Source organism: Lolium perenne, chromosome 7, assembly GCF_019359855.2.
Source record: "Lolium perenne isolate Kyuss_39 chromosome 7, Kyuss_2.0, whole genome shotgun sequence".
Lineage (NCBI taxonomy): Eukaryota > Viridiplantae > Streptophyta > Magnoliopsida > Poales > Poaceae > Lolium > Lolium perenne.
In genome coordinates, this window is record NC_067250.2 from 30,177,747 (window position 1) to 30,295,007 (window position 117,261).

Consider the following 117,261-nt stretch of genomic DNA (forward strand, 5'->3'; position numbering starts at 1 on the left):
CCACGTTGGCTGCACCGAATCAGTCGTCTCCCATCTCGTTTCTTTTTCCCCCTCTTCTATACTTTTTCTGTCGCATGCACCCAGCGCCTCCTGGCTTTTCCCTCGCGTCTAGGTGCAGCTTCCCTAGGGAGGGATAAGCGACGCCACCCCTATTCCCGCGCGCGCCGACCCTATCCCCTCCGAATCCACCCGCGCGCCGCGATTTCGGCAAGTCGTTCCGCCGGCCGCCGTCGCGTTTTCCTGCGCGGTCGCTCGACCTCCTGGCCTATAAATAGGACCGCCGAGACCTCCACAACACCACGTCCCACTTCCATCTCCCCTCGGGCTCCCAGTAGCCCGAATTTGGTCGAGGAACCGCCGCCGTTTTCTCCGACGCCGGCGACGATTTCAGTCGCTGTAAAGGTTGTCTCGTCGTTCTAACGCCGCGCCCCACCCCGTCAGTCCTGTGTTGTACTTGCTTGACTCTCCCCCGCTTGCTGCTTGCTGATCGCTGTGTTCAAAAATGACACGAAGCTGGCTCATCTCTTCCTCTTATAGGGGATGATTTCTTGTCAAGGTTAGGTTCACATCCTCCATCATTAGTGCCTTGAGGGCTCTTTTGTGTAGAAAAAGAAAGAGCAGGGCAATCTTTCAAACTTGCTTGCATTCGAAATGCTTTTCACGAGTGAACGAGCTCCATACCCTCCCCCGTTGCTCGAGGTTTCCTATCCTTTCTTTCCTGGTCCTGAGTCAAAGTATGTACTCAGCTATCTTATTCTGACGAACCTATTTTTGACTTGTTTCCTAGGTAAGCAAAGCAAGCCTGGTGCAAGAAAAAAGACAAAGAAAATGGTTCTAACGCCTCCCTGGTCTTTTCCGTGTCCTTCCGCGTCTTCCTAATGCCCTCTTTCTTCCATAGGAGCTCGGGAGCATCCGCGGCAACGGGAGCCAAACACGCCGGCGCTGCGGACGTTGCTCTCTTCGCTGTCCAACCTCGTCGGGAGCTGACCACCGGTGGAGCTCTGTCACGTCTACCAGCACCGCCTCCAAGCCTCGTCCAAACCGTTCGACGTTTGTAGCTCCGTTTTCGCCGAAGCTGCAAAATCCATCGCCGGCCACACATCGTGAGCACCCAGCGTCATTCCCTTTCTTCTTAGTTTCTTTTGTTTTGTTTTTGGTTTCAGCCTAGATCAGATCAAAAACGGATGGCCTAGTCTAGATTCCTGTAACTCTTCACGAGTAGACACTGATAGCCCGAACAAAAATTTGTACAGTTTTTGGCAAACTTCAAACGCATATATCTTAGTCAGTTTTATTCAAAATTTCTTTTTGCAATAGCTTCATAAATTAAAATACTTCCTTTTAAAATTTACTAACTTCACCTTACAAACTAATTAAAGTTGTTTTAGCTTGAACTTATGTTGGAAAGCTATTTTGTCTGTATCTACGTACCCGCGAACCATTTTCCGGCCATTCCTTTTCCTAAGCCCAAACTCATGTACTACTCGAATTAGTATCATAGAATCATGGTATTAATTATATTCTATAAACATATTTACCGTTTTGTAATATTTGAAATCTCTTTGGTTCTTATGTTTTGGATTTGGAGTTTATTCGATTGTTTTCGCGTATAGATATTACGGAGATTTATCGTGAGAGTATTTCGGAGACAAGAAAGAGTTAATAGTTCATCAAGAAAAGGCAAGTTACATCTACATGTCTATCCCATTTATTTTTGCTACGCTATTTTGATTATAAAAGTAGGAATGCATGCGATAGTTTTATTTTGTTAGCCAAGTATTTTTAGAAATGGCGATGTTTTATATAGTTATGTCCTATGGTAGAAATAAGCCGTAGGGATTATCACCCACTTTGTAACCTTAGGTAAATATATGCTAGATTAAGTTCTAGTAAAGTTTTGAACTATATAGTTATGCTTAGTCATGCTAAAATAAAATTCGTTGGGGGGTTCAAATGAAATAATGTTTACGAAATAGAAATGGTTTGAGAAATGTGTTTACCAAATTAAAATGTAAAATTATTTCATCCTGGACGGAGTGGTATGATGGGTCATCGCGTGTGGAGCTGTGTGCTCAAATTGGTTGGGTCCGCCGCCCAGGGACTCCTAAAAGAACAAATTCATGTTTAGAATTGCTCAGTTGTTTCGTGCAACCACATGTCATATGGGCTCTGGCTTGGTTGATTATCTTGTGGAAACCTACTTAAGGACCGTCATCGGTACGAGACTTTGTGTCTATTTTGGAAAGGGCGTGCCTGGAAATAAGTAGTTAGCCATTTGGGAAAGACCTCGGTATAACCTTCAGATTGTGCCATGTGGTGAAAGTGTGCAACCCCTGCAGGGTGTAGAACTAATCGATTAGCCCTGCCCACGGTTACGGGCGAAGCTGAGTAACCTTTACCTGAAGATGTCTCTGCTCAACTTTGTCTTTCTAAACATAATTTGAATTTCAAACCCTATGTCCGTGTGTCGTTCATAGGTGGGATTTTGGGGAAAGTCCTGTGTTCGTGTGTCGCTGGCTAGTTGGACTGTGTGACCTCTAGTCATATATTACTTGATAAAATTGTTTATTAAAGATATGACGAGTTAGAACTTTGAAAATATTAACATATGGTTTATTAATGTAAAATATTGTTTTGCGCAAATGTTAAACCCTATAGCCATTTTCTTTGATATCCCTAAGCATGCATAAATAGGTATATTATTGCATTGGTGTAACTTGCCACACATTCAAAGTGTTGACCACTCTCGTGGCTGCAACGTTTCATGTTGTAGGTTGTTTCGATGACGAGCAGATACGATTTTAGGGTCACGATGCTCCAGTCGATTGCCTGTGGCACATTTACTGGATTCGCCACTTTATTTGTCTTCCGCTGTTCAATTTGGCCTACGGGCATTTATGTAATAAATGACTATGTATTCCGATATGATGCGTTGTAATAATGATATGACTGTGATATTTATCTCGTGAATGTGCGTACTAGCAAATCCTTGGGACTAGTACAGTGGATGCACATAGACTCCGGATCTCTCTAGGTTCGGGTCGTCACAGTTTCCAAATGGTGGAGAAAAGAGAGGATGGGATAAATGGAACAAGCCAAGATCCCACAAAGGTGGGATGCGAAATGAACTATTATATGGCCAAAAACTGAACAATGCTTCGGTTGTGGAATCACGGGGCATTTAAAATGTATCTCGTGTGTGAGCCTTTTTAAAATTATTGTCTTGTCCTTTCCACCAGCTCAGATTAATGAGCAGATTGATTAGGTGCATATAACTTAATATGGTATCAGAACCAAGTGGTCTCAAGTTTAAGATCTAGTTAATGCACTATTAAATCTAAAATGTTTGTGGCCTTTTTTATCTCATGTCTAAACTTTTACTATTGGTCCAGATTTAACATGGGTGGGGTACTAAAATATTTCGCTTAGCCCTTTTCATCAGTTCAAATTGATGGGTGAATTGGTTAGAACTTAGACGGATACAACTTAACTAACTATGAGGAATCACCTAAAGATCAATTTAAATATATCTTATAATTTTCTTGGTCAATACATTTATCCTAGATTGATGAACATTCTTGATTAATTGTTATTGTAAAGTTTATGAGAAGCATGAAACCCTCGTATTAGGTCCTCAAGACTTAAAATTCGGTGATATTAAACAATGTTATAAAATATTTTTATTGTGTACCCACTACAACAGATGTGACATTATATGACGCTCATTCCGTTACGATCTAGTAAAAAAAAAGCCACATATTGTTTATTTTTGAGTATTCTCTGACGTTTTTTCACTATAACATCACGGAATGAGCGTCAAATAATGTCACATATGTTGCAGTGACTTAAGTTGTCATAATTGTGATTTTACTATGCAATTATATGACTTTACAACCTAGATTAAGTGCATCAGTTTCACGAGTCTACTAAGTAGAATCTAAGATTTTACGATTCTAAAAAATATAATTCTACAGTTTGCGATCTGGCATAGAGATTCTGATCCAATTTACAATCACGATTCTCTACATTGCATGTAAATAATTGGATATGTTGTTCCTAGAATGGACATGTGGTGTCCAACATAAATACTTAAAGATATCATAAAAAGATCATTGCACATAGTGAAGCACACGAATCACGGAGTAATCAAACGGTCTAAGAGCATTTTGCCAGTTGCAATTTATGTGCAAATGAAAAAATCTTAGCTACAGCCCAAGTTGTAACTTAGAGCAAGCACAATAGGCGGATACAAGAAATTTTAACAATAGAACGTTGGATGATGTCAGATGGCTCTAACAGATTAAATATTATATTTTTGCTGGGTTGGAGTAAAGCGAAGCTAAATAACCTTTTATGGGAGATTTGTCTCTAGCGGGTGCTTCTAGATACTTCATGAGTGATACATTTGTATATCTAATTATGTTGGCTATATATGACATGGCACTTACTTATAGCACCAACAGTTGACTATATTATTTAATTTGCTCTTATATTTAGCACAAATCACGACACAACTATATCTAGTTGACTTTGATTAAGCTAATTCAGTCAAGCCAGAATTAACAACACTGAAAGCTAAAACAGTTCAAAGGATCAGGATTGATCATGGAGACCTGCATGCGCATGAGGAGGTCGGAGCTATTCTTGATCTGATGCCGGCGGCTGGTGAACTCGCGGCGGGCGGCGTCTGCAGCAGCGATCTCCTCGGGGTCGTCCGCGGCAGGATCGAACTCCCACACCTGCCGCCCAACATGGCCGTTGGTGGTGCGCAATAGCGGGTTGCCGCTGCCCTCCGCGATCTTCAGCCTCCACATAATCGATGGTTAAACTGCTAGCCGCCTCACTCCACCTTCTCACAGTTGTTTGTTATGGAGTACTTCATACGAACAAATATATACGTGCTCGATCAGCCACCACTCGCCACAGCTAGTTGACGGAAAATGTCAGGGACTCTCCATGTTCTTTTCAAGCAATGCGTCACGAGTGTCGTATCAATTTGATACTATCAAACAAAGAGAAGAAAACCAGAAGCTAGCGCCGCGACGGCACTGACTGGAGAAAAAATAATAGTTTCTCAAGAACATAATATTCGGAGACATCATGTACTACGTCAGCGCAAAGGAAAACTTAATTTTACGGAACCGTACGTGATCGTTGTAATCGAAACGAGCGCATCAGCCTACGTGAATAACAAAGCAGAGAATGTTGTCTATAACGCAGGAGATCGAGATTAATCAACACGTACGTAGCTGCTAGCTAGGAGCTGGCTTGATATGTGCACTGAAACCAACGTTAGCCCGAGCAAAAACATCATTCATGATCTCACTAATAGAAACAAGTCGTTGGACTACGGCGAAAGAGCCATGGAACACAGCGTTAATTTGCAGAAGGTGCCACTACGAGCGGTCGAAGCTGTGCCACAGGTGGGAGGGGAGCTGTCTACCTGGGACTGAGAGGTGTTGGGAGTGCTGAAACAACCTCCTACTGGAATTCAGGACAAGCCTAGCACACAGCAAAGTGCACTGTCCACCTAGGACTGAGAGGTGTTGGGAGTGCTGAAACAACGTCCTACTAGGATTCAGGACAAGCCTTTCTCTATCTAATGCATTTCTAGCAGACGGCTAAGTACAGTGTCCACCTAGGACTGAGAGGTGTTGGGAGTGCTGAAACAACCTCCTACTAAATTCAGGACAAGCCTTTCTATCTGATGCATTTCTAGCACACAACAAAGTGCACTGTCCACCTAGGACTGAGAGGTGTTGGGAGTGCTGAAACAACCTTACTAGGATTCAGGACAAGCCTTTCTCTATCAGATGCATTTCTAGCACACAGCAAAGTGCTGCCTGCACTTTCAGAGATGTAAGCTCAGATTTCACAAATTCCTTCTATGTGCTTGCCTCTGTAAAATGTTGTTAACCTAAATGGAAAGCATTGCTATTTAAAAAAAAAAAAACTATAACAAAGGCCCGGAAGGAGTTGGAAGCATGCAAGCATGGATGGCTGAACCAAAGAAGTGTATCCAGAGGAGTGGTGGTGCTAGGATCCAAACCTTGTGTTGTCAAGCTTTACTAATGTGACCAAAAAAATTGAGATCGCATCACTATAGATAAATTAAATAGAAGCACAAAAGATCACGCATATTTTTAGGGAAAGCCATTTGGCGCACTTTATTGGTTCTCAAACACAGTTACATCGTTTATGAGCTTAGCACGTAAAAAAAGATAGGGGGGTCATCGTCCCAAATACAATCAATACGGTCATGAAAACTATGTCTAGCTAGTTCATGAGCAACCTTATTGGCCTCCCTATTACAATGTTCGAAGGTGATCTCCTAAAAACTAGGAAAGGCTCATCACACTTTATTGCCCGAATAACACTACACCTACGGGAATTTTTACGGGATCCTGGTTACGGGCTGAGATGGAATCACACAGTTTGTTTACAACACGAAAATCACGAAAAGGAAAAACAAACGAACCAACCTACTGCTCCCACGTCCTCCCATAGAATATTTTCATAAGATCCATCTCGTAGGTTTAGCTTTTCCGTTATTCCCCCACATCTTCCCTCATTATGTGGTGGACACTCCACTCACATCCACTCACATATCTATAAAACCTTCACTCAAAAATGAAGGGCTTTTCTCCCATAAATGAATAAAACATTTTAATTATTTACTTAATATTTTAAATTCTTTTAATTAACAATTAACATTCAGCCCCTTTAACTATTCCGACATCCCGAAACATTTCCGACGATTCTCGAAACAGTCCCTATCATGTCCAAACTTTCTGCGATGTTCTGTATCCACTTAAAAACATCGACAAGCCTTAAGTGTGTCACTCTACGGTTCTTGAATAATGTGGACATGATCGAAACACCTCCCTGATCAATAATCATCAGCGGGATATGGAGATCCGTAATGACTCTCACTCATTCAAAGATGAAACTTGTGATCGCATGAACCATAAATGATGTAACCAATTCCTTTTATCTCGCGATACTTTACGTGTCCGACATCAGATCATCGGTATCAACTATACCTAGTTTAATTCCGTTACCAACAAGTACTCTTTACTCATTCTGTGATATGATATTCTTGTGACCTAATCACATGCTTGCAAGCAATGTCAATGTGATATCACTGAGAGGGCCATGGTCTAAGGAGTAAAGCTACTTTGTATGTGTTTGATATAGCAATGCAAACTTGAAAGTGCATGGAGCCCCCATGTGTGGTTTTGGTAATTAATGACAATCCCTATGGACTAATGTTTGCATTGAGTTATATTTGTAGGAGTTGTCCATAGGCAATTCTTGAACCATATGTTGGCTTCAAGGTTGCAATAAGAAGAAATTGATGAAGGATATCAAGTGTCAAGTATGTGTTGAAGATGAAGATGAAGTGAGCCCTCAAGTTACTTCAAGACATCAACATGATGAAGAATGAAGAAATGAAGTGCAAGTTCAAGATGAGCCATCTCGAAGAGATCCTTTGCTTGAGTCTTGCCATCCATATGGTGATCATGGATATGTGAAGATGCGCCGAAGAAGAAGCTCTCCCATGGTGGATTATGGGGGAGCAATCCACATGGTGGTCATGGTTATGTGAAGATGCGCCGAAGAAGAAGCTCTCCCATGGTGGATTATGGGGGAGCAATCCACAAGACTTCGTCAAGCAAGCACAAGCAAGAAAGGCGTTCCATCTTGTTGAGGTCAAGATCGTCGTCATCGAGCTCAAGTGGAATGCGCAAGTATAAGGTTTTCTCTTGATAGGGTTTGTTTCTCACCGGTCTCATAGTGTAGTTGGAGACCGGTTTATAGTTTAGTTGCCGTACTATCAAGAGGGCTCTCGAGTGAGTAACTCGATCGTATCGTTCGGAGAGAGCTCAAACCTTTGCATCCTTGCATCATCTTTCTTGGTTTTATTTGGATCTTATCCATGTGATGTTTTAGAGCTTGTGCTTATTCTCATGACAAGCTCTAGTTCATTGAGAATGGTTTTTGCATGGGCAACTTGTTGCATTTTCGAGAATGGAGGTTTTACCGGTATGTCTTTTTTAGATAGGTCAAACCTTTCATCATTTGTTTCTATCCTACCTTGTTGGACTATGATGGTTTCCTACATGATCTTGTAGAGCTTGTTCCTAGCTTCAAAACAAGCCCAAGATCATCAAAATCGGAGTCCGGATGCTAAAGTTATGCCCGTTTTAGTTTTGGTGTTTCTGCAGTTTTGCCAGGCCGGATTTTTCAGAAATATCCGGGCCGGATTATCCGGGCCGGATATTTCGGAAATATCCGGCCCCCCCGAAATCGGCTAAGGACCGGAAGAAAAGCAGCTCTGGATAGGGGCCGGATTTTTGGCCGGATTTTGTCCAGGTTTTGTCCCTGAGGCCGGATTATCCGCCCCCCGGATAATCCGGCCCCAACTTGGGCCGGAATATCCGGCCCTGGTTTTGCCCAAACGGCTCGATTTTCTTGGGGGTATAAATACCCCCCTTCTTCCTCCTTGGGCTGCAGCTTCTCTCACTCTCTCTCTCCTCCATTGTTGAACTAGAGAAGCTTGCACTATCTCTCAATCCCTCCATGATTCTTGCCCCCATTTGAGGGAAAAGAGAGAGGAGATCTAGATCTACATTTCTACCAATCAAATCCATCTCTTTGTGAGTGGAACTCTCTAGATCTTGATCTTGGTGTTCTTTGTGAATTCCTTTGTTCTTCCTCTCTTACTCCCCCAATAGCTTTTGTAGCTTTGTTGGAATTTGAGAGAGAAGGACTTGAGCATCTTTGTGGTGTTCTTGCCATTGCATTTGGTGCATCGGTTTGAGTTCTCCACGGTGATTCGTGGTGGTGAAAGCAAGAGGGTTGTTACTCTTGGGTTCTTGGAACCCTAGACGGATTCTAGGCCTTTGTGGCGGTTTGTTGGGAGCCTCCAATTAAGTTGTGGATGTGTGCCCCAATCTTTGTGTAAGGCCCGGTTTCCGCCTCGAAGGAAATCCCTTAGTGGAACCGTGACCTAGGCCTTTGTGGCGAGGGTCACCAGAGATTTAGGTGAGGCGCCTTCGTGGCGTTCGGTGTGTGGTGTGAGTACCGCATCTTGGGGTGAGGCCTTTGTGGCGTTGGTGTGCATCGAGCAACCACACCTCAAGGTGAGCCTCTTGTGGCGTTCGGGAGCACTAAGCCACCGCACCTCTCCAACGGAGATTAGCACTCGCAAGAGTGTGAACTTCGGGATAAATCATCGTCTCCCGCGTGCCTCGGTTATCTCTATACCCGAGCTCTTTACTTATGCACTTTACCTTGTGATAGCCATCGTGCTTGAAGTTATATATATCTTGCTATCACATACTTGCTTGCTTTGCTTAGAATAAGTTGTTGGTGCACATAGGTGAACCATAGTATATAGGCTTTGGGCTTGATAAAGTAAACGCTAGTTTTATTCCGCATTTGTTAAGCCCATCTCGTAAAAGTTTTAAACCGCCTATTCACCCCCCCTCTAGGCGACATCCGTATCCTTTCAATTGGTATCAGAGCAAGGTCTCTCATTCTTAGGCTTCACCGCCTTGAGAGTAAAGATGTCGGCTAGAGGATTAGTGCACGATAACACTCTTATATTAGATGGCACAAATTATGATGTTTGGAAAATTTGCATGCTTAGTCATTTTCGGGACATTGACCCCCATATGGAGAAAATTGTAGATATAGGTTTTTCTCCTCCTATGGATTCACAAAATCTATCGTTAGAGGATGAGAAAAATTTATATCTCAATTCTCAAGCTTCTTATGTTCTTATGAATGCTTTGAGAGATGTAGGTCTTTTTCCATACTTGCCTTTTTGGAGCGCTCATGAATTATGGACAAAGATTCAAGATAAATATGATGTGTCCAATATTATTAAGGATGGTTGTATTGCTTCCACTTCCGGCCGTGATGAGGTCTCATCTTCTTCCACTTCACCAATGTGTGGCAAGACACAAGGTAATGATATGGTGAGTGGTGATGAAAAGTGCGATGTTGATATTGAGCTTAATATTGATGATTCTTCATCTCTATCTCATTGCAATGCTTCATCTATGGACATAAACACATATAGCACTATAAATCATCTACATGCTTGTGTTAATAGTCCTTGCATATCATGTGTAAGTTTGTTGAATAAATCTCAAGATGATATGCTTTATTTGTCTTGTGGCCATGATAAAAATGATTCTATTTCCTCTAGTTGTTGTGTGTCTAACAATGTAGAGGAAACCAAAGATTCTATTGGTCAAGACAAGATGTTGAAAGGAGCCTCAAGTAACTCCTCATCTTTATCTCACGGTCCTCATATATGCCTTATGGCCAAGGGTTCCACGGTACCTCCTACCATGGAACCTAATATGTCTCGTGGTGATAAGGATGAGGATGAATATGAAGAAGAGGATTGGGTTGTCTCTCTACGCGATAAGGGTAAGAGCGTATTCAAGGTTATTTGCAAAGATAAAATTGCTAGCACTCACTTCTTTGAAATCTTGACTACCGCTATTGAGAGCCAAAAACTTATTTGGATGCATGAGAACACCATTGATAAAAAGGGTGCTCTTGAACGAGAGTATGCCAATGATGTAGCATCCCTAAAGAATTATCTTTAAGAAGAACAAGAGACCATAGCCTCTCTTGAAGAGCAACTTGAAACCCTTGAAGTGTCTCAAAATGAAATAGTTTCTAAACTCACTAAGGAAAGAGACCATGCTAAAGCTCAAGTAAAAATTCTTAAAAAGGAAAATCCCAAAGTTGGTGTTGGTCATAATAAACTTGTTAAGGATCTAGATGATCTAGACAAGGCCCACAAGGTCTTGGAGAGCGAACACTCTATCCTCACCAAGTCCCATGAGCAACTTCAAGCTTCCTATTTAAAAGAGCATGCTATGTTACCTTCTCTTCTTAATATGTCTTGTGATGATGCTTGTGCTACTAACTCTACTTCTTGTGAAGCATCTATCTTGAAGGAGAATGTTGAGCTAAGGGATCAACTTGAATTGCTAACTAGCAATTATGGGAAATTGGAAGAAAATCATGGAAAGCTTTCTAGCTCCCATGAGGATCTTCTAGCCTCCCATGATAGGCTAAAGTTAGCTCATGAGGCTATCATATCGAAGGCAACACCTTGTGAGCCTCATGTGGATACTAGCACTACTACCCAAAATGCTATATTGCCATGTGCTAGTCCTAGTAATTCATCCACTCATAGTATTGCTAAATCTTGTGATGAATTATCTTCCTTGCCTTGTTGCTCTAACAATGATGGTTCTACTTCCTCTAGTACTTGTGTTGTTACTAACCATGTAGAGGAAATCAAAGAGCTCAAGGCCCAAGTCACTTCTTTGAAGACCGACTTGGTAAAGAGTCATGAAGGGAAATGCAAACTTGACACGATGTTAAGTGTGCAACAATCCCCCAATGACAAGAGTGGACTTGGATTCAAATCCAACAACAAGAACAAGTCCAAGAACAACAACAACAAGAAGGGCCAAGTACAAGTCAAAGACCCGGCCAAGATTGTTTGCTTCAAGTGCAAAATTGAAGGGCACCATGTTAGATCTTGCCCTTTGAAGAAGAAGCAAAAAGGGAAGCGGCCTCAAGCTCAAACTCATATTCAACCTCAAGTTGAAGAAATTCCACTTCCCAAGAAGAATCAAGCCAATGCTCCCATTGTGGAGAAATCTAGTGAGAAGAAGGAGAAGAAAAGAACTTGCTACATATGCCGTGAGAAGGGCCACATCTCCTCTTTTTGCACTATTGGTACCTCATCCAACTCTATCTCCATTGATGATGTTTATTCTCTTTGTAAGGATGAGGGTGGCAATGTGTTTGCCAAATATGTTGGTGCTCAAAGTGGTGTCAAGAAAAGAACCATTTGGGTTGCCAAGCCTATTGTGACTAACCTCTTAGGACCCAACTTAGTTGGGGACCAACAATCCAAAACTTGATCAATAGGTGCTTTTTGGAGGGCATTGGAGACTTGGCTACATCATGAAGAATTAAGGGATCTTCATCATTTATATTATATCAAGCCAAGTCTTTTGATTATCTTGCTACAATCATATATCCAATGTTCCTCCTTGCGGTAACATGTTCTCAACTCATTTATATTGAAAGTTACTCGCCCCTTTGCATGTGTTAGTTTTGTTCCTAACATGTGTTTGTATATGTTGTGCTTCCTAATAGTTTTGCTTGAGAAATCAAGTCTATGAATGTTGGGTTGCACACCATGTATTTGTGTTTGTGTTGGAGCCTCTTTGCATCTTGTTGTATCTTATATGGCTCTTATGAGCGATTAATGGACAATCCCATTTTGGGGGAGTGATATTCCTTTGGGAATTTCATGATCCTAAACAATGTGTGTACATGAGGAATATCACTTAGAATTGATATTGCGAGATTATCTAGTCGCTATGTGGTATGTCATCTTCATGAGAAATTCAAATTCTAATGTCCATTAATATCTCTACTTGGATCTTATTTGCCTCTTGTGAAAATAAATTCCTTATCACATTATGGGGGAGTAATAAGCTTTGTGCATATTACAAGCCTAGAAAATGTGAACATTTGAGGTTGTGTCACATAGAATTGATACCGTAAATTATCTCTCTCCTATGTGGCATGTTTGCTCAAACAAGCTCCAATTTGCTTAAATGGCTTCATTGCTAATATCTTTGTGGATCTTATTTGTGAAAGTTTTTCTTGGCATGGTTTTTCACAACGTGTCCCTCAATACATTTTTGGAAAACCATGTGCTTCAAGTCATACTATTAATTGCTTTGCATGTTGGTATGAATACTATTAATTGCTTCGCATGTTGGTATGAATACTATTAATTGCCTTGCATGTTGGTATGACTAAATGAAGCTATCAAGAAACTATCTTTGCATGATGGTTAACTCTTATCTTTTACCATATGCTTTGTTCGTTGTAAATATGATCTTACTTATACTTACAAACTACCACCGGAAAATATTACCTAATACCTCTTGTCCTAGGACAATTGGTAATCAATTATGAGGTAGATATTATTGATCATATCTACATTGGCACTTGTATTTATATTGCCTTATTTATTGCCATGAATTTGGTGTGCTTTGACTCCCATGTGTCTTCCTTGCATCTTATGGATTTAATTTGTCTTTTCAAACTTTCTTAGCATTTTTAGTAGATATAGGTAGCGTGATGATCCTAGTTTTGTGCATTTTGTATTCATATGCAAAATCCTAGATAATGCACTAATCTTGGGGGAGCTCTCCTATATTTGTTAGAAGGCTTAACATCTCTTGATCATTGTCAACAATTTGGTTTTGGGAGACATAAATTTTCTTTTTGGTACTTTGTGCCATCATAAAAAGTTTCGAGGGTTTGGTTTATTTGTTGGAACCTTGCTCTCTTGGGAGTTGGTTATCTCATTCCTTTGTGTTTAGGTTTAATTAGCTTCTTATAATGAGATAAGTCTTTGGAGTCAATCTTGTGTTGATTTGATTCTTTGATATAATTTGGACAACCATTGTCTCTTGGTCTATTTGGTGTTTTGTCCAAATTGTATCTTCCTTTGGTTCTTGAAAGTATTGTGCATGCATATTTAATATATGTATACCTTATGGCATGTGTCACTTTCTTTGATCCAATATATAGGGTAAACTCCATCAAATCCTAATTTGGCTAAGATGTGCATGAAATTCAATTTCATATCTCTATGCACATAGAATTGTGGAGTTTGTCCTATATGTTGTAGTGTGTCTAACTACTTCGGACCCAATTAGTTTGGGGACCATTTTGTACTTACCTTTGTGTTAGGTACAATGGATATGCATTGGATGCTTGTCTCACTCTTGGAAAGAAGTGGTGACTCAATGGTAACTTGAGGCAAGCTAGGATGGTCAACGAACACAGATCTACTACATCCACACCAATGCTATCTTGGTAACAAGTATCTTCTCATGCATACTTTTCTTGTATCCAACCTTATTGTTGCATCTTGGCATGAATCTCTTGATTTGCAAATGTTGTGCTTCTTGCAAAAGTCTTAATGAAATCTCTTTATCGTGAATGTGAGTAATTTGAGATGAGTGCATTTGTTGGGAAGTATTTTAAATCATGCTCATGATTCATCCATCCCAACTATGCCTATCTAGCAATTTTGTTGCATATCAATTCCTCAAGGCTCTCACATGTGCAATATAGATGAAAGTGCAAATTTAGTTACTTCTTTTGGTATCCCCGTTTGTGATACTTGTTGCCTTTCTCAAATGCATCCCAACTATCTTCTTTCCCTTGTTGATATTTGTGATGTATTTTAGATGTTTGTGGTTGAAGTTCATGAATGTACAATAAGATAAAATTGAGCCTTTGGCCATGCTATTAAGCAAAAATTCTTATTGGTATATTGCATGACTTCGTCTTGGGTATCATGCTATTTTTCTTGCGTATCTATTTTGTGTGTGCATGTTTCTTTGTGGATAAATATCTTTGTGATATTGCCCACTTAGAGAAACTTATACACATAAGAGATGATACATCTCCTTTTGATATCTTATTTATTTATTGCATGTTGATTGGTCATGCCAAGCAATATAATTCATTGAAGACTATGATGATGCTTTTTGCTCATCCTTGTAATAGTCTTATAATATGCTTTATCATGCCTTTCACATATCCTCTTGGTTGAGCCTTTTTATTATGGTGCCTCTTACTTGTTGCTCAACTATTTGTTTGTTGTAAGTGTTAAGCTTATTGTTATATCTATGATCTATTGCAAATGTTTGTGTTTTAAATGGTAATAAGGGAGTGAGGATTCCATGTTATGCATATTGTATTCAAATACAACATTTTAATTTATGCATGTACCTTGGGGAGCTTCCTCATTTGATTTAGAGAACTATCTTGTGGCGATCATTAGAGTTTGATTCACTTGGTATCTTTTGTTTTTGAATGATATTATGGGAGTGATGATTCCATGTTTGTGCACTTTATACTCTAATGCAAATTGTCTAGTTTTGTGCACAAACCTTGGGGAGCTTCCTCATATTATTTAGAGCAATATTCTTGATCTTATCATAATATCTATCTTTCTTTTGGTATCTTCCTTGTGGTTCATTTGGTTGCTTGCTTCATTTGTTGAAGCTTCTTGACTTTGTTATCTTTTTGCAATCTTTGATCCTATCTATAGTGTGATTCCTTCCGAATATTCGTCATTGGATATGTGCATTTGATTCCACTCAAATTATGAGAAATGCACACGCTATGGAGGAACTCTCACTATATTGGCCTTCTAAATTTTTCACCCATTTCGGCAATTGGTGCCAATGGGGGAGAAGTTTGGAGGGTTTAAGGGAATTTGGTTATGTCTTTGCTTTGTGCTTAAGCATGTGCTTTTATTGCATTGCATCTTGTTGCTTTGCATAGCTGAATATTTAGAGGAAACTCCACTAGGCTTTGAATGCCAATATATGCAATGAAAGTCAAGATCATTCACACATGCATATATTATGGGGGAGTTTGCTCTATATATTCAACTTATTTGTTACTTCAATTCCTTATATAAACCCTCTCAAAGAGATTGTCATCAATTACCAAAATGGGGGAGATTGAAAGTGCATGGAGCCCCCATGTGTGGTTTTGGTAATTAATGACAATCCCTATGGACTAATGTTTGCATTGAGTTATATTTGTAGGAGTTGTCCATAGGCAATTCTTGAATCATATGTTGGCTTCAAGGTTGCAATAAGAAGAAATTGATGAAGGATATCAAGTGTCAAGTATGTCTTGAAGATGAAGATGAAGTGAGCCCTCAAGTTACTTCAAGACATCAACATGATGAAGAATGAAGAAATGAAGTGCAAGTTCAAGATGAGCCATCTCGAAGAGATCCTTTGCTTGAGTCTTGCCATCCATATGGTGATCATGGATATGTGAAGATGCGCCGAAGAAGAAGCTCTCCCATGGTGGATTATGGGGGAGCAATCCACATGGTGGTCATGGTTATGTGAAGATGCGCCGAAGAAGAAGCTCTCCCATGGTGGATTATGGGGGAGCAATCCACAAGACTTCGTCAAGCAAGCACAAGCAAGAAAGGCGTTCCATCTTGTTGAGGTCAAGATCGTCGTCATCGAGCTCAAGTGGAATGCGCAAGTATAAGGTTTTCTCTTGATAGGGTTTGTTTCTCACCGGTCTCATAGTGTAGTTGGAGACCGGTTTATAGTTTAGTTGCTGTACTATCAAGAGGGCTCTCGAGTGAGTAACTCGATCGTATCATTCGGAGGGAGCTCAAACCTTTGCATCCTTGCATCATCTTTCTTGGTTTTATTTGGATCTTATCCATGTGATGTTTTAGAGCTTGTGCTTATTCTCATGACAAGCTCTAGTTCATTGAGAATGGTTTTTGCATGGGCAACTTGTTGCATTTTCGAGATTGGAGGTTTTACCGGTATGTCTTTTTTAGATAGGTCAAACCTTTCATCATTTGTTTCTATCCTACCTTGTTGGACTATGATGGTTTCCTACATGATCTTGTAGAGCTTGTTCCTAGCTTCAAAACAAGCCCAAGATCATCAAAATCGGAGTCCGGATGCTAAAGTTATGCCCGTTTTAGTTTTGTTGTTTCTGCAGTTTTGCCAGGCCGGATTTTTCAGAAATATCCGGGCCGGATATTTCGGAAATATCCGGCCCCCCCGAAATCGGCTAAGGACCGGAAGAAAAGCAGCTCTGGATAGGGGCCGGATTTTTGGCCGGATTTTGTCCAGGTTTTGTCCCTGAGGCCGGATTATCCGCCCCCCGGATAATCCGGCCCCAACTTGGGCCGGAATATCCGGCCCTGGTTTTGCCCAAACGGCTCGATTTTCTTGGGGGTATAAATAGCCCCCTTCTTCCTCCTTGGGCTGCAGCTTCTCTCACTCTCTCTCTCCTCCATTGTTGAACTAGAGAAGCTTGCACTATCTCTCAATCCCTCCATGATTCTTGCCCCCATTTGAGGGAAAAGAGAGAGGAGATCTAGATCTACATTTCTACCAATCAAATCCATCTCTTTGTGAGTGGAACTCTCTAGATCTTGATCTTGGTGTTCTTTGTGAATTCCTTTGTTCTTCCTCTCTTATTCCCCCAATAGTTTTTGTAGCTTTGTTGGAATTTGAGAGAGAAGGACTTGAGCATCTTTGTGGTGTTCTTGCCATTGCATTTGTTGCATCGGTTTGAGTTCTCCACGGTGATTCGTGGTGGTGAAAGCAAGAGGGTTGTTACTCTTGGGTTCTTGGAACCCTAGACGGATTCTAGGCCTTTGTGGCGGTTTGTTGGGAGCCTCCAATTAAGTTGTGGATGTGTGCCCCAATCTTTGTGTAAGGCCCGGTTTCCGTCTCGAAGGAAATCCCTTAGTGGAACCGTGACCTAGGCCTTTGTGGCGAGGGTCACCGGAGATTTAGGTGAGGCGCCTTCGTGGCGTTCGGTGTGTGGTGTGAGTACCGCATCTTGGGGTGAGGCCTTTGTGGCGTTGGTGTGCATCGAGCAACCACACCTCAAGGTGAGCCTCTTGTGGCGTTCGGGAGCACTAAGTCACCGCACCTCTCCAACGGAGATTAGCACTCGCAAGAGTGTGAACTTCGGGATAAATCATCGTCTCCCGCGTGCCTCGGTTATCTCTATACCCGAGCTCTTTACTTATGCACTTTACCTTGTGATAGCCATCGTGCTTGAAGTTATATATATCTTGCTATCACATACTTGCTTGCTTTGCTTAGAATAAGTTGTTGGTGCACATAGGTGAACCATAGTATATAGGCTTTGGGCTTGACAAAGTAAACGCTAGTTTTATTCCGCATTTGTTAAGCCCATCTCGTAAAAGTTTTAAACCGCCTATTCACCCCCCCCCCCCCTCTAGGCGACATCCGTATCCTTTCAAAACTTAATGACTTGATCTTGTGCTTATCTACTTGGGTGTGTGCTATACCTACTTGGGTGTGTGTTCATCACATCATTCTTCTGATGACGTGACCCTGTTATTAATGACATCAAATGTTCATGATCAGTAAACCTGGATTACCGGTTAATCAATGAGCTAGTTAAAAGAGAGGCTTCGCTAGGAACTCTTGTTTGTTTATTAGACACGCAAGTATTAACTTTTTCGGTTAATACAATTCTAGCATGAGAAATAAAACATCTATTATAAACATGGAATAAGATAATAATCACTCTATTATTGCCTCTCTGGCATATTCCCTTCATCTAGAAATGACACTACATTCGCAATGTCTTCATCCTTCCTTTGCAAAGCGAGGTTCGGCTCATTAGTAATACATAGTATAAGATCCATCAAGTGGATCATAGAAACAAAGTCAAATGTGTGAATACCATCAAAAACTCATTTTGCTTTAATCCTATATATCAAGATATTTACAGGAACTTTGTGCATTATCATCAATAACTTAAATTACCAATGGAATATAACAAATAATATTCTTAAGACAACTAAAATGTGAACCATGTCACGCCCCGAGACCGTGCCTGGACGAGACAGCCGCCGCGCGCCTATAAACCGAGAGATTTATACTCGCGCAAGGCTAAAAATGCAGGCAATAACCAGCACAGTGGATCACGAGAAGCTCATCTATTTATATTTTCTTTACAATTACAAGAATTACAACTAAATTCTCTAATTCGCTTCCCACCCGCTGGTCCAGCCTAATCTCCGACCGACGAACTCTTCTGCTGCGCAACTCTGATAAAAACATTGGGGAGTTAGGGTGAGTACGATAAATCATACTCAGCAAAACAATTATACACAATCATATAAATTGTAAAATAGAAATGCTCTTCTAAAAACAAAAGGTGATTAAAGTATTAGGCATATTAAAAACGCATGGTGCCACACATGAAAGTAAGTTTCCCTACCCGGGAATCACAGGGGTGAAATTCACACTTTTACACTCTGCAGAGGGGTACTCCGACATCGACAGCCTCAACTAGCACCACACAGGCGCTAGAGGAGCAGAGCCCTTTGACCCACTAGAACCCGGACACCTGAACCTACTAATGTCGATCGCTCCTACGGATCCATCATCGACACGTTCCACAACAGGGCCGTCCCCAGAGGAGAACTCAGTCAGTCCCATACCTGAACTGTGACCGGTACAATATGTTTACCTTCGTAGCACCAAGTTTTATCTTATAAAACATCCCTTTTCTCGGTTGTTCACTTTCTATCGATATTCGCGCTAATGCCCGATTCGTACCGGTGGCTCCAGCGGATCCATCACCGTGTAACGACACCGGCGAATTAGCCCAAGAATATCTCTGATACCATCTACCAACTATTGTATCATATATCTAACAGCAATGTGTATTCTAACAAAATACATGAAAGGGTATAAACAGCTTGCCTCAGTAATAATATCCAGATGAATAACTCCAGTATAGAGTAGCGGCAATCATATGAACCGATAGCAGTATGACCACTTCTCCCATTCTACAAAACTATAGGTCGGACCTCCTCTACGATCAGCAGCACCTCTCTTTCTACCCTTCCATCTGACCGCCTCCATCATGCTAATTAATCGTGGCTCTCACTCTCTAACACAACAAGCTAGCTCTAACTCCCACTGATTCTCTCCACTCTCGCTCTCATTCTTTCACTCGCTGGTACACGTTGAGCTAGCAAGCAGTGTACCTATTTATAGCAGGCAGAACCGTCTAACAAAGGGAAATATCTGGCCGCTCTACCGCTGCCGACTGACCGCTCGACGCTGACTAACAAAAATCTCCGGCCGACGTGCCTATGAGCAAAGATCAACTTGACCCTTCATGACCACGCATGCTAGCTAAGAGTCCACGTAGCAGTGTGTGATGACTAAGCTGCTATCACAAAGCCAACACATCTGAGCTCCTATTGCATGATGCCACGTTTGGCCTTTTCAATTAATTAACTCACACATATGCTCATACCAGCAAGTTCAATGTATATGCACATACCCCATCGATGCATGCATTTCTACAAACAAGTCAGGTTCCAAAATTAATTCTTCCGTACACATATTAACATCTAATTATAAACACTAGATATTAGCTAAACAAACTAATTAGCACCCCATTATTATTTAACTCAAATTAATTAACAACCTTAAAAATTCGGGTTACTACATCCTCCTCACCTTATAAGAATTTCGTCCCCGAAATTCAACACTAAAACTTTCCATTTGCAGATCATGAAAACATGAATTGAACCATGCTTAAGAATTACCACGTATAGCAGGAAATATACTGTGGTGACCCAGCGTACCACTGCATGGTGTAGTACACAAGTCGTTGACATAACACAAGTGAAACACCGTTCCACTCATATTACATCTCTCAGAGTGGTACAACAGAAACATATGCGAGTCCAAGGTATGTCTATAGAAGTACACGAACTGTTTACATAAGATCCACACAGCCTCCTACTTTACAGTGAGGTAAAACTTCAAATAAAGCTCCAGAAGAACGACTCGTAGTCTAACTTGTTGCTAACTCAAGCTTAAGAGCTAATTGTCTTGCTATAGAAATCTAGCTATTTAGGTGCTAGGATTAGGGAAAGGTTCCCTTCTATTACTAGTCTAGGTTTCCATAATAGCTGATGCAGAAGTTGACTCCATTGACTTCTTTGATTGTATTCTTCATCTTGTTGCAGTTGACTCCTTTGTCTTCGAGTTCCACGGTAGTTTCTCCTTCGGTGCCTTGATCTAAGAAGGGGGTTCAAACGAGATAGAATGAGTACGAGCGTACTCAGCAAGTCCATATTAGGAAATATGTGTATCATGCACTAGCTACAGCCATAGACCAGAAAGTCATAGGCGAATGCAAGTTTTTGTAATCATTTCTTCAAAAGGTTTATTTTATTCTGAAAACTATGCCCGTCAGTCTTCACAGGTTGACTAGAACTTCGTGGAGTTCCTTTCCTGCCGCGTTCGCAGTTCCCTTCCCGGAACAGGGAGTGGCAGCCACAATTTGATACACTCTGCAGAGGTGCGTTACTTTTCCCACAAGAGATCTCACCCTTTTTGCCATCCGCAGGGACTTGCCCCCGTTCACACTTCCTTTGGTGTGAGGCCAGGTATAAAGATCCAAGCCCACACCGCCTTCTCCGCGACTGCAAACCCACCCTTTTGTCCAACCGTACACCCCCAGTAGACTTCTCCCGATAATACGGCTTTACTCACGGTGTACTCCGGACAATCCTTCATAGATCGTAGAGCCATCATCACTAATGGATGGGGATTTAAAAGGCTATCCCAACCTACGGCAGTGCCTCCAACACCCCGCCGGCTCTACCAATCCGTTGGCGTGCAGAAGGGAAAAGATACGGCTGGCTTCCCCAGAGCCATTATAGATCTCATGGTCAACGCGGTTTGTACGGCGCTAGAATCACTGGACGGCATTGGTAATTAATCCTAGGGTGATATAACCCATGCAATGGAACCTCCACCATATCAACACATACCATGGTTCCATTGCCCACCACATAGTCATATTCATAATTGTAAAATAATACTTTGTTTTTCAATGCATGAGTGATAAGTATAGTACTTTGCATATAGTTTGATACAAATAATCAAATGACATGAGCAAGCGATGAACTTGCCTTTCTTGACTGCAAGATTATGCAGGCAAAAGCTTCGATACGTGAGAACTCCAAATGCTGAAATACCATCATCGTCCGGTAAGGACAATGCTTAAAGAACGAGCAAAGATGCTATAATGCATAATATGAGATGCAATCGTCCCGAGCGTAACCTAACCTCGATGATTTAGGATGGATGAGTTGTAAAGATTTCTTTAGGGTTGGTTGCACTTTTAGAATGGTTCTCAAACAAGGTTCTTATTAGGGTTTGGTTATATTAGCATCATAATCAAGTGATATAAGACATCATAACAAGCACACACATAAAGAATAGTGGTGGAACAATATGTAAAGAACAGTGGTCAATTTTAAGTTCTACAGGACATGGTTGATGATTATTTATATTATACTTTAAAAGAATAACTTTTGAAGAACATGTTGATTTAGAAATAGTAAGTACTTTAAATAGGAACTAGGGCTTCTATGGTTTCATTAACATTTGTACTTCAAAAGAATAACTTTTGAAGAACAGGTTAAATAAGAATATGAACTACTATACATAGGAGTTATGTAACTTTAGGGTTTACTATTGGGTTCATTTAGTTTCATTAATAGGAACTAGTTGGTTCTTAACTTGGAATGGTTTCTATATAGCAAGTGTTGGTAGGTTTATTGCTATGGTTTTTTCTAAGCATCATATCAAAGGATGGTTATCAAGATGGTTCTATAAATTAGCTATTAGGGTTTACTATGGTTTCACCATTGCTTCACTAAGTAATCTCTAATTGCTTTTAAGCTAAGTGGCTTATTACTTTCTAGGTAGGGTTTAGTTGAATAGGAGCATGTGATGTGATTTGCTACACAAGGTTGGTACTAGGGTTTATTATTATGGTTCTACTAGGGTTTGATGGTTGAGGTTGATCCTAATGGTATGGTATATAGGAGTGGTGATCAATGGTACTAGTCCAATTAACAAATTATGGTTTATACCTAGGTGACACTAATTGGTTGTACAAAGTTTATTCAGAAATAAAGACATGGAATGATGACTCATGTGAATTGGTTCTATGTTGGTGGATAATGAACATGCATTCAATTGTTACTTATTAGGGTTCTATATGTCAAGTAAATTTCACATGATCACATGTGACACATAACTAGGGTTTTAGAGTTGCTTCTAAGGTGGAATGATCACATGAAATAATGGAATCAAGGTCTTATTCAAATTGAAACTAGGGTTTTTAAATTATGGTACATCTCCTAAAATGATGCTTGGAAATATAGGTGTGGTAATTAATTACTTTGAAGCATAATTAGTAATGGTTTGACATTTATTAACTTCCACAAGAATTAATAATTAGGGTAACTCCTAATTAGGTTTAATTCAGAGATAAGGGTTTAACAATTATTACTAGGTTTTAAAAATAATAACTTGCAAATTAAAATTATTTAAGTTCACAATATTTAAGTTACTAAATTAATATTGGCTTTTAGTATTTTCTTGATTTATTATTATTTAAGAAAATAGTAACTTAGAATTTTCAAATTAGGGTTTATGAATTACCACTAATAATTAAGTTAATGCAACTATGATAAAGAAAATTAATTCTAACATTTTATTTAGTTACTGAATAGTTAAAATTTAATTTTGGAACTTAAGTATTTATTGAATTCAATTTGCATTATAAATAAATGAAAAGGCATAATAGATAAGGTTAAAATAAGTGAATTTTTATTTTGACACACATTTTTGTTTTATATTTTATTTGAATAGAGTTTATTTTTGTGAGCATTTTGATATATTATTTATAATTTTCTGAGTTGATATGAATTTTGTATGATTTTGCAAAGTTTCAACTATTTACTGGTTTTTAATTCAAATGATAATTACTACACATACCGATTCGAACTGTACCCACAGTCACTGACTGGTGGGCCTGTGGACTGAGTCAATTGCCACACGGGCAACAACCAGTCAACAGAGATGAGGTGGCGGTGACACGTCGATCTTGCCGGAGGGGACGCCGGCGATGCTCCGGTGAGCAATAGATCGACCGCTAGAGACCCCCAGAGACTACCTAACATGTTTCGTTCGAACCAGGGTTTGATGCTGAGCAAGCGAGCAACAACACCACCACGCAAAGGTCACCGGAGCATCGCCGGTGAACTCGTCTGCGGTGGCGCTGCTCGGCCAAAATGCCAATCGGGGCTAGGATGCATGCTAGGAAGCGAGATCTGGCTCTACAGACGCGCAAACTCACCCTGGATATGATGGCGTGGTCGACGGTGACGATGGACGACGGAGACGGCGAGGACTTTGCCATTCCCGACGATCTGCTGCAAGGGGAAAACCCAAAATTGGCGTCGCTCCGAGCTCCCCTTGATGCGTAGCTTTGCCAGAAGAACGGCAACGTCGAGGCGCATCTCCTCGACCAAACGGTGAGCTCCGGGGCGGCCTCAATCGACGGCTAGCCGGAGAAGGACTGTCGGTGAGTTTGGTTGATTGAGAGAGATAGAGATGGGCTGAGAGGAAATGGAAGGGCGGCGAAGAACAAGGAGATCACGGCGGTTCTTCAGCTCCTATTTATAGCTCTAGGCGAGGTCTGTTTGGTAAGTTCACCGGCGGTAGTGGTCGGGATAGGACGACGATGTCGTCGCTGTTCTGGGCGTGAATCTTGACGATTTTGGATAGGCTCGGACGCGAGGGTTATAGGGTGGAGTTCTAGAATCTTCTGCGGTGCCCGGGTCGAGCTTATCCTCGTCGAGGACGTGGCGGAGCTTCCTCTCTGCGCTGTCGATGCCGGGGAGGAAGACGACGACCCCCCTTTGTTTTCTGCCAGTGGCGAAACGGTAAGTGGTCAGGTGGTTTGGTACTGGGCTGCGGTGCTGGGCCAAGGCTGGGCTGTCCATGGGCTGCGGTGCTGGGCTGGACGGCCAGGTAAGCCTCCTTTTCTTTTTCTCTCTTTACTATTTTCTGTTTTGAATTTGCTATTTGAATTCAAATTTGAATTCTGTTTTGTTTTGCAGGTTCTAAATTATTTGAATATCATAACAATTTGATAATGATACTCACTGTCTTGTTTTGTTTTTAAACAATCATTTATAATTGATTAATTTTGGTTCTTATGAGGTATAAGTTAAGATTCAAATAGATATTATGTTAGGGTTCATCTCAATTGCTTTTAAATTTTAGAAATCAAATCTGTTTAAATGCTTTTCAAATTTAGAACATGTGCATGGTGAACATATTATATTTTTCTATTGCTTAACCATAGTGATTACTCACATATAGTTGAATTATGTCTAGAGTTCAACAAATGGAAAAGGGTATGGAATTGGTTCATTATTTTATGTGTATGATATTTCTTAGGGTTTAAGAATTTGATAATGCTTCATTAATTGAAGTATAAAATAGGCATGAGGCATGGCAGGGTGTTACTTATAATCAAAGTGATACTTGAATTGGAATTCAGATGTGATTTAAGGTTTTAGTTGTGAGCACCTATGTGATACACAACTGGGATTATGATATGAGCATAGGCTAGAGTTATATTTAGTTGGCTAGGGTTTTACCTATCATTTTATGTGATGGATGGTATCTACTTATCATATAGATTTATGTAATCAGTTAAGGCTATAAGGTAAGATCATGCATTAGACAAGATACACTCATTCCTCACTAATCCCTCTTTAATATTCCTCTCATCACACTCATCCTAGATTCTTAGGGTTTATAATTAATACTAAGTTGTGATGATTATGGAATTGGTTTCCTAAGGTATTGCTATTAGAATAGGGTTCTCACCTCCCAGATCAAATGTTGTCTTGAACAACTAGAATTAGTACTACTCTAGTATTCTTGTATGGGCATGGTTATGATTAGTATTATAACTTCTCTCACTTCTCAATGTCTTGGAATATCCTAAGGTCCTACTTAAGAGATGATGATATGATCCTCTAAATATATGGTTTCCCTAGGAATTCTACCTTGGTATCTTCTGTAGCTTGTTCTTCAGGAAATCTGATAAACCTGCATCTTGTGGTATGCCTCCACCTCCTAGCTTCTTCATCTTGATCCTAGCTAATTCACATGGAGTGGCTCTATGTGTTTGTTCCCATGTATCATGGTACTTGATGAGCAAATGGATGAAGGGTGTGGCTCTATTTATAGGCTTGAGCAAGCTCTAGTATCATGACACATAGGTGGTGACTCTTGTGTTGGTTTGATGAGTAAGGTGCTTGGTTGTCATGCCCTCATCCATAGCAATCCTTTGAGCATGAGGTGGCATAGCTTGGAAAGCAAGTCATGTAGATATTTTCATCCTATGTGGCAAGATCATTATCCTCTCATATGATTTATTTTTGGATAGCCAAGTGGCATTTGTTACTAAATATCTTGTGTATGGTTTATTAATGTTGATGAGTCACTATATCATATTTGATTGGATTTATATTATAATATTGGTCAAAAGGTCAAGGTTGAAGGTTATTCCTCAATTTTGGATAGTTGGGTTTGATTTCACCAAGGCATGATCAAATGAGTTTCAAAATACTCATAGTTAGTTTTATTCAAATAGTTTGAACTATAATTCGTAATGTAAATGGATTTAGTTTTATGATATTCCATATATTTAATAAGTTATGATTTAAATAAGAATGTGTAGCTTTTATGCACTTTAGACCCTGTGGTTTAACTTATTTATAAGTGAATTAAATTACACACAAAGGTAGTTGCTACTTTCAAGTGTTAATAAGTTAGAGTTTGATTCTTAAAGAATGTGTTGATATAAATCTAATTCTATTTGATCTAAATCATCTCTACCCAAAACAAGGTTTTAGCAAAGATCACAGTGAAGTTTATAGCGCTTGACTTGATGATCTATTTCAGTTCCAGCAAGTCAAGTGAAACTTCAGTTAGTGTGGTAAGTTTTATTTGAAAGCGCGAAAATCCCCCGGATTTTCTATACATGAATGCAATGCACACTTTGGTGTTCTCTCATTTTGTTGCCTCTAAACCTGGGATATTACATATACGCAATCATTTTCAGTAGACATGCAACGAAACAAAAACACAGCCTAAGTACACAAACAGCAGTCGAGTAATGCAAAGTATTTTCCCCACTGAAAGCATTGAGTCACGATAAACTGCTAGGAGTCAAGAAGATATATCAAATTAGCTAATTCTGTAAGAATTAATAAGCATGCATGGAAAAATCTAAGTAATTATTTTAAGCAGTAATGGAACGAAGAAAAGGAAGCCAAGGTTCACACCAACAATCGTATTAGAGCAGAAGTTTACTATGTGTGTAATAAACTAGTTTGGTCATGGGAATTTATTCACAAAACAGGAAAGTACTTTTATCGTTGACTAGTCGCAAAATTTATGATCTACCCGTTTTGCCCGTGTTTCTAACCTAGAGCTCTGATACCACTTTAACTGTCACGCCCCGAGACCGGGCCTGGACGAGACAGCCGCCGCGCGCCTATAAACCGAGAGGTTTATACTCGCGCAAGGCTAAAAATGCAGGCAATAACCAGCACAGTGGATCACGAGAAGCTCATCTATTTATATTTTCTTTACAATTACAAGAATTACAACTAAATTCTCTAATTCGCTTCCCACCCGCTGGTCCAGCCTAATCTCCGACCGACGAACTCTTCTGCTGCGCAACTCTGATAAAAACATTGGGGAGTTAGGGTGAGTACGATAAATCATACTCAGCAAAACAATTATACACAATCATATAAATTGTAAAATAGAAATGCTCTTCTAAAAACAAAAGGTGATTAAAGTATTAGGCATATTAAAAACGCATGGTGCCACACATGAAAGTAAGTTTCCCTACCCGGGAATCACAGGGGTGAAATTCACACTTTTACACTCTGCAGAGGGGTACTCCGACATCGACAGCCTCAACTAGCACCACACAGGCGCTAGAGGAGCAGAGCCCTTTGACCCACTAGAACCCGGACACCTGAACCTACTAATGTCGATCGCTCCTACGGATCCATCATCGACACGTTCCACAACAGGGCCGTCCCCAGAGGAGAACTCAGTCAGTCCCATACCTGAACTGTGACCGGTACAATATGTTTACCTTCGTAGCACCAAGTTTTATCTTATAAAACATCCCTTTTCTCGGTTGTTCACTTTCTATCGATATTCGCGCTAATGCCCGATTCGTACCGGTGGCTCCAGCGGATCCATCACCGTGTAACGACACCGGCAAATTAGCCCAAGAATATCTCTGATACCATCTACCAACTATTGTATCATATATCTAACAGCAATGTGTATTCTAACAAAATACATGAAAGGGTATAAACAGCTTGCCTCAGTAATAATATCCAGATGAATAACTCCAGTATAGAGTAGCGGCAATCATATGAACCGATAGCAGTATGACCACTTCTCCCATTCTACAAAACTATAGGTCGGACCTCCTCTACGATCAGCAGCACCTCTCTTTCTACCCTTCCATCTGACCGCCTCCATCATGCTAATTAATCGTGGCTCTCACTCTCTAACACAACAAGCTAGCTCTAACTCCCACTGATTCTCTCCACTCGCTCTCATTCTTTCACTCGCTGGTACACGTTGAGCTAGCAAGCAGTGTACCTATTTATAGCAGGCAGAACCGTCTAACAAAGGGAAATATCTGGCCGCTCTACCGCTGCCGACTGACCGCTCGACGCTGACTAACAAAAATCTCCGGCCGACGTGCCTATAAGTGAGCAAAGATCAACTTGACCCTTCATGACCACGCATGCTAGCTAAGAGTCCACGTAGCAGTGTGTGATGACTAAGCTGCTATCACAAAGCCAACACATCTGAGCTCCTATTGCATGATGCCACGTTTGGCCTTTTCAATTAATTAACTCACACATATGCTCATACCAGCAAATTCAATGTATATGCACATACCCCATCGATGCATGCATTTCTACAAACAAGTCAGGTTCCAAAATTAATTCTTCCGTACACATATTAACATCTAATTATAAACACTAGATATTAGCTAAACAAACTAATTAGCACCCCATTATTATTTAACTCAAATTAATTAACAACCTTAAAAATTCGGGTTACTACAAACCCCATCGAGTATACCCAGGCCTTTTAACTCCAAGTTCTTGATTCAAACATCTCCCATTAGTTCACCCATCTGAAATGCCTTCTCAACTTGTTTGGCTAATTTTTCGCTAGGAGTATCCTTACTCTTAAAAGATTTTTCTACCATGGAATAGAACAATGCTCATCCACTCAAAAAGCCATACCACATCTTCATGGATTGTGGTCTTTTCAACCAAAACCCTAATAGACAACTCCCCCCCCCCCCCCCACACACACACACACGACACAGACACACACACCAAAATGTGCCCCCATGCATGGTCAAGATCGACCATCTCTTTCAATGGGTTTGTGTGCCGATTTCAATTAATGTGAGTCGTCAATGCTCATCGGGGTGACAAAGGCTCCCCACGATGGATTGGTAAGTTGGTCCCACCATATGCCCATCACGTCCAGGCCGACGGGCATATGGGTCTACCTTTACATTTTAGCAAAATACACTCATTTTAAATTTCAAGATTTTTAATACTCAAACCACTGGCATCCTTAGGAGACAAACTGTATCCCATGAGATCAAATATTATGGTCCAGAGCAAGTACCTTCGGCAGCCGAAAAGAAAGAGCACCTTTCCTTATTGTATTTTTAATTAGTTTGCATACAGAGAAGGAAGCAAGATAGGAATCCCACCTTTATTAACAAGCTTAACACACCAGTCAAACATAGCATTCACTTCAACAGAAGACGGGCAGGAAGGCGCCGAGGAGGGAAGTCTGTGAGGAAAGAGAGAGGGGTCCATCTTATGTTTTGACCCTGCAACACCATCACCCACCTGTTTTATCCTCGCCGGATCGGATATCCGGATCATATCATTCTCGATGTAGGCGCTAAACAAACCATGCGGCAGTGCATCTTTGACTCTCTTCTGCTAGCGGTGATCCACCAACATCCCATCCGGATGAGCCACTTCTCTAGATATAAGGCGAGGATCACCTCGACGTCCTCAGCATGATCAGCCCTATATCTGGAAGGAGAGCCCAAAATCCACAGCGCTGAATACACACATCCGTGGAATTTCAGATGAAACATATTAAAGAAAAATTGGTTATCAAATTCGATGTATCACGAATATGAATAAACATAACCATCAATGTCATTTTCTCTTTTAGGCCAGACTCTAGTGTGTTATACAATGAAGCGATATCTAACATGTGTTTTTCTTTATTAGCCATATGTTATATGGATATATTCAAAGAAATACATATTTAGAGGCATATATATGTTGATCACTCAAGGTTCACACATTCTGAAGTGCAGCCACCAGTTTCACTTTTAGCCGTCTATGATACAACTATAGCTTATCCAATTGTTATTCAAAATGATTACAATCATAAAAAGATACAACCATGCATCTTAATAATATATAAGTGACACACCCATGCAAAGTTACTACATTATCAGTTCGGTAGTAGGGACTAGTAAGAGCAGGTGCTAATTAGCCCTGTAGTCGACGTCTCTTGTAGCTGACCATCATACTTCCTTGAGGCTCCGGGATTAACTTATTCCAGTCAGTTTTGGGATAAGGAGACAACAGTTTAAGATCGAAATTGTTTAGCAAATGGCTCCATATTATTTTAATTTGCGTATAGGCATAAGCTTCCCCAACGCAAAGATGCCTTCCACCACCAAATGATGTGAAAGAGAATTTGCCACCAAGTACGTCCTCCTGTCTTGCCGGACCAAACCTATCTGGGTCATACAAGTGAGGATCCTTATAAACGTTAGGCATGTTATTGTTTTGCACTATAGGACTTGCGATTGTATGCCCTTTCGGAATGCCATACTCTTGGCCTTCTTTTGTCCGCACTGTGAAATTTTTATGTGCCTTGCGAAGCAACATTGGCGCTGGTGGGTTCATCCGAAGTGCCTCTTTGATACAACTATGCAGAGTATCCATCTCTAACAGGGCATCATATTCTATTTTGCCCTTGTATTTCAGCATGATTTCCTTTTGCTCCTCAGATGCAGATGTTAAGAATTTTGTGTGGCTGAGTAGGCAAGCTCCTGTCCAGGTAGTAGCATGAGAGCTTGTGTGCTTTCCCCCAAAGATCAATCCAATTATCAATCCTGCTACCTCTGTTTCGGTTGTGGAATGGCCGTCTTTATACTTGGAATCCATCAATTTCTGTAGCACGTCCTCCTCGACCCTGCTAGAGCTCTTCCGTGATCTCACAATTTCAGAGAGTAACTCTACTAGCTTGGCATGTGCCTTGTCACGCCTACGATTTGCTGGGGTTGGGATGTATGGGAAGAAGACACTCATCAAGTTCACTCCGCTTTCAATATCACGAAACAGTGTATAGAACTCATCGAGCATTTTCTCCCGAACCTCTTTACCCAATAAACAGCGGCTTGATATCAACATGAGTAACGCTTCAAATTCATGTTTTAAGTCAACAATGCCTTCCTTGTCCCATTTGCTAAAGTAGCCCTACGAACAAAAACACACCGTTTTATAAGTTAAGTGCGCTGGTAGTACTGAAAAACGAAATTACCACACAATGATTCAAAATTATTAAATTTTAATGGAAATCACATAGGGGGTGCCAAGAATATGCTATGTACCTCGACCTCTTGAAGCATGGGATCAAAATGTCTCCTCAACTTTGACTGCCTGAATGCGTCAACATAAAAACGAGCCTGCTCATTCCGAGTGGCGATATCAACGCCGTAAGCAACCTCTCGTCCAAACATGGGCACAGTGAACTCAAGAAGCTTACCATGGCTAATATCTGAATCCAATCCTTGAAAGAAGTGAGCTGAGACCTGTGGTCCGATCAAGAGGGTTATGTGATTTCCAAATAGACTAATTGTGAACACACTGCCATACTTGTTGTATAGAAAGTTTATCTTCGATGGAAGATCCTTTGAATAAAGGCTAGGCCAAAGTCCTAGTAAAGCAAAGCAGTTGACCACTGGTGGAAGGGATTTCCCACTGACTGGAGCAACGGCAATCTTCCCTCTTATAATCCTGAGTACGAGAGTGATGAGAACAATAGCCAAAGTGAACCACACGGCGTTACTTGTCATGTCCATGCTGTTATAAACTCCCAGTTATATCACCTGCAGCCAGAACGGCAATAGGATTAGTACTGCAAGAAACGTGATTATCTTAGTTGGAAAATTGATATCTAACGTTGTGTATATAGTTTGAAGTAATAATGTAATAAGGTGAATGACGGAGAATAGTGTGTGTTTTTTGTGTATTTCATAGCTGCTTTTTGGGGCCAAAGCTCTTGCCCCCGTTTTTTTTTTTTTAAAAAAAACTGTTTCATTTGTCAGCCAGATGTTAATTTCGTGCTAGAAATCACGCGCAAACTACAACTCCCTTTGTTCACTAATATAAAACATTTTAGCAAGTAAATTTAGTTTTCTAAAACATCTTAGTGAAGATATGAATTGTTAGAAGTTAAAGCTGCTCGTTGTACCTGCAGACACACAAGGCAACAAGGAGACTCTACTGGCAGGTGGTAACTTTTTAATGGCGAGGGTCTACCGAGTCTATGCCATGGAGAAAACAAACCAAATACAATCATACCTGGATACAGCTGCAGAATGAGAACGCATCAGAGGGCTGTTCTGGTGCAAGATTTCTTCCTAAACTCCATATGACCACACAAAGTTGTTAGTGTGTCACACACATATATAACAGGGATGGAGTAGGAGTGCCCGAGGAAACGTAAATGGTTGAGGGGATGGCAACATGCAGAGCTCTTGGAAAAGTCAGAGATAGACGGCTAAGGAAACTAAGCGAACGTTTGGATCTCAGGCAATATAGCTGAGCTAAGCCTTGCTGTGGCAGGCAGACCGCATAGCTGGGGGCTAGAAAAAACTCGCCCACGGAGGATCACACGCACTATACCAGGTTGATTGTTTGTTTGTTATAATGAGAATATGTTCTGTTAATTCATTTACAAGCAGGCTCACTTTACTACATCCGTTCCAAAATATTTTGGAACAGAGGTAACAGTAGAGAATATGTTCTGGTAATTCATGTACGGAGTACAAGAGAGGATGCACGGCCCAGAACATATAGACGAAAAATGGCAAAACACAGTGGATTGTAGATGCTCAAAAGCTCGTGGATCATGAAACCATGAAAAAATACACACGCTTTGCCGTTTGTGAACCAGAAGCAGTAGATATCTCATATCTATCTCGTCTTGATTTGCCACTCTTATACTGTTATACACGCAACCAAACAAATCACAAGAACGGGGGAACTAACGGACTTACACCGCTAGTTGTGTAATAAAAAGCTTAAGATTACATCGAAAACAACCCTGCCAAGTCAAAAATAACTAAGGTTCATCAGTATCCCAGCAAACTGAAGAGTCCCTAGTCAGCACAATTAGTTATCTCAGTTTCAAGATCACCAAGATTTCAGAGAATGTTGAAATATGACACTAATAGGATCAGACGGATTATTATAAATCTAAAGAATTAAGCTGAACTGCAGCATCGTGGGTCTTAGTCAAAAAATTTGTGCCAAACAAACATGTAGTCAATCTGTATATAGCATGTTTTTAGATATCTTATATTTCAACTCGACAATCAACTAAGCTTTACCTGCTAAAAACCCCCGCACATGTCCAAAACGTGAAGTACTAATACCACAAGAAATGTAGAATTTCCTGGAGCTACACATGCAAATCACCAGAAACATGTGCAACCATACTGCTCAGTGAAATAATGAGACTAAGGGCCTGTTTGTTTGGGCTGTGGCTGGTTGGTCTTGAAAAAGTCTTGTCAGGAAAGCATTTGTCTGAGGAAAGCTGCTATTCCGAGTTTCACTGTTTGGCAACTTAGCTGGCTGTCTGGCTGTGAATAGATGAATGTCCCAAATACCCTTCATGGCCATAAGAACATACAATATTTCAAATTTATTTGTAATAGTTTATTCGATTCAAAGAAAATATATGGATCACCAAACGGTTTTCTTTCCAATGATTTTGGAACATTTGTATTATATCCATATGTGGCATGCATGCCAAAGTTTACTTATAAATTTCTGCGGCGATTCTCTTGTCTCTCTGATGCACTGTGCGTTAATCAAAGAGCTAGTAGCAGCTGCATGCAGTGCGCCAGCGTAATAATTATCTATAGTGATTATTTGTTTGCTAATTGTCTCGGAGAAGCAACGCTGCATGTCCTGTTGGCTGGAGTGGCGCGCGTGACGTTTCGGTCAGGATGCTCAGTGGCAGTTCTTTGTAAATACCATGGATAAAAGGGTCAAAAGGGTATACCGGTTCAGTCTTAAGTCAGGAAGCTGCGGGAAGCCAGGAAAAGCACCTCCCGAGGCGAAAATGCTTATCTGAACGCGGGCATAGATGCTCCTGTATTTGCTATCTGTATTTACAATTTTCTATTTGGCTGGCATGGTCCACATGTGGGTCCTGTGTAATAATGGTTGCCCCTGAAAGTCGTTGCATCTAGACATGGACGAGTACGTGTCGCACGCTTGCTTCACCATGACCTTGCGTCAGGGTTTGGCTGAGCTAGACGCATGTTAAAACCTGACAATACTAGATGCATGGCACGGCTCCCATTTAATGTCTTTTTGTCTGATACGGGGTACATTACATACGGCAGACTGCAGCGGTGTAGAAAACGTGCCCCACACATATCTCCATGCTCACATGGACGATGAGGATAGCGTGTGCAGCTGTGCCCGGGAGCAGAAATGCTCTTCCCCGACCGAGGTGCTTTCTCTTCCGTGTGTATTTCGCTCGGCGGCTTCGGAAAAGCCTACAGCCAAAGCACCCTGTTTGGTTCATTTCATCTGCTTATTTTAGTGGAAAGCTAGGAAAAGCCCAAACAAACAGGCCCTAAGAACCACGGTAGAGGCATGCAATAATTCTTGCATAACCACCACCAGTAAGAAAAATACAACAAACTGTAGAATATTACAAGAAACGTTAGTACAATAGTGTGGCAATAAAAATACTCATGGATGGATGGCAGTTTATTGCATAACTGATATAGTTAACCCATATGAAAAGATGAACGTTGTACTAGGTATGCACCCAGAAATTAGTGAATTACAATCTACGCAAAATAAAGCAGGACAATCCACTTTTCGAGTACAGGTAAACAACCATATATCTAAAAAGGAATTTATGAAACGGAAACTACATAGAAACCTATTCATACAACATATAGCACAGGATTTCTGTTGATAGGGAAATGAAGCTCATACAAATTATAGAACCTACGTAGGACAAAGTGACTTTTTGTTTTAATTAGTAAAATGAAATCATGGCAGATGATACTCCACAAATTTAAGAAGGCACCCAAGATACTCATCCTGAGTAAGTATTTCCGCTGAAAAACAGATGTAATCTGCTACAACTATATTCCTCTAAGCCACTCCATAGCTTGGGAATAAGCTATATTATAACAGGCTGGATATGTCAAAGAAAAATGCTCTTAAGTGAAACAAACATTTAACAATACATTTCTTCATATTTAATATAGTCTGCCAAATCAAATAGATGTTTTCTACTAAAAAAAAAGCAAGTTCAGGTACAAAATATGAGGTTACCATTACCCACATAACTTTACAGATTACAGTAACACAAAACGGAGAATGCGACACAAACAGCATAACACTAACAAAGTTCATACATATAATCACAAACATACCATCACAAATATTAGCAAATATAGTGGTTGCTCATGGACAATTGTGAGCATAACACTGGTGCATGCCCTTGCACAAATACTTGCATATGTGTTGCTCATTAGAGAAAGAACGACATGCTATATCTGACATCAGTTCAAGCAATTGTACCACCTAGGACAGAAACATGAAATGAAACTCCTATACGCGCCAAAAGAAAACCGACCAAGTAAACATGAAAGGTTGTAATTGTATGGAATAGTGGGTACAGGCCAGGGAATTACAGGTTATCGAGAGATAAAGGTCTGCCCAAACTGCAGCAGATCAATCACTTATCAAGCAACCAGTAATCGATCCTACATCAAAATGAGTAGAGGATAAAAACAGGACACAAGAAATAGATCCATACAACACATAAACCAATCAAGCTAATAATGGATTTCAACTGATCAAGCCACTGCAACTCGGACAAAAATCAAGAACCTAAGCAGGATAAAAATGGTTCAATAATCAGCATAATATGACAATATGTCAGGTGTGCTACAAGCACTACTAATATAATCTCATTTGGCAAAGAGACGCATAATGTTCTGGTTAACCCACATGAAAAAGATGAAACTGCTAACATATAGTTGTGTATGACACTTAGAAATCAGTGAATTACATTCAACACAAAATAAAACAGGAAACAGACACTACAGACAAACCTATTCATATAACAGATAATATGGTACAGGATTTCAGTTGATATGGCAATGTAGCTCACACAAATTATAGACCCTAAGCAGGATAAAGTGGTTCTTTAATTAGTAAAATGAAGTCATAGCAGATTATGTACTCCGTAAATTTAAGAACGCACCCAAGACTATATTACATAAGCTATATTGCAGCAGGCTGGATATGTCAAATAAAGAGCTCGCAAGTGAAACAAACATTTACCAACACGGTTCTCTAGATCTAATATAGTCTGAAAAATCAGATGGATGGTTTCTAATACAAAAGCAAGTTCACATACAAAATATGAAGCTACCAATACCCAAATAAATTTACAAATTCCAGTAACACAACAAAATGAAGAATGTCTCACCAGTAAACTAAGCACCCATAATCTAATGAAAATTAAAAAAAAAAATCATACATACATACATATATAATCACAAACATACCATAAAAAATATAGTGGTTGCTCATGGACAATTGTGGGCATAAAGAACAGTGGTGCATGCCCTTGCACAAATCCTTGCTTAGGCGTTGTTAATTAGAGAAAGAATGGTGTGCTGTATCTGACATTAGTTCAAGAAATTGTACTACCTAGGACAGAAACATGAAATGAAGCTCCTATACACATCAAAAGAAAACCAAACGAGTAAACATGAAAGGTTGTAATTGTATGGAATAGTGGGCACAAGCCAGGGAATTACACATAACTACAACAGTCTATCGAGAGATAAAGGGACTGCCCAAACTGCAACAGATCATCACTTATCAAGCAATCAGTAATCGGTCCTACATCACAAATGAGTAGAGGATAAAAACAGGACACAAGAAATAGATTCATACATCACAAAAACAAATGAAGCTAATAACGGATTTCGACTGATCAAGCCACTGCAACTCAGATAACGTCAAGAATCTAAGCAGGATAAAAGTGGCTTCTGAATCAGCACAACATGGTGATATCCCAGGTACGCTACAAGAAGTACTAATATAATCTCTTCAACACAAGTAAATTCTTAAAATTGGGAAACCGGATCCACTTGCTAGCTTACAGAAACATCGAAATATGAGGCAACTCATAAACCCTAGATCCATCTCCAAGCGGCAGCATCCGGTTCCCTCTCTCTTCCCCTGCTTAGAACCCGAGCTTGGTGCGGCGCCAGTGCCTGCGCTTCGCGTTGTACCTGAGACAGCAACAGAGAAACAGGAGTAGATAAGAGGAGCTGTCTCTCATCCAGAAATACAACATCAAGCGAGCAGAGCGGAGATCACGGCGGCGAATCGTACCTGATGGTGTTGTCGGTCCGCATGCGGATCCAGTAGGGGATGGGGCGGTTCTGGCGCTGCTTCTTGGCCAGCTTCTGCTTGATCCGGAAGGTCTTGTGCGACGGCTACACGAGATGAGAAGCAACGGAACAAGTCAGCGGGAATCCAAGGAGAGAGAGAGAGAGAGAGAGAGAGAGAGAGAGAGAGAGAGAGAGAGCAAACGAAGGTGCGTACCATCTTGGCGGCGGGGACGAAGGCGGCGGCGGCGCGAGGAAACCCTGATCGGAGGAAGAGGAGAATGGAGGCCGCGATGAGTTGTTCTTAGAAGTACGGGATAGCTACTGCAACTGGGCCCGAGTCCAGTAACATAACTGGGCTGCCTTGGGCTGCCCTGGGCTGATAGTGATATAATCTCCACTCCGCACAGCTCTTTTACATGGGGGATGCTGTACACCGACCTGGTCGGGCTGTACGGGGCACCGCACACCCCCACCGACCAGGTCGGTTGGTTGGGCCGCGGCCCATTAAGAGTAGGTAAGCTTTTTATTTTTTGCTGTTTCTTTTCTGTTAATATTTTTTGTTTTTCAATATTCAAATTTAAAAAATAATATTTCGGAGAACAAAATTTCGAAATCTAATCAGATTCGAAACTTTCGTAATTTTAAAAATATTCAGATTTTGATTTAATTTTTTTTGAAATTTGAACATTTTCGGATATGGACATAATTTCAATTTGAACATTTTTTACAATTTGTAAAATTTATTTTTTCCCAAAATTAACATTCTTAGTTATGAACAATTTTCAAATTTGAACATTTTTTCAAATTTGAACGCTTTATATAGTTGAACGGGTTTCAAATTTGAACGTTTTTATAATTTGAACATTTTTTGTATTTGAATATTTTCAAATTTGAACGGATTTCAAATTTGAACGCTTTTTAATTTGAACATTTTTTGTATTTGAACGGTTTTCAAATTTGAACGGTTTTAAATTTAAACATTTTTTAAATTTTGAACTATTTTCAAATTTGAAAATTTTCTGAATTTAAACTATTTTCAAATTTGAGCAAAAAATAAAAATAAACAGAAAATAAACAAAAAAAAGAAACAAAAACGAAAACGAAAATAAAAAAGGAAAAGGAAAGAAAAGGAAAAAAGAAAAAAAGAAAAAAGAAACAAAAAAGAGAAATCAGAAAAAAGAGGCGAACTGGGCCGACCAGGCTGGCCCAAACCGCGCGTGGGGGGTGTGCGGCGCGCGGTAGCGGCCGACCTGGTCGGTGTATAGGATTTGCCCTTTTACATCTCCTTCATAACTTGTTCTAAAATATATATCTCATTTGATAACAAAACAAATTCACAATAGGAGAAAAAATACTTTCCCCTGACTAAGGTAGTAAGGACGTACTTTGACAAACATGTCTTTTTGTTCCAATGCAGGTTCTTTTTTGAAACGTTCGCGGCGGCGGGGGGGGGGGGGGTGGAGACTCCCCACATGAATATATTGCTTATTACAACACCAAGCACTTGTCCACCCAAGCGGGTGAACATCGGTCAGGAAGGATAAGTGTTGCAGCAGAAAAAGGGAGAGGAGGGCAAGAAAAACAACCTCAAGTGTCGCCTATCTAGCTTTGTCAGCATACCAAGAACGGGACATAAGAGAAACCATATGGCATCAAGGACAACCGCCTCGCTGCCTGATACCCAAAACGAACAGCAGGGCAAAGGGAGATGAAGATGTTGGTTAGGGTTGATCGATGTTGAAGTCACGTGGCAGCCCACTGCAACACCGTGCCACCGAGTGAAAGATCGAGATGTCGCCTAGAGGGGGGGGGGTGAATAGGCAATTACAAACTCTTGCGGATTTGTCTTGTAAGAATGCGGAATTAAACTATCGTTTAGTTTACAAGCACAAACCCTAAATATGCTAAGCTCAACTAAGTGTAACAATAGCAACTAGAGCTAAGCAAGATAGGCACAAGATATATGTAGCACAAGTGATAGCAAGATATATGTACTTCAAGCACGATGGCTATCACAAGGAAAGAGAGCTCGGGTATAGAAATAACCGAGGCACACGGAGACGAGGATGTATTCCCGTGTTCCCTTGCTTTGCAACAAGGTACGTCACGTTTGGAGGAGTGGAGGTCCCACGAAGGATTCCCCGCGCCACGAAGGCTCACCCTATTCTCCGAACCACACCCACGAAGGATAATGGCCCTTTCCTTATGGTTAGCTTTTCCTCCGCTCCGGAGATGGCAAGCTCCACAACCACTTCACAAGCTCCACGAAGGAGAAGCCCGGGCCTCTTCACAATCTTCTTGAAGAGATCACCGGAGCACCAATCACCAAGCCAACTAGGAGGTCACCCTCCAAGAGTAACAAGCTCACGGTCTCTCACTCGAACAAATCGTGGTGGAGAGCTCAACACTATGCAATGATGCAAAGCAAGAACACCGGAGGTGTTCAAGTCCTTCACACTCAAATCCCACCAAAGCAACGAATGCTAGGATGAGATTGGAGAGGAAGAACAAGGGGAAAAGTCAACCAAAGACTTCAAGATCTAGATCCCAAGAGATTCCCTCACTTAGAGAAGAAATGGATTGGTGAAAGTGTAGATCTAGATCCCCTCTCTCAAATCCTCAAACATGAGCAAGAAAGGTTGGAGGATTCAAGGGGGAGATCAAGTTCTTCAAATAGTAGCAATGGAGGAGAGAGAATGGGAAGAACTCTACAGCCCAAGGTGGAAGAAGGGCTATTTATAGCCCAAGAGCAAATATAACCGTTGGGGAAAAGATGGGCTGAGTCAGCCGTCGAGGAGGCCGGTCAACCGGGCCTGGGACCGGGCCGTCCGGTTCAGGACCCGGTACCGTACCTGACCGCCATCCGGTCCTACAGATCGACCGGGCTAGTGACCGGAACAAGCTGAAAAGCTTATCGGATAGTGCCCGGATGGCACCGGTCCAGGGGGCCGGTTTGAACCGGGCCATCCGGTCGACGGCCGGTCACGCCGGGCTAGAAACCGGCCACAGAAATCATGTTATACAAAAACTGTGATAACTTTTGTGTCCGGACCCCGATTGACATGAAACCAATTTTGTTGGAAAGATAACGACGAATAGAACCCCAACAAAAACTGGAAATATGGAGACTCCTCACAGAACATTTTGGATGATTTTAGAGAGGGAGTCTCCCACCGTCAAGAAACGGTAAAGACGTCCAAACTCGAAAACGCAATAGAAGATGCATGCGGATTCCGTTTTCGATGAACTTGGGCTTGTTGTAAAGCTAGCAACAAGCTCAAGAACCTCACACAGATAAACACCAAGAAGCAATAGGGATATGCAAAGTATGCAAAGGATTGAGCTCTCTAAGACGATGCGATCAAGTTACCCAACCGAAAGCCCCTCTTGATAGTGCGGCTATTTATCCTATAATCCGGTCTCCCAACAACCACCTTGAGACCGGTAAAAGGAAAACCTAGCAAGGCCATACCTTTGCCTTGCGCATCCCGCTTGATCTTGATGATAGCTCTTCAAGCTCCACTCAAGCCGGAATGCCTCACTTGATCATCGTCGCTTCGTGAAGACTCACAAATGCTCCCCCATACACCATGATGGGAAAGCTCTATTGATGCACATCTTCACATGTCCATTATCACCAAATGGACGGCAAGCTTCAAGCATGTGATCCACTTGAGATGCTCATCTTGAACTTGCCCGACTTAACCTTGCACCTTCTCATACTCTCATAAGATAGAGCATGGCTAATATTGAGTTCCACATAAGAACTCCATCTTCATTTCTTCTTCTTGATCATATCACATATGTATCTTCAAACCGATGATCTTGATGCCAATACACAAGGTATACCTTTATCTTCATGGCATCCATACTTGAATCCAACACATGGAGAACAAGTAGTACCTATGGAATATTCCTTCATATAAACTCAATGAAAACATTAGTCCATAGGGGTTGTCATTAATTACCAAAACCACACATAGGGGCAATGTACCCTTACACCGAGCCTGGCGACAACAGGGGTCCCTTCGACGCCTTCAAGAAGGGTGCAACGCCCATGGGCGCCGTCGTCGCAGAGCTTTCGCTTGGGCATCACCTGTACAGGCACACATGCCTATTCCGGAGTTTGGGATCCTTGAAACCATGCCTCCAACGAGGTTAGTGACGCTAGGGGCAGACACCGTGGTCTGCTTGGGCAGGCGGCAGGAGCATGTCCTCACCGCATCATCCCCAGTAGCAGCAACTTTGAGAAACACACCTGAGTGGCACCGAGCACCGATGCAAGGGCTCCAGCCAGTTGGTGCTACCACGTTGACGCCCCACAGGGAGAGGGACTGAGTGCGCAACAACCACGGCGAGCGGCATCGTGTCCGAGTGGCGCGTGCAGAGGTCCATGAAGTAGCCCAAGGCAGCCCAGCTCCCGACGGGCATCGACAATGTGGCGGCGGGGGAGACGTGCATCCGGAGGTGCCAAGTAGCGGAACGGAGCCAGGTTGATTTTTTGGGATGAGTAAAAACCTGTCCATCCGCCGCTGGGTGCCCCCATCGACATGGCCACCAGCCAAAGAGTAGAGCCGCGCATGCCCGTCGTCGTGGCACAGACCGTCTTTGCAAAGGCAAGGATGCCTAGCCAGCCATGCGTAGGTGCCGAGCAGCAGCCAGAGACGATGTCGGAAGAGATGAGGCGAGCCTGTACGGCCACCGCTTGGCAGCCTCCGAGGCAGAGCACAGCCCGCGCCTGGTCGGGTGGTGGCTGGGTCTGCAGGGGTGCGGCAGTAGTCGATAGTGAGAAGTCTAGCGTGCCAGGGGCAGGCGCATGGCAGAGGAGGGGTGTAGGGTTAGGCGGAGTCCCCGATGCCGCACCACCGCGCAGCGGTCGAGAGCAGCAGTGGGCGCACCGGTTTGGTCGCCGAGCCACGCGGACTTGAGGCCTCGCGCCCCAAGGATGGAGGGGGATGTCGGTGAGCAGCAGTTGGCATGGAGCCGACGGGCGCCCAAGAGCGCGACGGGCAGAGGCAACACGGCGGCGTCGTGGGCTTCTTGGCGTGCGGAGAGTCAGGCCGCGCACGCCCACCTGCACGAGGATGGCGGCGGACGTGTGCCGCCGAGAAAGGAGCACGCCGGAGCGCCGAGGATGCCGACGGGTCGCAGCGTGGATGGATCGAGATCTGGGTCAATTGGGGGCGGATTTTGGGTTGTTTTTTTGGATTTGAGGGAGGAGGGATACCTCCCTCCGCCGCCGTCCGCCGTGGGACGGCCTCCTCCGGCGGCAGTGGGGGTAGATGGGCGCGGTGAGGGCTGGTTTTGGTGGCGGTGGTGCGGTCGCCCCGGGGTCGCCTCGAGAGCGACCTGGAGGCGGCTAGGGTTTTGTTCCAAAGCAGGTTATGTGGTATAAAATTTATAATGATGAATTCGTATTCGAACAATGATTTTTATTGTATAATTTTTGTGGCATAGTTCTCATATTTCAATTATCAAATTGATTGTCGAAGTTAGAGGATGCAAAACAAGGATGTCATTTTCTTAGAGGAGGTCTTTTGGCGATAGATATCGAAATGTGTCATGTGTAATGGTCTCAGGCTCCATGTCTGCTATGGTGTGACCCCCGATATTAGTGAGCTAGTGGTATCTTTGTTTTCCCTGCTTCGTCCTAACGTCTACTTGGTCTTCTCCTTTGATAGTATGTTGATGAGGCAATGGTTGAATGGCAATCCTTGTGAGGGGTTTGTGTTCAGTTTTATGTGCTCATAATGTTCTAGATCACACAACTATTCAAGACCTATGAGGTTATTAAGCTTGTGCATGTATGACCTTCTGTGATTTTTTTTTTGGTTCATGGAAGAGCATCGAGTTGGGATAACAGAGCTAGAGATGGTGACCTCAAGTTGCTTTAAGGTAAGTTTAGAGTCTTTCAATGTTCTCTGTTGGTTGCTTGCTTTGATTTCATCTATCTAATGTTACATCATCAATAAATATTACATCAGTTCGAAATATAAGCCAAAAGAAAGCTAATATAGCTTTTTTTTAAAGATGACATTTCGAAACGAAGGTGGTAGTTTGTTGGTCCAAAAAAGGTGGTACTTCAATTAGCAAAAAAGAAAAATGTCACATCGTTGTGCATTTTAGTTTCTCTCCGCCAGTCAGAGATCGCCAAACACATATGGGGTCCTTAATGCTGACCCTTTTCTCAGTACTGAAGTCAGCCTTATTACTGTTGTAGTATGTTGTCACATTTAACAATAACACTTTTTTTTTAGATGTTAACAATAACACTTAGTATTGAGTATTTAAGTCGGTCTAAGGTAAGTGACAGGCCCTATTGTATGAAGTGATCATTCCAGATGGTCGTGGATGCCCCAAGAATGAATAAACCTTCTTGTTGGCATGTTGCCAAACGTGACTCAGCAGCATCACGTCTCCCTGCAGGGTAGCAGACAATATGTGGAGTAACATAATCAGAGATCGGAAAATGAGAGATCAATTCTGCCCCTTATCTTACAAATTTCGCTGCCTAAGATACATGCATGCATGGCCATGGAGCTCTTCTGGAATCTTATTGGTCACTGTCATCGTCTTACGAGTATGGGCGTTAATCATGCTCACATGGGTTCTCGAGATGCTGTCTTGCTAATGATAGCCACTTGCTTAAGAAACTAGTCATGTTCTAGCGTAGTTCATGTGCCGGCTCGAGGTTGATGGACGCGTGGAGGTGCCCTTGTTTGTATTGCACGACCGAACCCGACAGCCCACACCTGCAAAATCGATCGGTTCTTGTTTTGACTATTCATTGGTTGGTTTTAATTATGATCATTCACATATATATAGTCACAGTTAGTACCTTGTTCGCATCTTGTGATCTTCCAAAATCAAGTATTTTATGATCATATATAGTCCTAGAAAAGAAAGATTCTCAATTGAAATCTTTTCTTTTTTTCGAGAAACAGGGCCCTCAATTAAAATCATGTTCCTAACAACCATGAAACAAAACATATATAGGACTATCACCTAACATTGTGCCCACTTGGAGAGGAACATTGCACTGCTTCCATCAAGATTTGCATCGCACAAAGATGATGCTGTATGCCGACAACTCGCGTGCCTCGAGCGAGCTAGTTTAATCTCCCATGCATCTGGTCTGAGCTAGTTGCTGATCATCGTACTATCAAAAGGACATCAAATCGCCATGGCCTGATCGCTATCCATGCATGAAATGCGGATCACCATTATAAGCGATGGTTTTCGTTCTACTCCAGTATAAGCGATGGGCAACTATGCATTTGGGTAATTAACTTTGATCGCGCGGTTTCACATGAGCGAAGTAGAGAGGCCAGCAGGACTCTGGATCTGTCAAAAGTATGGTCACTAGGATCGAGTTCAAATTAAACCGGGTTAACTATTTCTGCGGGTTAGTTGAAGGTGAGTCTAATTCTCTTAGGATTTCTTTTTTAGGGGAAACGCAGCCTTTCTGCATTCGGAAAAGGGATTTGCTACTTCTCATCTAGCTGAGAACTAAGTTCAAGCTCAGTCAGATTTTACACCGTCTGATTTTTTGCATCGTGATTCGTGCATATCAGTTGCAAGTTGAGTTACAACTAGTTTTTTAGTTACAACTTACAAGTGAAGTTGCAACTGAGATTTTTTTAGTTGGGAATGCAACTGAAAATAATTATTCGGACTGTTAGACTTGCTTCGTGATTCGCTAGCCATCAGTTGCAACATGAGTTGCAATTGAGTTTTGATGATCTAAATGAGAACAAAATTAGTTCTCAGTCGACTGAAAAATCGTGACACCCTTGAAAAATGCACACAGCTTTTTTTTTTTAAATGCACACTAGCTCATTTATTACATAGCTTCAGGTATCAAATAATAAAGTTTACAATTTCATGGATCAATCAAAGCGGCTACATGGATCAATAATCAAAAAAACGAAAACGGGGAGCCTCTATGCATCTTGTTTTCTATAAGATTGTCGTGAGCCACCCTGTTCTAATATAGCCCTGACGATCACCATCTACTGAGTGCATCCAACATCCATATGTCACCACTGCTCCACGGGAAGAAGTAAGGACATGTAGATCTAATAAGTTGCTTTGTAGATGATTGCACAAAAGTTGAAATATTTGTTTTGTTAAGACAACATCATTTCGAAAATTTCAAGTTGCTCAAACTAAAGCACAAACTCTCACTCAGATCTGAGCTTTTACGTCATGTTTGGATTTCCATTCCTAGGCGCAGTGCAACAATGGCCATCGGATCTCGCGACACATGGTGGGATGCCAACATCAACTTTTCGACTTGCCATATTTCCAGTTGGCATTGGGTCATGATGTGGGCTGTTGTGCTATATCAGGGTCCATTCTTTTCTCCGCAAAAGAAATGTTGCCCTTGACGTGGTTTAGGTCTACGTCAAATACCATATCGATAAGCATACCGCCGCAAATATGTTGCAAGTGCGTCTTTGTAGGGAACTTTAAACAATGACACTTCCGTGATATGGCCAACAATATCGGTCTCAGGGGGTTAAACTATCTTCAACATCATTGAACCGTGACACTTTCACGATATCACGTAAAATATAATGAGTTGGTGAAAGCTCCATCTGCAATTGTCTATTTGGACTGAAGAACAAGTATTTTCCTAGAGAAGAACACCAAAGAAGAGCTGAGTGGGGTCCAGGATGCCACTAATTTTCTTTAAAGCCTTCAAAATGCTTTAAAAGGATTAAACTCTTTGAATTTGCAATATAGTTTTCCCCACAACGATTTCACCGTTGATTTCAAAATAGTAAAGTTAATGTTTTCATTTAATACAGTTCATGCTAAGTTATAATGTGTGCTGCATCGGGCAATATTGATTCGTAAATTTCATGCTAGAAAGTTGAAGACAAAGATAGTAAGTACGCACAATTTGATTATTTTTAGAGCAACATAAAACAGAATTTGTCCATTTTTTGCAAATTTGTGTATCTCTTTGTACTACCAGTGGTGCATTTAGTAAAAAGATTGACATTTCTATGCCCCAAAAACAATAGCTTTTGTGGAACCCAGGACCCATCTTTGCGATGGCATTTCGCCAGCGCCCTTTTTATCATAGCCATATTGACAATCTAACATGCTTGTCAGTTACAATATTACGTAGTGGAACCTAGGTTCATGAGTACCGGATAACTTGTCGGGCCCCAAATATGTAGTTCCCTGTCTCTAAAAATTTTAAACAAAATTTCTACATGTAGAGGATACACATATGTATATGTGTGCTTTTTTTCATACTCAAATTTGAAAGTATAAAGTTTAGCTAAAAATGATAAGATCTGAATGAACAATGTGAAGAAAACTCCCCCTCGCGACATGTTTGTAACTTAGGGATTGGTAAATCACCTAACTTAATCCAGGACTAAGTAATATCGTGTTCAGGAGTATCTATGTCCAGAAAATTTCCTTTATTGCTAGTTGCCAGTTGTTTGGTGTGGCAAAAGAAACAATTTTTGAAGACATAGCAAATTGTGGCCTCTAACAATTTCCACCAAAAAACAATGTGTGTCTTGTCAGCAGCCAATAGATGCAACGCATGTGTTAGGTAGCGGCGCCCTTCGCCCTATCTTATTTCCCTGGAAATTTCTTTAGACCAGCGTTCACACATGATAACAATTATGATAAGCAAGTAATCAAAAAAATAGAGAAAACTAATGATCCCAATGCTAGGCTACGGCTAGAGCAAGAGATGAAAAGAAAGAACAAAGCAAGACTTCCAGATAATTTAACATGTGTGGTGCATCAGGAGGCATCACATGGCCGGCCGGGTACATGCACATCATCACCTCAAACTCAAAGGAGCAAGCCATGCAACGCAAATGCAGTGCATGATCCCCATAAACCAGTCCTCCCGCCGTCACAATCCACAGCCAAAGGTGACCACTCCCATGTCCCCCGTCCTCCATCACCTCTCATCTCATCGCTATTCAGTCACAGAGATCCATGGTGTTTCTGTGTACCCACAGACCCACAGTGCCACTGCCACAGCCCACAGGGATTGGGTCGCCATCAGGCCAAGATTTCGTGGTACCATAGCAGGGATCTTCCCCAGCCCTGGCCGCGCATCTCCCCCGGATCCGGCCGCAGCGCCTAGTAGGGGCCTGAGCGCCGCCGTGCGACCACGTACGCAATGAAAACTCACCCGAGATCTCCATGGGGATCTCCATGGCGGATCCGGTCCGGCGGCGGCGTCGATCGGCGTACGTTCGTTTGTGATGCGATCGCTGAGAAGTTCTTCACTGTTACATTACACTGTGCGTCAGTGGCCGGCTTCTTTGTCCGCTCGGGGGTGACGAAGTCGCAGTGCAACAGTGAGGAATAAACGAAACTATTGCGTGCGCAGAATCGACCGACTTGGACTTGGAGTAAATTTATACTGTGTACGACGATGCGGATATGGATAGATCATACTAGATGTGTACCGTGCGGCAGTTCGTCAGGCTATAGGTGCATTGCTTAATTACAGTACCTCCTTGTGTAGCATGTGCTGCCATGTTTCGTAGCTACCACATGTGGGCGTTTTAATAGGCTTCAGGCTAATTAGGTTGCCTACACGCGGGTACTCGATCAGCTGGATACAGAATCGTCATCTCTGACCAAAAAAACGAACCCATTGCACATATCAGGGTAATTAGATTGCCTACAGGGTACTTGATCAAGTGGATGCAATATCATCTCTCGCGAAAATAAGAAAAAAGTGTGTCAAAGGCACAGTCCACTTAGAACTAGGTTAATTCTCGGTCAATAACGTCCTCCCATGATTTTATACTGCATGAACTTTCTTTTTTCTCATTTGCAATTCACTTGCAACTCACCTATACCACGAATCATGATGCAAATCAACTGAGGAGCTGGCCGAGCTATAACTTAATTTTTAGCCCGCTAAGAATATCTATTTTAGCCCGCTAAGAATAGCTATACCGAGAGTAGTTCCAATTTTATTTTGATAATTAATTTTACTTTTGGACCGCCAACTAGTTAGGGTTACTAATATGCGTTAGGCAAGTGCAAACCCAATGGAACAAACATACTTGCATTTAATCTCTCAAGAATTGGATATATGCTCAATTTCCATTCTTATTAAATTTGTATATTCTTCTTCTCTATAGTGCTTAAAAGTCTAAGTGTATTTTCTCAACTCTGGGGTACCATAATATCTTGGTTTTAACAACTAATAAAAGTGGAAGGAAACTAAAAGCAGACTATTTTAGGGGAAAAGTATTAAAATTACGTAAAGAAAAAGTAGAGTATGAATTTTTGGCAAACTAGGGATTTATTAAAATATAGAATAATAGGAAGAGAGTAAGCAAAGAAAAACTTAGAAATAAATTAGAAAAGTCAATAAAATATGGGATTAAAATATATAAGTTATTTAGTAACTATACAAGTTCTATGGTTGACCATGTATTTTTTTGGGGTTCTCTAGTTTTTTAATAAGTATTTCATATTTATGAATTATAAGGTTCCGGCATTATTTAGTAATTTTAGTAGAATATTTATGGTTTTCTCTAATTCTGTTAATTAAATGCTTATTCACTTTCCCCGCATTTCGTATTTTATTACAACGTTATGTGACTTTGCTTGTCATTTGTGAAACTTATGCCACACGGGAAATATTGAAGATTTTATTGTAACCCTGAATTGGCACACAACTTATAATATTCGGTGTTGCTCATCAATTTGTCCCCAAAAATATGGTTTATGTGTTACAAATATTATACTACTAAATTAAAATTTGGAGGAAAAAATTGAATGGTACAATGTTTATGACACATGTATTATTCATTTACTGATTATCAATGTGAAAACAATAAAAAAATGAGGATACGTACGTGGTATGTATAGATGGAGGGAGTAATACTTTAAATATCCGCTCTTCTCTAAAAATATGTGTTAATGACATTCATTATTTTTAGCAACTTGTATGTAATATGCCTTTAAAATGATCTTGTTTACCAATGTATTACTGCATTTTACGTAGACTAATATTTTTGAAGTAAACATCTTAGCAAAATATGTTATTTATTTTCACGGATGTTTGAGTATTTTCTCCATTATTAATTGTTTTATTTATTTTCAGAAGAGGCGTGGGAGCACTACCAACTCTATTACTAGAAGAAAGGCGTAAAGAATTCCCTTTGGGTCATTTTCCCTTTTGTTTTGCATAGGTTGCCAATTTGTGCAAACCACAACTAAGTCCCAACATTGACGGCGACCAGACGACAACCATTCTATTTGAAAGTAATACATCAATCTGAACTTGGATAGTAGACGAAGGATGAAATAAATAACTTTGCTAATTCTCGGTCTCAGCCAGATCCTCAGATGTTGGATTTGTATCGAGATTCGTGCTAGTGAGTTGTAAGTGAGTGGCAACTAAGATTTTTAAAATTTAAGTGGGTTGCAATAAAAAATCACTTATTATAAAAGATAGGTTGCAACTAAAAAAATTCCCAAGCAATCGGGTTCCAAATGAGATTTAGTGGGTCAAACCATGAAAAAAATCCATGGTGCACAAATAATATTCAACTAATATAGAGAACCAACCTGAGGTTGGGTGGTTAGGAGGGTGGTTGTACCCCCAGTCTACCAGAGTTCAAACCCCAGGTTTGACATATGTATGTCTCATAAAAGGCGGAATATTCATTCAGTGAGAGGAGACGTTCCCGTCGATAGCGAGGCGTCAGTGGTGACTTCGTTAATTTCAAGATTCAATCCGATGGCTCAGTCTTCCGGAGGTGCTCATATGGGTAAGGTGTGTGTGTGCCCGCGTTCATAGGGGTGAGTGTATACGCGTGTATGTGAGCATCTACGTTTGTAGTGTGTTTCTCAAAAAAAGAAATCAAGTAATACAAAATCTTAGTGTCACGTCACTTGATTGAGAATTAAGCTAATTCTTAGCCGACTGAGAATTAGTCAGCTCTAAAATAAGTAAAAAAAAGTTTTATTTCTGTTAACTACCATAGAGTGAACAAAAACTCACAAGGTTCCATCCTATCAGCTTATCAAATGACTGGCGCTCACCATGCATGCATTGTGACTAAGAAAAGCCCTGTTGGAAGCTCGGAACCCACATGGATCAGCTGCTGCCCCTGACCCATGAGCCTCCAAAAATAAAGCACACAGCAATACATACAGCATCCCCTGCCTACTCGCCGCCCCATCCAGAACATGACACCACCACTCTCCCGATGAAACACCTGACAATTCCATCATCGGATCACCAGCATAGACACCCAGCCAACTGCAAGAGGGGACGACGATCTCCCTTGTCGAAAGCACCATCATCAGCTCGGCCGCCCAACGGATCAACGGCTGATCGCACTGCCAACCACTTGTATCACGCAGACATGCAGAACGCGGCCCAGCTGCCTGGCGCCGCTGCCAAACGCGCATCGGCATGCGTCCAAGCGGCGACGTGACGAGCGGAGATCGTGCCCCGGATACGGTGCGTTGCACAAGGAAACACACATCGATGACACACCACGAATTCAGATTTGGCAGGTGCGCACAAGCGAACATGATCATATGCATGAATCCCGCATATGATGTGCCACAGCAGAAGCAGCACTCTGCATAACAGGATTGCCATTTACTAAAAAAAATGGATTTCAATTTGCACGGCTTTGTCATTTTTGGGGCAAAAACGCTAGCCTTCCAATCTGCTGATGCTCTTCCCAAGGCGCAGGCTCAGCTGCTCGTCCCAAGGTGAGCGATACTGTGGCCTCCGTGGATATGACACCAATAAAAACAGATGCGAATGTAGCAGCCCAATGAGGCTGCAGATATCCAGCTTCTAGCTAGGCAATTGCAGTTTGCAACTTGTTGTTTGTGATCCTACCAGGACGCTGTCCTAGCTGTGATGTCAAGGAAATTCATGGAGGTCAATAGACAGGAACATGGCCGGAGGGAAATTAGCGTACGTACAGTTGCAGATCAGTGTGTGCCATGAGGGCATCTAGGGTCTAGTTGTTTGTGTTCTAGTGGGGAATCCAAAGCTTTGAACTGATCGTATATTAATATTTAAATTTTTCTCTGCTTACCTACCATATGGGTGATCTAACATGGATATTGGACTTTTATGTAACGCTAGTTAGGCTAAGCTACCCTAAAACCTCGTTATTTACTTGTTTTGTCAATGGATTAGGTAGATGTACTTCTATTGGGGGAAATCTCATGTCTGGGATCTGGTCAATAGGGGCTCTCACATAGTCTACGTGAATATCAGTGACACTAGTTCCTGACTTCTTGGTATGCTTGTAGCTTACTGCTTACATGGAATTTATGTATATGTTTCTCATTTGTGCAGAATAAGTGTTCCGATAGAATGCACAACCAAATCCTCTCTTTATGCTAACAACTAACAAAATATTTACATCAACCACTTGTTTCTTCAGAATTTTTTTTTTTTGCAAAGCAAGTCTTATTACATAAAAAGAGACTCAAATTCACGTTCCATGAGTACTTTTACTTTTCTTTTGAAAAGGTGGTTGAATCCTCGGTCTCTGCATCAAAATGATGCACACAACCTTTTTATTACATTATTCATCAAAACGTAGCCATGATCAGGGCCATGTGCCCGACCTCACACTTGCACACATCATCCCTTAGCGTGTACCGCATACACACGCTCCAGAATTCGCCGCCATTGTCTTCCGTGGAAACCATCTTTTGGACATGAATCAACGCATTGAATTTGTCAGGACTGACATCGATGCCACCATGATATAAAGGGATTCTACTTCCACTATGCCAACCATGTGAGTTAGGTTCCACATCAATCACTTGTACCATTATATATGGCTAAAAAATATTTTCATGCTAATAGTTCTATAATTAGGAAAGGGAGGATAATGCATAGTTTGAAATGTCACTTTTTTTGTAGAACAAAGTGGCAACAAAGATAAATGGAAAAAGTAGTTAACAAGTAAGACCCTACGATCATTCATTTTTTCATTATGAGCCAATTCATAGTTAGTGTGCTTATTTTTTTATATTATTGTAAGAAATTAACTACCATGTTTTACAATTAATTACAATGTTGTTAAACTTTTTTATTCAGCAGATCACCAAACAACCAATTGTCTCAAAGCAACACAACCCGTTAGTAACATCATGATTAATCACAATACCAAATAAGGCTTAGAAAACCTGAATTTACATTCATGGCCAAAGCAAAAAAAAATCTTGAAGATCTATTTCTTATTCATTGCTCGCCCAATATAGGCATACCCAATATTGTCACAATTTGTGTTGTACTTGGAAGCATGCAACCAATGAACTTCTCCATCTTTGAAAATTATCTATTAAAAACTATATATTTAGATGCAGAGTATATAACTACATATTTCATGAAAATTTCCTAATATTACTTTCATTGTCCTTTATCTACACATCTCTACGGATAATAATGGCCGATTTTGTGTATTAGTGAGTGCGAAGATTTAAAAACTGATCTCTCTTCTTTAAAGGGACTTTTGTATTCTTTCTTTCATGACGCGGTTTGTGGCTGGTGAACATTAATGCAATTAGATTATTCTAAATCTACTAGACATATAGATAGGAGAAAATCGGTTAAAGATACGGTAAATAGATAAATTCATATCAGAAAAATATGATTATCATAATCCACCAAAATGTCAGTTACAACCTTGTACATACTTACCACCTGGTACCCAAAAGAAAGACTAGAAATAATTTTGGAGGATTTTATTCCTTACAAACTTTTTCTTATGATATGCTTGTTTGGTTTGCAAGGTTCAAAACAATATCAAAATTGCATTTGTCACAGTAATATTTTGTGTGAATACTTTACATGCAAATCCAAAGGGGAATAATCCATTGAATCCAGGCTTATGGGATTTTTTCATCTCACTGTCAACTAGGTGATACACCTGATTATTAAACAAATTTCTGCATCTTTTTCTGTGGTGCAACCAAATGGCATATATGATGGATTGTGTTTTTAATTCACGTAGGATTCAACATTCTATGATATTATATGTCGATATTTTTCCTGCTATTACATTTCCAAATCTTGAGAATCAAAAAGGCCTTGGGCAGCTAGCCAAGAATATAGGATTTTGTGTTTCTAAGAGCAAGTACAATAAGGTACAATCAGCAGGCTATAAGATTTAAAGTAATATAATTTTGCTGAGTTGGATGAGACAGAAGAGGAGAGAGAAGAGTAGCAGGCTACAAGATAGTAGCCAGCTGCAGCGCACGTTCCTAGACACTTTGTGATTGCAAAATGGGCCATATGCATACGAAGTAGTTCATACTTATATCTAACTATACAAATAGCCTATAGATAACATGGCAAAAATATATGACTCTTCTATTATTCTTGCTCTAAGTTCTAACTTGAATCCTGGTGGCCCCCGAGAGACATACGCCCAAGCACTGCAATGGCCCCACAGAGAAGCCGTTCAAACAAGCCGCGAACTGAATCTCTTCCCCTCTATTTATAGCGCTCCAAAAGCTCGCACATACCACACTAATCACACCGGCACCAACGGCATCGTCTTCTCCAAACCCCGAGACATCACGGAGGAAGCTGGTCTCACTCTCGCCGAGCTAGCAACAGCGTGCGAGGTCCGCAATGGCACGGCCACAGCAACGGTATCGCGGCGTGCGACAACGCCACTGGGGCTCCTGGGTGTCCGAGATCCGCCACCCGCTCCTGTACGTATAATCTATCTGTCAATAGCATGCTTGCCATTGCTTGGATCGACTTTCTTTCCTGGCGTGGTCTGACCATGGCAGCGGTTTTCTTGCAGCAAGACGAGGATCTGGCTGGGTACCTTCGAGACGGCGGAGGACGCGGCGCGCGCCTACGACGAGGCCGCTCGCATCATGTGCGGCACGCGCGTGCGCACCAACTTCCCCGACGACGCCGGCGGCACCCCGTCATCGTCGTTCCTCTCCCCGGCGCTCGTGGCCAAGCTTCACCGCTTCAACATGGCGTCGGGTTCGCAGGCCGCGGAGCAACGGGAGAAGGGCGCCTCGTCGACGGCGTCCGTGGAGGCGCGCGCGGCGGCGGCGGCGGCATCGTTCGCTGGCATGGGCTATGCCAGTGCGCCGTCGGCGGAGGCGGCGGCGGCAGCGGGGTGGAGCGGCGGGTTCCTGGAGGAGCAGTACGTGGAACAGATGATCGAGGAGCTGCTGGACTCCAACTTCTCCATGGAGATCTCCTACTAGTTGTTGCTACCCATGTTCTGTTTCCGTGTCTTCCGTTTGTTCTGTTTCCACTCTCTTTCTCCCTGCGAGTGTGTGTTTCTGTGTTAGTTAGTATGCTATGTCAGGAATAACTCGAGGTTAGTATGGTCATCAACCCGAGTTCTCCAACAGCTTGTGTATACGGTAGCTTTGGTTAGAGAATAGGAAATTTTCTTTATTCTTTTACTACTTATTGATGTCCAAATTCTACGATCTTAATGCTGCCCTGCCGACATTCTTTTTAGAGACAGAGTTTTTACCCTGGAATTAATCACACGAGTCACTTCTCCCTAATTTACACCACTTTGAGATAAATATATTGTGGTATAATATGATACGGAGTACTGTAATTTTGTTTGCCTACGTTTGCTGTTATGTTTAACCAATGAATATTTCCATGTTTAGCTTGCGGCTATTTTGCCACTTCAATTTTAAAAGAGAGTTTAGCATAACAGTCTTGGTCACCGCAAACTAAGTGGACTCAGCTTCAGTCAGTTTGAGAAGCAGAGTCGTCTAGCGAAGTCATCCATTCTTTGCCCTCCATTTAAGATCTAATGTGTTAGATTGATCTTGATTCATAGCTAAAAAAACAAACTTAAGTCCTTCCAAATTTTTGAAAAAATTGGGTAAATGTAAATGTTTCGTTTTACAGTTTGAGAAAGTTCCAATCCATTTCAATCGCATTGGATTGAAACATTTCAGAATATAAAACAAAACATTCACAAAAAAACTATCATATCCTCTCCACAAAGTGGGTAAGTGCATGAGTGTATATAAGGATTTGCTATTTTCCAGTCAACTGAAAATTAACTTAGTTGGCAAACCGTTTGATTATGTCTCGGTTCGTGCTAGGCATGAATTGCAAGTAAGATATTTCAAGTTGCAACTCCCTCCGGGTGGTTGGATTGCTTTGTGATTCATGTCAGTCCTCACTTGCACCGTGTTTTTGCAAATGAGAAAAGTATTGTGGATAGTTAGATTGATTTGTGATTCGTGGTAGTCATGAGTTTCAATAAAAATCAATAACATCACCTGATTAATTACTTAAGTTAATTGTTAGTCAATTGAGATTTAGTCATGGATTCATCGGAGTCTGACTGTGATACTTTTCTTGTGTAAACTAGTTACTCCTTCTGGTCCAAAACCACAAGCCAAACTAGGCTAAAATCACCACACCGCAGTACAACAGTTTGTTCAGAGGAACTAAACCCACACCACAGTGCATTCAAGTAGCTAGATTACAAGCTGCAGCAATACCGCACAAGCTCAATGCACATAATGGCACTAGCCGTGTTAGCCGTGAATAAGTAGTACTTTGAACACCTAGGACGAATCTTGGCACCCGAAGTACGCAGCAGGATGGCACTTATGGCCATGGCGGCCTGACCTGCGCGCGCAGAGTACAGCGACGAGACGAGAGACCCGCTGCGCACGTACGTACCCAGCACAAGCCGGATTCGCTGGCTGCGCCATTGGCAGGACCGAGATCGATCAGAATATATTGATGGATTCAGCGTTTCAGATGAAATGGATTCGGAGGTAATTGCCGCTCCGCTGCGCCGCGGTGCGTCACCCATGACATTTGACACTGACGGAGCATGAATGCCAAGGAGGACACTCAACTGGTCGAGAGTCTCCTCGTCGTGGCATGTGCCTCGCCGGCACATGCACTCGCGCGCTCTTGCCGCTCGGGTACCGAGCTCTCACGCACGTCAGCAGGTGAGCATCCCACTTGTTTGGCCTCCCCGCGCCCGAAATCCGGGGATAATTTCGTCCGGATTGGACGAAATTATAGCGTGGGGAGGGCCAGTTTTCCAGCCGCGATCCCAAGCTTAGCCGTTGATATAATTTTGAAAAACATAAACTTGACGAAATATGGCAAAAAACGACTGAATTTGAACTAACTTTAATGATATTTACTATATAGAGGGCGAAGATCATACATAGAGGCCGAATTCGACTATATTTCGAATTCGCCTAGGGGAATACAACTCTAAATTTTAAAACACGGCGCTCTACATGCCGAAATGCGGTAGAACACCGTGTAGTCGCCGCCGTTGCCGCCATCATCGTCGGAGCCGTCGTCGTCAAACTGCGGCGGCGCGGCCTGGCTGCTGCCCTGACCGGCGTCTCCCCACCGACCACTAGTGCGAGGAGGGGACGGCGATGGCTTGTACCAGTCGTCGTCGGAGGCTTCGAGGTCGATGACGGGGACGGTGACGCCGGATGGAGGAGTCGCAGGCCGGCGGTAGCGAGCGACGTCCTCGAGGAGCCTCGCCTGCCGCTCCGCCTCCTCCTTCTCCCACTGCTCCCTGCCTGGTCGAGTGGCATGGAGTTCTCGGCGGGGATGAGGTCCTGGAGGGACCTCGCCATGACGGCCTCAAGGATGGCGGCGTCCTCGGCGATTTTGGCCTCCTCCACCTTCACTTTGGCTTGCGCTTCCGCTCGCCGGAGGTGTCGGGTTCGCGCTTGGGGCGTCGCCGTCCTTGTGCCGTCGATGGCTCGCGGATGACGATCCCGCCGCCGCGCGCGCGGTTGCTCGGCGGGGAAGACGGCTCCTTTTTACCGACGCCCAGGAGGCTGGCGCCGACCTGGAGATCGACCTCGCCGCCGAACCGGACGACGAGGAACTAGCAGCCATGCGCTGTGGCTGCCAGCTTCCCCTGCGGCGGCTGGCCGATGCCCTCGACAGTGGGGGCATCGTCAGAATGGGGAAGTTGCCGCCCTCGATGTGCTCGAGGACGGCCTCGAGCGTCCGGCCAGGCACGCTCCACCACCGCTTGCGTCCGGCGGCGTTGTTGCGCGGAGGCGGAGGCGGCGGGCCGTCGTAGGCGGCGAGCTCCTGCTCCCACCGGCGAAGGAAGAAGCTGTTCCACGCCGCCAGGTTGTCGGGGTGGTAGCGCGGCTCGGCGCGGTCCTGGTCCGACAACGTTAGTCGGACCTCCTTGATGGCGGCTTCGAGGTAGCGTCCCTGGGGCGGCGGCGGGATTGGCACGCCGCCCGCACTTAGCCGCCACCCGCCGCCGGGAGGCCTCGTGTCCGGCGGGCAGGGGTACCCCGCCTGGTGGAGGAGGTGCCCCTCCCACGTGTGGAGCGACCGGCGAGGGAAGCCGTTGTTGGTGGCGCCATCTTCATCGTTGAACGCCATGGATCTCGTCGAGGTCGAGGAAGAGGAAGAGTAAGAGGAAGAGGAAGAGTGGTGCAACGCGTCGCGGCGAGCGGGGTATTTAGGCGAGCCAGGAGCCGGCGATTTATTGCCGCGTGGATGCTACGCGTCCGCGGTGAGCTGACCGGCGGCAGCCTTTACTCCGCGCGGAAGACGATGCGTCTGTCGCTGACCCGCCGGGTCCATCTCTCGCGCGGAAGCCGAAGCGAAAGCGCGGGAGAGAAATCTCGGCGTTTGGCGCGCTTTCGCTTCGTCCGGAGTCCCCGAGCGCGCCTCGGGGGACCGGGGATGGCGTGGGCTCGCCGGATGTATTTTGGCCCAAATCCGGAGAAAAACGAGGAATCGGGGGCGCGACTGGGCCAAAATTCGCCGTCCGGATCGCTCGGGACCCAAGTCGGGGAGACGAGTGGGGATGCTCTTACTTCACCAGTGTGCAGCACCAATGGAGCATGTCAACTGCTAGACGGAAAAATAATTTTACATGACCTAGTCCACAAATTCAAATTTATAGAACAAGTCATACGAACTTACCCTCAGCACAAAACTCACTCCACTGTCAACCATTAGAGTTGTTGGTGCAGGCATGTGAATTTGTAAACCAGGTCTCATAAAATTATTTTCATGCTAGACGTCTAGCACCGGGTTGTCTTTTGTGGTCAAAATCTCATGCTGAGCTTTCTAGTTGCCGCAATACAAAAAGGGGCCCGAGCCCCGCCTTGTGCACCGTCCGATCGTCTCTACCATGACCATCCGATTCTCTTTTGCTTGTCTTTTCCCGCTTGTACTCTTTCTTGTTGGAAAGAAGGTCAACGGACACAAATCCCACCTCCAACAACTCAGCGCACACAACCACAACGGCGGGAGCCTACGACTCTTACTACCGCCGCCACTGCTTGTTGCTCTCTGGCTAGGTTGCACAGCTGGCAGCATCGGTGTGCATCCCCCATGATTTGCATCGTGCTGGCTAGACCACATGTCCCGCAGTGGCGTTGTTGGGGCACTAGGCAGACGAGAGGGCCTAGGTTTGTGGGTGGGGTGGGGGTGACGTAGTGGTGAGGTTCGGAGCACGCGGGTAGAGATGGGGAGGACCGGTGCCAAAGATGGAGATCCATGGGATGGCGGCACGCTACTTTGGGGAATCGTTCTCAACAAGCATGAAAATGTGAGCTATCGAGAAATAAGAGGAAAAGTGTGGATAGGAGAGAAGAAAAAGAGATAAGGAGAGAATGTGGGTAGGTCCCAGCGCGTATCCTTTCCTTCCACCAACAGGGCACGAGACACATGGATTGAGTAGAGGATCGGGATGTGCGAAACCCGGGTGATTGAATCTTTTTCTATATAAAAAACTCGCTTTTCAGCAGAAAACTTGCTAGCTTTTTTTTAAGAAGGATAGGTCTCGAAGGACATAGATACTACATTCATAACAAGTGGCGGGGATACAAATTATGGGGAGAACGTCACTACAACTAAAAGTTACATCGTAGTCCTCTGATTATCTAAACAGACCTAAACAAAAAAATTAAAATGCAATCGGGTCCTCCACCATCGATCTTTCTTTTGGGCACGAAGAAACGACCGCCATCTCCGTTGCCGGTGATAGGACAACTTGGGGTGAAGTAGGCGAGGAACATTGTCCTCGACCAGAAAGCTCCCACGTCAAGGCCGAAGAGTTGATGCCAACCAAGAAATAGTAATACTGCCGCTTGCATCAAAGCAAGGAGCGGCCACCCTCTGGCTATGGCAGTTGGGAGTTGGATAACACGAAGCCATCGAGAAACCATCAAGATTGAGCTCTAAAAAACTTACACCTGCAGCATATCGAGAAGTCCCAACTATGCTCAAAAGATGGTCACCAGCTCATCCATTCCTCCGCCACCTCATCAACCAGGAGGAAGAATTGTAGCACCACCTTCAACTCGATCTAGAACAGATCCATGCTTATTTGTAGAGGCTGCACCAGATCCATCCCTCGCACCAAGATCCCACCTTTGAAGCTCACCTAAGAGAAGCACCGAAGACCATCTAGTGTCGACCGAAGGCACCAGGACAGTGAAGCCCCATGGCATCATGCCAAACGCCATCAAGTCAAGACCCAACCAAACAATAGACCTATCCCTACAACTACTATGAACATGAGCAACCAAACTGCCTCCCCATGCATACTTCGGCCAGAGAGGACGGCAGAGGAAGAGGCGAGAAACCGGGGAAGAAAAGTGGACTCTTAAGATGGCAGGAGGAATAGAGAGAAAAGAGAAAGGGAAAATTTCCATGGAAGAAACGAATCACCTGGGCACAAATTTATTTGGTAGGTGTAGATGTACCCACTATCTAGAAAACATATTTCCAAATGTCTATAAATTCTGAAAAAATATATTAATGTGCAAATCCAGACATTCTATGTGCACGCACAAAGTTTCACGATAGAGACATTTTTTGTAGCATGTGTGGAAAAGAAAGATTTTGGTGCCCCAAACTAGCTATTCATGGTACTTTCTTTTTTGTCGTTTTACACACACCACACAAAATGATTTTTTTGGAAAACTTTGTGTACGGGTATAGAATGTGTCAGTGTTTTTCGTAATTGTTTAACATTTTTAAAATGCATTTTTTATAAATGAGATCACCTAGAATTTTGAGCCAAAACATCATGTCAGCCAAAATCTTACCATCAGTCCAAAAGAAAAGGAAAGCCTATCCAGAAAGTGTGTTTGACACATAGGCACCAATTCTCCCTTCACTTTTAGATTTTTGAAAATTTTAAAACCTCAGATTTCTATATCTTCAAAAATCATGACGTTAAATATATAGATAGATATATAGAGGAGGGTGTATGTAAAAAAAATCCCATTTAAAGATACATTGTAGTTTGGGAAATATAAAAAAGACAAATTTCTTACAGTAAATGGTAGCAAAATAGTATATCTTTTTTGTCAGAAACTTGTTCTTTTTTATATTTCCTAAAATTTAAAGTTCTTTTTACTGGAACTTTTTTGCGTACACTTCTCATGTACATATCTATCTATATATTTAACGCCATAATTTTTGAAGACATAGAAATATGAGGTTTGAAATTTTCAAAATTCTAAAAGTGAAGGGAGCACTGGTGCCCATGTGCACCAAATCCCTTCTCCTATCCAGAAAGTGCCTTTGACACATAGGCACCAATGCTCCCTTACTTACAAGTTTTTGAAAATTTTAAAACCTCACATTTCTAAGCACTATCTCCCTTTTTCCCATTTAATATGCTTCTGGTTCCGGATGGATCAAAATAACTAATAAGCACCTAAGAGTATCTCCATCCGTTGGGGCTCCCCAGGCCGAAATTCGGCGCTATTTAGCGCCAGATGGATGTATTCTTTTTGGCCTGGGGAGGCCCATTTTCCTAGCGGCGAGTCCAGGATGGATGAAAAGTTTTGACAAAAAACCGCGAATTCAGACAAAACAAGGCGAAATTCATTCAAACATAAGCAAAATTTAAAGATATTTAACATATATAGGCGAGTTCGTACATATATAGGCCGAATTCGTACATATATTGGAATTCGGCGAGATGGAAACGTAAACTAAAATTGAAATTGAAAAACGCCGTGCTGAGCCGGCGCCGGCGCCGACCCCGACATCCCCAGGACGGGGGAGTGTGCGGCCTCTATGTGCGCGAGCACATTAGCGAGTGTGCAGCCCGGCGCACCCCACCAGCGGCGGCGGCCAGCGGCGTTGTTACGCGCTGGAGGAGGGGGAGGACCGTCGTACGCTGCGAGTTCCCGTTCGTGCCGGAGACGGAAGAACTCGTTCCAGGCGTCGTAGTTGTCGGCGAGGTACCACTCCTCCGCGTGCTGCTACTCGTTGAGGGTGACCCGCATAGCGTCGATAACGGCGTCGAGCTCGTCGCCTCCCACCGGAAGCGGCGGCATCGGGACGCACCCCGCACTCAGGCGCCATCCTCCGGGCACGCAGAAGTCCGGCGACGCCGGGTAGCCCGCCATGTGCAGGAGTCCCGCCTCCCACTGGTGTAGGGAACGGCGGCCGAAGCCGTTGTTCGCCGCGCCTTCGCCGTGGCCCGCCATTGCTCGCTGGAGGCGGATTGGGGAGAGAAGATAGGGCTGGGGAGAGGAGGGAGACGGCGGTGCTGAATGCGGCCAGACGCGGTAGGTTCCGCGATAAATAAAGGGATCCGCGCGTGAATCCGAGGCGACGGCATTAACTCGCCGCGTGGAAGCTACGCGTCCGGCAAGACTAACCGGCGGCAGGCTTTTGAAGCGCGCGGAAGACGATTGGCCTCTGTCGCCGACAAGTCGAGGCCACCATCCGCGCGAGAAGTTTTCTCGATGTTTCCCGCGCTTTCGTTTCGTCCGGAGTCCCCGAGCGCTCCCCGGGGCGGGGATGACCTAGGCTCGCCGGACGGATGAAAGCCCAAATCTGGGTGAAAACGAGGTTTTGGGGGCGTGACTGGACCGTTTTCGTCTATCCGGATGAAAAAAAAGGGTTGTGGGAGCCTTCCCGGGGAAACGACTCGAGATACTCTAAGTATTGGGCCGTGAAAAAAATGATTACTCCCGTTTCCCTCTGAAAGGTCACGCAGCTAAGTTCACTAGGCCCGGCCGACTGAAGAACGATAAGCATAGTTCGGCCTGCTGCAACATTTTCTCAGTTAATCGTACAATGTCCAGCTCAATTAAAATTCTGAAATAGGTTCAGAGAATAAAATCAAATTCTGAAATTCTCAGAAGTCACCATCTTATGTGCTCACGTATAATCTTGAGAATTTGTTTGCTCATAATTACCAGACAAATATACAAAACAACTCAACAAAGAGGTCTAACACAACACTAGTACACTAACAAAATCATCACAGATGTATAATAATCCAAACAAATTTATAAATATTCAAATTAACGTGCACTGTACTTTGAGGGATCTTGGATTCATTTCATTGTCCTTTTACATCAGATCTGTAACTATTAGACATCTTTTACTGTTTTGCTTTATATATTTGCAAGTCATGCAAGTGACTATCATCTTATATCCTACCATATAGGTACTTATTCAGGTACCATCCACAACATCGATACTTCCTAAATTGGTCATATACTTCCTTATTGAAGGTTTTGCTTTGGAAGAAAGCGACTAAATTGTAGGTGTTTTTTGTCGCATTTTATTACTGAAGTAATATTATGGTTGTGTTTATCCGGTATGCAGAGCGAGCGATATTGGCAATTTAAAGAAGAAGAAAAAGACGCAACTGGCTTTCACAGCTCAGACCTGAGTTAATTGGAAGTTTACACATGTATTTGGGGACCTTTCAATTGGATCGTGTGCTTACTGTAGTTTAGACGAGGATATACTCTGAAAAGACTATCCTCTCTGAATAGACGTGTTTACTCTGGTTCGGATGAGGATATACTCTGAAAAGAGAAAGAAATGACCAACGCCAACTAAACTAGAATTCTGCATCTGATCAATACCCAGTAGCAATCTAGGCCAGTAGCATATATATATTACCCATAAAGATGTGGCAAACTCCACTATCCTAGGGTTGGGTGAGACGAATGGACGATACTTAGCAATTTACAAAGCAAACTGGGAAAGGAGCTTGTTGAGAATAGATGGACTGCAGGTTCCGGCCATTTCCTGAACTTCCTCACCTGTGAAAACTTTTAGCAAGCTTGTATGAGACTTGATGAACTCCAAGCATTGTTCCTTCAACCAGCTGCAGCGGCTCCGCTGAGCTGCAACAATAATGTCTGCCACCGTGCTGAGGCTTATGGATGCGACCAACAGCTCTTGGCACATCAACTTGAGCCTAAGGAGTTCATATCTATCTGCAGCTTCAATCAACTGCAGCAGCCACGATATATCTTCATCCTCTTCTCCTATTTCCTCCTCCATGTTGTCCGTCTTAGGGATGGGCATTGTGTCGGTATAGATGAAACAAAGTAAGGCATCAAACACATCTGCATCGATGTTAGTTATCTTCACCGTAGCACCCTCAAGAACGCTGTCAGATAGCTGTGCCTTGAAGACGGTAGATCGCGCTGCAAGCACGCAGCGGTGTGCGGTGAACATCGTACCGTTGACCTCAAACATCACATCAGCACCCTCCTTGGTCAGGAGGAGATTCCTGAAATGGATTGACATGTCTGTCGGTGGCACTTGGTTGTCAGCACCGTCCGCGGTTATGTCTGCACCGACAACAACGACGTCGCAACGGATGACGAAGCTGTCGTCCTTGAGATGTGCCGATCTTTCCATGATCTCCCTCTTCATGAGATTTCCAAATAGCATTTCAGCATCGACACTGAAGTCTTGAATTTGGCGATCATGGATGTCTACTGACTCTAGCCACTGAAATTGGTCAATGAAGCTGAAGGTAGCCCGAGCATTCAGAGGCCGAGCTTGCTTATCACCATCGGCATCGTCTTCAAGGTTAAGAGAAACAGATATACATCCCGCGCACTTGGAATCGCAACCATTAGGGTAGTACTTGAGGTACCAGCGGTGGCCCCCAACCAAGAAAGTACGAGATCTGATGTACTCGCCGGTCGGCGGCGTGTCTCTGGTTCGCGAGTAGCCTTCAACCACGAGCAAGTGGTACCCGCTGGCCGCGCCGCAGTCGATGGGCGACACGGTGGACGTGCACAGCTTGCCGTCACCGCCGACGAGCGATACGCCAGCGAAAGCCATGCTCAATCCACAAGCCTGGATCGAACGGTAAATCGATCTGTGAGAAACATATATAGGAGGCGGAGGCGGAGGAACAGGGGGAGGAGTACTGCGCGTACGCGGGGCGGGCGAGCCGGTCAGCAGGAGCGGGCGAGGCAGCGACCGGCGAGGCTGGCGGCGGCGCTGTCTACATCGACTGGAAAGGGGGAAACCCTATTTGGCGCTCAAAGCCTACGCGTATGACCTCAGCCCACGCGCGCCTGCGGTTTAGGCCGGCCTATTCGGAGCTTTTCTGATTACTTTGTCAGTGTTTTTTTTTTCTTCTTCAGGTTTTCCACGGGTTTTGTCCGGCTCTTTTTCTTCAGGTTTTCACTTTTTAAAATTTAAAATTTGATAAGTTTTTACATTTTTCGTATTTGAAATTTTTACAGGTTTGATTTTATTTATCGAAACGTTTTGTAAATCTAAGTATTTTTAAGAATATTTGAGCATTAGTTAAAAAAATGAACATTTCCAAATTCTGAACATTTTTAGAAAGCGAACATTTTTAAAAATTAGTATTTTTTTAAATATGATTTTTTTTGAAATCTGAACATTTCAAAAAAAATGAAACTCACTAAAAACCAGTGTAAACCTAGAAAACCCACAGTAATTGACTCCGCCGACGTGGATTGCGGCGTTGCTTTCAAAAACCACATCCACCTCGCAACCTCCAGGTCTCACATCCAGCGCATCGCAACCTCCAGGTTGCGGGTCGTTGGATCGTTTCCATCGCGTGATCGCAACCTCCCGTGAGATGAGACGGTTGCATCCTCAGCATCCTTGTACGTGCACATGTCCCTGCGAGCAGCACGCTCACCCTCTCCCTTATCTCTTCGTCGCCAAAAAATGGCAAGTTGAGCTCCCTCTTCATGGTTCCTGCACCTCCCCTACATGGTTCCCATTCGTCGGTGATTCCCTATCCCTGCACCGTGGCCTCCCATCCTCCATCGCGGTCCTCACCGGCGGCGCGAAGACGCTCGACTTCCACACCCTTCGTCGTCGTCGATCTTCTCCCATAGCCCCCCTCTGCCATGACCCATGATGCCTCTCCACCGACGCCCCGCGTCTCCAAGGCTCGCCGTCGGTGGACATGGCGCCCCCATGGAACCGCCGCCAACGTTGTGTGCCGCTTGACGAGGGCACCTACCTGGCCGCGTGCCCAAGCTCGACTATGCGCCACTTCCTTCTCCTCTGCTGCTCCCCGAAGGTTGACGATGGTGTTGGGAGGAGCTTGCCTCGGGCTTGGCCTCGCTGGATAAGGGGCGTCGTAGGCGGAGCTGCTGCGATGCAGGGAGCTAAGAGCTTCTCCTTCCCTGCTAGGTCTTCGCAGGTGCTCCAAGGTGAGCTGGGCGTGGAGCTGCATACATTGAGATGCGGTGTTGCGAGTTGTTGGTGACGAAGCTGCGAATGGAGGATGGCGATGCTACATCGGTCGACCAACATTGCTACTATCTTGTGGAGGATGTGTTGAAAAGGGACAATAGGCAATGCTGCCAACGGCCAGCGGTGGTGCTACCAATCTTTAGTGGCGGTGATGTAAGAAGCAAGTGACAGTGCTGCCAGCTAGAGTTGGAATATTGTCGGCGGTGCGTCGACGAGGAGTGTGGTTGCCCATGCTACTGTAGTATAAATATTTTGCTGCAAATATTTTGCGTTTTGCTACTTCAGTATAAAAGTATTGCTACTAGGTTTCCAGCGCGAGCTCTGTGTTTAACAAGTGTTTTTTTTTTGCTTTTTTTAGTTGAACCGTTTTTTGCTTCAACGCATTAAAAACAGGGTATTTTTTTGCTGAGACAAAACAACATTAGAATTTTAGTTGAATATTAAGAAGCAGGAGGCTGGAAGAAGTTTAACATCCGAAAGATCCTCAGTCCTTTTTTTTTTTGACAATCAATACCACATATATTCATAGCAACAAATAATACATGGTAGAGATACATGAACTGACTCCAACGATTACAAAATAAAATCTAAAAGATAATAACAAATCTTCGAGGTCTTCAATTTCTTTCTTCTTCCAGAACACAATCTTGTACTCTTCTGAAGGCAGCCAAAGATAGATAACGAACCATAAACCTGTAGATACCGACGAAAGTTCTCCCATAATTTTTTGAGCCGCAATGCCAAGGCTGCGTGCACGCAAGCAACCATTAAAGCAGTCATACAACATCGGCAAGAGTACCAACACCAGCATGTCAGGGAATAATAACCGACTAGCTTTGTCGAGGACGTAGCAGCCGGGACAAAAACTGCGAGGATAATCCTCCTCGTGGCAACAACGACAAAAGATCCAAAATCGATCTGGCGAAGCAAGATCCGAAGGACCATACCTAGAAAATTGTGATTGTTCAACACCACCATTGACGCCGGGAAGAAGATCTCGTCGCCGAACGAAAGGCTGAAGATCACTTATTGCAGACGATGCCATCTCCATTGAGGGGAAACCAACTAGAAGACGGCTACCAAAATCCTAACATAATCTAATGAAAACAATACTTTAATTCGAAACTCCACGCATAGATCGGGTTCCCCACTCCTCCCGACGCCGGCGAAGCCGACCGGAGGAGGGGGAACCAATCTATGGAGGAGGAAGAACTGGAGGCGGCTAGGGTTTAGGCGGCGGCTGAGAGGAGAGACGTACGTGGGCGGAGTATGTCGTCTAGAATTAGTCTCTCAGTCCTTTTTTTTTTTGAAAGTCTAAATTTAGGAAAAACACGACACAATCGAGTACCGTACGGGCCACAGCGACCCAAACAAGAAAAAAAAATGGAAGCAAATCCAGTCAACTATGGCATAGTACGCCATCTCCCATCAAGTCGCCGCCACGTACGCACTGGCACAACAACTCCCGGCTCGACGACCAGCCCACACAAAAACGACACCCATCTGCCATTGCCGCGTCCAGCGCGCGCACCCATGCCGTTTTCCTGCTTCGCCACCGGCCGCAGCGACTCCTCCCCGGCCAAGGCCTCGTCGGCGACGTCCGTCTACTGGACGCACCTCGGCGCTATCTCCCTGACGTGGTCCCGCTCCGCGCTGGGCCTCGTCCTGGCCGCCGACGTCAGCCTCGCCGGAGCCGAGGCGCCCGCGCGCTTCGTGCTCCTGCCGTGGCTCCCGTGGCGCCGGCGCGGGTCCAAGCGCTTCTCCACCGCGTCCGGCCACTCCGTCGCGTTCTCGTGGGACCTCTCGCGGGCCCGTCTCGCCCCGCGCCGGCCGGAGCCGCTGTCCGGGTACTCCGTGCACGTGACTGTCGACGGCGAGCTAGCTCTGGCCGCGGGCGACCTCGCGCCGTATTCGTCCCCGGCGGCGTCTGCGGGCACCCTCCTCTCCCGCCGCGAGAACCCCGTCACCGCCGGAGAGTACACGACCTCCGTGACCGTCGCGGGCGAGGAGCACGAGGTGTCGGTCGGCGTGGAGGAAGCGGCCATGTGGGTCGCGGTGGACGGCGAGAGGGCGCTCCAGGTGCGTCGCCTGCGGTGGAAGTTCCGCGGCAGCGAGAGGCTGGACCTCCCGCGCTGCGGCAGCGCGGTACGCGTCACGTGGGACCTCCACGGCTGGCTCTTCTGCCCGGACGCCGCCGCTGTCTTCGTCCTCCGGTTCGACGCCGACGGAGCGAACCCCATGGTGGAGGACATGGAGGAAGACGCCGGCATGCACACCCTTAAGCAGAGTTCTTTCAGATTCAGGGGCCACCAAACCACGGGCGGCGGCGAGAGCCGGGGCAGCAGTGACGTTAGGGGATCATGGAGGCGGAGTCCGTTCAGGTCGGGCTCGGACTCGTCGCCGACGGTGTCGGTGGCGTCGACCTCCGCGGCGTCGTCCTCGGCAGCTAGCGTGACGACAGTGGCTGTGTGGGCTGCCGCGGAGGAGACCGCGCTGCAGGGCGGCGGCGACGGGTTCTCTCTAATAATCTACCTCTGGAAGAAAAAGAAGAGGTCAAGGTGATGCATTCAGCATGGCAATTTCGGCGCTAGCTGCATTGCTTTGGATTGTAGGACATGTCTTGATTGGGAGGAACTCATGCTTGCTGCGTGCACGTTAATGTGATTTGCTTGAGAGAGAATTGTTGATCCGTAGTTGAAGGGCAGTAAGATCTCCTAAGATGGTCATGACTCATGAGAGATCGGTAAGTTATTCTCTCTCGCCGATTTTGGCAAAAATGCAAACTATTGCACAAAATGAACTCTCGCCGATTTTTTTTTTACGAATCAATTTTTTTTCCGAAACACAGTACAATCAAAGACGTCCGTACATACGCGTACACACTCACCTCTATGAAGTCACACGCGCGCACCCTACCCCTATGAGCATCTCCGAGAGACCGCGTTAAAGAACTGATCCGATGGGTCTTGAGATTGATGAAGTCACCATAGGCGTCTCGCTGTCGACGGAAACGTCGCCTCCCACTGAAGAATATTCCATCTTTATGAGATACCAAAGTGTCAAATCTGAGATTTAAACTCTGGTGAGTTGGAGGTGCCACTGCCCTCCTAACCATCCAACCACATGTTGGTTCTCAGCCGAAATCATTTATGCATCTATCACTTCTCTACATGGTAGCGCCGAGCCCAGCGATCGATATGATAGTGCTGTTGTTCGGAGCGATTTCCCTGATACGCTAGCACCGCTGTCCAGTATGCTCACCGAGGTTCCAGTGAATATATTAGACATGGCAATTTGCTAGGTCGAAGAGTCTAGCGATTCACACTAAGACGTACACTCTAAAACATAAACTTCAAATTGTTGTAACTTTTGATCTTCAAATACGATTTACATGGGTCTTCTTTCTTCGGGTTACAAATTAAATTATCTTTCCAATACAGCTGGTCCCATCATGATGATTGGAATTTGCTCATGTTGGTTTTTCGTGGTCAAATAAATTGTTTGTCTTGCTTAGAATTCTCACCTCACTCTCCACCATTTGTCTCACTTACGATTCACACCAGATGTCAACTCCCATGGTGACGGATTTCTATGGTCGTGGTACAGCAGAGGAACTTCGAGCACTCAAATCTACATTTCTGATGTTGGTGCCTCTATGCATGGACTTAGTACTTGTGCGGTGTAAATCATGTACTCCACTATAAACTCCTAAATTGGTGTGGTAGTCGTTTGCTCGTTAGGCAGCTGAAAATCGAGAGTAACTGGTTTGTTTTGTTGATGGCTTTTCATGGTCAAATAAGGCAACATAAGCAAATAATTCACGTAATATTCTCTACGTGTCCAACCATCATGGTGTTAGTGGTATTGGAAAGATAATTTAATTTTCAACCCACGATGAAAAAGAAGGAGGTCAATTAAATTTGTAAATCAAGAATTACGAAACTTTCAAGTTCTACTTCTAGGGAAGCACCATAGACTAAGACACTGCCTTTTTTAACTTGGAAAATTTCATCAATCCGAGGCTAATATATTCTCTGGAACCTTGTTAAGAGTCCTGGACAATAGCTTACGTGTTGTTCCATGGGCCCATGTGTGCACACTTCACAGCGTCTCACAGCTTGGGGCTACCAAGCAGAGAGTAGCCCCCGGTGACATGCGCAACCTGAATATTTTTTAAATAGTTTGACCAAAAATTTATTATTTGGAATTGTTCGGGTAAAGGGTTAAATTTGAGATTGCCATCCTTTTTCTTTGCCTAGCGCAAAATCTATGTCAAAAAAAGCTGGCGCTCATGTCGCCCTTGTGTGAGCCTTTGGAGGAGATCCCTGCTCCCAGTGTTGTTGTTCCTGAAACAGTTCCTGCAGAGGACATCCAAGTTGATCCCGGGGATCCCGCTGCCGACAAGCTCAATGTCTTCTTGTCATCGATTTTTCGGCCTGCGCCTCCGCCTATCCTTGCTTCACCGCCCTCTAGGAGAGCCCGTGCTCCTAAGGAGGTGGCCACCACGCCTCGTCGGAGTGGTCGCATCGAGAAGCAGAAGCAATCGCGGAAGGATGCTACAACTCAAGAGTTGCTCGCGCGTGTTTTGGGCGTCTTGAAAGAGAACGATGCGTTCGATGACAACGCCCTTGCTGCCTTCATTGACAAGTTTAAGACCCCTTTGTCGCCTCGCTCCATCGCGATGCTTGGCTCCCTTGTGAAGAATGTGGAGAAGGTGAAAAAGCCCAAGGGCAACAAGGTCGGCGCCAAGAAGAAGGCGGTTGAGATTACATGATGGATGCGGTTCATGCAACCTTCGTGTCGTGTTGTCGAATAGGTAGCACTTTGTCGTTGACAAGTTGGTCGATTTTGTTGTGTGGTTGTTTTAGACTTTGGGAGTAGTCCGCATGTCGGAGGTACTCAAGTTTGTATGGTTTTCGATCCGGTTTTCCTTATAAACTGGATCATTTTCCTCTCTTCTTAAATGAATAGCCAGAGCTCGTGGCGTTTGCTCCAAAAAAAAAAGTTCATATAAACCAAGTAACATTTCTTTTAAACTACACTTTTCTCATACGACCCTAGTTGACTGAGAGTTAAGATGCCCCATAGGGTCGGTAAGTTATGCCAAATCTGTCATCAACTTAAGTGCAGTACGGTCAGCACCTGGGAAGCTAATACTAGGGAGAATTTTCTTGGTCCGGGCAGGGCTCGATCAATGAGATTTTCAAGCGAATACGTGAGCGCGACGTGGACGAGAGTGACGCTCGCTCAAACATATCTGATCTGACCCTGTGCAGTTTGACCCGACAGGCCGACAGGGCAGTGTAAACGCACGAGGCGGCCACTCTGCTGATTCGGCGTACTAGTACTGGTCGTATGTGCGGTGTCAACGTCGCTGACCAAGTCATCAATTCATCATTCAATGGCAAAACGACCTAGGCCCAGGTCGTTGCGTCGCATCGTGACGAGAAGAGAACAGAGTGAGCCGGGTATCAGAGCATCCCCACTCGTTGGCGCTCCCCACGCCCAAATCCGGCGAAATTTTCGTCCGGATTGGATGAAGATTTGGCGTGGGGAGCGCCGAAGTTCCAGCCGTCCCCCCGGCAGGAAACCCCCAACCTCGACCATTTGACATATTTCAAACAAATTCAACATAAAATTTAACAAGTTCGGCAAACAAGAGGACGAAAATTGCTGAAACAATTTCGGCCATAACAGTACAATGTTTAACAAGTGTTGAAACAAATGAAGCACACAAATTTCACAATTTTTCAAACAAATTAAGACAGACTAGTTGGCGTCGGCGTTGGCGTTGCCTCGGAGCCTCCATATGTGCTCCACCAGATCATCTTGCAGGTGGTGCATTGTAGAGTCTCGAATCTCCTGGCGCATAGCAATGAAGGCGGCCCATGATGGAGGCACCTGGTGATTAGGCTGTGCAAGAGGACCCTCTCTCTCATATGGTGCTTCTTGCTCAGCCAGAGGAACCGGATGCTTTCGCTCATCTTCAATAATCATGTTGTGTAGGCACACACAGCAGTTCATCACCTCCCACATCTGATCTTTGGACCAAGTCATAGCGGGGAACCGGACGACAGCAAATCTCTGCTGTAGGACACCAAATGCTCGCTCGACGTCTTTTCGGCAAGCTTCTTGTTTCTTGACAAACTCGCAAAGTTTGGGGGTGCTAGGGTTGGAGATCGTCTTCACAAATGTTGCCCACTTTGGATAGATACCGTCTGCAAGGTAGTATCCTTTGTTGTAGTGCCGACCATTGATCACATAGTCCACCGGGGGAGCATGACCCTCAACAAGCTTGGAAAAGACCGGGGAGCAGTAGCCCTCCATTCGCTGTCTCGGCTTGCACTTCCGGCGACCTCGTGCCGACCCACCACGCCGACGAGTTGCCAGTCCGGCGTACATGCTTGCCAAGCAACCAAGGATCATCATGTGCTCCTCGTCTTGGGCGGCTGCTGCCATCTCTTCTTGCATAAGCTCGACGAACATCTGCTCCTCCTCTTCGTCCGAGTCCATGGCCGGCGAGGCAAATGGACGAACACCTGACGGGCGTGGTCGAGGCAACCCGAGCCACGAGCGACGACGAGCAAGCAGGCCGGAAAACAGGCCGGCGAAAGAGCAGCCAGATAGGCCGTCGTCCAAACACGGCGGAATATAGGCAGGTGGGAAGGAGTGGCGGCGCAATCTGGGCAACAAGCCGGCGGGGTGGTGCCGGCGGCGAGAGAGATACGAGGGGTGGGGGAGATTTTGAGCGACGTGGCGGTGGGGTTCGTGCGTCGAGTCACCGACAGATCGGGCCCTTCCCCGCTTTTCACTCGTCCGGAGTCCCCGAGAGCTCCCCGGGGGGCCGGGGATGTCGTGGGATCGCCGGATGGATTTAGGCCCAAATCCGGACGAAAACGAGGAACCGGGGGCGCGACTGGGCCGAATTTCGCCGTCCGGATGGAAAAAACGCTCGCCGGGGGCCTCCTCGGGGGGACGAGTGGAGATGCTCTCACTGCGGGGAGGCCAACCTTCGGGAAGGCCTCCTCACGCGAGCGAACCGCGCTCTGCTCGACACGTGTCAGCCAGGGAAACAGCCCCGCGCGAGCAACCATCCAAGGCAGCCACGCGTGGTACTCCACCACGTACTCCACCGAGTTCAGCGCTGTACTCTGCGCGAGTACGCGCGAGTCAGCCACGCCCCGCGCGAACGAGTACGACGCCGCGTACAAACCTATGTGAAATACACCCCTGCGTGAGTACAACCCGCGTAGGTACAGTCGCGCACACGGGTAGGTATAATCGTGCACACGGGCAGGTACAGTGGCGCACACGTGTAAGTACAGTGGCGCACACGTACGAGTACAAGTACAGTCGCGCACACGGGTAGGTACAGTCGCGTACACGGGTAGATACGGTCGCACACACGAGTAAGTACAGTAGCGCACACGAGACAGGCACTCGCAGACACGAACGAGTACAGGTACAGTCGTCCACATAAGACAGGTACAGTCGCGCACACGAACGAGTACACATACAGTTGCTCACACGAGTAAAGGGGAAAATGCACCAAAAACATTCAAAACAGAAGTACTTATCAGTTCATGCACGGGTACAGTTAGATACACAACACGAGTACAAATATAGTAGTATAGGAAGTACGAAAAAAAAGTATCTCGAAACCTATCAACATGGGATCTAGTTTAAAGATCGACGAGAGGATCTCAAATGTGGAAACGGTTCGTCATTTGAACTTACGGTTCTCAAGATATTTCATTTTAAAAAAGCGAATCTATGAAAAAAGGGAAACTGACACAACCCAGCTCTTCTCTCTCCTCCTTTATTCCCACTTTGCTTCCCCTTGCGATACGTGGCGAGCAGGGAGACTACTTCCCAGAGATTTTATGGCACCACAGCGCGCCACTTGTCGCATGCGGAGCAAGTTCTCTTCCCTTCGCGAAGGTTGGCCTTTTTTTTAACGATTTCGGAGTGAGCCCCGTCTTTTCTTCGCGCGGGCCAGCGACGTGCTTGGGCCGAGGCTCGTACAAAGTTGGGCCGTGCGTCTTGTCTTATCCCGTTCCTCGCTCGCGAGCGGCTTGTGGCCAAACCGGAAACTGCTCCCTAGCGCTCGCGCGCGCGCGAGCATCGTTTCGCTAAAGGATTCGGTTATGGGCTCGGCCCGTTTAGCTCTGTTTATGGTTCGCTTTGGTTCGCTGCATGACTTTCCGTTCTGATTATTCCGTTCGTACGTGCAGTGCAGGCGCGACTGAATTTTTTCTGTTCTTTTCTCTTGACAAGAGATCAGTGCTACGTATTCCTACAATCCTAGAATAGTAGGACGTGCTTTTTTTTTTTTCCTTTTTTTCTTCTTTCGTGATTTCTTTCTTTTCCTTCTTTATTTCTTTTTCTTCTCTTTTCATTCTTTTATTTTTCCGTTCTTAATATAATTTCCTATGGTTCTTTTTTGTTAATATAGTTGTTCCTCATCGTCCAAATTGTTCCCAGTTTTGCTGATGTAGTTGTTCCCTGCCGTGTAGATAGTTGTTCCCTGTCGTGTAGATAGTTGTTCCCCGCCGTGTAGATAGTTGTTCCCCGCCGTGTAGATAGTTGTTCCCCGCGGTTCGGTTAGATAGTTGTTCCCCGCCGTGTAGATAGTTGTTCCTCGCCGTGTAGATACTTGTTCCCTGCCGTGTAGATAGTTGTTCCCCGCGGTGTAGATAGTTGTTCCCCGACGTGTAGATAGTTGTTCCCTGCTGTGTAGATAGTTGTTCCCTGCCATGTAGATAATTGTTCCCCGCGGTGTAGATAGTTGTTCCCTGTCGTGTAGATAGTTGTTCCTCGCGGTGTAGATAGTTGTTCCCTGCTGTGTAGATAGTTGTTCCCCGCGGTGTAGATAGTTGTTCCCTGTCGTGTACATAGTTGTTCCCTGCCGTGTAGATAGTTGTTCCCTGTCGTGTAGATAGTTGTTCCCCGCGGTGTAGATAGTTGTTCCCCACCGTGTAGATAGTTGTTCCCCGCGGTGTAGATAGTTGTTCCCCGCGGTGTAGATAGTTGTTCCCCGTGGTGTAGATAGTTGTTCCCCGTCGTGTAGATAGTTGTTCCCCGCCGTGTAGATAGTTGTTCCCTGCCGTGTAGATAGTTGTTCCCCGCGGTGTAGATAGTTGTTCCCTGTCGTGTAGATAGTTGTTCCCCGCGGTGTAGATAGTTGTTCCCCACCGTGTAGATAATTGTTCCCTGCCGTGTAGATAGTTGTTCCCCTCCGGTCAGACTGTTGTTCGGCTCCCTCAAGATTGTTGTTCCGCCAGTCTAGGCTATTGTTCTAAATCCGAATATATTAAAAGGGATCGGAGGGAGATTTTCGTTTTATTTTTGGTTTTAATTTTACACATTCCCATTTTATGGAACCAGCGTCATAAATAGCAAGCTAACGACAACATGCGTCGTTCAGTAAAAAAGGCATCGGTCGTAAGGCTCCACGCTCTAACATTTTTCACGTGCGATGATAAGAAACAATTTTTTTGAGCCACAGTTATTAAATAACTGTTATTTTAAGATAGTATCTAGATACAGTTATTTTTAGACAAATCTAAGCCTTTTTTAGTTCACGGAGGAGGTACTTGTAGAAATATAAAAATATGTGCACACATGTACTTTGTCGCTTCATGATTGCATAAGAAAACGACACTGAGCTAATGTGTCAGGTACGTGCATGTATCGGATGATCCCAAGCCACGTGTGGAGCTAATACGACAAAAGAAGAAATAAAGCTGGTACGGGTTTTAGTTGCAAATTCAGATTTTTTTTCTAACTATTCAACGGTAATTTCTAACAAAAAAGTTTTTCAAACCATAAATTTGTATTTCTGTGACGAATCATGCTAGTACGTGGTTTCTTGTTTGTGAGAACAAAGCTCGGCAAAATAAAAATACGTACGTGAAGAAATTACTCCGTACGTAACTAATTTCCGTACGTAACTACTAGCATAATGCCCGCGCGTTGCGGCGGAATGGTACCTTGTAGTCAATATACTAAATTTTGTTTAAATTGAGCACGTTGCTTGTAGAAATGTCATGTCCCTAAGTTTCCATACATCTACCAGGAAGGCAGGAACGGATAGGTTCTTCATAAACATGTGTTAGTTATCCAGGTCTTTGCACGTGGTACTCCTATACTTGAAGATAGCCCGCAATATACAGAGTTTTTTTTGTATGAAATAAATCTTTTGATAGGCTAAGTGAAGTTCCAAAATGATATTTCAATTTCGTTGCATGTATAAAACTGTGCTTACAAGTTTATATTTTATTGCGAAGAAGATATTGAAGCCATAAGATGGTCTGTAGGAGATAGGCATGAAACGGGTATCTTTACACACTAAATACTCAAGGAAAACAATGACACATCAGACAAATTTTTGCCACATGGTAGTGAATTTTCTTTTTTTCTTCCTTGCATTACTTTTTCGCTTTTTTTTCCTTCCCAATTCTCCATCTTGTTTCCGCATGCAATTCCAGTAGGTAGCAACTGCCAATAGCCACCGGCAGCCGTCCCGGCCCTCCCTCTGTCCGGCGGTCACCCCCACCTTTAAAATACTCCCTTTGTTTACATATGTAATATGTTGGGGGTATTTCTTTAGTTTGTATCTAGTCTATTTTTACTGTGTAGATTTATTTACTTTGGTTTATAGCTAGTCTACTCTAAAAGTAACCGAGGAGTATTATACAATAACATGGATGTAATATAGATATCATGATGCCAGCAAACAACAACAGCCGAAAAGATAACACCTCTGTGACGAAAGAATAGACTACCCATGTGCTTTTTTTTGCACTATTTGCTGGCAGGCAAAACTCCCGCTTGAAAGAAAAAGGCTTTTTTAGGGAGAGAGAGATTGCAGCCCAGCAACCGGCCTCCGGTCCTCCACCTTCTGTCTTCTCCAGGCACGCACACACACCCGTCCGCGTCCAGAACTCTCGCTAGCGCCGCCGCTGCCCATCTACACTCGTCGATCTCCTCAACCCTCACCCGGCCCTCCGGTGCGTCGCCAAGCTCTGGCTAGTATTTGTATACCGCTTGTTGCTTCCTTTCTTTTATTTTTCCGACAATCTCTGCTCCCTCTCCCTCCCCATGGTTCCGGCTTGTTGCTTCCTTTCTTGTATTTTTCCGACCATCTCTGCTCCCTCTCCGTCGCCGTGGTTCAACGGCTTGTTCTCATCTAGGAAATTTATGTATATAAACTGGTGAAACTCCGTATAACAAAGCGAGGTGGGACTAAAGTATACTTTTTTTAGCTACCTTAACCGGTTACGAACTCACGATCGGGTGGATGCGGAGGTGGCCCATCAGCGCACCTATGTGCCCCGTCGTAGAAAGCCCATGTCTGCCGCTTGGAAACAGAAGAAAATAAGCCATCGGAGCAAACCAACGAAACAAACTGCTTTTTGACTTAAGCGGTGGCATCACAGGTAATTTTTATAGAAAAATCTGGGTCAAAGAAAAACGGACGAAAAAGAAGAGAGAAACCTTACTTACTTTATTAGTAGGCAAAGAAATTGTGCCCCGCTGCAGGAAACGAAGCATGTAATGGGCCTCCCGGGACCGCGGCCCACCTACCGATCCTTCAGCGGCCAGCGGCCAGACACTTCATGCAGGAAATGAATAGTCCCACCTCGACTCTTTAGGAAAAGCGATACCGGTTTAAATAGCTCGCCTCGCTTCGATGTATCGTACAAGGTCCTTGCTACCCGTGGCTGAACAGCACGCAACCGAACGAAGCATGTAATGGGCCTCCCGGGACTGCGGCCCACCTAACGATCCTTCAGCGAAACAACAGCTAGAGCGCGCGCGAGCGCCAGGGAGGATGACCCGGCCAAACCCTATTGCCGCCTATTAGCATGAACTATATTAACCTCTGCCCGCGCGCGCGTGCTATCTACGCCGGCCCATTAGGCGTTTGCCCATTAATCACGGGACTGCAGTTTTTCGGTTTTTTCCTGGATTTTTCTGGTTACGTCTATGTTATTGGTTTTCTCTGGTTTGTCTTGTTTTCGCCTGGTTTGGTCGATCGGTTTTGTAAACTTTTTAAATTTTGAATAATTTTTAACTTTGAACATTTTTCTTTATTCAAACATTTTTAATCGAAATATTTATTATCTGACCAATTTTTGAAATTCGAACATTTTTAGATTTTTTTAAAAAATTTGAGCAAGTATTTACTTTTAAAAATATAAACATTTTTTAATGTGAACAATTTATGAATTTTATTACTTTTATCTGTTTTTAAAATTTGAACATTTTTCAAGTTCAAACATTTTTAGATTTAGATATTTTTTATGTTTGAACTTTTCCAGATTTACATTTTTTCATTTTGAAACAGAAAAATAAATAGTACTACCTCTGTTCATGAAAGGTGTTGAAATTTTATCTAAATCTAAATGTATCTAGACATTCTGTACTAATTAGATAAATCCGAATTTGATAAATCTCCGACGGGTGAAAAGGGGGTTTATCTAGACGTTCTTTAGTAAATAGATATATCTAAATTTATCTAAATCTAAATTTAGATAAATTCTCTTTTACAGACGAAAGGAGTACCTGCTGTTTCGGGCCGCCCCACGGGCCATGAGGAATAGCGCGTGAGCAGGAAGTAGTTGCTCCCACGCTGAAGCGATGAATAGGGGCTCTCCGGCCTATGCCTACTGCACGTTTTTTTTTTCCGTTTGTTCTACTAGACAAATGGGCCAACCCAAAGACGTGGAAAGGTACCCGTAAACATGACATAGTTTTCTTGTGAAAACATATTGTAGTAGGATGTGCTCTGCATTGTCTTTTTTTTTTTTTTGAGAAACACAGTACAAACGCAGACGCTCATATAATGTCGTGGTATGGTCACGGCATATGCCATAGGGTGGCTAATCGAAGTGGTCCCTGAGGGATCTCACGGCGGTATCCGGATGCGGGTATGGGCACGAGCGACACGGCGACGTACCCAGGTTCGAGGCCCTCCGATGGAGGTAAAACCTCTACTCCTGCTATGAGTGTATATGATGATCACACAATACAATGGTGCTCCTAGGGCTGTGTCCGGCTGCTCCTGGGAGGCTAAGGGAGACGATGGTCTCTCTCTCAGGGCAGCTCTATGGGTGGAGTGAAGTAAGAATGATTGATCGATCGATCCCCTGCACGAGAGGGGGTAGTGCGGCTTATATAGGCGCCGGCACTTTACATATAAGACCCTATAGTTCTGCCGGTGGGCCGGCTTCGGCTTCCGCTCCTTCCCGAGGCGGTGACGTCGGAGTAGTTGAGGCATCGTGGCCTATCCCATCCGGCTGCCACGGTCGGCGGTATGGAGAGGAGCTGTCCCTGTCGCCGTCGCCCATCATGGCCGGTACGGATCGCCGTAAGCCCTGACGGCCTGTCCGGCGCGCGGCACTATTGCTCCACAGTGCCCCGCACTTTACGGAAGATGGAGTCAGCGTGGACTTTAGGAACCCGGATCACCAACCCGGTCCCTTCCAGTGCAAGACTCGCCAGCCTTGAGTCGGTCTGAGGTACAAACCCCAGTCGGATATGGCTTGTAGAAGCCGGCCCAGCCACAGCATTGGTGGCCGTAGCCAGGCCGACTAGGACCTAGAGCCAGCCGGCTTCCGGACCAGCCGGCCACGGCGCCGTGGCTGCTCCTCAGCCGGCCTTTGCCGCGAGCCGGCCAGTGGCCAGCCGGCTGCTCCGCGTCCATTGCCCTATCCGGGGTCTTCCCCCCGACATTAGCCCCCGAAGCTGGCAAGGTCCTGCTTCTAGAAGGACCTAGGCAGGTTTTCCTGGCTTCTCGAATATACTTGACGGCACTTGGAGGGGCCGACTGAGAATTTCCATTCAGCCGGCTGCGCCCTCATCCGGCTCGTTCCTGCCGGCTGCTTCTAGCTGGCCGCTTTTTACACTTGTACAGCTTTCGCTTTCTCGCAAGTTTTGGCGGAGTCTCCGCCTTGTTGACGACTTTTAGTCCGGGTTGAACTTATTGCCCGACTCCGGCTTGCGGCGCACCGGAGCCTCCGCCGCCTCGGGTCCCGCGCCCGACTTGACCGGTCTGACGCCTGGCGCTGCGGTCGGTTCGTCTGGTCACATCAATGTCCCTCCGGATCCGGTGCGGTAGTGGGCGACGTGGTGTGGCCGTTTTCGGTAACCGTCGTGGTCGTGGGAGGAGTTACGGCGCAGTAAATCCCGATCGTGGCCCACGATCGCCACGTGGCCGCGCAACTGGCGCGCCAGGCGGCTATAAATGCCCCCGGTAGCGGCACCGAGGCGCCCTTCTTCTTCCTCGCATTCTTCGCTCAAACTTCTTCTTTTCTTCGCTCGAGCGCTCCGTCGCACACCAATACTCCTGGCAAACTCCGGCGAGCAGCTGCCCCGACGTTCTCCCGCCGGGCCGCCGCCGCCTCGCCACCAATCCGGCGCCACGGGGCCGCGCGTCTCGACGGAGCGTCCTCAGCCGCCGCCGTCGCCGCCGCCGTCGCAAGGCTCTTCGTCGCCGTTCCGCCTCTCCTGGACTTCTTCCTCTTCGTCGACAATGGCCTCCCCCAGCGGATCGTGGAGGGGCTCATACATGCGGGAGGATGACATCGAGCGGCTGGTGCGCCTCCGCCGGATCCCGTCGGCGGTGGTCTGGCGGGCGCCCGACGAGGAGATGGAGCCCGAGCCGCGGCCCGGCGAGCGCGTCGTCTTCGGCGCGCATCTGGATCGCGGGCTGGGCCTGCCGGCTTCAACCTTCTTCCGGCAGTTCCTGGACAACTTCGGCCCGCAGCCGCACCACCTGCCCGGCCAACGCGTGCGTCCTCCTCGCCTGCTTCGTGGTGTTCATGGAGGCCTACGCCGGCTTGTGGCCGGACATCGACTTCGGAGCCGGCTGTTCTACTTGAAGGCGCAAACCACCGAGGGCCGCTGCGAGCCTGCGGCGCCGCCTCGATCTACACTCGGCCTGGTACGCCCTTCCCCAAGATCCCCACCGTTGACTCGGTGAAGAACCGCAGATGTCGTTCTTCTATGTGCGCAACGAGGGGCAGCTCGTCGACCGGATCAATCTGCCGGAGTATAATCCGGCCCCTCCGCCGGCCGGATCAGCTGGAGCTACAACGCCCGCTCGTCGAATCCGGACGCCGAGGTGAACCAGCTCGGGACTTCTTGGGGGCAGCCGTCGAGAGCGGGCTGACTGCGGAGGATCTCCTCTGCACCATCGCTGAGCGCCGGTGCTGCCGCTCCGAGGCGCACCCACAAAATCGGGCACATGTCCGGCCGGTTCGACCCGAATCGGACGTCCGAGCGGTGCTCACCAAGGCCCGGGTGGCCGGTCGGGTGAACTACATCACCAAGGCGAACGTGGCGGACGGCGGAGCTACGGCCGGCGCCCCACGACGGGGACCACCTACCCGAGCAGGTAAGCTTGTGTTTTTCGCCGGCTTCCGGCTTGCGGCTGCGAGGCCGACTTCCTTTTGCTTCCGCCAATTTTTGGCTTGTTGTTTGCTCATGCTTTTTCTGTCTTTCTAGCTCTTTGAGCGCCAGAACACCGAGGACGGCGACCTGGCGACGAGGAGGTGGACGCCGGATCACGTCGATCCGGCTGACCAAGCCGGCGACCAGGCCGGCGACGACGACCTGCCGCAGGCGCCCGATCTAGGCGGCCGGGGGAGCACAATCCGCCCCCTCACCGAGCAGCAGGAGGACGAGGAGTCGGCGACGTCGGCACGGGGCCGATCCCGGCCGTGCCTCGCGCGTGAGGCCGCCAAGCACCACGGCGACTTCGGCGCGCCAGGGGAAGAAGCGGGCCAGCGAGCCTCGCTCCACTGCCGCCTTGGAGGCGAAGGCGAAGAAGCTCCGCCGGCAGCAGCCGAAGAAGGTTCCGGAGCAGGCCGGGTGAGTTCTCTTTCTTTTTCTTGTTTGATTCCTTTTCTTTCCTTACTTTTTATGCTTATCTTCTCTTTGTTTGTCCGGCTGGGGCTCCCATCAAGTTTGCCCAGGGCGGCGGCTCCCGGCAGGCTCCGCGCGTCGCGTCGCCGCCGCTGCGCCAAAGGAGGGAGCCGACGCCGCAGCCTTCATCGCGCGCTCCTACGCCACCGCCGCTGCGGGTACTGCGCCTTCCGCAGGGGCACCTTCCTTCGCCGTGCCGCTGGCCTCGGCGCTGATCGCGGCACGCGGGTCGAGCCGACTCGGCGGCCGACGCTGGACGACATGTTCCCGCGCCGGACTCGCCTTCTGGACCCCGCCGGCCAGGGCCGGCCGGGCATGCCGCCTTCACCCGGAGCAGAGCCGGAAAGGCTGCACCGTCCGCGACCGAGCCGGAGCCGGCAGAGCTGCGCCGCTGCGACCGAGCCGGCGCCCGCCGAGCATGGTGGTGCTTTGGATGAGAGCCGGAGGGGGCACCTCAGCGCCGGAGACAGCTGCGCCGGCTGGGCCATCTGCTGCGCCGGAGCGTCGCCGCCGCCGGAGCCGACGAGGGTGAGCCAACCGGGCGGGAGCCGGCAAGGGATGAGCCGGCGCGCACGGAGGGCGCCGACTCGCGCCCGGTGAGGACGGAGACCCCATCGGCGTCGCAGCAGGGCCTCGCATGTGGCCAAGGGCGCACTTCTTCTTCGGGTGCCGTCCGCCTCCGACTCCGGCCCTCGGCTCGGCTGCCACCATGGAGCAGGCGGGGCTCCGCGCCTCCTCGTCCGAGGTGACCCGCCGGGAGGGGAACCCTGGCCAAGCATCGGTGGAGATGTTCTTCTCCAGCTGCAGGCCCACCTCAAGGCCGGGGCTGCCGAGACCGCGGCCAGCGTTGCCAAGGTGGAGGAAGCCGGCAAGGTAAGCTTTATCTGTTTTTTGATTTGGTTATCATCCTGGTAGCCCTCCGAGGCATGGGCCGGCTGCTTGGAGCCGGCCCGGGTTTCGCCTAGCTGACTGACTTTCTCTTTTCCTTAGGCCGTGATGGATCGGCGCACCACTTTGTACAATCGCGCCGTTACCCATTACCACAAGGCCAAGCTGGGTGAGCCGACTTGGCCCGCGAGCCGGAAACCGCCAAGGGTGAGCTCTTGCTTCTTTCGACTCGATGTCTTATTTTCTTTTGAATCTTCGTTGGGCGACGTTTCTTTCCGGCTGCCTCGCGATTGAAGCCGCCAAGGTCCCGCGGGCTGGAGTCGGATCTCCGGGCTGCTCGCGCCCGGTGCGCCGAGAGCGAGGAGGCGGGCCGTTCTTCGGCCGCCAAGCTCAAGCTAGCTGAGCAGGAGCTGGCACGGCTGCGCCTGCTGGAGCAGAACCACCTCTCTGAGCTCAACTCCCTTAGGACGGCGGAGAAGGAGAAGGTGGACGATCTGAGCCGGCGGCTAACGGAGGTGGAGAAGCAGCGGCTTGTGCTGCAAGAGGAGGTCACCGCCAAGTCCACGGAGCTGACAGCTACCGCCAAGCGCTGGACGGATGAGATTGGCGCACTTGATCGCGGCTTGGCGGGTGAGTGCACCTTAGTGTTCCTTTCCCTTTGCCGGCTTTCGGCTGTCGGCTGCCGGCTTTCGTTGGCAGCCGGCAGCAGAAACTTCTGATGTCTTTGCTATCTCCATCTTCGGGCTGGTGGCAATCGGTTCTTGCCGGCTGCCGCCAGGCTTTTCCTTTTGGCTTAGGACTTCGAAAATTTGCATTTTTCAGCTTATTTCGGCTTCGACGATTTCTGACTTGCTTCTTCTTGCAGCGGCCTTCCCGGAGACGCAGGACGCGGCTTTGGCAGCCGTTGGCGCTGCGCGCGAGTCCAGGAGGCAGGAGACCGGCGAGGGCAGCTCGGAGTATTTCTCCATGGAGGATCATATGGCGTCCATGGCTGCCCGCGTCGAGCCCATCACCAAGCTCGGCTGGGAGCTCCGGAAGGCGGTTGAGGAGCTGGCGCCGATGCTGTGGCCTGAGGAGGCGGTGCCGCAAGATATCTCCAGCCTCACCTCCCTGATGGAGCGGGCGCCGGATCGCTTCCTCGACTGGAAGGAGTCGGCCACGCACGCTGGTGCCGACATGGCGCTGTCCTTCGTCCTCTCTTGGTACAACGAGGTGGACCTGGGGCAGCTTGAGTTCCGGCGAGCCGGCGTGGAGGACCAGCTCCCAGCCGAACTCAAGGCTGCCCGTCTTGCCCGAGCCAGCGCCATCGCCGACTTCGTCGACAAGGGCGCCTTCGTCGCGGACCCGAACCCTCCTCCATCCGATGAGGATTACATGGAAGATGAGGAGGCGGAAGACGCGCCCGAGGACGACCCGGCAGCCGGCTCCGCTGATGCCCCTCCGGCTTAGTTTACCTGCTTTTCAGTTGTTCTTTTGCCAAGACAATTTATTAAATCCCCGGGATGCCGGGTGCGCGTGTATGAATATTATCGTCCTTTAATTATGTCACACTTTAATGTGTTTGTTAATCATTTGTGTGCCGAGTTGCTTTCTTCCGACTCGTTCGCTTTTTCCCATCCGCCCCACTCTTTGGCTGTGCTCTTGCCGGTCGTACGTCCGACTTGCGATCCGTCGCCGGATCAAGAGCGGGCCGCTGGGTGAGGCTGACAGTATTTCAGTCGAACGAGCTGAATTCGGCAATCCGGCACTTATATGAAAAGTTGCAAGTCAACTCGCTCTTACTCTTTCCCTTAGTCGTTTTCGCGTGCCGGCTCCCTAGGCCTTACTCCCGCCAGCCGGACAGCCGGGTTGCGGTCTGTAGCTGGATCGGAAGCCGGCTGTCGGAAACCGGATCACGTTACTGAGCCGACCGTGTGAGAGGGTTCAAGCCAATTGGCGAAACAGAGGTAAAGTACGCGAAAAACTTGTCGGAAACGGCGCTCTTGGCGCGTGCTTTTTCATAGCTTACAAAAGGGATACAAGGGATACATACATTCCTGCTCTCATGTGTAAAATGGGCGGAGTAAGTTGACATTCCAGGGACGTTTAGTCTCCTCGTCAGCCTTGTCCGGCTTGTTTTTCTTAGCCTCTTGGGCATCTATGAGATAGTAGGAATTATTGCCTACTGCCTTGCTCACGATGAAGGGACCCTCCCATGGGGATGACAGTTTATGCTGTCCGGCTGTCCGCTGGATCAGCCGGAGCACTAGGTCTCCTTCTCGGAATGCTAAGGGCTGGACCTTCCGGCTGTGATAGCGTCGGAGGCTTTGCTGGTAAATGGTAGATCTAGACGCAGCCAGCAGCCGGGCCTCTTTGACTAGGTCAACTCCATCTTCACGAGCTTCTTTGGCCTCGGCTTCAGTGTAGAGCTTGATCCTTGGCGCGTCGTGCTCGATATCAGTCGGCAGGACGGCTTCGGCCCCGTATACGAGGAAAAAGGGTGTGAAGCCGACTGAGCGGTTTGTCGTCGTGCGCAGGCTCCACAAAGACATTGGGCAGCTCTTCAATCCAGCAGCCGGCTGCTCGCTCGAGCGGCTCCATCAACCGGGGCCGGATGCCGGCTAGGACTAAGCCGTTAGCCTTTTCCACCTGTCCGTTGGACTCTGGGTGTGCCACAGAAGATAGGGCCATCCGGATCCCCATTTCCCCGCAATAGCGAGAGAAGATGCCATGGGAGAAATTGCTGCCGTTGTCGGTGATAATGCTGTGGGGGTAGCCGAATCTCACAATGATTTCCTTGAGGAATGTGACGGCTGTGGACCCGTCCAGTTTCTTGATCGGCTTGGCTTCAATCCACTTGGTGAATTTGTCAATCATTACCAAGAGATGTGTCATGCTGCCTCGCGCCATTCTGAATGGGCCTACCATATCCAAGCCCCATACGGCAAATGGCCATGTGATGGGGATGGTTTTTAAGGCGGAAGCCGGCTGGTGTCTCTTCTTTGCGAAGCGCTGACAGCCGTTGCACTTCTTCACCAACTCTTCTGCGTCTTTGAGCGCAGTCGGCAAGAAACCGTGCCGGAAGGCTTTGGCCACTATGGCTCTGGATGAGGCGTGATGTCCGCACTCTCCTTGATGGATTTCCCGTAGGAGTTCAATCCCTTCAGCCGGCTCGACGCACCGCTGGAACACCCCACTTACGCTGCGTTTGTACAGCTGGTGGTTGATGATGGTATAGGCCTTGGCCCTTCTCTCAATCTGCCTGGCCTGGACTCTATCCTCAGGCAGCACACCGTCGGTGAGGTAGGAGAGGAATTCTTGTGCCCATGAAGGTACGCATCTTATCTCAAATACGCTAACCAACAGGGCCTCCTGCGTGGGAGCTTCCGGATCCGACTGCATGGTCGCCGGGTTCGGCTTGCTAGCCGGCGGGTTTGGCTTGTTAGCCCCCGACTTGGGCGATGAAGCCCCCGGGTTTGGCTGAGAAGTCCCCGGGTTCGGCATGGTAGCCGGCGGGTTCGGCTTGTTAGCCCCCGACTTGGGCGATGAAGCCCCCGGGTTTGGCTGAGAAGCCCCCGGGTCAGCCGGTACGAATATTGAATCCGAATCCGGTGACGGTATGACGGACGGCTTCTTGAGAACCGCCAGGGCGATGCCCGGCGGAATGGCTTGCCGGGTTGAGCCAATCTTGGACAAGGCGTCAGCCGCCTCGTTGTTTGCCCGTGGCACATGGTGGAATTCGCAGCCGTCGAAGAAGCCGGATAGCTGCTGGACATGGAAGCGGTATGAGGCCATGTTGGCGTCCTTCGCGTCCCAGTCGCCAGATGCTTGCTGTATGACCAAGTCGGAGTCGCCGAAGCAAAGTATGCGACGCACGCCAATCTCCTTGGCCAGCTTCAGCCCATGAATGAGCGCTTCGTACTCCGCCACATTGTTGGATGCGGCGAAGTGGATCTGCAGGACGTAGTCCAGCCGGTCTCCCTTAGGAGAGGTGAGGACGATGCCGGCTCCCAAGCCGTTGCGCATCTTCGAACCGTCGAAGTGCATCTTCCAGTGTGTGGAATCCGGCACAGGCTTCCTCGGCCAGCGCGTACTTGTCGGCGATGGCCATCAAGCTTGCCATCGACTTGGGGTCGCTGCGGCGCAGCTTGTGCCACAACATGGTGTTGGGCCGACAGCCTCCCATGAAGAAGCTGATGGCCTGGATCTCGTGCACGCCCTCGCAGGAGTTGCGCATCTCGCACCAGCGCGTTAGGTATGCGCGATCCGTCTCGTCGGGGCCCTGCTTGCACATATCAAGCTGCTGGGGGCGACCCGGCCGGCGGTAGGTGCCGGTGAAGTTGCTGATGAAGGCCGCTTCGAAGTCCAGCCAGCCGTTTATGCTGCCGGCTGGCAGGTTGTTGAGCCATGTGCGGGCGGAGCCGACCAGCATCAGGGGGGAGTAGCGCACAGCCCAGCGCTTGTTGCCTTTGGCAATGCCGACTGCGGTGGAGTAGTCCTGCAGCCAGTCCTCCGGCTTGGCGGTGCCGTCGTACTTGGGGGTGTCGCGGGGGAGCGTGAAGCCCTCAAGCGTGGGCTCGTTGGCGATGCGGGGCCCGAAGCACTTTGGGCCGGCTGGAGCTTCTTCTTCCGCAATGCGGGATTCGACCAGCCGGTCGAGGCGATCTCGGGCGTCGGCGGGCTCGATGCGCGGGCCCAGCCGGGAGTGTGCCGGCTGGCGTGTGCCGGCTGCTTCTGGAGCCGGCCGGTGCTGACGGCGGGGCTCGGAGTCTTGCTCCTGGTTCCGGCTCGGAGGAGGCCGGCTGCTGCCGCCTGACTGGTGGCTCGGCCTGCTCGAGCTTGCGTGCGTGGCGCGGGAGTCATGGTGCCGGCTTGGCGCTGGGGAGGCGGACTCGGCCGAGTCCCTGGCGCCTTCCCTGTCGTTGCCTGCAGCTCCACGAGCGCGAGAAGCTCTGGGGGCATTGACATACCTAGGGTCGGCCGCCTGCCTGGTAGCTGCGTTGAGCAGCTCAGTTACCCGCTTGGTCTGGCGGCGTAACTCTTCGCCCTGAAGGCGGTTCAGCTCTTCTGCGGCGGCTTGTGCCGCGCGCATGTTCTTGTCGGGGGTGTTGTAGACGGGGAGCTCCGCGGACGGAGCCGGCGAAGGAGCGCCGTCGCGGGCGATCTCGGCGCCGAGGTCACGGCCCCTGCGGCGGATGTGGCCGGCTCGGCTTGGCTCGTCGCCGCCTGGAGTGAGGCCGTGGGCGCGGTTGTACTCGCGCTGGGTGATCTCCATCTGGCGCTTAGCAGCAGCCAGTTCTTCGGTTTGCTTGAGGAGGAGCTGGCGGTGCGCCTCCAGATCCGCCTCGATGGTGGTGGGGTCTCCGCCAGGCGTGAGCGGGGTGCTCAGCTTTGCCCGGACTTCGTCCAGCCGGGACGGTGGCGGTGGCGCCTTTGGGCCCGAGCCGGAGGCGTTGGGGTCTCCGTTGCGCTCCAGGTTGGGGCCGCGGGTGCGCGGGTTCTTGGTGGGGAGCTCCTCGCCAGCCATCATGACTTGCACGACGACGGGGCTGGCGGGAGCGCTGCTGCCGGCTCGCGGAGGAGGGCTTGCGCAGCGCAGGACCTGCCGCGGGTAGCGCGGCGGTGCGACGGTGGCGACGTAGACGTCGTGGCCGCCGAAGGAGATGACGCTGCCGCCGGCTGGGAAGGGCCGGTCAGCGAAGCAGCCAGCGTTGTCGCTGACGCAGTCGAGGGAGCCGAATCTCCAGATCAAGCCTGAAGCGACTCGCTCGCCGGTGGTGATGGTGAGGCCCGTCCAGATGAAGACACCGGCCGAGGACGCTGAGGGCTCCACGGTGGGCGCCAAATGTCGTGGTATGGTCACGGCATATGCCATAGGGTGGCTAATCGAAGTGGTCCCTGAGGGATCTCACGGCGGTATCCGGATGCGGGTATGGGCACGAGCGACACGGCGACGTACCCAGGTTCGAGGCCCTCCGATGGAGGTAAAACCTCTACTCCTGCTATGAGTGTATATGATGATCACACAATACAATGGTGCTCCTAGGGCTGTGTCCGGCTGCTCCTGGGAGGCTAAGGGAGACGATGGTCTCTCTCTCAGGGCAGCTCTATGGGTGGAGTGAAGTAAGAATGATTGATCGATCGATCCCCTGCACGAGAGGGGGTAGTGCGGCTTATATAGGCGCCGGCACTTTACATATAAGACCCTATAGTTTACTGGCCGGCTGGGCCGGCTTCGGCTTCCGCTCCTTCCCGAGGCGGTGACGTCAGGAGTAGTTGAGGCATCGTGGCCTGTCCCATCCGGCTGCCACGGTCAGCGGTATGGAGAGGAGCTGTCCCTGTCGCCGTCAGCCACTGTAGCCGGTACGGATCGCCGTAAGCCCTGATGGCCTGTCCGGCGCGCGGCACTATTGCTCCACAGTGCCCCGCACTTTACGGAAGATGGAGTCAGCGTGGACTTTAGGAACCCGGATCACCAACCCGGTCCCTTCCAGTGCAAGACTCGCCAGCCTTGAGTCGGTCTGAGGTACAAACCCCAGTCGGATATGGCTTGTAGAAGCTGGCCCAGCCACAGCATTGGTGGCCGTAGCCAGGCCGACTAGGACCTAGAGCCAGCCGGCTTCCGGACCAGCCGGCCACGGCGCCAGCCGGCTGCTCCTCAGCCGGCCTTTGCCGCGAGCCGGCCAGTGGCCAGCCGGCTGCTCCGCGTCCATTGCCCTATCCGGGGTCTTCCCCCCGACATATACACGCGCATACACTCACCCCTATGAATGCACACACGCACACCCTACCCCTATGAGCACCTCCGGAAGACTGAGTCGGCGGATTGGATCTTGAAATTGACGAAGTCACCACAGGCGCCTCGTTGTCGACGGGAACGTCGCCTCCCACTGAATGTATATTCGCCTTTATGAGACACACAGATGTCAAACCTGGGGTTTGAACTCTGGTGGGCTGGGGATACAACCATCCTCCTAACCACCCAACCTCAGGTTGGTTCTCTGCTCTGCATTGTCTTCCTCATGTAGGCAATTAAAACTGCTAGAAGAATGATCCTGTAGGTTACGCCTAGCTAGCTATTCTGTTGGACGTCCCACGATATTTGAATTTAGAAAAACTCTACCGACCTTCTTGTAACCGATACTTGTAATAATATACATGTAGCAAAGCATGAGGGGCCGAATCTAGATACATCGTCTGTACCAGTCTCATCCCTCGATATTTTCACTTCACGTAGCTCCAACCTCTGTCAAGGTGTCTTCTTGGGTATGCCTTTGGCGAAAAGGGGGTTTTATATACCAGCGTGTATTGTATGTTCGTTTCTATTAACTTTTCCTTAAATCAATGAAAATAACAAATCTTTTGACTTATTTTTAAAAAATATGTGTTTCTTAAACAGGGGCAGAAACTTTGCCCAGTCTATTGATTAAGAAGTAGAAGTTTACATGAAATTACATGCGAACGAATTACAAAGTATTACTCTCCCGACATCATTCCGCCCAACATTTTGGCACCCGTGATAACCCAAAGCCTAGCCCCTCTCTCTTAACTCTATCAATAACTACATTCAACGGTGCATTTTTGTTGCGGAAGACCCTATCAATACGCTCATTCCACACCTCCCAAGAAACAAGGAGGGTGATGGAAGCCATGGCCTTGCGCGTTTTGGCGTTCTCCCCCGCCATGAATTCCCACCATTCGGAGATGGTGAAGTTTGTCCAATCATGTTGGTGGTCATCAGAGGTACCCAACCATTTCTTGAGGGCGGTCCATAAGAGAGTTGTGAAGCGGCAATGGACGAAGAGGTGGTCGGCGGTTTGCAAGCATTGCTTACAAAGGGGGCAAGAGCCGCAATTTGGCCACCCTATCTTCGCCAACCGGTCGGCCGTCCAAATACTATTTTGATTTGCAAGCCAAGCGAAAAGTTTGACCTTAGGCGGGGGGCCAAGCCTTCCAAATCATCTTGTTCAAGGGGGATGTAGTGGAGCCGAAGAATTGCATCTCATAAGCCAACTTGGTGGAATAGTGGCCATTTGAGCTTCCAAGAGATCTCATCGCTCGTCTCGGGGTTAAGATGGATGGTACTAAGTCACGTCCAAAGTTCCACAAATTGCAATAAATGGTCTAAGGAGAAGGTGTGTTGTAAGTCAATCTTGGCAATCCAAGCATCCCGGTCAAGAGCTTACGCCACCTTCCAATTCTTCCGCTTGGAGCTCTCGTAAATCAAAGGTGCAACATCTATGGGCTTTCTTCCGTCAAGCCAAGGCGCATGCCAAAAATGAGTTTTCTTCCCATCCCATAGAGTGATGTTAGTGGCGGCATAAAACAAATCAATATCCTTTTAGGTGCACGGGTTAACGGAGCCAATAAAAATCTTGCTGGGATCCTTCCATTCAAGCCAAGGCCATTGTAGCCGAAGCGCCGCTGCAAATTTTCCCATGTGGAGCAACCGCAAACCGCCGTACTTCTTTGGGCAGCATACAACTCCCAATTGACCTTGCACTTGGCCCCGGTTGTAGTATCCTTGGCGGACTAAAGGAACGCCCTCTCGATCTTGTTGATGAATTTCATGGTGCTCGGAGGCATGGCAAGGGTAGTGAGGTAGTAGATAGCTTGGGAAGCAATGACCGATTTCACTAATGCGGTCCTTCCGGCCGTGGTGATGAGATTCCCGTTCCATGTGGCGAGCTTTCCGACACATTTATCCTCAAGGTGTTGGAAATCCCTTCTTTTCAAGCACCAAAACGAAAGCGGAAGCCCAAGATATCTCATCGGAAAGGTGGTACGGGTGGCCGGCATATCCTCAAGGATGGCATCAAGGTCCAAAGCCTCACAACATATTGGAGCCATGACGCTCTTTTGGAAGGTTGTGCAAAGGCCGGCCGCAACACCGTTCCAAGAATAGCCGTGATGGCGTGTAACACACACTTTCGTTGGGAACCCCAAGAGGAAGGTATGATGCACACAGTAGCAAGTTTTCCCTCAGAAAGAAACCAAGGTTTATCGAACCAGGAGGAGCCAAGAAGCACGTTGAAGGTTGTTGGTGGCTGGATGTAGTGCGGCGCAACACCAGGGATTCCGGCGCCAACGTGGAACCTGCACAACACAACCAAAGTACTTTGCCCCAACGAAACAGTGAGGTTGTCAATCTCACCGGCTTGCTGTAACAAAGGATTAGATGTATAGTGTGGATGATGATTGTTTGCAGAAAATAGTAAAGAACAAATATTGCAGTAGATTGTATTCGATGTAAAAGAATGGACCGGGGTCCACAGTTCACTAGAGGTGTCTCTCCCATAAGATAAATAGCATGTTGGGTGAACAAATTACAGTCGGGCAATTGACAAATAGAGAGGGCATGACAATGCACATACATGATATGATAAGTATAGTGAGATTTAATTGGGCATTACGACAAAGTACATAGACGGCTATCCAGCATGCATCTATGCCTAAAAAGTCCACCTTCAGGTTATCATCCGAACCCCTTCCAGTATTAAGTTGCAAACAACAGACAATTGCATTAAGTATGGTGCGTAATGTAATCAATAACTACATCCTCGGACATAGCATCAATGTTTTATCCCTAGTGGCAACAGCACATCCACAACCTTAGAACTTTCACATCGTCCCAGATTTAATGGAGGCATGAACCCACTATCGAGCATAAATACTCCCTCTTGGAGTTAAGAGTAAAAACTTGGCCAGAGCCTCTACTAATAACGGAGAGCATGCAAGATCATAAACAACACATAGGTAATAGATTGATAATCAACATAACATAGTATTCTCTATCCATCGGATCCCGACAAACACAACATATAGCATTACAGATAGATGATCTTGATCATGTTAGGCAGCTCACAAGATCCAACAATGAAGCACATAAGGAGAAGACGACCATCTAGCTACTGCTATGGACCCATAGTCCAGGGGTGAACTACTCACTCATTACTCCGGAGGCGACCATGGCGGTGAAGAGTCCTCCGGGAGATGATTCCCCTCTCCGGCAGGGTGCCGGAGGCGATCTCCTGAATCCCCCGAGATGGGATTGGCGGCGGCGTCTCAGTAAGGTTTTCCGTATCGTGGCTCTCGGTACTGGGGGTTTCGCGACGGAGGCTTTAAGTAGGCGGAAGGGCAGGTCAGGGGGCCACACGAGGGCCCCACACAACAGGCCGGCGCGGCCAAGGCCCAGGCCGCGCCGCCCTAGTGTGGCGCTACCTCGTGGCCCCACTTCTTATCCCCTCCGGTCTTCTGGAAGCTTCGTGCAAAAATAGGACCCTGGGCGTTGATTTCGTCCAATTCCGAGAATATTTCCTTTGTAGGATTTCTGAAACCAAAAACAGCAGAAAACAGCAACTGGCTCTTCGGCATCTTGTTAATAGGTTAGTGCCGGAAAATGCATAAATATGACATAAAGTATGCATAAAACATGTAGATATCATCAATAATGTGGCATGGAACATAAGAAATTATCGATACGTCGGAGACGTATCAGCATCCCCAAGCTTAGTTCCTGCTCGTCCCGAGCAGGTAAACGATAACAAAGATAATTTCTGGAGTGACATGCCATCATAACCTTGATCATACTATTGTAAGCATATGTAATGAATGCAGCGATCAAAACAATGGTAATGACATGAGTAAACAAATGAATCATAAAGCAAAGACTTTTCATGAATAGTACTTCAAGACAAGCATCAATAAGTCTTGCATAAGAGTTAACTCATAAAGCAATAAATCAAAGTAAAGGTATTGAAGCAACACAAAGGAAGATTAAGTTTCAGCGGTTGCTTTCAACTTATAACATGTATATCGCATGGATAGTTGTCAATGCAAAGTAATATAACAAGTGCAATATGCAAGTATGTAGGAATCAATGCACAGTTCACACAAGTGTTTGCTTCTTGAGGTGGAGAGAAATAGGTGAACTGACTCAACATAAAAGTAAAAGAAAGGTCCTTCAAAGAGGAAAGCATCGATTGCTATATTTGTGCTAGAGCTTTGATTTTGAAAACATGAAACAATTTTGTCAACGGTAGTAACAAAGCATATGTATCATGTAAATTATATCTTACAAGTTGCAAGCCTCATGCATAGTATACTAGTAGTGCCCGCACCTTGTCCTAATTATCTTGGATTAACACGGATTATCATTGCATAACATATGTTTCAACCAAGTGTCACAAAGGGGTACCTCTATGCCGCCTGTACAAGGGTCTAAGGAGAAAGTTCGCATTTGGATTTCTCGCTTTTGATCATTCTTCAACTTAGACAGCCATACCGGGACAACATAGACAACAGATAATGGACTCCTCTTTTAATGCTTAAGCATTCAACAACAGTTAATATTCTCATAAGAGATTGAGGTTTTATGTCCAAACTGAAACTTCCACCATGATTCATGGCTTTAGTTAGCGGCCCAATGTTCTTCTCTAACAGTATGCATACTCAAACCATTTGATTGTGAAAACCGCCCTTACTTCAGACAAGACGAACATGCATAGCAACTCACATGATATTCAACAAAGTGTTGATGGCGTCCCCAGGAGCATGGTTATCGCACAACAAGCAACTTAATAAGAGATAAAGTGCATAAGTACATATTCAATACCATAATAGTTTTTAAGGCTATTTTGTCCCATGAGCTATATATTGCAAAGGCGAATGATGGAAATTTAAAGGTAGCACTCAAGCAATTTACTTTGGAATGGCGGATAAATACCATGTAGTAGGTAGGTATGGTGGACACAAATGGCATAGTGGTTGGCTCAAGGATTTTGGATGCATGAGAAGTATTCCCTCTCGATACAAGGTTTAGGCTAGCAAGGTTATTTGAAACAAACACAAGGATGAACCGGTCCAGCAAAACTCACATAAAAGACATACTGTAAACATTATAAGACTCTACACCATCTTCCTTGTTGTTCAAAACTCAATACTAGAAATTATCTAGACTTTAGAGAGACCAAATATGCAAACCAAATTTTAGCAAGCTCTATGTATTTCTTCATTAATGGGTGCAAAGTATATGATGCAAAAGCTTAAACATGAGCACAACAATTGCCAAGTATCAAATTATTCAAGACATTTTAGAATTACTACATGTAGCATTTCCCGATTCCAACCATATAACAATTTAACGAAGAAGATTCAACCTTCGCCATGAATACTATGAGTAAAGCCTAAGGACATATTTGTCCATATGCAACAGCGGAGCGTGTCTCTCTCCCACACAATGAATGTTGGGATCCATTTTATTCAAACAAAAAAAAAAACAAAAACAAACAGACGCTCCAAGCAAAGCACATAAGATGTGATGGAATAAAAATATAATTTCAGGGGAGGAACCTGATAATGTTGTCGATGAAGAAGGGGATGCCTTGGGCATCCCCAAGCTTAGACGCTTGAGTCTTCTTAAAATATGCAGGGGTGAACCACCGGGGCATCCCCAAGCTTAGAGCTTTCACTCTCCTTGATCATATTGCATCATTTCCCTCTCTTGATCCTTGAAAACTTCCTCCACACCAAACTCAAAACAACTCATTAGAGGGTTAGTGCACAATAAAAAATTACATGTTCAGAGGTGACATAATCATTCTTAACACTTCTAGACATCGCACAAAGCTACTGGACATTAATGGATCAAAGAAATTCATCCAACATAGCAAAAGAGGCAATACGAAATAAAAGGCAGAATCTGTCAAAACAGAACAGTTCGTAAAGACGAATTTTAAAGTGGCACCAGACTTGCTCAGATGAAAATGCCCAAATTGAATGAAAGTTGCGTACATATCTGAGGATCACTCACGTAAATTGGCATAAATTTCTGAGTTACCTACAGAGAATTAGACCCAGATTCGTGACAGCAAAGAAATCTGTTCCTGCGCAGTAATCCAAATCTAGTATGAACCTTACTATCAACGACTTTACTTGGCACAACAATGCACAAAACTAAGATAAGGAGAGGTTGCTACAGTAGTAAACAACTTCCAAGACTCAAATATAAAATAAAGGTACTGTAGTAAAAACATGGGTTATCTCCCATAAGCGCTTTTCTTTAACGCTTTTCAGCTAGGCGCAGAAAGTGTATATCAAGTGTTATCAAGAGATGAAGCATCGACATCATAATTTGTTCTAATAATAGAATCAAAAGGTAACTTCATTCTATTTCTAGGGAAGTATTCCATACCTTTCTTGAGAGGAAATTGATATTTAATATTACCTTCCTTCATATCAATGATAGCTCCAACAGTTCGAAGAAAAGGTCTTCCCAATATAATGGGACAAGATGCATTGCATTCAATATCCAAGACAACAAAATCAATGGGAACAAGGTTATTGTTAACCATAATACGAACATTATCAATCCTCCCCAAAGGTTTCTTTATAACATTATCAACAAGATTGACATCCAAATAACAATTCTTCAATGGTGACAAGTCAAGCATATCATAAATTTTCTTAGGCATAACAGAAATACTTGCACCAAGATCACATAAAGCATTACAATCAAAGTCATTTACCTTCATCTTAATGATGGGCTCCCAACCATCCTCTAGCTTTCTAGGAATAGAAGCTTCACGTTCTAGTTTCTCTTCTCTAGCTTTTATGAGAGCATTTGTAATATGTTTTGTAAAGGCTAAATTTATAGCACTAGCATTGGGACTTTTAGCAAGATTTTTTAAAAACTTTATGACTTCAGAGATGTGGCAATCATCAAAGTCTAAACCATTATGATCTACAGCAATGGGATCATCATCCCCAATGTTGGAAAAAATTTCAGCAGTTTTATCACAGGCAGTTTCAGCAGTTTTAGCAGTTTCCGGCAGTTTTGCAGGCTTTGCATTAGAAGTAGAAACATTGCCAACACCAATTCTTTCACCATTATTAGTAGGAGGTGCAGCAACATGTGGAACATTAGCATTGCTAGTGGTGGTAATAGTCCAAACTTTAGCTACATTATTCTCTTTAGCTAGTTTTTCATTTTCTTCTCTTTCCCACCTAGTATGCAATTCAGCCATTAATCTTATATTCTCATTAATTCTAACTTGGATGGCATTTGCTGTAGTAACAATCTTATTTTTAATATCCTCAGGTTTAGCAGCCATTTTATTAATTAAGGAGGATTGTGACGCAGACAGGTATGAGATTCGGTTTTCAGCATTTGAAATCTTAGTTTGCAAATCCGAAATCCCCATATTCAAGTTTTCAAGTTGATTTCCTATATTTTTCAACAAGGTAGATTGTTCATTCATAGTTTTAGTAAACAATTGATTTTGCTCATATTGTGATTGCATAAAGCTCTCAGTGGATCTTTCAATTTCTAGCATCTTTTCCTCATATCTACCATAAGAATTACCATGATCATTACCACTAGCAGGATATGGCCTATACTTGCTACCCAAATTATTCCTATAAGCATTATTATTTTTAATGAAATTCACATCAACATGTTCTTTTTGAGCAACCAATGAAGCTAATGGAACATTATTAGGATCAACATTAGTCCTATCATTCACAAGCATAGACATAATAGCATCAATCTTATCACTCAAGGAAGAGGTTTCTTCGACAGAATTTACCTTCTTACCTTGTGGAGCTCTTTCCGTGTGCCATTCAGAGTAATTAATCATCATATTATCAAGAAGCTTTGTTGCTTCACCAAGAGTGATGGACATAAAGGTACCTCCAGCAGCTGAATCCAATAGGTTCCGCAAAGAAAAGTTCAGTCCTGCATAAAAGGTTTGGATGATCATCCAAGTAGTCAGTCCATGGGTTGGGCAATTCTTTACCAAAGATTTCATTCTTTCCCATGCTTGAGCAACATGTTCATTATCTAATTGTTTAAAATTCATTATGCTACTCCTCAAAGATATAATTTTAGCAGGGGGATAATATCTACCAATAAAAGCATCCTTGCATTTAGTCCATGAATCAATATTATTTCTAGGCAGAGATAGCAACAAATCTTTAGCTCTTCCTCTTAAAGAGAAAGGAAACAATTTGAGTTTTATAATATCACCATCTACATCCTTATATTTTTGCATTTCACATAGTTCAACAAAATTATTGAGATGGGCAGCAGCATCATCAGAACTAACACCAGAAAATTGCTCTCGCATAACAAGATTCAGTAAAGCAGGTTTAATTTCAAAGAATTCTGCTGTAGTAGCAGGTGGAGCAATAGGTGTGCATAAGAAATCATTATTATTTGTGGTTGTGAAGTCACACAACTTAGTATTTTCAGGAGTACCCATTTTAGCAGTGGTAAATAAAGCAAACTAGATAAAGTAAATGCAAGTAACTATTTTTTTGTGTGTTTTTGATATGGAGAACAAGACAGTAAATAAAGTAAAACTAGCAACTAATTTTTTTGTGTTTTGATATAATGCAGCAAACAAAGTAGTAAATAAAGTAAAGCAAGACAAAAACAAAGTAAAGAGATTGGATTGTGGAGACTCCCCTTGCAGCGTGTCTTGATCTCCCCGGCAACGGCGCCAGAAAATATGCTGCTGGCGTGTAGTTGACGTGGGAGATAGAAATCTTTGTGGTGTAACTTTTCTTCAGTTCCCCGGCAACGGCGCCAGAAAAAGTGCTTGATGGCGTGTAACACACACGTTCGTTGGGAACCCCAAGAGGAAGGTATGATGCACACAGTAGCAAGTTTTCCCTCAGAAAGAAACCAAGGTTTATCGAACCAGGAGGAGCCAAGAAGCACGTTGAAGGTTGTTGGTGGCTGGATGTAGTGCGGCGCAACACCAGGGATTCCGGCGCCAACGTGGAACCTGCACAACACAACCAAAGTACTTTGCCCCAACGAAACAGTGAGGTTGTCAATCTCACCGGCTTGCTGTAACAAAGGATTAGATGTATAGTGTGGATGATGATTGTTTGCAGAAAATAGTAAAGAACAAATATTGCAGTAGATTGTATTCGATGTAAAAGAATGGACCGGGGTCCACAGTTCACTAGAGGTGTCTCTCCCATAAGATAAATAGCATGTTGGGTGAACAAATTACAGTCGGGCAATTGACAAATAGAGAGGGCATGACAATGCACATACATGATATGATAAGTATAGTGAGATTTAATTGGGCATTACGACAAAGTACATAGACCGCTATCCAGCATGCATCTATGCCTAAAAAGTCCACCTTCAGGTTACCATCCGAACCCCTTCCAGTATTAAGTTGCAAACAACAGACAATTGCATTAAGTATGGTGTGTAATGTAATCAATAACTACATCCTCGGACATAGCATCAATGTTTTATCCCTAGTGGCAACAGCACATCCACAACCTTAGAACTTTCTGTCACTGTCCCAGATTTAATGGAGGCATGAACCCACTATCGAGCATAAATACTCCCTCTTGGAGTTAAGAGTAAAAACTTGGCCAGAGCCTCTACTAATAACGGAGAGCATGCAAGATCATAAACAACACATAGGTAATAGATTGATAATCAACATAACATAGTATTCTCTATCCATCGGATCCCGACAAACACAATATATAGCATTACAGATAGATGATCTTGATCATGTTAGGTAGCTCACAAGATCCAACAATGAAGCACATAAGGAGAAGACGACCATCTAGCTACTGCTATGGACCCATAGTCCAGGGGTGAACTACTCACTCATCACTCCGGAGGCGACCATGGCGGTGAAGAGTCCTCCGGGAGATGATTCCCCTCTCCGGCAGGGTGCCGGAGGCGATCTCCTGAATCCCCCGAGATGGGATTGGCGGCGGCGGCGTCTCAGTAAGGTTTTCCGTATCGTGGCTCTCGGTACTGGGGGTTTCACGACGGAGGCTTTAAGTAGGCGGAAGGGCAGGTCAGGGGGCCACACGAGGGCCCCACACAACAGACCGGCGCGGCCAAGGCCCAGGCCACGCCGCCCTAGTGTGGCACCACCTCGTGGCCCCACTTCTTATCCCCTCCGGTCTTCTGGAAGCTTCGTGCAAAAATAGGACCCTGGGCGTTGATTTCGTCCAATTCCGAGAATATTTCCTTTGTAGGATTTCTGAAACCAAAAACAGCAGAAAACATCAACTGGCTCTTCGACATCTTGTTAATAGGTTAGTGCCGGAAAATGCATAAATATGACATAAAGTATGCATAAAACATGTAGATATCATCAATAATGTGGCATGGAACATAAGAAATTATCGATACGTCGGAGACGTATCAAGCCGCCAAGTTTTGGATATCCTCCTTAATAGGAGCCACGAAAATGGCCGCATCATCCGCATAGAGGGACGTCCTCAAGATAGTTCCTCGCCCGCGGAGCTTGTGAAGGAGCCCTAACGTAGTGGCCTTCTCAAGGATTTGGGCTAGCGGGTCTATGGAAAGCACGAACAAGAGTGGAGATAGTGGGTCACCTTGTCTCAAACCCCGGCCGTGCCAGATAGCTAGGGTGACCGGCCACCCCCATGTAGGATGTGATGGGATTCGTAGCATAGAAAACAAAAAAAATTCTACCGCAAGAACGAATAACAAGCCAAGATCCAATCTAGAAGATGGTAGCAACGAGAAGATCATGAGACTAACCCTCGAAGATTTCCAAAGCCTACGAGATTAGATCTCGTTGTTGCTGTAGTCGATCACTTGCCGCTTTCGAAAGCGCGTAGAAGATCTTGATGGTGCCACAGTCGGGCAGCACCTCCGTACTCGGTCACACGTTCGGTCTTGATGATGACGTCCTTCTCCCCGTTCCAGCGGGCAGCGGAAGTAGTAGATCCTCCTCGGAATCCCGCCAGCACGACGGCGTGGTGACGGTGGTGGTGGAGATCTCCGGCAGGGCTTCGCCTAAGCGCCGTGGGAGAAGATGGAGGAGGAGAGAGGCTAGGGTTTGGGAGAGAGCGGGGTGGTGATACGTCTCCAACGTATCTATAATTTCTTATGTTCCATGCTAGTTTTATGACAATACCTACATGTTTTATTCATACTTTATATCGTTTTGGTGCATTTTCCGGAACTAACCTATTAACAAGATGCCGAAGTGCCAGTTCCTGTTTTCTGTTATTTTTGGTTTCAGAAATCCTACAAAGGAAATATTCTCGGAATTGGACGAAATCAACGCCCACAATCTTATATTTCACGGAAGCTTCCAGAGAGCCAGAGAGGGACCAGAGGGGAGCCCTGGGGGTCCCACCCCACATGGCGGCGCGGCCAAGGGGGGCGCCAGCCTATGGGGGTGCCACCCCCTGGCTCCTCCGAGGCTGCCCTTCCGCCTATATATTCTCTCCGCCTCGAAAACCCTAAAAACATAAGCCACGGGACGAGAAAAGTTACGCAGCCGCCGCCATCGCGAAGCCAAGTTCGCGGGATAGAAGTCTCTGTTCCGGCACGTCGCCGGGACGGGGAATTGCCCCCGGAAGGCATCTCCATCAACACCACCGCCATCTTCATCGCCGTTGCTGTCTCCCATGATGAGGAGGGAGTAGTTCTCCCTCGAGGCTAAGGGCTGTACCGGTAGCTATGTTGTTAATCTCTCTCTCATGTACCTCAATACAATGATCTCATGAGCTGCTTTACATGATTGAGATCCATATGATGAGCTTTGTATCACTATTAATCTATGTGCTACTCTAGTGATGTTATTAAAGTAGTCTATTCCTCCTTCATGATGTAATGTGGACAGTGTGTGCATCATGTAGTACTTGGCGTAGGTTATGATTGTTAATCTCTTGTAGATTATGAAGTTAACTATTACTATGATAGTATTGATGCGATCTATTCCCCCTTTCATAGCTATTGTTGACAGTGTGTATGCTATGTTAGTACTCGGTCTAAATTGCAACGGTCTATTATGCTCTAGAGGTTACTTAAATATGAACTCCGAATGTTGTGGAGCTTGTTAACTCCGGCTTGAGGGAGCTCTTGTAGCCCTACACAATGAATGGTGTTTGTTATCCAACAAGAGAGTGTATGTAGCACAAGTGAGGAGAAGTTATTTATTTGTTATGTGATCAATGTTGAGAGTGTCCACTAGTGAAAGTATGATCCCTAGGCCTTGTTTCCAAATACTGCAAACATCGCTTGTTTACTGTTTTACTGCATCTTTACTTCCTGCAATATTACCACCATCTATACCAACTGTGTTTTACTATCTCTTCGCCGAACTAGTGCACCTATACATCTGACAAGTGTATTAGGTGTGTTGGGGACACAAGAGACTTCTTGTATCTTAATTGCAGGGTTGCTTGAGAGGGATATCTCTGACCTCTACCTCCCTGAGTTCGATAAACCTTGGGTGATGCACTTAAGGGAAACTTGATGCTGTTCTACAAACCTCTGCTCTTGGAGGCCCAACACTGTCTACAGGAATAGAAGCGTGCGTAGACATCAAGCTATTTTCTGGCGCCGTTGCCGGGGATCTGAAGAAAAGTTACACCACATTGCCTCCCACGACAACAAGCTATTTTCTGGCGCCGTTGCCGGGGAGGTAAGGTAAAAGGTATTCACATCTTCCGAATACTAAGCTATTTCCTAGCACTGTTGCCGGTGTGTGAGTGCTCGAAGGTACTTCCTTTAGATCCTGCAATTATATCTTTTTGTTTCTTGTTTTCACTAGTTAGGCTTAATGGAAAACAACAACAAAATGAGAGATCTTTATGAACTTTATCTTGAATTAGGACATGATGTGTTTGAAGACAAAATTAAAAAACCTATGGACCTTTATATGCATGCTAATGGCAATGTTATTAGTATGAATGCTTTGAACACCATTGTTGCTAATGCTATAGAAGAATTTAAGCTTGGGGAAGCTGGTTTTGAGGAGCATGATATTTTTAGACCCCCAAGCATGGAGGAGAAAATTTACTTTGATGATACTTTACCTCCTATATATGATGATTACAATGATGACTATCATATTTTCAGTCCACCTACTATTGAGGAGAAAATTAATTATGATTACAATATACCTCCTATATATGATGATTATGGTGATGAGAATAATAATGATAGCTATCTTATTGAATTTGCTCCCACTACAATTAATAGTAATGACTATGCTTATGTGGAGAGTAATAATTTTATGCATGTAGCTCATGATAAGAATGTTTCATGTGATATTTATATTGTTGAGTTTGTACATGATGCTACTGAAAGTTATTATGAGAGAGGGAAACATGGTTACATGCATCTTAATAATATTAAGTTTCCCCTCTTTATGTTGAGAATCTTGAAATTGCGCTTGTGTTGCCTTTCTATGCTTGTTGCATTGTGCTTACATGACTTGTTTATTTACAAGATTCCTTTTCATAGGAAGTGGGTTCGGCTTAAATGTGTTTTGAATTTTCTTCTTGATGCTCTCTTTTGCTTCAACTCTTATTTCTTGCGCGAGCATCATTAAAATTACTGAGCCCATCTTAATGGCTATAAAGAAAGCACTTCTTGGGAGATAACCCATGTTTTATTTTGCTACTGTTTTGTTGTGTCTTGAAAGTTGTTACTACTGTAGCAACCTCTCCTTATCTTTATTTTATTGCATTGTTGTGCCAAGTAAAGTCTTTGATAGTAGGGTTGATACTAGATTTGGGTTACTGCGCAGAAACAGATTTCTTACTGTCACAAAATTGAGCAGCCCCGTCTGTAGGTAACTCAAAAAAATCTGCCAATTTACGTGCGTGATCCTCAGATATGTACGCAACTTTCATTCAATTTGAGCTTTTTCATCTGAGCAAGTTAAGTGCCCCAGAAAAATTCGTCTTTACGGACTATTCTGTTTTAACAGATTCTGCCTTTTATTTCACACTAGTGGAATGCCCGTGCTTCGCCACGGCTCCCTATCTTATTTCTAGTGTCACTTGTTATATGTATAAACAATTCACACAGTAAAACTAATAAATATTTTAAATATTATGTAGGTTTTTCTATGTACATAAATATTTCTTATATGAATGTACATTATAGTCTGTCTTAAGTGACACTCGTCAAACCAAAAAAAAAACTTTCTTAAGTGACACAATATGAATGCAAATTACAGACTGTCTTACAATATTATACTTCCGAATCAGTTCACAACAAATAGTTCTGGATATAGTCCATTACAAAACGTGTAGGGTCATATGTATTGTGGAAGGAACACTCCTTACAATAGAAACAAATACACATCACAAAAGATACAAATATATATGGAGTTATTCTTTCCTAAAAGTATACGTCCCAAAACTCTGACTAACTCGCCACACAAATAAAAAAAGTAAAAAATTAAAAAAAGAAAATAAAGTTAAATGTGTGTTCAAAGTACTGGTATGCATAGCATAATCTCTCCAAACTGACTACATCCCTTTCTCTTCATCACCTAGTGGTCACGCTTATAATTTTGGCAAGCCAAATAGCTGAATTAGGTTCATCTTAAGTATATCCATATGGATCAGAAGAGCATGCTAAATTAAAGAATCATACAACAATATAGATCTTTCTCTTGCTATGGTACTCATAAGAACCTAATTACAATAAATAATAAAATAGGTCTTTCACAAAAATCTACATAAATAAAACTTCCAACAACACAATTGCATATCGTCTCCCACTCATCTCCTCATATCCAACGGTATAATTCATAACACACCACATCCCTACAAATTCTTGATAGACGAGCTGCCGTGCAGCGAGCGTCCTCTCTTCGACAGCTGGGTGGCGACCTTCCAGTCATCTATAAAATGGAAGGACAAGCTATTAGTCGTCTTCAGCAGCACGGCGAGCTCACCCCTGCCAGGACCAGCACGAATGAAATCCCCCTCTCCAGTGGATACGGAACTTAGAAAAGGCCTGCTGCCAGGCAACAGTTGATAAGCTGCACCATAATAAAACTAAACCGGTAATGAATTTTTTTAACAGAAATTGCTACTAATGTCATGTACGTAAATAATAGTCAAATGCTTCAAGATACCAGTCTTTGACTACTTTCGAGTATTTAATTGCCAAGCCGCCTGGTCCTTATGGACACGCATAGGGGCTTAGCACTGCAACTTCTTTATCCATGACAGTAACCTCTCCCTTCATCTATTTAGTCTCCACATAAATTTCAGAGGCTGGCCAGTGCTCCCATTTCGGAAAAAAAAAACATCCACTTTCTTTGCTATCATCTGCAGGACAAAAAGTATAATGCCTAGCTACATGCCCCATACAAATTGAGTAAGATTAAGAAATACTCCCTCCGTTCCTTTTTAATTGACTCGGATTTAGTACAAACTTGTACTAAATCCGATCCCTCCGTTCCTTTTTAATTGACTCGGATTTAGTACAAACTTGTACTAAATCCGAGTCAATTAAAAAAGAACGGAGGGAGTAGTTGCATACCTCAATGGTGTCATCTTTGTACGACTTTGATCTTTCTCGTGGCATGCTTTCCTCAGAGAAACAACATCATTATGCAGCACTCATTTGGACTGTTATTGGCAGTTTCCTTTCCAGCTATCCTTAGAGGTACAAAAATCGTAAATTAGCATCAACAATGTTTGTCTCTGAACTTCACACACTATCTATCTAAACTGAACTTCCATTACACGTAGAGGCCACACACTGAACTCTGAACTTCTGTCACAGCTCTTGAGCTCTAATGGAGGAGCTCGAGCACATATATAGAAACATGGTGCAGACTTAGCCTTGCTAGCTACTCCCTCCATTCCCATTTAATCGACGCGAGTGGTGGGCAATCTAGCATGCAATCACGTTGTGCCTTGCGTTGATTAAATAGGAACAGAGGTAGTTGTTGTTTTGATTCGATTGGACTATGTACGTACCAAGGAGCCCAGGCTGGTTAAGGAGCCCAGGCTGGTTAGGCTGATTTCTTTAGATCGGTCGATCTCTGCTCGTACGAACCAAGGAGCCCTGGCTATCTAGGCTATTTTGATTCCATCGGACTCTGCTCGTGTGTATCAAGGTGGGTTGCCCGGAAGGCGGATGATGCACAGGGATGATGCGGAGCCGGTTCCGGCCATGGCAGCAGCAGCTCTGCTAGGAATACCTTGAGCGTAGACTCTGGCCAAACCTGACGACAGCGAGCTCCGGCGACTGCCACCCATCGCGGTCATGCGTGATCTTAAAGCCATTGTCTCGCCCTTGACTTCGTCGCGTGGACTTTGCTTCCATCCATCCTGGAAAGGCACTCAGTGATCAAACTCACATAAATGCCTGCCAGAAACGACCGGATTCCGATCGACCAAGAACGGCTCGCTGGAGGTGGATCTGGCGTGTAGGCTACCGGTGCGGCCAGAGTGGCATGTGGCGATCCGCGGGAAGGCGACATAGCCGTGGCGTATGAAGCACGCGGCGAGTCGGCGGCACAGCGAAACCTCCTCTCCTTCGATCTGCATGGTACAAGCAAAAAATCAGAAAAAGACAGAGACATGTGGGCAGAAACAAGATGGAAGAAGAGAGGAGAGTCAATGCTGTTCAGACACCGCCGACCGGAGACCTCAAACAATGCCCCCCTCAAAGAGTAGGTGCCCTAACGATGGTGAGCACGAGCAGCATGTAGGCAGGGGAGGCATCGGGAGTGACGGAGGTAGAATCAAAATTGGGGGCTGCCATTGCGGAGGGCGTATCCCTTTGAGGGCGAGAAGGAGGCCGACGAGTTGGGAGGTTTGGGCGGCGGTGCGTTGCCACGACTCGTCAATTTCTCAGATGTACCGATTAAAATATTGTATTTGCCACAAAATAATATTAACTAACTGATTATCTGCCCTTTAATTTTTTAACTAATTATCCGATGGAGGGGATCAATTTCTTTAGAAAAATAGATCTAGAATAAAAATGAGAGAAAGCACACATAGAAACCACCTCTAGAACTATTGCCTATTGTTCTGATAAATGATGGCTTTCTAAACAATAAAGATCCAATTTGCAGTTTTCAGTTTATTTAAAAAAACATCCGGCAAGGAAATAACCAACTATAGCACATACATGTTACTCCCTGCAAAAGAAATGAACAATCACATAAGTAAATCACAAAATATAAGTGCACAATTTTCAAATTAAAACCAGAAATAATACATAGTAAAATCTCAAGCACATGTGAAAAGTGAATTTGAAGGGACATTTTTCTATATTGTTCGCGGCGTTGTCTCAAAATATAAAATACCACCTCATTTAGTTTCATAATTTATTCAAAGGTCTAGTTATCTATAAAGAAGTGTCTATGTGAAATCATATCAGATTCCTAGTACAAAGGAGATCACGTTTTATAGTGTATGTGCACAAAATTTTATTCGTCCATTTCCCAAACCTTTTCCCTCGAAATGATAAAGAATTTGGTACACTCTGAATTGTACGTATTATTTAAGTGCTTATTGCTTACCAAAAAACCTACTTCTACAATTGGTAGGTCAATTCATCTGCATGCTCCATGATTAGCATCAATCTTGTCATTTCACACCGCGGAGATCAACAAAGCTGAAACTTTATTTGCATTAAGATTACACTCAATTAACAATGAGTCACACCAGCATACACAAATACTTCTATTTGATTAATTAATTAATGGTGTAATTGCAAGAGAAAACATCTGCATAATCTGTAGAAAGAAACAATGCATCAACTACCGTGCATTCATTGCCTCGAGCAAGAGGCACGTACTACAAGAATGAATGAAACAAATTCATGCCCCAACCGAATAAACTAAACACAAATGCGTATTGACCTGAACTCAACGACCCTTGTGGCCTATTTCAAAGCAATTAGGTAATGCAGTCTTATAAAGTACAAAACACAAAAACAAATACAACTCTATGAAGCCAGCGAGAAATTCACATGGAACCAAATTTCAATTATTTACATACGCTCACTCCTAAGAATAACAAAAAAAAAATCATTGATTAAAAAACACATTTCCAGTTATCATAACTTTGAAGGTGTCATTTAGTTAGGAGGCGCAATACTGATCGGCACCTCGGAGAAAATGATATTGGCATGTAAGAATAATAAGCGAGAAGGTTTGCAATAATGGAAAAAAATGGCCAATTCATCAGGAACATACACATTTCCTAATCTTCTGAATCTTTAAGATATTGTTTCTTTCATATAAAATATCCATGTATAGCTTGACATTGGTGTTCGAAAAAGGATAAATAAGTGTAGACAAACACAGTTAAACAGAGTTAGCGCTCATGCAACTATCATCGAACAAAGCATTATCCTAGATTGATTGCGCATATTACAAATACCCAAGGTGATTGCTAGTGCCACTAACATAACCAACTGCCAACGACACTAATTAGGAAAAGCAAAAAAGCTTTCGCATCTATATAAGATTGACAGATTAAACAAGTAAAATAATGAAAGTCTAGATTCTTGAGTATCTGCGTGAAAAACAAATACCTAGTGACCATGGAAGAAAGGGAGAACCCAAAAAATTATACTCGCACTTCATGCTTAGATGTTATACTTTATAAAGATTGTTGAAACATTGTTGTATTTTCAGGTTTTACATTTTTCTACCAATAATTCATCAGAAACAAAAGGGGCAAAACATAGTGCCTGATCTGAACATTGAGCAAAACAAAACGAGCAAATATAGCAAGGATTTCTTGCAGCATCTGATTAGCCCCATCCTTAGAGATTTACATGAATTTTATAGAGGTCTTTTACGAAGTTCCGTTTTTAGTCTCTTAGTTCCGTGTTTTTATGCTTTTGAACATCACCAATTCCATCACTAATCTGAGGGGTGGGCATGTCGGGGTCACGTACCCTGACATCACACATCTAAAGCCAGGTGTCTCACCAAGCCGTCTAATGGCGAGCCAGAAGCACAGAGCCATCACAATTCTTTACTTGTTTTCTTCTAAAACTGGTCGTATACTATATACTTTGGCATGATTCATCACTGACTATGCTCCTATTTTCAGAAAATGAGGAAGTGGCGCCCTGCATGATCGATAGCATGCAACCATTGGTAGAACCACTTATTCTTGGGCATAAAAGGACCGGCCATGTTGCAAATTGCGAATCACCCAACATGTGTATATGCAACCCATGGTATTAATGAACGCGCTTACTTCAGATGAATATATACTCTACGTACTCTTTGGAATTTACAAAACGAAGTTGAAGATCAATATGATTATACGAACCTTGCAGGAGATCTTGCGCATCTCGCCGAGGATGCATCTAGGCAGCGAGGACTTGCCAGAGCCAACCATGACAACAGCCGCCAGCTTGCCACCCCGGATCCCAAGGTTGATCCAGCGCATCACCTCCTTCCTTGCCTACGTCTCCTCGTCGTCCCACGTGACCTGCAACTCTGCAAGGCCACCCCGCCATGGCTCGACCCTGCCGGCATGCGGCAGGTTAATTTAATCTTCTCGCCACAGGCCTGGAGTATAAGTGTATAACAGCTTCAGTCTGCACACAGACACCTCAATACAGTCAACCACCAGTCCACCAGGAGAGCATTGGAGCACCATATTCAGGCGGGCATGTTCATCAATCGGGAACGCTTATTCAGGCGTTTAGCGAGAAAATCAATTGAAAAAAAATCAAGAGCAACAGTCAGCCCCTCCGCGTAGATCTACAACAACTCAGCCAAGCCCCGCCGCCGCCGGACCCTCGCCCTGCAGTGATGACGGCCTATCCGCCCCCCCGGGTCGTCGGACAACGACGTGCCTTCGGGTCAGATCAAGGCCGAGGCGCCCCGCGACACCGAGTCTGAGCCGGCGGTCGCTTCCTTCCCCTACCGCCCTACGCCGCCGTTGCTTCTCCAGCGTCCTCTCCACACTCCCTCGCCGCCGATCCACAATCCTTGTCGCTGCCGTGAAAAATCTCCTCGCCGTGTGCTCTCCGGAGCCCAAGGTCTTCGTAGATATCCACACGGCCGCGGCCATCGGCAAGGGCTTGAATCCTGGCTCCATCCCCGCAAATCAGAGGCGATGTTGTGGCCTAACCCCGCCTGTATCATCAGGACCGACAGGCGTACCAATGAGACTCGTGGGCGTCAATGGATGAGTGTGCGTGAGTCGTGATATGTTATCTCCGTTTTTTTTTCTCCTTCTGTTCCTGCATTCTCGCGACGCGGGGAACACTTATCAACAGAATTTTGACTTTTTTTAGTTAAGATGAGGACGTGGGAGGGCATTTTTGTCTTTAAATGAAAATGTGACACCGGGCATTCACCAGTTTACTCTTAATAGTAAAGATTGCCTCTTTTGCTATGTTGAATGGATTTCTTTGTTCCATTAACTTCCAGTAGCTTTGGGCAATGTCCAGAAGTGTTAAGAATGATTGTGTTACCTCTGAACATGTGAATTTTTGATTATGCACTAACCCTCTAATGAGTTTGTTTTGAGTTTGGTGTGGAGGAAGTTTTCAAGTATCAAGAGAGGAGGATGATATACTATGATCAAGAAGAGTGAAAAGTCTAAGCTTGGGGATGTCCCCGTGGTTCATCCCTGCATATTTCAAGAAGACTCAAGCATCTAAGCTTGGGGATGCCCAAGGCATCCCCTTCTTCATCGACAACTTATCAGGTCACCTCTAGTGAAACTATATTTTTATTCCGTCACATCTTATGTACTTTACTTGGAGCGTCTGTTTGCTTTTATTTTCGTTTTGTTATTTTCATTCTCTGAATAAATTCATGCTTGTGTGGGAGAGAGACACGCTCCGCTTTTTCATATGAACACTGGTGTTCTTAGTTCTATCTTTAATGTTCATGGCGGAGTTGAAAACCGCTTCGTTAATTGCTATTTGGTTGGAAACAGGAAATGCTTCATGTGGTAATTGGTATATTGTCTTGAATAATTTGATACTTGGCAATTGTTGTGCTCAAATAGATCATGTTTAAGCTCTTGCATCATGTACTTTGCACCTACTAATGAAGAACTACCATAGAGCTTGTTGAAATTTGGTTTGCATGATTGGTCTCTCTAAAGTCTAGATATTTTCTGGTGAAGTGTTTGAACAATAAGGAAGACAGTGTAGAGTCTTATAATGCTTGCAATATGTTTTTATGTAAGTTTTGCTGTACCGGTTCATACTTGTGTTTGCTTCAAACAACCTTGCTAGCCAAAGCCTTGTACTGAGAGGAAATACTTCTCGTGCATCCAAAACCTTGAGCCAAAAACTATGCCATTTGTGTCCACTATACCTACCTACTACATGGTATTTCTCTGCCATTCCAAAGTAAATTACTTGAGTGCTACCTTTAAAATTTCATTCCTTGTCTTTGCAATATATAGCTCATGGGAAAATAGCCTTAAAAACTATTGTGGTATTGAATATGTTGCTATGTATCTTATTTCTTATAAGTTGCTTGTTAAGCGGTAACCATGTTTCTGGGGACGCCATCAACTATTACACCTTTGTTGAATATCATGTGAGTTACTATGCATGTTCGTCTTGTCTGAAGTAAGGGCGATTTATCATGATCAAATGGTTTGAGTATGCATATTGTTAGAGAAGAACATTGGGCCACTAACTAAAGCCATGAATCATGGTGGAAGTTTCAGTTTAGACATTAATCCTCAATCTCTTATGAGAATATTATCTGTTGTTGAATGCTTATGCATTAAAGAGGAGTCCATTATATGTTTTCTATATTGTCCCGGTATGGATGTCCTTAGTTGAGATCTATCAAAAACGAGAAATCAAATGCGATCTATCTCCTTGGACCTTTGTACAGGCGGCATAGAGGTACCCATTTGTGACACTTGGTTGAAACATATATTATGCAATGATAATCCATGTAAATCCAAGCTAATTAGGACAAGGTGCGAGCACTATTGGTATTCTATGCATGAGGCTTGCAACTTATAAGATGTCTTATGCATAACACATATGAATTATTACTACCGTTGACAAAATTGTTTCTATGTTTTCAAAATAAAAGCTCTAGCACAAAAATAGTAATCCATGCTTCCCTCTGCGAAGGGCCCATTCTTTTACTTTATGTTGAGTCAGTTTACCTACTTCTTTCTATCTTAGAAGCAAACACTTGTGTCAACTGTGTGCATTGATTCTTTCATGTTTACTTATTGCACTTGTTATATTGCTTTATGTTGACAACTATCCATGAGATATACATGTTACAAGTTGAAAGCAACTGCTGAAACTTAATCATCCTTTGTGTTGCTTCAATGCCTTCTACTTTGAATCTATTGCTTTATGAGTTAACTCTTATGCAAGACTTATTGATACTTGTCTTGAAAGTACTATTCATGAAAAGTCTTTGCTATATGATTCAGTTGTTTAATCATCATCTTTACCATTGCTTTGAATCACTTCATTCATCTCATATGCTTTACAATAGTATTGATCAAGATCATGTTGGTAGCATGTCACTTAAGAAATTATTCTTGTTATCGTTTACCTACTCGAGGGCGAGTAGGAACTAAGCTTGGGGATGCTTGATACGTCTCCAACGTATCTATAATTTCTTATGTTCCATGCTAGTTTTATGACAATACCTACATGTTTTATTCATACTTTATATCGTTTTGGTGCATTTTTCGGAACTAACCTATTAACAAGATGCCGAAGTGCCAGTTCCTGTTTTCTGTTGTTTTTGGTTTCAGAAATCCTACAAAGGAAATATTCTCGGAATTGGACGAAATCAACGCCCACAATCTTATATTTCACGGAAGCTTCCAGAGAGCCAGAGAGGGACCAGAGGGGAGCCCTGGGGGTCCCACCCCACATGGCGGCGCGACCAAGGGGGGGCGCCAGCCTATGGGGGGCACCCTCTGGCTCCTCCGAGGCTGCCCTTCCGCCTATATATTCTCTCCGCCTCGAAAACCCTAAAAACATAAGCCACGGGACGAGAAAAGTTACGCAGCCGCCGCCATCGCGAAGCCAAGTTCGGGGGACAGAAGTCTCTGTTCCGGCACGCCGTCAGGACGGGGAATTGCCCCCGGAAGGCATCTCCATCAACACCACCGCCATCTTCATCGCCGTTGCTGTCTCCCATGATGAGGAGGGAGTAGTTCTCCCTCGAGGCTAAGGGCTGTACCGGTAGCTATGTGGTTAATCTCTATCTCTCATGTACCTCAATACAATGATCTCATGAGCTGCTTTACATGATTGAGATCCATATGATGAGCTTTGTATCACTATTAATCTATGTGCTACTCTAGTAATGTTATTAAAGTAGTCTATTCCTCCTTCATGATGTAATGTGGACAGTGTGTGCATCATGTAGTACTTGGCGTAGGTTATGATTGTAATCTCTTGTAGATTATGAAGTTAACTATTACTATGATAGTATTGATGCGATCTATTCCCCCTTTCATAGCTATTGTTGACAGTGTGTATGCTATGTTAGTACTCGGTCTAAATTGCAACGGTCTATTATGCTCTAGAGGTTACTTAAATATGAACTCCGAATGTTGTGGAGCTTGTTAACTCCGGCTTGAGGGAGCTCTTGTAGCCCTACACAATGAATGGTGTTTGTTATCCAACAAGAGAGTGTATGTAGCACAAGTGAGGAGAAGTTATTTATTTGTTATGTGATCAATGTTGAGAGTGTCCACTAGTGAAAGTATGATCCCTAGGCCTTGTTTCCAAATACTGCAAACATCGCTTGTTTACTGTTTTACTGCATCTTTACTTCCTGCAATATTACCACCATCTATACCACCTGTGTTTTACTATCTCTTCGCTGAAGTAGTGCACATATACATCTGACAAGTTATTACGTGTGTTGGGGACACAAGAGACTTCTTGTATCTTAATTGCAGGGTTGCTTGAGAGGGATATCTCTGACCTCTACCTCCCTAAGTTTGATAAACCTTGGGTGGTTCACTTTAAGGGAAACTTGCTGCTGTTCTACAAACCTTTACTCTTGGAGGCCCAACACTGTCTACAGGAATAGAAGCGTGCGTAGACATCAGGTGGCTAGGGGCGCCGGCCAGGGGGGCCCTTAGGTGGTGCGGCCAAGAGTGGCTGCCCCCTCCCTCTCCTCCTCATTATATAGGTGGAATCCCTAGGGTTTGTCCAAAGTCTTCGAATAAGACCCCAATTCAAAAACTGCCATATGGACGAAACCTAGAGGGACAGGGACTCTCCCCTTCCCCCCTTTGTTGGCCGGCCAAGGAGGTGGAGTACACCATGGACTCCACCCTCCCACTTGGTTGGCTGGTTAGGGTTGGTGGAGTCCAACCGGGACTCCACCTTCCATGGTGATTTCTTCCAGAAGGTTCTAGAACATTCTAGCGTCTTCCATAAATGCACCGGATCATTTTCAAACTTGGAAATTGACTTCCTATATATGAATCTTATTCTCCGGACCATTCCGGACCTCCTCGTGATGTCCTGGATCCCATCCGAGACTCCGAACAAAACTTCGAACTCCATTTCATATTCCATATCTACTTAAAACGACGGTTCGTGAACTATGCATACATGGTTGAGACTCTTCTCTGACCAATAACCAATAGAGGGATCTGGAGATCCATAATGGCTCCCACATATTCAACGATAACTTAGTGATCGATTGAACCATTTACATACGATACCGATTCCCTTTGTCTCGCGATATTTTACTTGTCCGAAGTTTGATCATCGGTATCTCTATACCTCGTTCAACCTCGTCTCCTACAAGTACTCTTTACTCGTACCGTGGCATATCATCTCTTGTGAACTATTCACATGCTTGCAAGCTAATCAGACGACATTCCACCAAGAGGGCCCAGAGTATATCTATCCGTCATCGGGATGGACAAATCCCACTCTTGATCCATATGCCTCAACTCATACTTTCCTAATACTTAATCCCACATTTATAACCACCCATTTACGCAGTGGCGTTTGATGTAATCAAAGTATCCTTCCGGTATAAGTGATTTACATGATCTCATGGTCGAAGGACTAGGTAACTATGTATCGGAAGCTTATAGCAAACTGAACTTAATGACGTGATCTTATGCTACGCTTATTTGGGTGTGTGTCCATTATATCATTCACATAATGACATAACCTTGTTATTAATAACATCCAATGTTCATGATCACGAAACCATGATCATCTATTAATCAACAAGTTAGTTATATAAGAGGCTTACTAGGGACTCCTTGTTGTTTACATAACACACATGTATCAATGTTTCGGTTAATACAATTATAGCATGGTATGCAAACATTTATCATAAACACAAAGATATATTATAATAACCATTTTATTATTGCCTCTTGGGCATATCTCCAACAGGATGACCCTCAAAGAGGAGGTGGTGAGGAGGGCCATCCAATTACGGAACCTACTCGGAAAGCCCCTCTTTGGAAGGAGGTCCACAATGTAATCCCACCGAACGTTGTCAAAGGCCTTGCGAATGTCGAGTTTAAAAAGATGCGTCGGTGTCTTGCTCTTGTGTAGCCTAGTGGCCAGGTTCTTGACATAGAGAAAGTTGTCGTGAATGCTCCTCTTCTTAATGAAAGCCCTTTGTGCATTAGAGACAAGGCTATCTATGTATGGCCCAAGTCTAATGGATATCATCTTGGTAATGATCTTCGCAATGGCATGAATCAAGTTAATAGGCCGGTAGTCAACAATCTCCTTGGCGCCCTCCTTCTTAGGTAACAACATAATGTTGGCGGAGTTGAGCCAATGGAAGTTTTCCGCGTGAAGGTCCCCAAATAGGTGCACCACCTCCATGACGTCAACCTTCACAATATCCCAACACTTCTTGAAAACCCGGGTCCTTTTTACGTCATTTCCGAGGAGGATGAGGAGGTGCGCAAAGCCGTAAAACCTCCACCTCCTCCTCGGAGAAAGGGTCACCAAGGCTTTGTAAACCTGGGTCCTCAAAGAGAAGCTCGTCCCAATTAAGATCACAATTTCTAGGCCCCTCTCTCCCAATAGCCGCATGGAAATGGTTGTAAGCAATATCCTCTTTGACCTCATGCTGGGTAACCCAACCATTGTTGGGCTTCAACCTATGGATATGATTCTTTCTCCTCCTAGCATGCATTGACCTTCACGTGGAAGAATCTCGTGTTGGCATCTCCTTCCTTAATGTTGGCAATGCGGGCACATTGTCTCTTGCAGGCTCTCTCAGCCACCGCCAACGCGACGACATTCTTTTTTTTAGCTTGGCACGGACGTCCAACTCTTCATCGGACAGTTGGCGCACTTCTTGGGCCATATCGAAGTGAAGAATCACAAGAAGAGCCGCATGCATCGTGACCTTGTTGTTAGAGAACAAACGGTGTCCCCAATTGGAAATAATATTTCCGGTATGCTTTAGCTTATGGAAAAGCCTTTGACATGATTCAACATGTGGGGTCGAAGCGTTCAAGGCATGTTAGACCATCTCATTGAAGCCAGGCAACCACACCCAAAAAATTTCGAATTTGAAGCTTCTTGGTCTCCTAGGGCCACTATCGCCCTCGAGCAACAAAGGACAATGATTCGAGAGGGACGAACAGAGAGCGTGAACGACATGGGTGTCAAAACGTAGATTCCAATCGGAGTTGCAGAAAAAAGCGTCAAGCTTGCAAAGAGTGGGGTTTGCCTGTCCATTGGACCATGTGAAGCGCCGATTTTGAAGGTGGATCATGTAGCTCGCAAGTCTATAATGTGGCGCGAAAGCGGTTGATGCGAGATCGCTTGACATCTGGCTTGTTTTTGTCGCACGATCGACGTATCTGGTTGAAGTCTCCCAGAGCAAGCCAACGGACGCCTTGCGGCAGTTTTTGAGCAACTAGCTCGGCGAAGAAGTCGTGCTTAAGGTTAGACGCCCTTGACCCGTAAACTCCGGTGATCTTGAACTCACCATCGACCCTATATGTGTTGGTGTCCGCTAGATCGTGCTATCACCGTCTCCTTTTCAGCTAGGGTAAGGTAGGGTAGCTTCCCAACGCGCGCGCGAAAGCGACACCATTTCTTCTTTGCTGCGCTACAGTAGTCGGGTACACGTCGGCGGCGACTCGGCCCAAATCATTGCCGCGCCGGAGTTAGTTGGGGTGCATCACTAGAGCCGGTGAGGCGTGGATGCATCCCTACCCGCCGCCAAAAGGAGGGCTGTGCACGTCGCGTGGACGAATGATAATTTTCGAGTTGCACCAAACATGTCGCCCCCAATGAATGAAATGATTCCAGCGGCCGGCAAGGAGACAAGCGGGAAAAGGCACCCGCGTACGACGCCCATCCTCTACTACTACTACCCCCTCCAGCTCCAGGGTCAGTCATCAGTACTTGTTTTCCTGTAGCCGAAAGGTGTCGCCGCGCGCCACATTCCGTGCACCGGAGGAAGGAACCCGGCCAGCCGTCGCCGTAGGAAAAACAGGCCACATGCGTTTGCGTTTGCGTTGCGTGGATCGATCGATCGGACCGGGGTCGAGAGTCGAGACGGAAGATCCTTTCTGAATTTTGATATGCGTGTCAGTCGGTCTTCAACGTCGCCGGTGGCTAATTCTGGGCCTCCGCCACCGACGAGCCTGTCCACGGCGAGTTGAGCACCCAGCACACGCAACAAGTACATTTCCCTGTAAACTAAGATCGACCTTTCCTGACAGGTCCTGCAACCAAAACGACAGCTGACGCAGAGACAAGGAAGACGCAGAGTAATCATCCCTCCACACTCCCAATCAGCAAGTACACTGCACAGACATGAGGAATTCTCTACGCCAGCAAAAGCATATCGATAATCAACTTT

General features: G+C 45.2%; 5 protein-coding genes and 1 long non-coding RNA gene across 6 annotated transcripts; 3 read left to right on the top strand and 3 right to left on the bottom strand.

Annotated features, from left to right (window-relative positions):
- The first annotated feature begins 281 nt into the window (after nucleotides 1-281).
- LOC127317956 (uncharacterized) lies at nucleotides 282-2,224 on the top strand. Its single transcript, XR_007861559.2, has 3 exons — nucleotides 282-402; nucleotides 899-1,103; nucleotides 1,614-2,224. It is a non-coding gene; the product is annotated as an uncharacterized lncRNA (long non-coding RNA).
- Nucleotides 2,225-30,002: 27,778 nt separating this feature from the next.
- On the bottom strand, nucleotides 30,003-32,011 carry LOC127313503 (obtusifoliol 14-alpha demethylase-like). The gene is made up of 2 exons (XM_051343997.2): nucleotides 31,303-32,011; nucleotides 30,003-31,168 (listed from the first exon to the last, which is right to left on the bottom strand). The coding sequence occupies exons 1-2, from the start codon at nucleotides 31,771-31,773 to the stop codon at nucleotides 30,173-30,175; spliced, it is 1,467 nt and encodes a 488-aa protein (XP_051199957.1). The 5' UTR covers nucleotides 31,774-32,011; the 3' UTR covers nucleotides 30,003-30,172.
- Nucleotides 32,012-36,993: 4,982 nt separating this feature from the next.
- LOC127317952 (large ribosomal subunit protein eL39) lies at nucleotides 36,994-37,722 on the bottom strand. The gene is made up of 3 exons (XM_051348551.2): nucleotides 37,577-37,722; nucleotides 37,364-37,467; nucleotides 36,994-37,260 (listed from the first exon to the last, which is right to left on the bottom strand). Exons 1-3 carry the CDS (start codon nucleotides 37,577-37,579, stop codon nucleotides 37,212-37,214), a joined length of 156 nt encoding a protein of 51 aa, XP_051204511.1. The 5' UTR covers nucleotides 37,580-37,722; the 3' UTR covers nucleotides 36,994-37,211.
- Nucleotides 37,723-53,875: 16,153 nt separating this feature from the next.
- On the top strand, nucleotides 53,876-54,856 carry LOC127313502 (ethylene-responsive transcription factor ERF003-like). Its single transcript, XM_051343996.2, has 2 exons — nucleotides 53,876-54,078; nucleotides 54,174-54,856. Exons 1-2 carry the CDS (start codon nucleotides 53,996-53,998, stop codon nucleotides 54,592-54,594), a joined length of 504 nt encoding a protein of 167 aa, XP_051199956.1. The 5' UTR covers nucleotides 53,876-53,995; the 3' UTR covers nucleotides 54,595-54,856.
- Nucleotides 54,857-63,211: 8,355 nt separating this feature from the next.
- LOC127317951 (BTB/POZ and MATH domain-containing protein 2) lies at nucleotides 63,212-64,707 on the bottom strand. The gene is made up of 2 exons (XM_051348550.2): nucleotides 64,558-64,707; nucleotides 63,212-64,474 (listed from the first exon to the last, which is right to left on the bottom strand). Exon 2 carries the CDS (start codon nucleotides 64,457-64,459, stop codon nucleotides 63,344-63,346), a length of 1,116 nt encoding a protein of 371 aa, XP_051204510.1. The 5' UTR covers nucleotides 64,460-64,474; nucleotides 64,558-64,707; the 3' UTR covers nucleotides 63,212-63,343.
- A 2,631-nt stretch (nucleotides 64,708-67,338) lies between these two features.
- On the top strand, nucleotides 67,339-68,673 carry LOC127317950 (uncharacterized). Its single transcript, XM_051348549.2, has one exon. It carries the CDS (start codon nucleotides 67,397-67,399, stop codon nucleotides 68,423-68,425), a length of 1,029 nt encoding a protein of 342 aa, XP_051204509.1. The 5' UTR covers nucleotides 67,339-67,396; the 3' UTR covers nucleotides 68,426-68,673.
- The last annotated feature ends 48,588 nt before the right edge of the window (nucleotides 68,674-117,261 follow it).

Excerpts from the sequence above, each read along its gene's own strand:
- LOC127313503 (XM_051343997.2), bottom strand. The coding sequence starts at position 31,773 with ATGGACATGACAAGTAACGCCGTGTGGTTCACTTTGGCTATTGTTCTC. Across the intron at positions 31,169-31,302 it reads CCATGCTTCAAGAGGTCGAG|GGCTACTTTAGCAAATGGGA; the intron begins GTACATAGCATA and ends TTTTGTTCGTAG.
- LOC127317952 (XM_051348551.2), bottom strand. Across the intron at positions 37,261-37,363 it reads CGGACCGACAACACCATCAG|GTACAACGCGAAGCGCAGGC; the intron begins GTACGATTCGCC and ends TTGCTGTCTCAG.
- LOC127313502 (XM_051343996.2), top strand. The coding sequence starts at position 53,996 with ATGGCACGGCCACAGCAACGGTATCGCGGCGTGCGACAACGCCACTGG. Across the intron at positions 54,079-54,173 it reads GAGATCCGCCACCCGCTCCT|CAAGACGAGGATCTGGCTGG; the intron begins GTACGTATAATC and ends GTTTTCTTGCAG.
- LOC127317951 (XM_051348550.2), bottom strand. The coding sequence starts at position 64,459 with ATGGCTTTCGCTGGCGTATCGCTCGTCGGCGGTGACGGCAAGCTGTGC.
- LOC127317950 (XM_051348549.2), top strand. The coding sequence starts at position 67,397 with ATGCCGTTTTCCTGCTTCGCCACCGGCCGCAGCGACTCCTCCCCGGCC.